Source organism: Tamandua tetradactyla, chromosome 1 (genome assembly GCF_023851605.1).
Source record: "Tamandua tetradactyla isolate mTamTet1 chromosome 1, mTamTet1.pri, whole genome shotgun sequence".
In the NCBI taxonomy this organism is placed as follows: domain Eukaryota; kingdom Metazoa; phylum Chordata; class Mammalia; order Pilosa; family Myrmecophagidae; genus Tamandua; species Tamandua tetradactyla.
The window spans coordinates 135,929,580-136,073,758 of record NC_135327.1 but is presented as its reverse complement, the minus strand read 5'-3'; the positions used below and the strand labels follow the sequence as shown (position 1 = coordinate 136,073,758).

General features: G+C 35.4%; 1 protein-coding gene across 4 annotated transcripts; it reads right to left on the bottom strand.

Moving 5' to 3' along the window:
* Positions 1-62,042: 62,042 nt before the first annotated feature.
* Positions 62,043-143,671, bottom strand: HGF (hepatocyte growth factor). 4 transcript variants are annotated; one of them, XM_077152055.1, is made up of 19 exons: positions 143,478-143,670; positions 143,067-143,230; positions 135,921-136,086; positions 131,508-131,620; positions 129,932-130,046; positions 124,852-124,994; positions 118,676-118,796; positions 117,089-117,207; positions 104,504-104,678; positions 101,321-101,448; positions 83,628-83,730; positions 80,830-80,963; positions 74,169-74,207; positions 72,218-72,314; positions 70,279-70,353; positions 69,315-69,458; positions 68,694-68,800; positions 68,404-68,549; positions 62,043-65,743 (listed from the first exon to the last, which is right to left on the bottom strand). In XM_077152055.1, exons 2-19 carry the CDS (start codon positions 143,152-143,154, stop codon positions 65,567-65,569), a joined length of 2,190 nt encoding a protein of 729 aa, XP_077008170.1. In that variant the 5' UTR covers positions 143,155-143,230; positions 143,478-143,670; the 3' UTR covers positions 62,043-65,566. The 4 variants fall into 4 exon arrangements, with proteins under 4 accessions (XP_077008170.1, XP_077008237.1, XP_077008211.1 ...); XM_077152122.1 differs by lacking the exon at positions 143,067-143,230 and having other exon boundaries at positions 143,478-143,671; XM_077152096.1 differs by lacking the exon at positions 143,478-143,670 and having other exon boundaries at positions 124,852-124,979; positions 143,067-143,316.
* Between the last annotated feature and the right edge of the window lie 508 nt (positions 143,672-144,179).

Here is a 144,179-nt window from a genome sequence, read left to right as displayed (position 1 = left end):
AGACTTAATCTTTAATGGACTAGTTATAAGACTGACTACTGAGATTTCAATAAAAGCAATACAATACAGAATGCAATTGAGTAATATTTTCAAAATGATAGAAGAAAATATCTCCCAACCCAGAAGTCTCTCTTGGCGGGGTCCCATGGGCAGTGAAGTGGAGCTGTGGATGGCTAGGGGCTCTTGAGACCAGCACTGAGGTTCTTTCTGTGTCAGGCAGGTGGCAGCAGAGGCTGGAGTTGTTTAAGGGAGGTTGTCACAACCCTCTGAGTACTCACGATGTCCACTCTTCTACTGATCCTAATGGACTGGCCAAAGAAGGACCACCTGGGCCTGAATTGTGGCTATAGACAGGGTGGTAAATTCCTAGACTAGTTAATGGCCAGCTTTAGACCTTCAAATTCTATGGTACCCTCAGTGATTTGAGTACAAGTTTTTAAAAGACAAACGTAATGTATGCATTGTCATTTCTACCATTTACTAAAGAGTCAACTTTTTTTTTCTGTTACATTATTTTCACTAGAGACTAAGCACTGGAGGAACATTTTGAGTGATATATATGTTTTATTACTGGTATAACAGTGATTTTTAAAGATATTATATAAGACAGGGAAAAAATATTGAGAGAATTGCTTCTCTGTTTTGGGTTTGTTTTGCGGTAAGACCTGGTAGGAGGAAAATGCCCTCTGATCAGGGGTTTTCCTTGGTAAGAGTTCTCAGTCTCATACACTTGCTGATAGTTTCTGTTAGGAAGAATATAGGTCAGGAGTTCAATGTGTAAACTGAGTCAGAAGACTTCAACTTCAATTCTGTGACTGCTTTTTTTGTGTTAGGTGGTTACCAGAATGAATGAATGTCAAACACATTTCAGATAAAATTTCTCATGCAAAAGCCGGCTGCAGTTTTCATTGAACCTTTCTGAGTAAGTATCCTAGCACTATTTTAAAACTTTTCTTTAGAGAATCTATGATTTCGTTTATAATAATATTACGTGGTGCCATTCCTAAGGAATATGATTAAATATGCATACATAATATAAAGAGCATTTTTGTTGTTCATGCCTGTATATAAATTTTCTCTTTCGATTTCAGTAGAGGAATGAAATTTTCATCCAAAGGAAAACAGGACATATTTTAGCAAAAGGATTTATCTTTTCTTTTCAGCATTTAGTAGTTGGGGTTAAATGGAAAGTTTCCAGGAAAAAAAGTGGCTTGCAAAGTGGGCAGATTGACTTTAAGCAAAATTATTTATAACTTTAAAAAATTCCATGTGAAAACTTATTGCAGATGTTTTCATATATTTGAAAAGTTACATGTTCTACACCCTGTGTTATTAAAAATTACTCTTGTGATAAAAAGTAGAAGGCAAATATAGAGATGCTGTCAAACCAGAACAAAAAAACAACTGAGAAAATTTGTTTAAAGCAGGCCTCCTCTTTTGAAGCTTTTCAGGCGGAGGTAAAATCTCTGTGATGGAATCAAAAAATAAAAGAAGGAATAAGAAACACCAGAAAAAGCAAATTGATGGGTAAATCTGAATTAATACTGACTTTGTAAAACAATAATAATGTAAGAATATGTTTATCTGATAAAAACCAAAATACAAGGGGAGAATAAAAGGAGATAAAATATTTTAATGCCTTTGCATTGTCTTGAAAGCCATGAAAATACTACACCATGATATATCAAGGATATATGTTGCAGTCGCCAAAGTAGCTTAAAAGAAAAAAAATGAAAGTGTATAATGAACAAATAATAGAGAGGGAAGAAACAAATAATTAAAAGCAAACCTTAATCCAAACTGGAGGAAAAAATTAGCAAAGAAAAATAGTAATTTTTGTAGAAGTAAAACGAAATGTATCAACAACTGCATTACAAGTAACTAGATTAAGATTTCAAATATTAAGGCAAGATTATCAGATTGTATGAACAGATTAATAATAACAATTACATGCTGCTTACAAGAGATACAGTGTAAATCTAAGGACACAGAAACATTTAAATAAAAGGATGATGTGATAGGGTGAAAGGCATGTTCTTAATTTTAATTTGTGTTCCTATGGGTGTGAACTAATGGAAAAATGACCTTTTGAAGATGGTATTTTTATAAGGCATAGCCAACTGCACTAGGGTGGGTCTTAATGACTTAATTTAATCCATATTATTGGAAACCTTATAAAGGGAAGAAATAGGAAGCCAGAAGCCAGAGGAAGTCACAAAGAGGAGGCAGAAGTCAGAAGTCAGAAGTCAGTGGAAACAGAAGAGCAGACAAAAGGAAGGAGGGTGGATCGTGTGATGGGCGGTGGAGAAGCAAGCCAAGCCTCAAAGATTGCAGCAGGTATAGACCAGAATGCTACAGACTTCAAGGAGAAAGCATCATTGTGCTGATGCCTTAATTTTAGACTTCTAGCCTGAAACTGTGAGCTAATAAATGTTAATTGTTTAAAACAGTTCATTGTATGGTATTTGTCTGAGCAGCCTGGTAAACTAAGACAGACGATAAGTGTTGCCATGCAAACACCAGAAGAAAACAACAAAAGCTTGAGATGGTATACTAATACTAAAGTAGACTTTATGATAAGAAACATTAATAGAGATGTTAATGTTTGCAAGTTATTTATCAATGATAAATGAGTTAATCTACCAGAAAGATTTTTAAAATTTGTCATTTATAGGCAGCTAATATCACAGTAGTAATATATATAAAGGAACAATCAACTTATTTATAAAAACACATAGGAAAATGAACAGTCATTGTGGAAATGTATAATAGCCATTTCAAATAAATGTTAAACAAGGAGACAAAATGAATTAGTAGAAAAAGGAGAATCAATAACTTTAACAAACTAGCTAATTGATATTTATAGAATGTCACACCTGACAATTGCAGCAAAATATTTATTTTCAAGTGCAGATGGATTATTTACCTATGGGAAAAAATAAAGAAGCTAGAATTTGCTTTTTGGGAAAGGTGAATAAAATTGATAGAATCCAGAATGAGTGAAAAAGAGAGAAGGCACATATTAATGTCAGTAATGGAAATGTGGACATCCCTAAGCTTTTAATGATATTTATAATATAATAAAAGGATCTGATGAACAATACAATGCCACCTTATTTGAAAGTACAAATGCAATGGACAGATTCCTAGGGTAAAAGAAATATGTTTACCAAATTGATGCATGAAGAAATATAAACTCCAAATCTCATAAAATAAATTCATAGCATAATTAAAAACCTTCTAACAAAGAAAATTCCGGGACCAATGACTTCTCTAGTGAATCTTTGCAAACTTTTAAAAAAGAAATGGCACAAATTTTACATAAACCATGTCAGAGAATGTTAGAAAGAGGGAAAACTTTCCAACCTGCTTTATGAGGTCAGTATAACCTTGATACTCAAACCTGACAAAGATATCACAAGAAAGAAAAATTACAGCCCAGTGTCTCTTATGGGCATTTTTACAAATATTCAAAACAAGTATTAGCTAATTGCTCTAGTTTGCTAGCTGCTGGAATGTAATATGCCAGAAACAGAATGGCTTTTAATAAGGGGAATTTAATAAGTTGTTAGTTTACAGTTCTAAGGCCGAGAAAATGTCCCAATTAAAACAAGTCTATAGAAACGTCCAATTTAAGGCATCCAGGGAAAAATACCTTGGTTCAAGAAGGCCGATGAAGTTCAGGGTTTCCCTCTCAAGTGAGAAGGCACATGGCGAACACAGTCAGGGTTTCTCTCTCAGCTGGAAGAGCGCATAGTGAACAAGGCATCACCTGCTAGCTTTTTCTCCTGGCTTCCTGTTTCATGAAGCTCCCTGGGAGTTCCTTCTGAATCTTTTCTTTCCTTCAAAATGTTTCTTCTTTTTATAGGATTCCAATAAACTAATCAAGACCAACCCAAATGGGTGGAGACATGCCAGCATCTAATCCAGTTTAACAACGACTCTTGATTAAGTCACATCTCCAGGGAGATGATCTAATTATAGTTTCAAACATACAGTCCTGAATAGGGATTAGAAGAAATGGCTGCCTTTACCAAATGGAATTAGGATTAAAACATGGCTTTTCTAGAGTACATACATCATTTCAAACCAGCACACTAAATGAATCCAATGATATGTATAGATGTGTATCATATATACATATACATGTATATATATATGTGGCATATTTCTCAGGGACTGGAGCCTAGCCATGTTTAAAATTTTTTAATCCTTCTCTCCCTCTCTACATTCACTCTCTGCCCTCCGTACCTGTAACCCCCCTCTCTGTTCCCCCTTCCCCCTCTTGTTGTAGACCGCCCATTTCCGTAGCTCACCACAAACCCACAACCCTTCCTGTTTTTCTCCTCCCTTCTCTACCCCTAATTCTAGCTCTACACCTGCCTGAAGCTTAGCAACTGCCTCCTAGCTTGTGTGATTGGCTGTCACCTCCTGACGTGTGAGCCCGAAACTCCACCCCTTCCCCGAATGTACTTAAGCCCTGCGCTTTCCGAGCTCTGGGTCGTCCGAGCCCCGGGGTCTTCGGACCCCAGACGTCTCACTCCTCGGGTTCCCGGGTGGCCCATCCCGGTGTGTATCAATAAAAGCGTTAACCCGAATCTGGCCTCAGTGAAGACGTTTCTCGCGACCGCCGGCTGGGGAAAGCACCGGCTCCAGCTTACTCGGGTTAATTCCCTGCGAGCTCGCCCCAAACCCACCCAGTGTACCGGTCGCGCGGCCCGGCTGAAGCTATCAGCGGCATATATATAGGAAATTAATGAATGAAAGAATATACTATTAAGATGAGATAAATCATCTACAAAAACCTACAGAAAACATTATATTTACTTATGAAATATTTAAAGTATCCCCTACAACCCCAAGTATAGAAATGAAAGAGATATGCCCACTAATAGCACCGCCGTTCAACATTGTTCTGAATATCTTTGCCAGTAAAACAAGGACTGAAAGGGGAAAAATACAATGGTCATTATTCATCATTAACATGATTTTGTAATATAGAAAATCTAAAAGAATCTATAGAGTCTACCAATACATTATTTATTCTATGCTTAGAATTTTACTGCTAGAATTGATAATTAAGAAATGTTGCTGGACACAAAGTTAATATGAAAATAAAATATATTTTTAAACATTAGAAATACTTAACATACATTTTTAAGTATAATGATACTTAAATATTAAATTTAAATGCTATCAATTGCATTTTAAATGCAAATGATAGCATTTAAAATATAACAATACTAGAATTGCAATATATCTATGTTGAATTGTCTTACTGAGAAATATTAACTACTGAGAATATACAGTGGTAATAAATACACTGAATAGCTGGGAGAAGGGCCACACTGGTTTCCTGACCAAGGGATTAAGGACCACGATGATGAGGAAAAACAAATGGCACCACCTGGGAACAGCCCCCATTTTCATTCCGGTCCACACAGAGCCCCAAAACAAAAGCAGTAGGACATCTCTGGATTGTACAGGGCAGGATTTTAGACCGTACTCAATTTCCATGTGAGCTGTAGAGCAGTGTGTGTGAAGTTCTAGGTGTGGTTGTTAGATTCATGTCACTTACCTACAGGTTTTTAAGGTTCACCTTCTGCCTTATGGTCTCAAGTAGCCCTAATTCTAATAAAATGATAGAAATCAAACACCTAAATTTCAGCTTCACCCAGAGAAACCTGATAGTACTTGTAAAGAAGAAATACAACGAATGTAGGCCTATGTAATAAGGAAAACAATTCTTAGTGAAAATCGAATTTGGAGAAAGGGTTGTGGGACATTGGAGAGCAGGACAGGAAGCTCCGGGAATCAGTCCTTCCACCAGAACAGCTATTAGAAAGGCAGAAGCTGTTTGAATAAACTATTTTGAAACTCCAGATTCCAGCAGAATATTGTGCAGCATCCAGGGAAGAATGAGTGGAAGCAGCTGGTAAATTTCAGTCAATTCTAGTGAACTGTGCTCTGCACAGCAGCAGCTGTCACCCATTCCCCAGTAGCTTGGCTGACAGCAGTGAAGTACCCAAACCCTGTCCCCTGGTACAGCGTCCTGGTGCCTAAAGACCTAGTTCCCCAAGATCTGGGGGTGTTCTCCTTGAAAAAGGATAACAGAATCTACCAATATACTGTCTATTTTAAGAACATAATTTTACTGTTAAAATTAATAATTAGGAAAGGTTTTGGATCCAAAGTTAATATAAAAATCAAATATATTTTTATATATTATAAATAAATACTACATGCATTTTTAAAAATGATACCTACTTCAATCATATCAACACAAGATTTGCCATGCTTCTACACTGAATACTATGTAACTGAAAATATATATTATTGAGAATGGATAGTGTTAGTTAATACACTTAGTAACTGGGAGAATGGCCGTATTGGTTTCCTGACCCGGAGAATAAGGACCACAATGATGAGAAAGAAGAAATAATATCCCTGAAACAGCCCTTTTCTCTCTTTGCTTACTTCAGGACTCCTATAATACATACACTGGTATGCTTGATGGTGTCCCACAGATTAACCTGAATCATTTCAATTGTTTTGTCTTTAAGTTCACTGATTTTTTCTTCTGCCAGCTCTGATCTTCTGTTAAAGCCCTCCTGGGAATTTTTTTTTTGGGGGGGGTGCATGGTCCAGGAGTCGAACCCGGGTCTCCCACCTGAAAGGCGAGCACTCTACCACTGAACCACCCGTGCACCCAATCCTCCTGGGAATTTTCATTTCAATTATTGTGGTCTTCAACTCCAGCAGCTCTGTTGGTTTCTTTTTAAAATCTCTCTCTCTTTATCGAGATTCTAATGGTTTTCGTTCATTATTTTCCTGATATCCTTTCTTTCTTAATGTATTCTCCTTCATCTCTGTATTTCCAAAGTCTGCCCTTTTTGTTGGTATTTTCTTAATTTTTATCCTCTTCCTTTAGAAGGGCCATCATTTCCTGTTTCTTTGTCTCGTAATCTTTCGTTGCACAATATACATTTTAATATTTTAAAATTTATTTAAATATTAAATTTATTTCCTGAGATATATGTTTTTTTGATTTTGTGTCCAGCTAGTGAAATGACAGAAATTTTCTTGATTGTTAAGAGCTAAGAAAACCAAGCAAGCCAGTGCAGAAAATACCTTTCATGGCTTTGCCAACTGATTTTGCATTGGCTGGTGCTCTCCTCCTGAATTCAGCCCTCCCATTAAGAAGGTCATCCCCAGATGAATGCAAAGTGTGGGATTCTTCCTGTCTTTTCTGGGCTCATGTCTTATCCTGGCCTTGTGTTACTTAGTGGCTTTAGGAGATCCCCTGTTTACTAGAATTTGAATGCACCCTCTACTACCCATGAATTAGACACGCTTCCTCTCCTGGGTGTTTTACTGCAGGATTTAAGCAGGTAAGCACAAGCAACAAAAGAAAAAATAGATAAATGGGACCTCCTCAAAATTAAAAACTTTTGATGCATAAAAGGACATTATCACGTAAGTATATGACAATCTACATAATGGTAGCAAATATTTGTAAACCACATATCCAATAAAAGTTTAATATCCAGAATAAATAAAGAAATCCTACAACTCAACAGCTGAAAAAACAAACCACCCAATTCTGAAATGGACAAAAGACTTTTTACAGCTGAATATTATCTCATCATATGTATATACCACATTTTGTTTGTCCATTCATTTGTTGATGGACATTTGGGTTGCACAGTGGATGGTTTTACAAGTCCCTGAACTGATTTTTACTATTTACCTTATGGGGATTACTGCAAGACCACACCTAGAGGACTTTTAAGGCATGGAGGAAGATAGGGTGGATATTGGGGCAAAAAAGAAAAGGAAAAGAAAGAAAGCATGTTGATTCAGACGTGCAAACAAATCCTGTTCATTTTCAAGTTTCTCATTTGGAAAATGACACTCAGGTGGTACTCTTCCATCAGGATAATAATAAGATCTGGGTTCCATCTGTCCTTGTCCTTCCCATATCCACCTTCTGTGTTTTAGCATGTCCTTTTTCAAGACTCTCCCTTATAGGCCTAATTTCAAATATCTTCGTTGTTTAGCTCAAGTGCATTAACTATGGAAAGAGACCAAGTGGAACTTAAACATACTCTTCTGACCCTCCTTAAAAGGGACAGAGAAGAGTAGAGGGAAATCAAATACTAGAGACATAAACTACTACTGTTGATAGATAGATAGATAGATAGATAGATAGATAGATAGATAGATAGATAGCTGCAAAAGGCCTTAAAGCTACTTAAGCCTTTCAAAAACTTTCAAAAGCTGTAGAAAAGTAAGACCTTGATCAGCACAGGTAGATCTGTTGGTTCTGACCAGAGCCATGGGCCCTAAGCTTTAGAAGTTCAACTGCAGCATCAGATCAGAAATCTCCTGATGACAAACACGCAGCTAAAACAAATGTGGGGATGAAAGATGAACCTTCCCTAAGTATCAGCTCTAAGTGCCTGCTTACTGGAGTGTATAGAAGACATGTCATCCCTAGAGGCCACACCCAACTCAGCAGGAAGAATATCTAAAGTAGTGAACAGACTGGATGGGCACATTTAGTACAGATTAAGTGAAATGCCATTCTCTGAGAAAGGAGAGAGTATGAATAAATGGCTTTTAACCCTGACAGGACAATGCACAATTCCAAACGGGCCACTTGAAGAGAGATTCCCCTAATTAAGCCATAAATTATAAACTCCGACATCCAGCATAGATCATGTGGATGGCATCTCTTGAGGCAAAGCAGATTTTCTCCATCTGGGCTCTCCTTACCTGAGTCTCCACTTTACATTTTGGAGTCATTCTGGAGTCCTAAATTTTTCTGAAATAATTGCCTTAGGGGCTAGGGATTGACCTTGGCCTTGTTATTTATTTGGTTTTATTTGGTGGGAGAGGGGCCAGTGTTATGATTGTCTTATTTATCCTACCTCTTTGAACTCTCTTAAAAGCTAAGCACATGAGAGATGAAGTAGGGCTCTGGGGTCCTGGAGGAGCCACAGTGACTCCCATGGAAGAGACCCCAGGCTACACATGCTTAAGCTCGTTCCTACCCAGACATTGAGAATGTCTTAAACACAGACTGAGCAGAATAAAAAATCAGAAAAAATAATTAGTATTGGACTTTAATTTTTTTTTGAACTTTACCTCACTTAAGTCAGAGAATTAGACTGTGTTCTTTAGTCATTCCTTCTCTTTGAACTAGCTATTGGCAATTGGACCAAAGTTAGCTACCTAGGGCTCCAGAAAAGTTGGCCAAAAATAATTTCTACTCTTCTATGTTTGTGATAGGGAAACTTTGGTAAGGCATAAACAAACAATAGGCTACAAGTTGGATAAACTTAATATCCAACAATTAGAGAAGTTTTATCTGTATTTTGTAGATTTACATAACTGCACGCAAAAAATACCTTTTGTAAAGAAAATGAGGATAGATAGATCATAGATAAAAAAGAGTACTCATCAATGGCTCTTAGAGATTACATCCTAATATATTAACACAATTTGATAAAATAACTGACAATAATAGCTAACATTTATAAAAGTATTCATTAAGTGTGGGTTACAGTTCTAAGAGCATTACAAATATTAACTCATTTACTCATCATACCAGTATAAGGCTTTGCGAGATTAATCAGAGAGGGTAAGTATTTTGCCCATTTTGCTCAAGGCCGTGCAATCATTTCTGATAAAAAAGATTTTTAGAGTTGGAACAGCATCATTGCTGTGCACAGAACTTGGTGAAAGACATTCCACTTCTCAGAAAATAGCTGAGCATTCCTGATAATATTGTTCTATGCTTCTTTACTTCTCATACATTGCCAAAATAAAGAAATCATCTAAAGCGTTTTGAATTTGCACCAAGCCTAACAAATTGCTAGCTGTGCCATCTAAGCAAATCCATGAATTTGTTATTCATTCATACAATAAATACTTACACACCAGAAGGTATACAAGGTACCAGTGGTCTAGAGATGAAAAAGCAGAACAAGATCCTTTTTCTCCTGGAGACTACCCTGTAGTAAGGGAGATGTATAATAATCAAACTAACATAATAATAAGATAATTTTAGATAGTTAACACTGACCATTCTCAACTTTTTCCTCTGAATTAAGAAAAATACTACCTACTTCATGGCTGTTGCTAAGATTCAATAAGATAATAAACGGCAAACATTTAGTATAGTAAAAATTGCAGCTCTACTACCACTACTACAGAAATGAATATTCAACTTTTGTTTGTAGCTCTCTTTGTATATAGTTTCTTTCTAGTTACAAAGCAGCACATGCATACTTTGACAAGACTCAAACAGGCTTTCTTAAGTTTTATATCATAAGAATCTCAGTTTATCTTTGAAAATCTAGGGCCTCAGTGTTCCCAGGGTTAGCAATATTCTATTGCCAGTTAAAATCTTTGCCTTCGTTAGTAGCTTTAAGGAATTTAAGACAAATATTTGTATAAGAAAGAGTTTTTATTGAAATGATCCCAAATCAACAAATGCTTTGTCATTTGCAATATTCCCCTAAGGAAAAAGAATGAATAATAAATGGCCAGCCAGATGTAGGACTTATTTAAGTACTTAGAGTTTATATTGGAAGCATTTAGCCGTAACCATACTTCAGCTGTGTTTTTGTCTCGCGTCATAGTTTTTTCTAACTCCATGTGTACGCAAAAGTCATCTACATTGACTTCCTCACTCTTCTTTTTTTGGCTCAAACAGAATTCAGTAGTAGGAATGTACATAATTAAAGCTTGGTAAAGAAAACACTATTTTTTGCCTTTGATGTGATAAATGAGGTTGCTCCCAGCAACCTTCCTATAACTCAATTGTTGGTTATTTATAAATATAAAAATGTTGTGAAATGTACTATATAACGTGGGGCTTTTTATCCCAGTCAGAATTACACAAAGTACTATAAGTTTATAAATTATAAATAAGCAGATAATGTTACTGAATGTTTTTAAGAACAGATGTGCTAAAAGTTTTAGTTATTAGTTTAAGAATTGCTTTATGACTCTTTATTGTCAGGCACTGTTTTAAGAAATTTACAAATATTAACTCATTTGATATATTCTAAGAATCTAATGAGGTAGTTCCCATTAAAGCCCTATTTTATAGATGAGGAAACCAGAGCAGGAGAAGTAAATTATCCACGTTGCTCAGCTTGCAAGTGGCCATTCTGCACCAAGGGACAGATTTCTGAGCTGAGGCTCTTGGCATTGCCCTCTGCTGCCTCTTACTTGAAAAATATGTGAACAAACTCACTTGGGGGTAGTTAAGAAGAAGTCAAATCTGGTTTTGTTTAACATAAATCCCTGAATTTTTGCCATTACTTTTTAAAACATCTTTATTTCCAAAACTAAGTAATATTTTCTGTAATTTTTATATTTTTTCAATAACTGTCATTTGATATATTTAATTTCTAGACTTGGTATGATTGTACAATGGGGAATGGATTATTATTTTCTGGGAAGCAAAAGATATAACCTCACCAATTCGAATATCCAGCTATATTATACTATACATTTTTACATTCTTGATGAAGGTATGATGTAAAATTCCATATGTAGCACCAAACACAAAGTACCATTTAGTGAGACTTGGTAAATAATATTCTCTGAGAAATTGGCATAGTGTACAGACAACTGCAACTACAAGCTAATTTATTTCACCAATATTATAGCCAAAAGAAGAGTGCATGCATTTGGATATTGGCCTTTAAAGGTCACATATATATCTTTTAATTTTGTGGTTCCTCATAGGATTAAAATCCTAGCAGATTTTAATTGTATTTAACTTCAGTTATTCTGTAATAATACTTAAACACCAGAGAGATTTATAGCCTTAGTCTAACACACCAACTAGTTGAAAATACTGGAAAAGAAGGAAAAAATGTCATAAAAAAAGAAAGGGTGCATTTCAACTAAATGATATAGTAATGAATAGCCAAGGATGACTGAATAAACTACATTTCATGCCAAATCTGAATATCACCATTCTATGTAGGAAGGAAATTGTTATTGGCTCTTAATACCTTTGCATCTTAGCATGGTAATGGAGATAAAATCCCAAGTATAGGCCACTATGTCCCTCCTTTAGGCTATTATATTCTTCTACAATGTAATTCTATAATGTGAGGTTGTCAAAGCACAATAGTCAAACTGAATAGCCATATATAGGTATTTAGAAAATTAAGCTTGAGTTCCTTTCACTTAAGGTTTACCAAATGTATATCATTTTTGAATAGTCGGTGATGGATCTTAAGCCCATACCCTTTTCTAAGTCATCCCTAGATTAATCTAGAATCTATATTATCCAACAGCCTACCTGAACCTTATTAGTTTCCCCTCAGAAGAACTTTCCCAGACATGATTCTGATGCAGCAGATATTAGTTCAGCTTTTGTGAGACAGACTTGTGAAATTCATCACTGTAAGGATTTTGAGAAAGAAACTTGTGCATTACATTAAATCATGTCTTCTTTCTTAGAACACTTAGAGAAAATGTCTTTCTAATCTTTGACATCAGGAAGAACTATGCCTCTTCCTGAGTAATTATGGACATGGTCAATTGTACAGTTTGCCTATATTTCCTCTTTGATTTGTTTGCTGAGAAACTTTAAGCAATGGCTGTCTCCTTTTATCAAGCTACTATGATTTGGGGGCAGGTTTTTGTACACTGACATCATTCTTTGCTCAGCGTTATGTTGTGATCCTTGCTGTCTTTTGGAAATACCTCTCCAATCCACTTTCCATGCGTGTGATTGGGCCAGTGGGCCTCTCACACAGATCTGTTCTCTGCATCCCCTGATCTGCTCGCAGAGGGGCTCACCACTCAGACTATACCTCCCCGTTCCCCACAGTTGGCTTCCAACAGTGCTCAGCCAATGGGAGGCACTCTGGAAGATTGGAGTGCCAAAGGAAGGGAGAAACCAGAATATTTCTCTTCATCCCTGTCGGTGACTGCGTCTTCCCTGTGGGAAAGTTCCTGCTAGGCAGGCTGGCAGTGCCTTGGCTCCCGTGAGAACACGCCAATTCTCAATTCCATTAACACAGCCTCATCCTCTTGTTCCTTCACAGGAGGCATGGCAGCTACTTCCATCTGTGGCTAATTTCTGTGTAGCTTCACTGTCCCTCCATTTGGCCTCTTCCCCAGTTTATCACCTGTATAAACAATTCCTTCTATTAAATCCACTTTATTCAACATGTTTAGAGCAGTTTCTGTTTTCCTGGTTAGACCCTGACAGTTATCTTGCTGAATTTCCTGGATTTTCAAATGAGGTATCTTAAATCCTTTTGGAACATAACAGCGAGACTGGATACCGAGAGAGAAAAAGGAGAGGAAAAGGAAGACAAGATGGGGAAGGACGACGGTGGGTACAGTGGGAAGGTGGAAAGAGAGAGAAACTGTAAATATTCTAAGCTTACAATGTTTGTAAATAGATTTCTAAGGCATAACTGCTTTCAAAGTTACGTTTCCGAGACTATGTCTTTGCATTTCAATCAAGGTTTTCAATTCGTCTTTGCTTTCTTTCTATTCTTTGTAAGACTATTGTGAGAAAATGTTAAGGAATCTAATTTATGAAAAGAAATGATTAACTGGTCTTTGCTTGACTGTGAAAGTAGCTGCAATCTTCTAATATTTTATATTTCTCATTTGGATTTATTTAAAGCATTCCTCAAGCTTGCCTAAAATAACATTTCTTATTTATATACTCTTATACTTTGAGTCAATTAAAAAATTATGTCCAAAATCTGATTTTTTTTAAAAGACATACTTGTTTTCTTTTTAATGTCATTAATATTAATTACTTCTAGAAGGCTCTGATATTAACATGTAGGGAGTATAATGGAGATATTATAAGTCTGTTTAACCTAAAAGCAACCTGACAGCTGTCATATTTCATATGTGCTCCAGATATTTATTCAGTATCATTTAATGGGACATATTTGTATTATTACACACACACAATCTTAATGTGTTTGTTAGGAGTTTGCATTTTAATTTTTTTCACTTAAAAATTCCTTTCTGACACACCATATGTTAAAAACAAGACGTGATAAGTGAGTTATAGATCTTCGGTAGCAGACGTACATTCATGGGAGACCTCGGGTTTCCTTTTATTAAATATTTATGTGACATTCACACCACAGACTAAATTTTCAACAAGCAGCACTGATTTTTCATTTACACAAATTTTAGTATGACAAATATATTGACAAAGACAGCTACTTTCCATTTTTTGAATATTAGCAACATAAAAATCAGCAATTACTATTAATAGTAATTTTAAACTTTTGAGACATAGACTCTCTGTTCCCTTCAAAGCAGGCTGAAGTTTCCAAATTGGTCATTGTTACTGTTAATTATAGTGGGGTATATTAAATTACAATATTTGTTTCTTTTGTCAAAATGTACGATTTCTCACATCACAACTTATGATGTGCACTACGTTGTCTTCCAGTAAAAACTTAGGAAAAATAAAATTAAGTATAGAGCAAGAGGAAAAGCATTACAAAATTCAAAAATAAATTTAAGATGACAGATACAGTGGCTTCTAATCCCTAGACAAACTAATCGTCAATATTAAGTGACATGATTATGTATTTCGTGAATTAAAGCAAAAGAAGGCAAACAAATATGGCGTCCCTCTCAAACAAAACTATGCCAATTCACATGTAAAGATACATTTTTCTCCCAGAATTTCACTGAGAACTTAAACCCTGTGTAATTTAGCATTAGAATAGACAACATCTTCAACTACAGTATAGTTATCTAAAATGAACTCCAGTAATATCTGTTAACTACAATTTTCCACTGTTTACATGGTTAATCCTTTTTTTAAAAGCAGCTTTACTGAGATTTACTCACATACCATACAGTCTTTCCAAAGTGTTCAATCAATGACAATTAGTATCTTCACAGAGTTGTACATTCATCATCACAATTTTAGAACATTTTCAGTATTCCCCAAAGAAAAGCAAATAACCCTTAACAGTCACTTCACAATCCCTCTATCGTTTCCCAGCCTTACATATCCACCAATCTAATTCTGTCTCTATAGATTTATTTATATTTACATTTTATACAGATGGAGTTATACCATATGTAGTAACATATATGCCTCCAAACTTCCCCTTTCAACCACATTCGCACACACAATTCAGCACTGTTAATTACACTCAAAATAAAGTGCTGAGATCTCCACTACTCATTTCCAAACATTTAAAATGAATCCTTATAAGAAATTATGCATAAATTAGCATCAGTACTACATTCTCTACTCCAATTTATCTCCTGGTAACACATATTCTAGACTCTGAATCTATGAGTTTGGTTATTATAATTAATTTGTATCTGTGAGATCATACGATATTTGTCCTTTTGTGTCTGGCTTATTTCACTCAACGTAATGTCTTCAAGGTTCATCCATGTTGTTGCATGCATCAGGACTTATTTCCTTCTTATAGCTGACTAATATACCATTGTATGTATGTGTGTGTATATATATACATTATAAAATGTGGTATATATGTACATATACCACATATTGTGTATACATACATCTATCGATAGGCACTTGGGTTGCCTCCATCTTTTGCAATTGTGAATGATGCTGCTGTAAACATCAGTGTGTAGATACCTGTTTCTGCCCCTGCTTTCAGTTTTCTGGGTATACACCCATTAGTAGGATTGCTGAGTCATATGGCAACTCTATGTTTAGCTTTCTGAGGAACAGTCAAACTGTCTTGCACAGCAGCTGCAGTATTTCATTGTCTCACCACCGCTGAATGAGTGTTCCTATTTCTCCACATCCTCTCTACCACTTGTTGTCTTACATTTTTTAATAGTGAACATTCTCGTACATATGAAGTGATATCTCATTGTGGTTCTGATTCACATTTCCATAATAGCTAGTGATGTTAAGCATCATTTCATGTGCTAATTAGCCACTTGTATTTCCTCTTTGGAAAAATATCTGTTCAAGTCTTTTGCCCATTTTTAATTGGGTTATTTGTCTTTCTATTGTGGAATTGCAGGATCTCTTTACTTATTCTATATATTAAACTCTTATTGGATATGTGGTTCTGGATATTTTCTCATATTGAGTCAGGTGTCTTTTCACCCTTTTTGGCAAAATCCTTTGAAGCACAAACGTATTTAATTTTGAGGAGATCCCATTTATCTATTTTTTCTTTCATTGCTTGTGCTTTAGGTGTAAAGTCTAAAATAACATAGTCTATCACAAGATATTGAAGATGATTCCTTACATTTTCTTCTAGGATTTTATGGTCCTGCCTCTTATATTGAGGTCTTTGATCCATTTTGAATTACTTTTTGTATAAGGTATGAGTTAGTAGTCTTCTTTTATTCTTTTGAATATGGATATCCAGTTCTTCTAGCACCATTTGCTAGAAAGACCATTCTGTCACAATTGAGTGGACTTAGCAGACTTGTCAAATATCAATTGGCCTTAGATGTGAGGGTCTGTTTCTGAACACTCAATTCAGTTCCATTGGTCATATATTTATCTTTATGCAAGAACCATGCTATTTTATCCACTGTAGTTTTGTAATATGATTTAAAGTCAGGAAGTATGAGTACTCCAACTTCGTCTTCTTTTAAGATGTTTTTGACTATTCAGGGCCATGTATCCTTTCAAATAAATTTGATGATTGTCTTTTCCATTTCTTCAAAGTAGGCTGTTGGGATTTTGATAGGGATTGCATTGAGTCTGTACATCAGGCTGCATAGAATTGACATCTTCCAATCCATGAACACAAAATGTCCTTCCATTTATTTAGGTCTTTGATTTATTTTACCAATGTTTTATAGTTTTCTGTAAGTCCATCAAATTTATTTTTATGTATTTGATTCTTTAAGTTGTTTCAATAGTGGGTTTTTTCCTGATTTCCTTCTAAGGTTGCCTGTTACTAGTCTATAGAAACACTACTGATTTTGCATGTTGCCCTTTAACCCCACCACTTTGCTGAACTTGTTTATCAGCTCTGGTAGCTTTGTTTTAGCTTTTATGGAATATTCTATATACAGGATCATATCATTATAGAGAAAGTTTTACTTCTTTTACAATTCAGATGCCTTTTATTTATTTTTCTTGCCTAATTGCTTTAGCTACTGAGAAAAATGGGCATCTTGTCTTGTCTCATATCTGAGAGAGAAAGCGTTCAGTCTTTCACCACTAAGTACAATGCTAGCTGTGAATTTTTCATATAAGCCCATTAACACATTGAAAGTTTCCTTCTATTCATATTTTTGAAGTATTTTTTAATCAAGAAATGATGCTAGATTTTGTCAGTTGCTTTTTCTGTGTCAATGGAGATGAACATATGGTTTACCCTCTTAATGTAGTGTATTACATTAACTGATTCTATTGTGTTGAGTCTCCCTTGCATATCTGGGATAAAATCCACACTTGATCATGGTATATAATTCTTTTAATGCATTGTTCTATTAATTTGCAACTATTTGAGGATTTCTGTATCTATATTCATCTAAGGATTGATTTGTAATTTTTCTTTTCATGTAGTATCTTTACTTGACTTTGGTATTAGGGTGATGGCTTCATAGAATGAGTTAGGTAATACTTCCTCCTCTTTAACTTTCGTGTAAGAGTTTCAGCAGGGCGGGTATTAATATTTCTTGGAATTATTGGTAGAATTTACCTGTGCAACCATCTGGTTTTGGGCTTTTTCTGGGGGGGGGGTAGGTTCTTGATTACTGATTCAATTTCTTTACTTGTAATTGAATTGTTGAGGTCTTGGTTTCTTCCAGAGTAATTGTAGGTTGTGTGTTTCTGGGAATTTATCCATTTCATCTAAGTTGTCTAATTTGTTGGCACCCAGTTGTTTGTAGTATTCTCTTATGATCCTTTTTATTTCTGTGGAGTCAGTAGTAAGGTCCCCATCTCATTGCAATTTTAGTTAGTTGTAACTTCTCTCTTTTTTTCTGTCAATCTAGCTAAGGGATTTTCAATTTTATTGATCCTGTCAAAGAACCAACTTGTTGTTTTGTTAATTCTCGCTACTGTTTTTTTTCTTTATTCTTAGTGTAACTTATTTTTGCTCTAATCTTTGTTATTTTTTCCTTCTATAGCTTTAAGATTAGTTTGCTGTTGTTTCTCTTGTTCTTCCAGTTGTTCAGTTAGGTCTTTGAAATTAGCACTTTTTTTTAATATAGGTGTTCAGGGCTATAAATTTTCCTCTCAACATTGCCTTCACTGTGTCCTAAAAGTTTCAATACATTATGTGTTCATATTCATTCTTCTTGGAATGTCTACACAAAAAGAATATATATCCTGCTGTTTTGGGGTACAAAGTTCTGTGTATGTCTTTTGGCCTACTTCATTTATCATATTATTTTGGTTTTCTGTTTACTTACTGATCCTCTGACTAAATGTTCTGGCTTTTGATGAGAGTGGTGTATTGAAGTCTCCAATTACTATTGTAGAGGTGTCTGTTTTCCCCTTCAGTTTTGCCAGCGTTGGCCTCATATTTTGGGGTACCTTGGTCAGGTGCATAAACATTTGTGATTGTTATTTCTTCTTGGTGGATTGCCTCTTTTATTAATATATAGTATCCTTCTTGGTCTCATAATAGTTTTGCATTTAAAGTGCATTTTTCTGATATTACCTTCCTCAGCTCCTTTGTGGTTATTCTTTCTGAGAATATCTTTTTACAACCCTTCATTTTCAACCTATTTGTATCCTTGGGTCTAAGGTGTGTCTCTTGTAGGCAGCATATAGATGGATCATACTTTTTTATCCATCCTGCTTATCTGTGTCTTTTTATTGGGGACTTTAGTCAATTAATATCCAGTGTTATTACTATAAAGACAGTACTTACTTCACCTACTTTATACTTTGTTTTTTATATGTCATATTTTAATTTGTCTCTCTTTTTACCTTTTTAGGTTACACTTATTGATAATCTTCATTTTTACATTCCCCACCAGTTTCAAACTGGCGCATATCACTAAAAAGATAAAGGATGTTAAAAAGTCACTGCTTGAGCATAAAGAAGAATTTGACAAAAAGAAGAATAGTAGAAGTTTTGGGAATGAAAGACACAATAAAATAGGTTGCATGGCATACAACAACAGATTTCAACAGGCAGAAGAATCAGTGACCTAGAAGACAGGACGATCAAAATCTTACACAGAGAAAAGCAGTGAAAAACTGGGCAGTGTCTTAGGGATTTGAATGGCACGATGAGTGCACAAATATATGCGTCATTGGTGTCCCAGAAGGAGAAGAGAAGGGAAAAGGGGCAGAAAGAATATTTGAGGAAATAATGACTAAAAATTTCCCAACTCTTATGAAAGACATAAATATACTTGTCCAAGAATAACAATGTACTCCAAACAGAATAAGTCCTAACAGACCTACTCTGAGCTATATACTAATAAGAATTTCAAATGCCAAAGATAGAGATTCCTGAAAGAGCCAGAGAAGAGCAATTCGACACATATAAGGGAATAACAATAGGATTAAATGCTGATTGCTCATCAGAAAACATGGAGGTGAGAAGGCAGTGGTATGATATATTTAAGGTACTGAAAGAGAAAAATATCAGCCAAGAATTCTTTATCCACCAAAACTGTCCTTCAAAAATGAGGGAGACTTTACTTTAAAATATTCACAGATAAACAGAAACAAAGGGAGTTCATCAACAATAGATCTGCCCTCTAAGAAATACAACAGAGAGTTCTGTAGGTGCATACCCCAGAAAACCCATGTTCTTTAATCTCATTCAATATTGTTAGGTGGGATCTTTTTTATTGTTTCCATGAAGATGTGACTCACCCAATTGTGATAATTTTGATTAGATGGTCTCCATGGAGTTGTGTCTCTACCCATTGAAAGCTTACTGGAGGCCTTTAAGAGGGAATTATTTTGTAAAAAACTTTAGTGCTGACAGAGCTCTCACAGCCAGAGAGCTTTGGAGATGCAGAAGGCAAACACACCTGGAGAACCTTTACAAAATGAGGACAGAAAGCTAGCAGATGTTGCCATTTGCTTTCCCAGCTGAGAGAGAAACCCTGAATGGCATTGGCCCTTTCTTTGGGGTTAAGGTATCTTTCACTGGATGCATTAATTTGTACATTTCTATGACCTTAGAATTGTAAACTTGCAACTTAATAAATTCCCTTCTTTAAAGCCATTCCAGGGTGGTGTGATGGTGGCTCAGTGTCAGAATTCTCATCTGCCATGCTGGAGACCCAGGTTCAATTCCTGGTGCCTGCCCATGAAAAAAAAAAAAAAGCCATTCCATCTCTGGTATATTGCTTTCCAGCAGCTTTAACAAACTACAGCACCACATTTTCCTTCATCTCCTTGAATTGATCTAGATTTGTTTAAACATCTTTGATTAGTTGTTCCAAATTTTTTTGTCTCTTCTGAAATTTTAATTTGGTCCCTTAGGACATATATTTTTGTTTCTTCATGTGGTTTCTCATTTTTTGCTGATGTCTAGGCATCTGGTTATTCTAATGAATTTACTCTGAAGGTCATTTTATCTCTCATTCCTTGGGTGTTTTTTTTTTTAATTGATTGGCTTTGTGTTAAGTCTCTTCTTTGACCCTTGGTTTGACTTATTCCAGACCATTAGTATCGCCCATGTTTAACTGATCAGAGTTCAGCGCTTCTTCATCCAATTCTTGCCATATGTGGTACGTGGTACATTTTTTTTAAAAATGAGTTTATACACAGCAGTTAGAACAACTGGTACATCATATGTGCCCAACTAAGCATTAGTTCTTTAGACACTGTTTCATGCAGTGTTTAGAAAGTATCTACAGGTACAACAAGAGCTAGTAATCTAGTTGGAAAGAATGCCTTTTTTTTTTTTTAAGACACATGAAGCATGAAATTACTATCTAGTACAATCTCTGACAAGTCTAGTGGGTGATTCAGAAAAACATTGCTGCAGTCATGCAGAGAGGGATGTGGTCAATTGAATCATGTACCCCTATTGAATCAACGCATACTCTTGATATTATCTGTTTCCCTGAAGGCTTGAACCCATTTGTAAATAGGACGTTTTCAAGCATTATTTTACTTAAAATGTGGCCAACTGGATCATGGTGAATCATGGTGAGTCTTGATCACTATCTTAGAGGTCTTATAATGAGGAGAAACCAGAAGCCAGAGGAAGAGATGGCTGCAGGGATAAGTAGTAATCAGCAGAAACCTCATCCTTCAATCGATGAAATCTTTGTAAAATTCACCCTATTCATAGGTGGCTTCCACATTGACTGTATGTGTGATTAATGCAATGAAAAGAAGTGATGGGTGAGAGCAGAGCAGACTGAGACAACCCAATCCCAATAAGGTCGCAAAACAATCAGTCCAATGATGTGTGCATACTCGATAAGTGAATGGCAGGAATACAGGGATGAGGATGCATTGCAAGGACCTGGCCCCAACATAAGTGGTGCAATACTGGGCTTGGAATAGAAGACCTAGGGGTCTGATCCTTACTCTATCACTAAATCACTATATCTTGCTTTGACTTGGGTCTTCATCTTTATATTGAATGACGTCAGCAGTACCTCCCACAGTGACATGAGAGATTCCAAGAAAACATTATCACATTGGCTAACCAGGTGTGAGACTAGAGGGAAAGGAAGAGTCACAGGTGATGTGAGGTTTTAGGACTAACTGATGGGAAAATGGGTCTGGGGGTCTAAAGAGAAAGAAAGTCAGCTTTGGGTATAGGGAGATCCCTGAAGATTATGAGCTCTGATCATATTGTTTATTTTCAATAATTGTATTAGTTTCCTATTGTGACTTTAACAAATTATCTCTGGTTTAGTGGTTTTAAACAATGCAAGTTTACTTTATAGTTCTGAAGGTTAGAAGTTTAAAATGGGTCAGCAAAGCTGTGTTCATTCCAGTGGCTCTACAGGAGAATTTGTATACCTGGTTTTTCCAGCTTCTAGATGCTGCCTACATTCCATGGTGCATGGTCTCATATCACTCCGACTTCTGGTTCCATCACAATCATTCTCTGATGTGGTACAATTTTAAAGATTGCAATATTTGTGCAATTGTTTCACCTCCAGAAGAAGGTTTCCTTTCCTCTGTTCCTTCTCTATGATTCTAGATCTGTTCTGCTTTTTGTCTTGCCGCTATAGTCTTTTTTTTCTCTTCCCTCTAGCTGCATTTGCCTGGTGTGAAAATTCTGGGAGAAGTGTTACCCTGGAGAGAATGTTCCCAAGTCAGTATTCCCCAGCCCAAACAGTACCAGGAACCCACAAAGGGTGCACTGACCAGTTCTGAAATGGTCTATGTCAGAAAAACACCAAAAAACCTTTTTGACAGCTTCTTAAAGATGCATGTTCCTGGCATGCCCAGTAGATGACATTCTTCAGCAAACTTCCCCACAGCCCTAAGGAGGCCCTGCATCTTTAAACCTCCACTGCCTGGTGGTGCAAAGGTGGCTCAGTGGCAGAATTCTCACCTGCCATGCCAGAGACCCAAGTTCAATTTCTGGAGCCTGCCCATGCCAAAAAAACAAAGCAAACAAAAAACCCTCCACTGCCGTCACCCTTTCAGGGCAGGGTTGAAGGAATGGCATGAGTGGTCCCTGTCCAGTGGCTCAGAGCTGGAACCTAGTGATCTAAATTCACCAATCAAAAGCTATAATTAATACTGGTCTCTTCTCCGTTTTTGGGGAAGAGGACTTCCATATCCTTCCCTGTCCACAACAGACACCAGTGTCCAAACCCCAAGGAAGACCACTTGAGAGTGAGAAATGGGTTCCAGCAGCTGCCACAAAGTGAGTTAATCTCAGTTGTTTAATGCAGTTTCTTACCCTCTTCTTCTCACTCTTCCCTGGAACCCTACAGTGCGTGCCTGGCCTACAGAGCCCGAAAACAGTTGTTTCAGATAGTTTCTGCCTGTCCACTAGCTTTTTTTGGAGAAGGAACGATTCCTGTAGCTCCCTACTCCACCATCTTCCCTGGAATTCTTCCCTATTCCCTACATGGTTAATTCTTAATGTATCCCTCTTTGAAGCAAAGGGCATGATGTTATATCATTATAGAGAACTGTGACATAAGGTCCAGATGCTTTGCTTTCTTATACTCTTACTTAATCCTGGAAAGGAACTTGGAAAATATATTCAAGTGGATAGTAAATATATATGCATCAGACTTATTTAGGCTGTCCACAAATTTCAGATGTCTTAAAAGAGCTTTTGTCAGATGTTGGATTGCGCTCAAAACATGATTGAATATATTTCACACAGATACGCCATTAAAGTAAAGTTCATTTGCTTTATATAGCAAAAGCAAGGGGGAAAGTCATTTTGCTTTAAATTTTTAAGAATTGGATTTGTATTCTCAAAGCAATTCAGAATTGATGTAGACATTAGGAATCCAGTAGGTAGATCCAGGTTTGTACTTAGAAAACAGCTCTATGGCTTTTTAAGTACTTTGAGAAGTGGTCCAAAGCATGAACTTCAAACCACAGTAGATATGACATTAGTGTAAGAACAACAACAACAAAAAAATAGGGAAATATTAGTAGATCCAAATGTTAGTAAAATAAGGAAATAACTCATAGACTGTCTAATTTTTATAAAAAATTGCATCTGGTCATGATGATACAACAATAATGCTAAATGAAAGTCTTGATACTATTATTTAAGTCTATCAATTTGAATGTTGGAGAGCCATACAGAATACAAGCATTTTCATTTAAGTGGAGATGCCCTTCTGAACATCAGTTAGTTGTCAAATTCCATCTCAACATGACTTCACTACCAAAAAGCAATGGTGAAAAGGCTGTTTGTTTTTGTCTTTTCATAGAAGAAAACAAATAAAAAATGTTTACCAAGTGTTTAATGATGGAAAAAGTGAGAAGACATGAGGAAATAGCCATTTGGCAGTCATTTAAGTTTAGGATTGCATTTGGGTGTAACTGATATAGGAATATACAACATATAAAATAACAGGAGATTAAAAGAATAATAACAATTTCTGCATAAAGAGAGAAAATGAGAAAATCAGAATCAATGTTTAAAGGAACATCTTGATAAATTATCCTCTGTTGGTTAACCCAGGAGTCTAGTTCCAGGGATTTCTGGACGTAGGAAGAAGATAACGACTATCTTGCAAAGTTTCCAAGAGCTCTTTTGGTCTAAATGAAAGGCTCTACATGATAACTGCCAAAAAGTTCTTTTAAGGCCAAGCTTCTAACTGGCTTGAAAGACTAAGAAAAAGCTGAGCTATCCATTAAACTGGATAAAACTATTTTCTAAAACTATATTTAATTATAATTTCTTTGAAATATCTTTAAAATTTAGCTCTTCTAAGATGTCTTTTTGGTAATGAAGTAAATTTTGTATATTTAATGCCTACTCAGAATGTGATTTTTCAAAGTATGGAAGAAGAATGCTAAGAAAAAATGTCTTTTTTTTTAATGTCACATTTAAAAGAGAATCCCCTTACCAGCTTCAGTGATACTTAGTTTAACTCTTGAAGTCTTCTGTTTAAGAAATGCTTCTGGCTTCTATTTTTCTCATAAATGTAATTACCTTGCATTAATCTCCAATTAACTCAACCTAATCCTCCTGAATCGTACCAACTCAGAAGGTATATCCTACACCTTCACTGCTGTCTATTGTCATGAGTACATTTAGTTGAAAAATCACAACTAGGAAATGCATGATTATGCCAAAATAAATCTGTCATAATTATGAAGTAGTAGTAACACTTATATTCTTCTACCTTTTATTTATATTCTGTGCAAGAAGCACCAAAACTAAAATGCAATACCAGACACAACTCTTATTCTAAGATCGTAGTCTCCCAATAGGCAAGGATAAATCAAATCGATAACATCAGTTGAAATGTCACCTCTGAAGGAGATTGGCAAGTAAAAATAGAAAGTTGAATTTACTCAAGAAAACCTATAAATTTGCTGTTCATATGGATGATGCAGAATCTTCATGTTTCAAATTCTTAACAAAATGTATTAGTTCTAAAGTAAACCTTGGAGTTAAAGATGAAGTGTATATCTTTAAGTCAAAGGTGAAAGTGAAAAAATACTACAGAGGGTCCACCTGGATACAGATAGAAGAGTCAAGAGCTTTAGGGCTCTGTTCCCCCATAGAAGCATGTAACAACCAGAAAGAACTGGCAGAAACATCTTTCCCAAAGCTCTGGAAAACAATTCAAAGATTGTATTAACAGGATGGGGCCTAAATCGAAAAAAAAAAAAAAAAGCTTGTTTAAAAATGGTAGGATTTCATGGTGTTCTGGCTGGCCCCTGCCTTGGCCACCCCTCTCTAGCTTGGTACAGAGCAAAGCTGAGCTTCCAATGCAGATCCCTACTCCCAGTTCCAGAGGGAGCCAAATAAAACTCATACCACTTACCAGGAGCTTATATGTCTCACCCAATCTGCCTAGTGTCGGCCTGACTTGTCATCCCCGACCTGCCCTGTATGTAAATGGTGGCTCCTTCCAGCTCTCCTACAGAATGCTGTGAGAGTTCAGTCAAGCATTGCCCCTGGGGCAAGGGATTGCTGGCTGTAGGGCAGACAGTGCAGTCCCAGACCATGAGGAAACTGTTTCCACGGGAAGAGACACATTCGGAACTGTAAGTGGGGAATGCTCACTCATATAAGATGCAGGCACAGAAAGGATCATAAAGGACCTACACTTTTTGTTGTGGAGCTAAACTCATTGTGTGGATGATCTCTGAAGAGGAACACTTACACAGGTTGACCTGCAAAGACAGGGAAAAGTGTTTTCAGTTTCTAATTTTCTTTACTTTTGTTAGCTCCTGGCAATCAAGAAAAACTCTGGCATAACACTAGCTGGATATAAGCTTAAGAAACAGTTGCCGGACTTCCGGAGAAGATGGCGGCTTAGTAAGACGCGCAGGTCTTAGTTCCTCCTCCAGAAAAGCAACTAAAGAAACAGAAACAATACAAAACAGCTCCCGGAGCCACGACAGAGACCAAAAAGAAAGCATACCCCATTCTGGAATGGCTGAACGGGCAGGGAGAATCCGCTGCGGTGAGATACCCGAGGGGTGCGCGTTTTCCCGGCCGGGGCAGCTGGCGACTGGGGTCCCCTCCACACACGTGGCTCCCCGGTCTGACTGGGAAGGTTGGATAGCGGGGCCCTCCCGCCACACTTGGCGTCTCGGGCCAGCTGGGCAATTTGGACCGGCCGGCACTCCCCCAAGCCGCGGCGGCCGGCGACCCCCCCCTCCACGCGCAGTTTCCCGGGCCGACTGCGAGATTCGGATTGGCAAGTTAAAGGAGCCACAGCATCTTTTACTGGTGGGCCCCGCAGACAGACGAGCACCACGAGCGCCACCTACTGGGCAGGAAAAGAAAAACAGAGCCCAGAGATTTCACAGAAAAACCTTTCAACCAGCCGGGTCCCACACCCAGGGAAATCTGATCAAATGCCCAGACACCAGCAGAAAATAATGGATGACACTCGTAAAATTGAAGACATGGCCCAGTCAAAGGAACAAACCAATAGTTCAAATGAGATACAGGAGCTGAGACAACTAATGCTGAATATACGAACAGAAATGGAAAAACTCTTCAAAAACCAAATCAATAAATTGAGGGAGGACATGAAGAAGACATGGGCTGAACAAAAAGAAGAAATAGAAAATCTGAAAAAACATATCACAGAACTTATGGGAGTGAAGGACAAAGAAGAAAAAATGGAAAAAACAATGGATACCTACAATGGTAGATCTAAAGAGACAGAAGCTACGATTAGTGAACTGGAGGATGGAACATCTGAATTCCAAAAAGAAACAGAAACTAGAGGGAAAATAATGGAAAAACTTGAGCAGGGGATCAGGGAACTGAATGACAATATGAAGCGCACAAATATACGTGTTGTGGGTGTCCCAGAAGGAGAAGAGAAGGGAAAAGGAGGAGAAAAACTAATGGAAGAAATTATCACTGAAAATTTCCCAACTCTTATGAAAGACCTAAATTTACAGATCCAAGAAGTGCAGCACACCCCAAAGAGAATAGACCCAAATAGGTGTTCTCCAAGACACTTACTAGTTAGAATGTCAGAGGTCAAAGAGAAAGAGAGGATCTTGAAAGCAGCAAGAGAAAAACAATCCATCACATACAAGGGAAACCCCATAAGACTATGTGTAGATTTCTCAGCAGAAACCATGGAAGCTAGAAGACAGTGGGATGATATATTTAAATTACTAAAAGAGAAAAACTGCCAACCAAGACTTCTATATCCAGCAAAATTGTCCTTCAAAAATGAAGGAGAAATTAAAACATTTATAGACAAAAAGTCACTGAGAGAATTTGTGACCAAGAGACCAGCTCTGCAAGAAATACTAAAGGGAGCACTAGAGTCAGATACGAAAAGACAGAAGAGAGAGGTATGGAGTAAAGTGTAGAAAGAAGGAAAATCAGTTATGATATATATAATACAAAAGGCAAAATGGTAGAGGAAAATATTATCCAAACAGTAATAACACTAAAAGTTAATGGACTGAATTCCCCAATCAAAAGACATAGACTGGCAGAATGGATTATGACCCAGCAATACCACTGCTAGGTATCTACTCAAAGGACTTAAGGGCAAAGACACAGACGGACATTTGCACACCAGTGTTTATAGCAGCATTATCTACAATTGCAAAGAGATGGAAACAGCCAAAATGTCCATCAACAGACGAGTGGCTGAACAAACTGTGGCGTATACCTACGATGGAATATTATGCAGCTTTAAGACAGACTAAACTTATGAAGCATGTAATAACATGGATGGACCTAGAGAACATTATGCTGAGTGAGTCTAGCCAAAAACTTAAGGACAAATACTGTATGGTCCCACTGATGTGAACCGACATTCGAGAATCAGCTTGGAATATATCATTGGTAACAGAGAACAGCAGGAGTTAGAAACAGGGTAAGATAATGGGTAATTGGAGCTGAAGGGATACAGACTGTGCAAGAGGACTAGATACAAAAACTCAAAAATGGACAGCACAATAATACCTAAGTGTAATGTAACTATGTTGGAACACTGAATGAAGCTGCACCTGAAATACAGTTTTTTGTTTGTTTGTTTGTATCTTTTGTTTTTGTTTTTTTCTTTTTCCTTTTTATATATATATATATTTATTAGCATTATTATTTTAATTCTCTTCTCTATATTAACATTCTATATCTTTTTCTGCTGTTTTGCTAGTTCTTTTCCTAAATCGATGCAAATGTACTAAGAAATGATGATCATACATCTATGTGATGATACTAAGAATTACTGAGTGCATGTGTAGAATGGAATGATTTCTAAATGTTGTGTTAATTTCTTTTCTTTTTTTTGATTAATAAAAAAAAATTAAAAAAAAAAAAAGAAACAGTTGCCCCAGAGTCTAAATTTCAGTGAGAATGCATTAAAATATCAAGATGTGCAGGTTTCAACCAATGGTTATAAGACATACAAAAGAACAAGAAGCAATGACCTAGGCAAGGGAGAAGATTAAAGCATGAGAAACCATCAGTGAGGAGGACCAGATCTGGGATATACCAGACAAGAATTTTTTTTAAATGATCTTAAATACGCTCAAAGAACTAACGGAAAATGGACTAAAGGAAACCAGGGAAACAATAGATGAACAGAAACAGAGCATTGATCGAGAGATGAAAATTATGAAAAGGAACCAAACAGAGCTGAGTCGATAGTAACAGAAATTAAAAATTCCCCATAGGGTTCAACAGCAATGGAGCTAGCAGAAAAAGAAGCAGAGTGCATGAAGATAAGACAATTGAATTCATTCAGTTTGAGGGGCAGAAAGAAGAAAGAATGGGGGAAGAAAAGTGAACAAAACATGAGGAACCTGTGGGACACCATCAAGCATACAAATATGGACATTGTAGAAGTTCCAGAAGAAGAAATAGAGAAAGGAGCAGAGAGAACATTCAAAGAGATGGTGGCTAAAAACTTGTCAAATTTAATGAAGGACATGAATAAAACGCAACCTAGATGCTCAGCAAAATTTCCAACAGGCTAAATCCAAATAGACCCATATCATGTCATATTTTAATCAAACTGTTGATTTCCATAGATAAAAAGAGAATTCTGAAGCTTCAAGAGAGAAGCAATGTGTTACATACAAAGGAGCCTCAATAAGACCAACTGTTAATTTCTCAGAGAAAACAATGGAGGCAAGAAAGCAGTGTGATGACATGTGTAAAGCGCTGAAAGCAAAAAATTGGCAACCTAGAATTATATATTTGGCAAAAATGTCCTTTAAAAAATGAGAGAGAGATTAAGACATTCCCAGATAAACAAATCTGAGGGAGTGGTCACTACTAGACCGTACCAGAGATGCTGAAGAGAGAGAGTTCTGCAAATTGAAGGGAAAGGACAACAGACCATAAATTGAAGCCCTATGAAGAACTAAAGACCTCCAGGGAGGTTAATTACTTGGGTAAATATACAGTACTCTTGTGGTTTTGGTTTTTAACTTCCCTTTTTACCTCCTATAGGAGCTAAATGTATTAAATGTAATGAATAATCAGTGGTTTTTGAACTCATTATATATACATATGTAATTTTTGACAAGAACCTCATAAAGGTGGGGGTCACAAGGATATAGGAACATAGTTTATGTACGCCACTGAGGATGTTGGTATAAAAGTAAACAAGATTTTTATAGATTTGGTCCCATGGTAACCACAAAGAAAATATAAGAGAATTTATAAACTTATAGAGACAGAAACTAGAGTACAGGCTGCCAGGGGTTGGGGGAAGGGACAATGGGAAGTTAATCAAAATGAGAATAGGGTTTCTGTTTGGGGTGAAAGGAAGTTCTAGGAATGGGTAGTAGGGAAAATACTGCAAGATTGTGAATATGATTTAGCTACTCTTGTGAATATGATTTAGCTACTCAATGGTATATTTGGGAAGGGTTGAGATGGGAAGATTTATGTTGTATATATCTCCGACAATTTCAAAAAGAAGAAAGATAAAAGAGATGACAATTAAATGCAATATTTGATACTGGATGACATCTAAGGATGGAGGAGAAAAGGCTCAAAGGTTATATTATTGGGACATAAGAAAAAAATTGGAATAGAGAATATAAGTTTTATATCAATGTTAAATTTCTTGAACTTGATAACTGCACTTAAAATGACTACATTAGTGAATATTCTTGTTCATTGGAAATATACATGGAAGTATTATATGTTCAAGGATTATAATGTGTGCAACCTGTTCTCAAATATTCTTAAAATACATAGATGACTAGACAGATAGATAGATATAGATAGATCAGATAGAAAGATAGGTAGATAGATAGATAGATAGACAGATAGATAGATAGACAGACAGACAGACAGACAGAATGATAGAGCAAATGTGGCAAAATGCTTAAATTCGTAGACCTGGATATCCGGGGGAGTGTCATATGTTGAAGTTCTCCGTATGAGCTTTGCATTATTTTGCAACTGTCCTGTGCTTGAAATTATTTCAAGATAAAAAGTAAAAAAAACATATATAATGAGAAAGTACTGCAGAAACTTGGAAGTCAAACTTGGTGATTCTACTCTCTGAGTGGATAGAGAAATGTTTTCTTACTACTTAAATTCACAGAAGCACTTTAGCTTAGTTTAGCAATGTGCATATTATATACTTTGGTTAAAATTATATATATATATATATCTTAAGTTGATTTGCTTGTGACAGAAAATGATTTTTGTTTAACTGTGCTAAATTCTCTTGTGATCTGCAAAAGAAAGAGGATGAAAGGAAGGAAGGTGAGAAGAAAGGAAGAAAAGGAAGAAGAAAGTAAGGAAAGAAATTTGAAAGTTCTGTTAATGAAATGACTTGATAAAATATTACATTGTGTTATATGTCAGTCTACTATTTGTGCAAGAGCAAAAACTGTTACTAAAATATCCCAAAGATTAAGCACTAGAGAAGGGAAAACAAAACAAACAAAACAGGTTTTGTCTGCAATTGAACAAGGATGTCAGAGCAGCAAGCTAACTGCAGCAAGGACAGCTACATTAGGATTGACAATTTTCAAGTTTAAAATAGAAACGTATATCCCTCAAATAGAGAAACACTTGTTTTTTGGCTGACTTCTTCACTCCCAGGATTTATCTTTGTCTCTCTATCTTTTTTTTTTTTTTTTTGATGCATTGTTTTTTCTTTTCTTAGTCCTTTCTGAAAAGGAACAGGAACTCCACTTCTGAATTGCTTGGTCCCATTAGAAGCCAAAAATCTACGCTAAGAATTCTCTGGGGAATTTCCAGTTCCTTGCACATAACTTAAAATCTAATACATGGACTTACCAATGTCACAAAAATAAAAAAGAGATGTTTGTAAGCGTAATAGCCTGTACCACAGCACTAGCTCCACTTTCTTGATCATACTAACAGAATACACCAGACATTTCTACAATAACCACTTAAGTTCCAAAACGAAAAGAGCTTAATTTTTATATTCATAGCAGATAAATGTGTGCTATGATTGCATGCGCAGTTAAATAAATACTACACTGAATTGTATGTCATTTTTAGAGAGAATTTTACTTCTAGATTTATTTTTTAGGAAAAATTCAACAGCTGCTTTCAGTTTAAATAGTTTACTCTTGCTAAAAGCGATGGCAGTCCAAAGACATTTTTCTATCAAGGTTTATCTTCACTTGTTACAGTTTAGATAAGAGACTGCCAGATTTTCTGCTTCAAAAGAGATAAGAACAAATGTAACCACAGACTCTGCTCATTTATCATTAGCATGGATGGTTTTACAGAACAAAGTAAAAATGCATCGATTTCCACTTAGAAAGAGGATACATTTGAATTACAGAAGAGGAGAAATCAGATATTTAATTTCAAAAGATACTGGCACAGTTTATGAACAAGAGGAGAGAATAATTCATAATTAATACAATAATGAAATTTTAAAGATAAAGTTGATAAATTAGTTTTGAGCTTTTTCTAGATTCAGGTGTTTTTAAGGGTCTTTGGAGAAGAATGTTTTAAAACAGTCATACATCATTAACCTAATGCTTAGGATTGAGACGTAGTGATTTCTCTATCCAATTGGATTTCCAAATGTTTTTAATAGCTACATTATATTGCCAGTGTGACTTAACTCTATAATATCCTTCTTTTTAATTAGCCATTACCATTTAGATATGCTTAAACAAATATCGAACAAAATAATTTGGGGGAATTATTGCGCAACTAGTATAGTTGAGGCATGGGGCTAAGCACATGTAAAAAACAAAAGAGAAAGAAGAGGCAGGAAAGAGATTCAAAGATGCAAGTAATCCGAATGCAATATTAGAAAAATGAGTGAGAAATTTATGGATAAGACAAGATTCATGGAAAGGAAGATACTGGATCTGGGATTTGAAGAATGAACAGGATTGAAATAGGCAGAGGATGAAAAAGGGGGAAAACACTCCAGATAAGGAGATAAGCAAAGGCACTGGAAAATAAAAGGATATTTGGAGTTTTGAACAGAAATAGAGTATAACTTGATTGTACATTGTCAGGTGTTGGAATGATATTGGAGAAAACAACATAGGAGATAGATATTTGGGCCAGATAATGAAGAATCTTTAACTCGACCTTTGGCAAATTGCCTGGCACATTTCTGTCATGGCAAATAGGTCACTATTGCTATAATCTGTGTTATTTTTGGCAGATCAAGGAAAAAAGAGGTGGATAAAAAGACAGGAGAGATATGTATATAACAAATTGAAAGGGGTTGTGAATACCATGCTAAAAAGTTTATATTTTGCTGCTGTCACTAAAGGGTCACTGGTAGTATTTAAGCTGGGGAATGCTGAGAAGCGATGTCACGTTAGCATACTGCTGTGATGGTGTGACGTATGAGAGTGGGAAGGAAATTAGTTGTGTAAGACCAAGGTCATGTGAATTTTGTCTTCCCATCACTCTTCCAACCCCCACCTTCATTTTAATGAAAGCATCTTTCCCCCACCTGTTATGCCATCAAGGGCATCTAATCATACCTTGGCTGGATCAGTTATAACATTCTCTCTCCCTGTCTACAGTGAATGAACCAGGAATAGCATATGGGTCTATCTGAGGGAGTTAGAGTATTTTCAGGAATATTTTTTATAGTTATTGCTGCTAGGAAAGAGTTTACTTTCAATGATGGTCCTGAGGCTATAAGCATGTAAACTTGCTTGCAACAGAGCCACTTGCAACATTAGAACTGACCTTGTGGGAACAGCTGGCCTGAAAAGTACAGATTAGAGCTGAAGAGAGGAAAAGAGAAAAAGAAAAATTCCTAATGGAATTCCAGTCCCATATCCAAACTTCTCTAAGACAAGCTCCATCCTGTTTCTAAGTTTTACATGAGTATAGTAAATGAAAAGGGCCCCAATTCTTCCCTTCCCTTTACCTGTGTCCTTTGCAATGTGAGTTTTAAGCTCTTATCATCAAGAGGTAGAGTCTGTTTCCCTACCTCATGAATCTTGGATGGCCTTGTGACTTGCTTCAGCTAATAAAATGAGGTAGAAGTAACCCTGTGTCATTTTTGAGCCTCAAGAGGCCTGGAGCAGCTCACTGTCTTGAAATCCTGCCATTGTAATAAGAGCAAACCCAGCCTAGGCTATTGGAGATTAAGAAACAGTGTGGAGAAGAGCTAATCCATCCCAGTCAGCTGACAGCTGACTCATCAGCCTTACTCAGACAAGAGTATCCAAACCCAGTCCATACCAGCAGAATGGCCCACCTAACCCTAAGACTCACAGAGCAAAATAAATGTTTATTGTTATACACCACTGATGTTTTATGATTGTTTCTGATGCAGTATTCTTGTGGAAATATATAATTGATACAATAAGCGAGTAAATTTCCTGTTTTGTTTAAATTAGCTGGAGTTGGGATTCTGACATGACTAAATGAACCCTAGTACAATGAGTTAAGAAAACATTTCAGTAGTCCTAGAATGAAGCAATATAGCAGGATGAACAAGACATTAACATCAATAAAATTAGATGTATAATGGTTTGGGAGAAAGACGGTGTGATAGTTAGGCTCAGGTGTCAACTTGGCCAGGTGTTCATGCCACATTTTTCTGTTTCTGTGGACTTTGGAGATGCAGAAAGGAATCACCACAGTGAAAGCTGTTGGAACCCAGAAGCTAGGAGAGAAGGCCAGCAGAAATTATTGCATGCCCTCTCATTAGCAGAGAAACTCAGTTGAAAACTAGCTACCTTTCCTCTGAAGAAATATAAATTTGTAACTAAGTAAATCCCCTTATTAAAAGCCAATACAGGGCAAGCCATGGTGGCTCTGCAGGCAGAGTTCTCGCCTGCCATGCTGGAGACCCGGGTTCAATTCCCGGTGCCTGCCCATGCAAAAAAAAGTCAATATTTCTCTGGTATGTTGCATTCAGGCAGCTTTAGCAAACTAAAACAGATGGTGTTATTAAAGATGATGCTAAGCAACTGTTTAAAAAGTTGAAAAAATGATCAGATTTCAACTAGAACTATAAATGAAGTTGCTCTGGATAGGACTTAGATAAATCATAATACACAGGGTAAAGGATGCTATGGTATATATTTTAAAACTTCAACTTCTGTGTAATACCAAAGGAAGAGGTGCTTATTTGGTGCAAAATTTATATTTTTGGTAACACACAATCTAATTTAACTTGTATGGTCAGTTTATTTGAACAGCATAATTACATGGAATCTTGAATAGGGAGTGAGATCTTGTTGGTAATTTGGGCAGAGAATAAAAAAGTTTTTGCAAATTTCCCTTGAAGGACTGGCAATATTCTCACAAGCATTGAGGACAACTAATTTAATAGGCTGAGCCCTTGATCTTGGGGCCAGCCTCTATGAATCTTTTTCTTGCAAAGGAGAAACTAAGCCTACTTATAATTATGCCTAAGAATCACCCTCAGAGAATCTCTTTTGTGGCTCAGATGTGGTTTTCCTCTCAAAACCAATTTGGCAGGTGAACTCACTGCCCTTTCCCGACATGGGACATTACTCCCAGTGGTGTAAATCTTTCAGGCAACATGGGACAAAACTCCCAGAGATGAGCTGGGACCTGGCATCATGGGACTGAGACCTTCTTGACCAAAAGAGGGAAATGAGAAATGAGACAAAATAAACTTTCAGGGGCTGAGAGACTTTAAATTGAGTTGAGAAGTTATTCTGGAGGTTATTCTTATGCATTATATAGATATCTCTTTTTAGTTTTTAGTGTATTAGAATAGCTAGAGGAAATATCTGAAACTGTTGAACCATATTCCAGTAGCCTTGATTCTTAAAGATGATTGTATAGCCAGATTTTGCACTGTGACATGTGATTGCTAAAACCTTGTGGCTGATGCTCCTTTATCCAAGATATGGACAGATGAGTACAAAAATAAAGGCAAATAAATAAATAAATAATAGGGAGGAAAAGGGGAAAAAATTAGATAGATTGCAATACTAGTGGTCAATGAGAAGGAGTGATAAGGGGTATAAGATGGATGAGATTTTTCTTTTTTTTATGTCTTTTTCTAGAGTGATCAAATGTTTTAAAAATGATCATGGTGATGAATATACAAGTATGTGATGCTATTGTAAGTCACTGACTGTAGAGTTTGGATGGACTGTATGGTGTGTGAAGGCATCTCAGTAAAAAATATTTTTAAAAAAATGGTCCCAAGAATCCAGCAGCATAGTAATAAGAATATTCATGTAGACCAACTTAAATTTATCTTAGGAATGCAAGGGTGGCTACATCAGAAAAAAATTGACTGATATAATGCACTGAATAGATTAAAGGGAAAATAAAATGCACGAATAACTCAACAGATGCAGAAAGCCTTTGACAGAATGCAGAACACTTTCTTGACAAAAACATACAGAAAACCAGAGGTAGAAGGGAACTTCACTTGCTTTTTATAAAATGTTTACCATTATGTGCAATTCTGAAAAATAAAAGTATACTTATGAATATTTAAAATTTTATATAAATTAAACCATTTTATGTATATTACCTCCATCTTGTTTCCTGTGCTTGACATTTTGCTTGTGATATACTTCTGAGTTTTAAAATTTAATCAGAGTTTATTTTCATGACTTCATATCTCATAGCATGAGCATAAACAAATCATACAACATTCTACTGTTAACTGACATTTGGGTGACTTCCATTTCTTGACAATTGTTAAAAATCCAACCACCATTTGTGTATATATGTCCTGGTACTATTTGACACACATTATTTTAGGGCATGACTATAAATATAGCTGCTAGGTCAAAGGGTGCATGACTCTTAAAATCTACTAGGTAAATCCAAATGTTCCAAATTTACTATTAGACAACTTCCATTATAAAAGCTCTCTATTTTACCACCTTAATGTTTTCTCTCAGATTTTAAAAATTATACTGGTTTGATTAGTGTATAGTTCCATATCCTATAGCTTTACATTGTCTATCCTTGATGAATAATGAGGATTTGTAAAAAGTCATGATTTGGAACCATTTGTGTTTCATAATTAAAGTAGTTGCATTAAATTATTTTGCTCGTATTATTTTTTATTTGAAAAATATGATGCTAAGGATTTAATCTAGAAAAATTTGGTGATTAGTACCTGAAACAGGGAATAAATACACAAAGCAGATAAGTGCAACTGGAAAGACAGAAAGCATAGCTAAGGTATGTTGATCTGAGTTCCTGTGGAACAGAAAGACAGAAGTCAGGGGAGAGGTGGCTTCAAAAGGATTTAATATTTAATGTTTAAAATGTTTGTGGAAATGTCAAATAAGATGAAGTTGAAAATGAAGGCATTGGATTTGATAGCAAGCCTCAGCTGAATTTTTCAAGAGCAATTTCAGTGAATAAATAAAATGAAAATCTAAGAGAAAGTACAGTCTACTTAAATCATCGGCAACTATTATTATGTTCTACATCTCTATTAAAAGGATATATATGTGTATATATATATATGTATGTATATATATATACACACACACACACATATATATATATATATATATATATATATATATATAAGGCAGGCATACATAAGCATTTACTTGTTCATTCATTGAACATTTATTTACCGCCTATTCCTTGCCATGTTTATTGCTAGGAAGAGTCTCTGAACATATTCTAGTCAAGGAAATAATGAGCAGATATATACATGAAATACATGAACAATGATAATAAGGGAAAACATTAAATATTATAAAATACAGATTATCATAGAGGTATAAATAATCTACCTGGTCAAAATAACTAATTCCACCTTTCAAAATCTTCTTGAAATAGATAACATATGAATTAGATTTTGAAGCAGGAAAACAAAGCCTCCATTTAGATAATAAAAGAATGACCCATCCAGAAAAAAGAAACAATTTCTCCAAATGTGCGGAATTGTAGCATTGTATAGTATATAATCAAAGAAATGACCAGGTTAATTTTTCTGGAACACAACGTGTGCTGCCAAAGTTGAAATCAGTGAGACTGGGGACAGGTAGGGGACACAACATGAAGTGCTTTGTGCATTCCTGAGATCGGAATTTGTTTTATGTAGAGAAGACCAAAAGTGGAAAGCACTAAGGGCAAGTGGCTACAGGATCGTATTTACATTTTAAAAGGTAATTTAGAGGACAGTATGGAAAGAAGTAGAGAACGAGGCTGGGGTAAAAAATATGGTTCAGAAATAGTTTCCAAGCATCAGTTGTTTCCATAAAATATCTTCAAGATTGTTTGCTTATCAATGTACTACCTATATATGTTTTTTTACCTACTATTTTACTTTATATCTGCTTGCTTTAAAACTAAAACCTATTCATTTATAAAAAAACATTTTTTAAATAAATTAAATATATAACTTTCTTTTTATAGAGTTTATTCTTATGTCATCTAAAATAATCTTCTGTTCTACCAGTGCACATGAATGATTTTGGAAAGCAGTGGCCTCTGTCATTCTCAGTGGTAATAGAAAGGAGTTGAGAGACACTAAAAGAGATTCAACAAGGCCTGTGAATTGATTGGGTGATGACAGAAATACTAACTTTATTAGACACTTAATATGTGCTGAACACTATTATAACTGCTTGGCCCTATGAGAATGCTATTATTGCCTCTATTTTATAGATTTATCCACATTTTAGAGAAGGTAAATATGGCATAAAGTCTAGATTGCTCTCAGGTTACTCATCCTACTCAAAACACACAGCTGGATAAAATAAAGATAAATTCAATATTATTCTGAGTAAATTAATATTTATTGAGCACTTGAATATTATTATTAGATATTATAATGGAATTTTATGGATTTTAATGATATTAAATTCAGGGACAAAGAAAGAACCAAATTCTGCCCTAATAATCAAAACTAACCCCTTAACTCCCACCTCCATGTGAATTTCCCTGTGTAATTTTTAAAGAAATGCAGCAAATTAGAGATGCAAGTACCAATTGATTAAGAGCTGAGCCAGTATTCTATAATACCAAAGGAAAACACTGGTGGAATTGAGTGGGAATGGGCATTCTACCTTCCCCACACATTTTTTTTCATTCATTCTTAAATACATACTGAGACACTACTCTAGTCACATGCTGATACAGTATCAAACAAACCCCTCTTTACCCCTTGAAGTTTATATTCGGTTGAGAAGGAGAGACAATTAACAAGTAAATTGTTATACTTGTTATAACAGTATAACAAGTTGGTCATACATGCCACCGAAAATAAAGAAAAAAGGAAGAATGTAGGGACAGCCAGGAAGATAGGAATGTAATTTATAATAGAGTCACTAATAGAAGGTCTCATTACATGACATGTGATGTGAAAATAATTAACAGCACTGAAATATATTTTGGAATGTGATTAAAAAGGGAAGCATTAGATTGTGTATATGGTAAGAGATTTTGGCTCTGTTGACTAAGAAAGTCACGAGATATCTCAAACAAAAATCACTCCATACAGAGTGGACAGCTACAGAAAGGCTCCAAAGGTTGAGTGCCTAAGAAAAGCATGCTCTGCTGTGTAAGTATAGAAGCAGAGTCAGAAAGCCCTGCTAGGGCCTTATCCACCCAACTACTTAAAAAGAAGTTGAAGAGAAAGAACCACATGATGGTAATGGCCCTTCTAAGTCATGACTTCTTGCTGGTCATTGCAGCTGATAATATACTAGAGTTCTGATCAGGGAGGAAGTTTAAGACTGTCTTAACCAGAGACAGGCATTGCCTGAGAAAAGAGCAAGAGTGTTTGCCCCAAAACTATTCGTAGATCATTGTATTAGTTAGAGTTTTCTACAGAAACAGAATCAACAGGAAACACTTGCAAATATAAAATTTATAAAAGTGACTCACGTAACCATGGGAACGCACAGTCCAAAATCCGCAGGTCAGGCTGTGAAACCAACGATTCTGATGGAGGGTCTGGATAAACTCCATGGGAGAGACTCACTGGCCGAAACAGAAAGAGATCCTGTCTCTTCTGAATCTTCCTTAAAAGGTTTCCACTGATTAGACTGAGCATCACTCATTGCAGAAGACACTCCCCTTGGCTGATTACAAATGGAATCAGCTGTGGATGCAGCTGACGTGATCATGATTTAATTCTATGAAATGTCCTCATCGCAACAGACAGGCCAGCACTTACCCAACCAAACAGGTACCACCACTTGGCCAAGTTGACACATGAACCTGATCATGACAATCATTAATAGGTGAATCAGTGATTTTTCTACAAACAACTCCATTTCATGTCAGCCAGTGTTCAAAGGATTGCTTTTCCAAAATGGCGGCCTTGTAATATCATCATGTCTGTATTTACATCACTTAATCCATCGCTGAAATTAAGCTAATATCATGCTTAACTACAAGAGCTGTTTCCTTGAACTTATGGAATAATTGAAGGTAGGAAGTCTACATACCATAATAATGCAATTAACAATTTTGTTTGCGTTCTCTCCCAGAAAAGTAGCCTTTTTTTAAATGTTGATTATTAGTTTATAGACATGAGTACCTCATTTGAAGAGAATTTATGACAGTATAAATATGTATCCAGCCAGTGTAGTCGCTCATAAGAGGAAAACAACCTCCAAATCCTTGGATGTTTGTGAAACTAATTTCTTATGTCTCCCACTGAAAGGACTATATTTCTAAAAGCATAAGCAGAGGAGCTTTAAAAATGAACCCAAAACAGCTCAAATGCCAGCAAAAAGAAACACTAGAATAACTTTCCAATCATGGCCTTACCAGAAATAGAAAATTATAAATGGAGAAAACAAAGCTCTCATGAAATTACACAAGGCTCTAGCCCTTAAAAAGAGGCCAGAAAATTTAAGTTGTACAGTGTTATTAGAAAACAAATTTTTTTAACAATAAAATAAACACATGACTGTACAACATAGTATACCCTAATGTAAACCATGGTCTACAGTTAGTTGAACAATTATAAAAATGTTCTTTCATGAAATGTAACAAATGTACCACACTAATGTAAGATGCTAATAATAGGTATTTGGGTACTCTGTATTGTGTTCATGAGTTTTCTGTAAACCTAAAATGTTTTGAATAAAAAATAAATTTTAAAAATTAAATAATTTTTTTATAAAAGAGGCCAGTCTGGGTGGGCAACATGGCTCAGTGACAGAGTTCTTGCCTGCCATGCCAGAGACCCAGTTTCCATTCCTGTTGCCTGCCCATGCCAAAAAAAAAAAAGGAGGCCAGTCTTTCCTAGATCTCCTTCTTGTGCCCATTGAAACAATATACAAGGTTCAGATCTAAATGATAGTAAACTCTAAATGTTCATGAGCTGCTTTCAATTGCTCTACAGTGGAAAGAATTACCTGTTCCACATTCTTGCCTTTTCCGCAGCAAAACTGAAGCAAAATATGCCACAATTAGGATTAACCCACAAGGTACCAAATGATTCCTGCCTTCCAAAGATGTAGATTTAGATTAAGTCTGATCAGTATTCTCTTTCTAGATTGAGTACTTTCTTATACTCTGATCAGAGTAGGAATATAACCTCAAATTAGCTGTTCCATGGTGTTCTAGTTTGCTAGCTGCCGGAGTGCAATATACCAGAAATGGAATGGCTTTTAAAGGGGAGATTTAATAAGTTGCTAGTTCTAAGGCCAAGAAAATGTCCCAATTAAAACAAGTCTATAGAAATGTCCAGTCAAAGGCATCCAGGTAAAGTTACCTTGGTTCAGGAAGGCCGATGAAATTCAGAGTTTCTCTCTCAAGTGAGAAGGCATGTGGCGAACACGGCATCATCTGCTAGCTTCTTCTCCTGGCTTCCTGTTTCATGAAGCTCCCCAGGAGGCGTTTTCCTTCTTCATCTCCAAAGTCACTGGCTTCCGGGCTCTCTGCTCTCATGGCTATGTCGTTCTTCTCTGCTCTCTGAATCTCCCATTCTCCAAAATGTTTGCTCTTTTATAGAACTCCAATAAACGAATCAAGACCCACCCAAATGGGTGGAGACATGTCGTCACCTAATCCAGTTTAACAACCACTCTTGACTGAATCACATCATCCAGGGAGATGATCTGATTACAGATTCAAACATACAGTATTGAATAGGGATTATTCTACCTTTATGAAATGGGATTTTGATTAAAACATGGATTTTCTAGGGGGCATACTTCCTTTCAACCCAGCACACATGGTATCCATTCAACTCTGATATCTTGAGCACTGTCTACCAGTCATTGTGAGGAAAATAAAGAAAAGCCTCAAACACAGTCCTTATTTCAAGCAGCTTGTGTCCTAGTAGAAATAAAAACATACAAATACATAATTGTATTATACTATGATATATACTTTGGGAAACACATGTCCAAATCATAAAAGGAAGTGATTTTTCTCTCTGAGGAGGAGTAAGAGGGCTTCCCTGGAGTGGTGACAATTTAGTTGGTTGTAAAATAGGAATAAGAGCTCACCATGTGTAGAAGGGAGATGAAATAGCAGACGAGAACACATATGCAATGTTATGAAACAACATGTCATGTTTGGTGAATGAAAGTTAATACTGTAAAATGATGGTTTGGGGAACAGTGGACAGAAGAACATAAAAGGCTTTAAAACATTGTTAAGAATTTAAGGCAGATCCTCCAGAGAATTTGAAGCCACTGGAAGATTACATATAGGATTACTAAATTTTATTTTTAGAAAGATAAATCGGGGAGCAATGTAAAACAAATATTATATCATGACAAAACTTAAATAAGAGACATGAAATGGTTTAATGGAAGAGATACAGGCTTTAGATTTAGACAGACATATTCAAATATTATGTCATTTATTGATTTGATCTTTAGCCTCTTGCTTTTCCATCCCTTTTGTAAAATGATGGGAATACATCTAATTTTCACAATTGCTGGGCAAAGCTAACACAGCACTGGGTACATAGTAGGTGTTTAATAAATATAATTTTAATTACCACCAATGAGTTTTACTCACAGGGTCATTATGAGGATAAAAAATAATTTGTATATTTAAATTTCCTAGTATAAATCCTAGCACATATTAGGCACAATGTTTCGTTTCCCTTTCTCCTTGTTTCTAAACTGAAATGAGTACTTTTTATGCTGTCATTTTAATTTTAATAAATTAGATAATTTCATATTACATAGAGAACAAATCCATCCACTCACCACTGATACAGTTTTAGAAATATGAAATGAGTATTTTTTAACATTTTTTAAGTGACAAAAGGCAAAAAAATTCATTTTGTAAGTGCCATAAGGAAATCTTGTGGATTTAAGCATTGTGGTTGTACATACACATGGAAAAGTGATAATGATAAAGTTATGTGATACCCATCCACATAAATAATAGTTTTCAAATGAAATGCTGACCACTCTGTATATAACTAAAGTATAGAATGATTTCAGACTTGGAGGTGAGAAATGGTCCATAAGTGTGATCAGAGAAGATGAACATGATAAAGTATAGAATATACACAACAAAATTGCAGAGCAATATGTAGGCTAATCATATTTTAGAAAAAAAGTATGTTATTATATAAAAAGAAAACAATTTGAAAGATATATGCCAAACCATTAGTATCATCTTGTAATAATGTGTTAATTTCAATGTTACCTTATATTGTTCTGCATTCTCTGCATTTATCATAGTGTTCCCTGTGTATTACATTTTTCTTGTAAATAAAACATTGCCTACACACATGCACACACATATAACCAAGCTATTTATGTATTTAACACTAAGATGTTACCGAAAGAGAGCCTTAAAAAAACAAAAAGAAAAATGCCAATTCCTTTTATGCAGGGACCCAGCATACAAAAACACAAAGAGGGGGCTGGCCACCGTGGCTCAGTGGCAGAGTTCTGACCTGTCATGCGTGCTGGAGACCCGGGTTCGATTCCCGGTGGGTGCCTGCCCATGCAAAAAAAAAAAAGAAAAGAAAAGACAAAGGGGAAGTGGTGACTTTACCTTAATGATGATGAAGCTGACATTGAGAAAGTCCAGGGACGGGTAATTGAAGAGCCATGCAGAAGCCTGCCTCCACTCACTTAGGGTTACTGACTACCAGTGTGGCTGCTGCGCATGAACAGCAGAGATAATCTGGGATGCTTAAAAATAAGTAAGTAAAGAAAAATCTCCCCTTTGTTCCATACAGAGTTAGGAGCAAAAGGGGTCAGGAAGCCAGGTGATGAATAGCATAAAATTCAACTTCAGCATATGGCACTATAGCCCCACAGGGTATGTTTTTAGAGTCTCCAACAAGAGTTAAGAAAGAGAGTTTGCGTCATTGTCAAATAATAAATTGGAGGTATAACATTATGAGTTGGATTCATACGGAGTCATAAAGAGTCTCATTCTGAGTTGCACAAAGAAATGTTGGCAGTATTATCGGGGAAAATGCTATTTCTCATGTAAATGAGAGGTTGGATTTTCTCTTTTAAACACTTTATGAATATTTTGGATTTCATCGCTGAGCAAAGCTAACACAGCACTGGGTACACAGTAGGTGTTTAATAAATATAATTTTAATTGTCACCAATGGGTTTTACTCACAGGGTCATTATGAGGATAAAATTAATTTGTATATTTAAGTTTCCTAGTATAAATCCCAGTATAAAAATTTCTTAGTATAAATATATATATTTTCTACTTAGTTAATCCCAAGAATATGAGGGAATATTTAGAAAAACACAAACTCAAATCACCTGTTAGTCCAATATAGTCTGCTTGATTTCTTTCCCCCGTAATTGAATCTTGTCTTTCTAAGGTTTATCATAATATCTTATTCCAAATCTTATGGTCCCTACTCTTTACTTTATTATATGTGTCTATGTACATACGCTATAGAGTAATAAAATTTAGTAAAAAGTAGCCAGAATAATTTAAAATTACTTCTTTGTCTATCATCCTATCACTATAGATGTTACATTTTGGTCTCTACCACCCCGTAGTTTTATTTTTCACTTTTATTTTGACTATGCTATATATGTATTTAATATATTACATATATATACACACACACATACACATATATACATATACATATGCACATATTGATAACAAGAATTCTTACATGTAACTCTAGTGATATAACACATTTAGAGTTGTAAAATGTACATATGAGTTGGTGCCATAAATTAAACCATTCTAAAGCTAGATATTTAGGTTGTTGAAATGTTTAGAAATTATAAAAATGCTATGGTAAACGTATTCGGTGTATTCTTTTCTCTGTACATATAACTGTTTCCTTAAGCTAGATGACTTATCCTACACAACCTTTCTCTCAAGAATCAATAATAATTATGATAATAAATGAGTCTCTGACACCACTCCCCCAAACCAGAATTACTTATGTGAGAGGCAGTTCAGTTGTAAATCAACACCTCTTCATTTGGAGTTTCTCCCTGTATGAATTTTTATTTTAGACTCATATCTGAAATATTTGTTTTTCATTCTGAAGTATCTAGATGCCTACTATGTTCTTGTTCTAGTTTGCTAGCTGCTGGAACACAATATACCAGAAAATGAATGCTTTTAAAAAGGAGAATTTAATAAGTTGCTAGTTTACCGTTCCAAGGTCGAGAAAATGTCCCAGTTAAAACAGGTCTATAGAAATGTCCAATCTAAGGCACCCAGGGAAAGATACCTTGGTTTAAGAAGTCCAATGAAGTCCAGGGTTTCTCTCTCAAGTGAGAAGGCACATGGTGAACATGGTCAGGGTTCCTCTCTCATCTGGAAGGGCACATGGTGAATATGGAGTCATCTGCTAGCTTCTTCTCCTGGTTTCCTGTTTCATGAAGTTCCCCGGGAGACATTTTCCTTCTGCATCTCCAGAGGTCTCTAGCTGGTGGACTCTGCTTCTCATGGCTATGTCGTTCTGCTCTGCTCTCTGAATCTCCTTTCTCCAAAATGTTTCCTCTTTTATGACTCCAGAAACTTAAATGACCCACCCAAATGGGTGGAGACATGACATCACCTAATCCAGTTTAACAACCACTCTTGATTAAATGACATCTCCAGGGAGATGATCTGATTACAGTGTCAAACATACAGTATTGAATAGGGATTATCCTGCCTTTATGAAATGGGATTTAGATTAAAACATGGCTTTTCTAGGGGACATACATCCTTTCAAACCAGCACAGTACTGTTACTCATTGATTGCATTGTACGGGTCAGCACATCTTAGTTTTAATCCTCTGATTAAAAGTCAAGATAGGTGAGGCTGTGCCATGATAATAAACAACACAATTATCTTAGTGGTTTTCAATTACATAAGTTTATTTCAAACCACATGCCTATTGCAGACCATTCCCCATTTAGAGCTAAACACACTCCTGTTCAAGTTCTAGCTCATCTTGGAAACCAAAACAAGAAAAAGTGTCCCTATTTTCTTATATGAAGAAACTAAAATGCACAGAGATGAAAAAGTGCTGCAACAACATATATTCTCATGTATAATTGATGAGAACTTAAATCTATATAGCCTTTGAGTTATATGTGTGAAAAGTTTTCAGAAAGAATCAACTCCTTCAATTCAGCGATTCTTTTTCTGGGGCTTTAAATAAATAAAATGAGATTTTGACCTGTTTGTCTGGCTGATTTCTTTATTTCAATGAAATGGCTGAATTTTCATTGTTGCAAATTGTGAATGATATTTAAAATGGCATGATTCAAATTATGTTATATGGCATAAAGGAAGTTTATTATCTCATTTGGGGACCCCAGAGGACCCTCAGAGTAACAGAAGATCATTGTGTTAGTTTGTGGTGGTGTTCACAAATGTTCCCTGCAGCTCCCTGCGGGAGGATTACACTGGATGGTAGACTTGGCAATGTGACTCTCTCCGGTCAATAAAGCTCTCTCTCAGTTAACTTGTCAGTGAAAGGAGGAAATACAGATTATTGTGAAGATGAAATTAGTAGTGGTGTGTGTATCCTCTAGGTAGCAGCTTTAGGAGCCAGCACAGTGTTGGTCATATTTTTTCTCCTCCACGTTGCTGACTGGAAGTAGTCCAGCCTCAGACTGTTCCCTCCGCTGAGGAAGGCAGCGCTTCCCACTACTTTAGAAGAGATTCAAACTCTGACCCATGGCCTATAAATTTTGCAGTATCTTCAGATATTCCTCCAAACCCTCATCTTCTACCACTCTCCACATTCTCCTCCAGACATGAAGGCCTTCTCGTTGTTCGAGAATTCTCCAAGCACGCTCCACCTCGTGCATTTATTCTTGCCATTTCTGCTAAATGAAGCATGACTTTCTTCTCATCTTTCCCACCTTGGTTCAAATATTAACTTCATGGAGAGGAAGGTTTTCCCTGATCATAGACACTGCCTCACACCTCTTTAAGATCTCCCTGCTCTGAGCAGACCACGGTGGCTCAGCAGGTCGAGTTCTCTCCTGCCCTGCCAGAGACCCGGGTTTGATTCCTGGTTCCTGCCCATGCAAAGAACAAAAGTGGAGAAAAAAAAAAAAAAAAAGAATCTCCCTGCTCTGTGCTTTTTTTCCCCCTTCTAAAATCATGGTACATTTTTTTTTAATGATGTTTGCTTGTTGATTGCCTAAATCATTCACTGCTGTGTCTTCAATGCTTAAACAACTACCTGACACATAACATCTGTTCAATAAATCTGTGATGGTTAAATTAATTAATGAATGTCACTACTTCAAACAAGGCCAAGTTCCACATTCTTGAATAGCTTATCTTCCTATAGGGAATTCCCATAAAGACCAACAAACAGAAAATGAATTAACTCCTTGAGAAAAATATATACTTGAAAATCAGACAGGACACACAAATAAGGCAACAACACTAGCATATGTATCAAAACAGATGTTTTGGCTATTTCGCTCTGATTTTGTAAAATAATAAAAATAAGGTGAATGACATGCTGGAGCAGAATGGAAAGTCTGTGGGATAGAGCCCAGATTGGATGCACATCACTGAATAGACTAGTAGAACCAGTAAGCCTAGTTCCTTAAATTCACAGTTAAATCATCAGTAAAGGGAGCATACACAGATTATTGTGAAGATTAAATTAGATTATCAATGTGCAGCTCTTAGTTCTGTGTCTATCACACAGTATTCAATACATATTGGTGTTTCATTTTTAATATTTATTAAAGTATATATATACTTTAGATGTAGTAGACATTGCATTAGATTCATCCCTCAAAACAAGAAAGCAGCCATTGTCAATAAAACTCCCCTCCTGCAGAACTATAGGGAATCAATGTTAAAAATTCCCATAGATTAGGCTTGACTGTATTTTATACATTGCCTTCCTTGTCACAGGAATATAAATTGGCTTGATTTAAATGGAAGCAGACGCTGTAAAATGTACAAAAACTATTAGTCTACTTTCTTTCATGCATAAAATCCAGCTCTTATATAATTATCCCAGATCTCATCAAAACATGATATCCTGATAGGATATCTGAAGTACTCTTGACCAAGTGTGAAGTACAATTTTGTCTTCCCTTTCAATAAAGTGTTGTTTCGTTTTCTTTTGTGCGTTCTTTAACTCACTAATTGATGGTACAATGCTTTTTATACCTGCAAGGTATACAGAACTGGTAACAACAAAATTATATCTAATAAAAGAGTAAAACATATTTTAAAATAAAATTTCAGGACTATGATCATATGCAAATACTAGAAAATGAAGACAAGGAGGATTTTCAGGATGAACATTTCCTTTTAGCAGTTATCTCACTAGGAAGATTTATTTAAAACCCTTACAAATACCTAATTGCCCCTTTATGTCACCTGACCCTGCCATTTAAATAAAATTCTATTCTCACTAGGTGAGCTGAATAATTATTTTTATCAACACTCCCTCTATGGAAGTATTAGAATAGTTTGTTCTCTTACAGTAAGGAATCTTTATAAAATATCAAAGAGAATAAACTTGTGCATGAGGGCACGGATGAGGAGGGTAGGAAGTTGAAGGAAAGAACTATACACGAGGCTTGTTCGATTTCCTCTTCAAAATCATAAATAACTCAATAGTCAGGATGAAAGGAAAAGAGTTTTAAGTTTTTCTTTAGAAGGCATGATAGTTTAAATCTGTTGCGTACCCTAGAAAAGTCAAGCTCTTTAATCCTCCTTCAGTATTGCTGGCTGAGAGCTTTTTGACTGTGTCCATGGAGGTGTGACCCGCTGAATTGTGAGTGGTAAATTTTGATTAGATGGTTTCCATGGAGATGTGTCTCCACTCATTCCAGGTGGGGTTTCTTACAGGCACCCTTCAGATCCCACACAGCCAGAGACCTTTGGAGATGAAGAAGGAAAATGCCCCAGCGGAACCTCATGAGACAAGAAGCCTAGAGAGAAAGTGAGGCAAAGTATAGTTGCCTTGTGCCTTTCCAGTTGTGAGAGAAACCCTGAACTTTCATGGCCTTCTTGAACCAAAGTATCTTTCCCTGGACATTTCTATAGCCTTGCTTTAATTTGGACATTTTCACAGCCTTAGAGCATCTAAACTTGCAACTTAATAAATTCCCCTTTTTAAAAGCATTCTGTTTCTGGTATATTGCATCCTGGCAGCTTGCAAACTAGAACAGATTTTGATATCAGAGTAGTGGTGTGCTGCTGTGGTTTGCAAATACTAAACTTGTTAGAATAGTTTTTTAAATGGATAAGAATATTCTGGAAGAGTTGTGAGGAGCTTGGTAGAGAAGGCCTAGAATGCTTTGAAGAGATTGTTAGTAAAAATGTGGACTCTAAAGATACCTCTGACAAGGCTTTAGACAGAAATGATGAATGTGTTGTTCCAAACTGGAATGAAGGCATTCTTTGTAGATGGAGAGCAGAATTTGAGAGTGATGAACTAGGATATTTAGCAGAGGAAATTTCCAAACTAAACGTGGAAAATGCAGTCTGACTGTTCCTTGAAGCTTATAGTAAAATGCTAGAGGAAAGAGATAAGGTGAGAACTGAATTCCAGGGTACAAAGAAACCAGAAACTGATGTTTTGGAAAGTTCTGGGCTTTTTTTATTCTCTGGGAGACCCCAGAGAATAGGGCCCCACATGAGGATTTAACTAAATATGGAACAAGCCAGCCATTTCAGAAAAAGCCAGGATCGGAGGTGGCGTTATCCAGGAAGGATTGGTAGAAACTCCTTTCATCTGATGGGCATGAGCCTTGCCTACTGCGTAGAAAGCCAACAAGAGTGTTGTTGGGATTTGTTTATACAAATATAAACAAACCGCTGCCATTCTGGTCTAAAAGGCTCAGAAAAGGGACAAAGTGAAGGTAAAATGTCTTCAGAGGCAGAACAATGGAGGCTAAGGTATGAAGTCAAGAAAACTTGGGCCAGGAAAGCAGACCAACCCAAGTACTTGGAGAGTTTGAGTTTGCCCCAAAGGCAGGCCTTCCAGCTCCTTGCAGTGGAAGAGTTATGCCTCAGGCCTTGGAGAGGGTGGAGCACATTCCCTGGTGACCGGGGAGAGCCTGGCTGCCACCACATGGAGAGGTTGAGCCTGTGCCTTTGAAATGGCAGAGAGCCTGGGTACAGCCAGCTGCTTGGAGAGGATGGAGACAAGAAAAAGATGGTCTCCCCAATATCCCCTAAGGTTGCATTTGGAGAGAGGCGGGCTGCTGCGCAGGCCCATGGAAAGGGTCCTGGAAAGAAAGCTAGCAGACATCGCCATGCTCGCCATATGCCTTCCCAGGTGAGAGAGAAACCCTGAATATCATCAGCTTTCTTGAACCAAGGTATCTTTCCCTGAGTGCCTTAGGTTGGACTTGCTTTAATTTGGACATTTTTTACAACCTTAGAGCATGTAAACTTGCAACATAATAAATTCCCTTTCTAAAAGCTGTTCTGTTTCTGGTATATTGCATTCTGGTAGCTTGCAAACTAGAACAGAATGGAAATCTCCTTTGGATCTCAGAATTTGCCAGCTGTTTTCCAAAATTATTTCCTCACTTCTTCCCTAATCAATCTCTGATATTTAGCTGGGCACATGGGGCTTGAAATACTGCATATCACAACATCCATTATAGCTATGTTTAACCATGTAACTAAATTATAACCAAGAATGTAATCAGAAGAAGCATGCCTGGTTCCTGAGAAGTGTTCCTAAACGGAAGTTAATACCCTTCTTTCCTTCCTCTCCCCTAATGTCTGGAATACAGACTTGAAGTTGGAGCCCTGCACAACCATTTTGGACATGAAATAGAAACTGAGTGCTGAGAATAATGTAATAACTAGATGGAAGGAGTCAAGGTTTCTGATGATTTCCTGAGGTCACCAAACCAACTTTGAACTCCTATCTCCAGGCTGCTTTTCTATGAAGAGAAATTAAATTTTATTTTTAACTTTATACCACTTGCAAACAAACCTAATAACAATGGAAAAGCCCACACCCATGAGATTTTCTTTATATTAATACATGAAATATTTAACGTTGAAAAAAAAAAAGTATAGATAGGTTACCTTAACATCACATTTAATGAAGAGAAAATTAGAGTGACCCAAACTACTGTTGACTAACTACAAACCTAAAATTAAGATAAATCCAAGGTCATCAAGCCATTTGTATGTATATTGTTCTAAATTCCAGTTCATAGGAAGAAAAGAAAGGCAAACTATCAGATCACAGGGTTCAATGATGCATATCTGTCACCCTGCAGCCCGCTAACACACTAGGCAACATCTTGAGAGAAGGTGAAGCTCCAAGGAAGAGGGCCCAACTGTGAAAACAATGGCTAAAAGCTTTATATGGGGTGTTTGATCAAACTCTTAGTGGGCAGGGTCCAGCTAACAAATGCAGAGCTGAAATCCTGCTGCCTCAGGGAAAGCAGGTTGTTTAAGGCTATCTATCTAAAAACAGATGAAAGAGATCTGGAGCGATGTTTTGTTGCCAGACAATGGGGCTGGCAGGAACCAAACAAGAAAGTTGAACCAAGCCAGCCAGCTGGTTGGAATGAAGGCCAAGAGGCTACACCTAGGGTCAAACTCAAAGTACAAGCAGGATTTAGCCAAGAATGAAGGTGGGCAGGTCTATTTCAAGAAAACAGAATACCATGACAGAGATACTGAGTCAAGAAACAAGTGAATGAATAAAAACAAATAAACAAACAAAAAAATAAAATACATCATAGCTTTTTCAAGATCTTCTTGCCTGAAGCATAACTAAGAGGGAAAGGTGAGTTCAGAGTTCTCTAAGTAGTGTGAAGTTTGTGTCCTGGCAGATGGAGGGCTGTAGGCGGACTCTAAGCATGGATGTGCCTTTTCATATGTTCCTTTTAAATAAATCACGCCCACAGCAGGGAGGCAAACAGGGAGAACTAACCTGACTTACCCTTTTAGTAAGTGGCTGTGGAGAGAGAGAGAATGCCGACTTCCATAAGGGCGAAGAAATGGTGAAGGGGTGCGGGGTGGGGGTGGGGGGTGGGAGGGTCAGGGTCCGTTTCAAAGCATAATTAGGAAGCACAATCCACAGCACCAGGAGATTTGAGCTATGGGGAAGAGTGAGAAGTATGGAATGAACAGTGTTCTAGTTTTGGTAGCTTTGGAGATGGTACTGCTGCAGCTGAAATAGAAAATATTAGAGAGCCAGGTTTAAAAGGAAGCAGCATGTTCCAGGTTTAGAATATTGATTGAGGGATTTATTAGAGATCCCTGTGGAGAGGTGGGCAAGAGTCTGTCTTTCAGAGTAAACCTTAGGAGATCATTCTGGATTTGAGATGAACTAAACTCCAGGCATAGTACTATAAAAGGGAGGTCGAAATTCAGCTGGCCAAAATGTGGGTCATATCATTGTGAGGTTAATGAAAAATAGTTTTTAATTTGCCTTTACTGTCACCAAAAAAAAAAAAAAGTCAAGATAATGCAAGCAAACATCAAAATGATAAAACCTCAAGCGATTGGGAGTAAGCTTTTGCAAGCCCTACCTCTTCTGACAACAGGACTTACAAGGAGACAGTGCCGTTTCTAAAGGGTTCGTAGAATAAGGTGGGCTTCTTTATATTTGTAAACATGAAAATACTGAAGATGCTCGTGATGTGGTAAAGTAATAGATATAGAGATTCAAACCAATGTTGCTGAGGAATATATAAATCATACAAATGTTGAGAACTATTTAATAGGCCTTTAACCACAATGTATAATTTGTTTATTTGGGAAGCTTCGAGTCAGTTTCAAACTGGTATATTAAGAATTCATCTTCTCATAGGTTAAGTAGCCAGATAACACCCTGGGTCCTATTTGAGTAAATGAAAGGAATTCGAAATCTGCAAAAAAAAAAAAAAGAAGAAAAGAAAAGTCAGTCTTCCAAAACTGCTTTAGCAAACAAGCAAACAAATAATCTCCCTTAGGTCAGGAACTCTTACAAGTTTCAGAGTTGGTTAGCCCAAGCAGGTTTATTTCCCCTGAGGTTAGAAAGGATAGACCTGGAATCATTATCCCATTTTATGCTACTGCTTGTTAGCTTGTGTCTGACTCATCGTTTTTTGCTTGCATTTCAATTCCTTTGTCCTGATCCCTGTAAAGAAGATGGAGGTTCTCCTTTTTCTGGGGCTATGTTTAATTTTCTGTTAACTATTCATTCTTTTAAAAATATTTTTAAGAAATGCAGTCCTTTTGAGGGCCTGATTAAATTTCAATATTGTATAATTTATGTTTGTGATCTTTTACTTTTTTGAAACAGGAAATGATAAAACCAAGCTTAAAACGAGAGTAGACCTTGTTTCCAGGACTGTCTCGCTCTAGCTGTGTAACCCTGGACAAGTCATTACCCCTTTCTATTCTCCTTTTTCCCTCTGTAAAAGAAAGAGGTGACTATAATGTGCCTAGGCAGCTGTCAGAGACTACGATTCTATAAAATAGGAGGCAAAGTGGCCTATGTAAAAGATTGTGAATTCCTTTGAAGGTATTTCTCTTGTTTATCGAACACACTCTGGTTTCGGCAATAAAGGGTAGAAACTATTGGTTTTGTTTCAGTGTAACTTCTGAGAAATCCTCACACTGGAACCCCTTTGGGTTCTTAACTCTTCATGTTTCCGCACTGTTCTTATTACTCCTATCTTACAGGTCTTTAAATAGATACAGTTCCTCCCCTCATCAAAGATAAAGGTACATCCCCAGCTGAAGTATTCTCTTACTCATAACCTCCAACCTCCTGGCAATAAGCATTTCATATTTGAAGCAATTCATATTTGAAGATGAGGAGGGCATGCACCTTTACTTGGGGGAGCTTTAGTCAAGGTCTGCTTGAAAAACAACTTTACAATGGAATAGCTTGCTCATAGCCTACTTGGATGACAGTGGCATTTTCACATTTAAATAAGTATTTCCTACTTTTTTGGAAAATAATTCAATCTAGTATTCTGTGGACAGGATAGAACAAAAGAGTCAAACAGAATTAATATTAAAAATCAGCCCCTAAATGAGGTTATTTGAACACTTCCTTATCTCTAAAATGGATATAGTTATTGAACCTATATTAGGGTGTAATAATTAAATGAGGTGAAACAGAACCTGGAAAATAGTAAACGCTAAATAAGCATTATCTGTTGTTATTAGATCACCTTCAAATGCAAATAAAAATTTGTGGTGTCAAATCATTTGCCATTCTAGAGCTGGCAGAAGAAATCTTCATAACTTCATTTCTAAAAATTGCTGGTATTCTCACCATTTGAACAATTACATTATTCCCTGGATAATAAATGCATCTACTTCTTGGAATCTACTAAAAAAAGTGTCATAAGATTTTTGAGAAAGTAAGGAAGAAAGGGACAAGATTGAAAAGTTAGGGACCTGGAAATACTGAACAAAGAAAAGAGGAAAAAAAAAGGAAAAGTAGTTTTAACCTTAGTTATTAGATTAGTAATGCTATAATGGGACTATTCATAAAATAAAAGAAACAATGTTCAAATTGGCATGATTTAAGATCATGTTAATATTGAAAGATTAAGGGAAGAAAAGCTGAAGGCCTAGTAAAATCTCCTTGCCATATGCTCCAAAAGGAATTTGCCCTTCTCAGCTAATATTTTCAAGTTCTTTTATTTATGCCTGTCTCCTCAGCCTGACTGTAAATGTAACGAGGGGCTAAGTTTCATTTATTCATCGTCATATCCCCAGCACCCAGTCTTTTCTTAGTAAGTGCTCAACTACTATATGTTGACTTAAAGTAGAATTGGATGACAGAAGCACTATCAGCAAAAGAGTTTGAAGAGGTTACCGTTCAAATAGTAAATAAAGTTTAGAGTTCATGGTGTGATTTTTGAAAAATTGAATGAAAAAAATATTGCAAACATAATTTCCGATGCATTCATTCAACAAACATTTATTTATCATGTAGTTCCTATTCAATATTGATGATAAATGTGTGAAGAATTTAGACCTAGCCCATGTTCTCATGAATTCACAATCTAATAGAAGAGATAATATTAAAAATACATATACAAATAGCAGTATAGTTAACTGGGGAAAATGTTCTGGAACAGAAATACACCATTTCTGTGGGTATGTGTAATTCTTTCATGAAGACGCTGCGGGGGGGGGGGGGGTCAATTAGTGACATTTAAGCTGCGCAATGAAGTAGGCATTAGTCAGGCAAAAACTGGTAGGTGGGGGATAATTCCAGGCAGAAATAATAACAGATGCAAGGTCAAGAAGAAGGAGTTTAGCCTATTCCCAGAACTAAGCAGTTCAGTGTAGCTAGACTACAGTGGGCAAAAGAATGATTGAGAAATCAAAAAGTCAGGGACAGTTCTAGACAAAGAGAGGCCAATGGGAACCCACTCAAGGATTTAAGCAGAGAAATGGCACAATTACATTTACATTTTTACATGTATTCTCTGTAAGAGATGGTTTGGAATGTATTTGGAGAAACAAGTTTTAAGATTATTGTAGTAATGACGTTGAATGAAAATGATGACTTGGGGCTAAGGTGGAGCCACTGAAGATGGAGAGAGTTAAGAGATTTAAGATATATTCAAGAGGTAAAATTGATGCCCTGAGATTGTGTGGATGTATAAAGGGAGACCCAAATGGTAGACCCAAAATGGAAAGAAAGTGACATTCTGGGTTCTGGTTTCAGCAAATCAGCTGGATATGTCATTTATTGAGAAAAAGATTGAAGAGGAAGGAAAGGTGACTGGGAGCTCAGTCTTGGCTACATTCGGTTCAGGATGACTGAAAGAGCATATGCAAGCAGCAGAAGAGTATACAAGCACATCAGATGGACAGGTTGACATTTTATCTTTCATCACCACCTGACACTTCAGTTCCTTCCCACCAAACTATTATCAGCTTCACCTGAACTATATGGCAGTGAAGGATGCTTAAGACCTTGGGGGTAAGGAAAGGGCTGTAATATTTTAGAGAGCCAAATTAAGAGAAAGTCCCGTTTTTCACTGTCACTTTGGGTCATAGATAAGATGTAATTCAGAAGGAAGCAAGTAAAAAAGAAACAGAAGATGAACAAATAAAAATGGGACACCTTAGATGTGGAAGATATCCACTCATACACCATGCTTGTTCATTTTAAGATGGCTCATTATGTTTAATGTTTACAAAAGGATTTTGAAATACAAGTGATAGTGATTAAAAAGGAAAGACGCTAATAAAGAATAATGCTTCAGATCTTTTTACTGACCTTGTATCTGAGGGCATGTAAACATCTCCAGGAAATTCTCCCAGCTTCCTTCCAATTTTTTTTTCTTCATTTTCCTCCCTCCTTTTTTATTTCCATTTTCTTTCTTTTCTTTTGTTCTCATTTGTTTTCCAATTCTTATTTGTCTTTCTTGTCCTTACTTCCCCCACTTCTAAAACCTTAGTTCCCCTATTTCAAAAGCTGGAAATTTCAGCAAATGAGGGGATATTGTGAAGACTAAAGGAGAGAATATTTTGATTTTCCCTTTGTTTTATTTTGGCTTGGGTGGTGTTGAAATAGGACCACCTTTATATTTTGGTGTTATAAATTTCTATTTTACATCAACAATATGAGAAGTAAAATAGATGGCACACATATGTCAAGGAAAATAGGCCTCAACTCCTCCTAAGTGTCAGAAGTTCATTCAAATTGAGTGATAAAGAGCGTGTCATATAAAAGGAAGATTGATCTGGAACAGCTTGCCAAATGGAAAAATTTAAGGGAAGAGGTTTTCATAGAGAAGGAAAAAAATTGTTGTAGATTATAAAATACAACAGAAAGCTCAAACTATATGGTTACTACGGCCTCCCATTCAGAAAGTAGATATGTAAATCAAGTTTTCCTAGACTGTATTTAGCAGAAATCTAGTGCCGAAAGGTGTAAATATTGTCGCTGTACTTATTTTTTAACTTTTTTAATTATATTATAACATATATAGAAAGCAAAGAAGTTAAAAACAATACTTTTCAAAGCGCTCTTCAACAAGTAGTTACAGGAAAGATCCCATAGTTTGTCACGGGCTACCATACGATCCTCTCATATTTTTTCCTTCTAGCGCCTCCAGAATATAGGAGGCTAGAGGGCTTAAATACTTTTTTTATCATCACAATCAACTTTTTTCCCTTTTTTTTGTGAACAAGAACATATATACAAAAAAGCTATAAATTTCAAAGCAGAGCACTTGTAGAACATATTTCAGACTTTGACATGGGTTACAATTTCACAATTTTAGGTTTTTACTTCTAAAAACTAAAAGAGGTATCAATTTAATAATTCAGCATTCATAATCATTTGTAAGTCCTGTCTTCTATGTATAGTTCCACCATCACCTTTGATCTTTTCATATCTCTCTTTAGGATTGTTTGAGGCATGGCAATTCTAAACTTTTGATATTGGAAGGGTCTGTCACTAATATGGGGTAGGAAGATAGAACTATCTGATGTTCGGAGAGGCTGGGCTAGGTTTCAGGACTTATCTGGACCAGGGACCCATCTGGAGGTTGTAGGTTACTGGAAAATTACTCTAGTGCATGGAACCCTTATGGAATCTTATCTATTGCCCTAGGTGTTCTTTAGGATTGGCTGGAATGGTTCTGGCTGGGATTTGGCAGGTTATGATAGGTAGCAAGGTCTACTTGAAGCTTGTGTAAGAGCAACCTCCAGAGTAGCCTCTTGACTCTATTTGAACTCTCTTTGCCACTAATACTTTATTAATTACAGTTCTTTTCCCCCTTTTGGTCAGGATGTAATTGTTGATCCCAGGGTACCAGGTCTGGATTCATCCCTGGGAGTCATCTCCCACATCACCAGGGAGACTTTCCCACCTGGATATCATGTCCCATGTAAGGGGGAGGGCAATGATTTCACTTGCAGAGTTGGACTTAGAGAGACTGAGGCCACATCTGAGCAACAGAGGTCCTCCAGAAGTAACTCTTAGGCATGCTTATAGGTAGTCTAAGCTTCTCCACTACCTATATAAGCTTCATAAGAGTAAGCCTCATGATTGAGGGCATGGCTTATTGATTTTGGTATCCCTAAAGTTTGACACAGTATCTGGGGATTCCCTGATGGTAAGGTTTAATAGTTCCAAATTCTTTCTCCCCTCCCTCAGGGGATTTTGAAAATCCATATGAAAATTCATTTCTTTGATTATCTGCTTAATATACTCTAGGATGTTCCCAGGCATTACAACAATCTATACAGGATTAAAGGACCTCTTTCTTATTCTGTGCTTCCTGTGTTTCAGTTGTTCAAATGAGCTAAACAGATAGGTTGAATTAGATTATGCACCACAGAAAATTTCAGTTACAGATCAAATAAACCTTTCTTCCATTGGTCTCACAGAGTATGTGTGGTTCTAAAACATAGACCCTGTCTTTTTTACCCCTATGTTCTGAATTACTTTAACCCCAACCTGTTTGACTTTGTTCTTATCTCTAATTATCATGTTATATACATAAATGTCTCTGTACTTTCAATGGTGTTCTGTAGTACAGTAAATTTGAAGAAGATGCTCTACCAGACTCTCTCATGGAACTTCAAAATGTACATGGGCAAACACAGGCTTTTAACAGTTCTGCAGCAAAATGACCTATATAAAGCATCCCAACATCATCAAAACTTACTCAAACCCCAAACATTCTGTTCTCAACACAGCTTTTAAGCATTATGCAAAATGATGTCCCCCAAGAGACAAGTTCAGGGAAAGAGTATCTAATTCATTGAAGAAATATATTTATATTTCCTATTTTAAGAAATGCTCATGAGTTTTATTGTTCATATGTGGTTTTAATAGCCTTCATAATTAGAAAGTTATGCCTGGTACTCAAACTGTGTGACTGAAAATCAATCTTATTTTTCCCAAGTTCTTCCTCTCAGAACCAGAAGGATCTTAGCATCCTTTCTCAGAATGACTCTTTAGACAAGCAAAGAAAGATATTAAATTATTATTTCAACTTCTCTTCTTTATCTAGATATTCTTGACCACTTTTATCATTTCATAGGCTCAAATTTTAACTTATTAAATGATTAGTTATTTTTTATAAGATGGAAATTCTTTGCTTTAGAGTATGGCCATACATTCTAAACAGTCACTATAATTGGATAATAAGTCACCTGAAAAACAGAGGTCTGAAAACTGGACAATATCTCTGTAAAGTGCTCAAAATATGTGGGATATAAATATGAAAATTCATTTCTCCACATCATTTCATTGCAATGTGCTATGCATGATGATTTCTCTTTCAGTTAGGAAAACTCATAAATGAAAACCTTTTGCTAATTGAGTAACAGCACTGTGAAACTCTTCAATGCACGGCAGATGGCATATTTGCACATAAGTAACAAGTGGACTATTGTTGATTCAGGATGTTTTTGCAATAATTGTTGTGATCCTTTATTCCTCAATATTATGACATTTTTCATTTTTCAAGGAAAGAACTCACATGGGAAAAATGTTCATCACCATAATTCAAACTGTATTAGATTGTGTAAGGTGACCTCCTTTGTCCATTAGCAGACTAGCATTCAGTTTTCCATTTTAATTTTTTAATAACCACATACAAGTAAAATATATAAACTATTTCTTTTCTTACTGCATGGTCTAATGTATGAAGTTCAATAAACCACATTAAAATAGACCCACTTACTAACTAAAATCTAAATAAGGCAATTAAATATAAGGCCTACAATCTTCACCCTCAGTGAGAGTTGCACATTTTTACAAAAAGTACAGATCTGTTGCTAACAATGATAAGCTTTCAAAAGGAAGTGATCCATAGAATGCTCATAATTATAAATTACATATTAGGTACTCTCTGTGGGAAGTACTGTGCAAAATAATATATATATACGTATCAATGAAAAGACATTGCTGATGTCTCCAAAGAACTCACAATTGAGTCCAGATGATTGCACATTAAAAATAAAACAAAGCAGGGGGTGCGGGGGTAGTGGCAGCGCGAGCGTAGTTCAGGGGTAGAATTCTCGCCTGCCATGCTGGGAAGACCCGGGTTCGATTCCTGGCCCATACACTTCCCCAGCAAACAACAAACCAACCAACAAAAACAGACAAACCAACAACAAAAAAATTTTCAACAAATGGGACTACAAAAACGGGATACTCACACGGAAAAAGAACGAAATGTGACCCCCCACATAGAGCATATAAATAAATAAATAAATAAATAAATAAATAAATAAATAAATAAATAAATAAATAAATAAATAAAAAAATAAAGTAAAATAAAATAAATCTAATGCAGTCATAGGTAGATTGTTGTAACATGTGAAAAGGAAGTGCTGACTGACCCAACAGCCTGCAAAGGAGGTCATAACTTCTAGAAAGGAGGGTGAGGATGAATTTGCAAAGGAAATTGAAAGACATTTGAAGATTTTGAGATATAGAAAAGCTGGATGTTTGTAGCAACCGTTTAAAACACCGGCATGAAATTAAAACATGAGGATGTTCAAAATAATGAAAATAAAGAGGTATTCAGCAGTACTGGGAGAAATGAGTGTCCAAAGTTAGTTTGGAGTTAGATTTTATACCACATTGATAAATTTTAGGGGCTGTTTATTTTTAAAGCATAAATGCACACATAAATCATCTGTAATACCATACTTCTTAAAAATTAAAGTGAAAGTTTCTTTTGTCCCAATATTTTCTGTTCTACTTAGCTGTGTTTTAAGCAATATTATCCATAGTAGTGTAATATGCTGAAAATACTACAAGTATGTATCTTATCTTTCAATTACTTTTAAATTTCAGCTTTCCCAAAGAATGCATGCTTGATATATTCATAAATGTAAGGAACCAAAAAAAAGTATAGGTTGTCCAGAATAAAACTTTTAATCTGAATTTTGCATGACTGGGTTATAATTTGGTAAATTATTTGAATATGCCTATAGTTAAGCTAACTAAGATATCCATTTTTGGTGGTTCTAGGTGTATTATTTGTTTTCTTAAATAAAATTTTTTTTTTAAAAAGTGATCTGTAAAGCTCTTTTAGGATTATACCGGTTAACAATGGCATTTGTGTAGGAGATAATGAAATCAAATGTCGAGAGAGTTCCTGCACGAAAATATAGAGTAACTGCAGACCAAGGTGATTCTATTCAAGACATTGACAAATGGTGACTCATTAAGATCTTAAAATAAATAAGACTAACTAAATGGACTATATTAACAACAAACAAATGTATTTTCTTAGTTTTATTATCAGTCCCCAGATATTGACAATACGTGCACCTTCACTTCATTATGACTCTGGTCAAATAGCATCTCTCCAAATAGCTTTTCCTGGATCATTCTACTTAAAATAGCAGAATGTAGATTTAGAAGGGAAGGGAACTGTCAAAAATAAAGGATCAAAATATCAAAGTTTCATATGGGTTTAGGAAAATCAATTGTACATATATTTGAAACAATCTTATTAGCACCATAAATGAATAAATGCATATATTCTGATTTAATTATTATCAATAATAGAATCAGATATGTGATTATGGGGTTGTAGAATTAGATACCTTAGACATCACTTGAGATTATGTCAGGAAAATTAACAGAGCAACTTTTCTGATGGGTGGGGAATATAGCATAATAGAAATAATGCTATTGCATAGTCTTTACTGGTTAGATCACTCATGATAAATTCTTCCAATTTAAATTAAATGAATTGATTTGATCCATATTTATTCTGAATTTAATGCATATTCTGAAGAGGCTCTCCAAACTGATCGATTGCATCTTTTACAACTACCTTTGTAATATAAAGGGATGTAGCAAAGGAACTTAGTTGATCATTCATGATAATAGCTCTTACGTATTAGCAAATTACTTCATACCACTATCTTAACAAACACACAGAATGACTAAATTACATTTTACAGTGAGAGAAACTAAGACTTACTGAAGAATACTGAGACTGCAATGGCTAGGATTTGGAATAAAATGCTTTTTGTCTTAGTCCTATAAACAGGTTAGATGACATTTCTTTGCCACAGCATACATGTAATTTCTACCAATGATTGAATGCTGTCTTTTTTTTTCCTCCATTAAAGTCCTTGGGGACTTTAAATATGTCCACATATGTAATTAAAATAAGAGAAGAGGAGCTTGTTGATAAAATATTTTATTATTACTAAGAATAACAATAATAATATAATCAAGATTACAAAAATAACTTTATTAACTACAGAAACTTAATAATTACAAGTCATAACCACAGTGTTCCCTTTTTTTGGTAAGCATCCAGCTATACCACTCAATAGGCAGCTTATCAATTTCCTATTTACAAATAATCATAACATCCACAGTATTCCATTTTCAGTTTCCTAAAGACAGAAACTTTCTGTGCAAATGGAAATGAACCTACTTAAAAGTTACACTGTCAAGATTTACAGGGTCCAAATAATTTTAACCTTTGATGGTCTTATTGTGGTTTAGTAAATTCTTAGTACCAAACTCAGTTGAATGTTGAAAGAGAACTTGTTTTTGGACTTTATCATGAAAAGTTATTCATTCACGCAAAGGTTATACATTTTATCCAAATTAATTTGTTTTTCAAATGAACTTATCTATAAATATGGGATTAATTTAATGAGAGCAATTTTTTATTTTTTTAACCTCTACAAATCAATTTAAGTTTTTTTTAATGTAAGAGTTAATAAAAATTATTCTCTACCTATGATCTCCATATTGCAAGAACAATATAGCTTTTTTAAGACATTGGCTTAGAAACAACAGCAAATTGCCTGACATTAATATTTGACTTCTTGACAGTGTTCTTTTGACGAGAATGCTGTGGCTATAACATTCACGCTGTACAGTACCATTGGTACCAACAAGAAATATTCACAGGAATAAGTGAAATACAATTTTGCTATCACATGTCATTATTGTTATTTTATCTTGCCTTCCAGTGTCTCACATTTCCCATGGTTTGAAACACTTAGATAGCAAGCAAGAGCCTGGTAATACTAGAGATTGACTCAAGATAATCCAATTACTGAGGACCTGCCCACAGCAAATAGGTAAAAGTCATTATACATTTTACCATAAAACTAAAGAAGTATATCAAAAGATTATTGTCCCTTCTGCACAGCAGAGGCATTATGACAAATATTTTTAATTTTACATTTCTATTCCTCGTAGACATAAGAAAATGTCTACAATGATAACAGCATATAACCATTATTCCAACAGCCAAAAAAAAAAAAAAAGCATTGAAAACTTCTAATTTAAAAGGTCATTTTTCCCATGACTCAAAATGAAAGAAAATTTTTAATGAACTGGTATTTTACATTTTTTGAAGTTTATTAAGAAAAAGTGTCCAGTAAATAGTTATCTTTCACCAAGAATAATGACACCACAATATCTTGTCCTACCACCAAAAATCACATGAATCTTGGTCATCTTGCTTTCATTGTCGCTTCTGTGGATCACCCTCTATCACAGGGGAAGCCTCCCCAAGAGAGAAAAACTGTTTTACACACGGTGTTTGATGATTTCTTGGTGGTGTTGTGTTTGTCCTTTAATAAAGTAGAAAAGGGCAGGTTCAAAATGTCTAAAGAGTTTGCTGAAACTTGTATGTGGTTAGTCTGTATCTCTCTTTCCATGGAAATTTAAAGAAAAAGACAAGAAAGTATTTAAAGGTATTAAAATATGTGTAAGCTTTTTACAAATACATTAGTATGTGAATTAATAAATACAATGTGGCCCTGATGGCAAGAAGAAACGATGTGAAAAATACTTTAATACTTTGGCAGCATACCTTTAAAATCCCTATATATTTTTATTAGAATGGAGTATAACATAAGGGAAGTTAAATACAATCAGCTAAGATGGTGTGGACTGATGATTTATTGAATCCTTCTTTACTTCCACTATAGTTGCTTGATACCAGCATGTATCTTATTGTACAGAAATATGATAGAGTCAGGATAGGCATTTCTGAATTTGCTGCCCTGTAAACCGTGGACTAAGCTCTCTAATAAATTTATTAAATTTCTAAAAAATAAAACCACTTTCTACAAGATGAGCACTGCCATCAGAGCCTTTGAACATTGTTCAGTTCCTTGGCCTTAATAAAGATCATTCAAGATTCCCAAATCAGAGAAATGGGAGTTCTGATTCTATCATTATTTGTAAAGGTCTTTTGTATTGTAAAGTGTAAAAATTCATAAAGTCTATCTTATTACTTTCATTACCCCATTTCTTGATAAAACATAATCTTTGGGCAATCACAACTAATACAACAATAATCATGATTAATTAGAGTATTATCCTACCAGAATAAAAATTGTGAATGAATATTTCCTATGGCATTAGGAAAGGCTTGTATAAAATAAAATAAGGTAAAATGAAGATATCATGATAAAATCTCATTCAGCAGATACAACTCTACTTTAAAAAAATAACTGAATATTGATTTTTTTTAACAAAATAGTTCCTTACCTTCCCTTTCATATTGGTTTTCTTACTTGAGTAAAGTTTTATTATTTTGAGCTAAAAGATTTCCAGGTTGAGAAAAGTATGTTCTTTTTTTCCCCTATTGTATATACTTTAATGCATGATTTCAGGAATGGCTATTTATAAAACTTTGGAGATTTATGGACATTTTTGTCTTAAATATTTTTTTAAAACTGTAAATGGTTGAACAAGTCACCAATCATAGCAGCAAGTCTTAGAATTAATCTATTTAGTGACATTTTTACTGACTGATACACTTTTAAACATCTTCACTTAGACACCTAAGAATTTAAGAAATGCTTTAAGAAAATATCTTATCAATAAGTTGGACTACAATTGAATGAAAGAAATAATGCAAATCCACATATTCTCCTCCTCCCTTTAAGAATTAGAGATTATATAAAATAACTAGGATGATAAATACATATGAACACCTCGATTAGGTGTCTTTGAACTCCACGGGTCCTGATCACGCCTCAGATGCCAAGCAGTGGCAGTCATTTGCAGACTATGATGATCAGTGAGCTAGTCTTCTCCACCTTGCACCCTTCCTTAATATTTCTATTCATTTCTAGAAAACTCTATTGTTGTTTTTGTGGAAAAACAATAGGTACATGCTTCCAAAAAGATTTAGGCGTTACATTAGATACCCTACAATTTGAACTCTAGTATATGCACATTTTACTTAGGAACATGTGTATGGATACATGCATTTGTAAAGTGTGTTTGTTTAGTGGTATTATTGGATATAGGGTGAGAAAAAATGAATTAAATATAACCTATGACATATGAAAGGGAGTATAATTTAATATAGAGTTACAATTTAAAGACACAAGGTAATACACTGTTGTGGTAAGGCTAAAATAACGTTTAACTTATGGTTTATTCATTACTAGGAAATTAACCTTAGAAAGCAGCATAGAGAGATTAATTGATCTTTTCTATTAAATCTTTTATCATCCAGCAATTATACCTTTGAATTTTCAATCCATTCAAGTATCTTCAGGAGATATGTTACTACACTTGCATGTACCTCAGTTCACTTCGACATTTACAAAATAACACTGACACACAAAACAACAAACACCCATAAATATTAATGAGTATCTTAATAAACCCGACACTCAAGTAGTTGTCCTAGGATTGTTATAGCTGACATTAATTCCATGTTCTTCATGTAAAAGAGAGCTGTATTGGTGGAAGTGTCGATCACACTTACATCAGCTATGACTGCGGCACCTTATATGTCAATATAATTTTGTGTATCCATTTTGCATAATATGCTACTCGGACAAAAATGCCAGGACGATTTGGAATGGCACATCCACGACCAGGGACAATGACACCAAGGACCATTCGCATTTTATGCTGTTCACAAACAAGTGGGCCGCCATAATCCCCCTAGAAAGGAGACATGCAACCACAACAAAGTATTACTTTAGAAATAAAAATACCGTTCATTAAAGTTATCCTATATATGTTTGTACCTCAAAGGTACAGAAACAAAATCAGGGGAATAACTGTAACTCAAATATGAAGACTGCTTATATATTTGACGTTGAATTAGTCAAGTAAGACTGAGTTAAATGCAAAAAAAAAATTCAGTGTTCTATTATATGTTGTATTCACTTAGCAATGTCTTGCCTTTTCCAAAGTATTCACTCATCTTTTAAAGTGTATTTTGCCTTTGTTGGATGTGGACTGACACACTAATAGTCATATTTGAAAGATATTTAGTAAAGTAGATTTTCCAGCTTATTTTAGTTTTCTTCTGAAATTCAGAATATGTTCAATATAGCAAGTTTTGAAAATGTAGAAAAATACAAGAACAATAGGAACCTGCTTGAAAACATATAGTTTTGACAATTAAACTGCATCATATTTTCTCTTATTTCTAAAGCTCTTTTTTGTCACCTACCAACCTGACCCAGAATGATTTTAGCAAATTGAGTAAAAAGTTATAATTAGTAAAATATTTCTATTTGCTATTTGGAAATTGGTTTTCCAGGGGTAGAGAAGAGATATTATTCTACTCCCTCTTGGTATTAGTAGTTAATATAGGTACAGAACATTCCTTTTCTAGAGAATTTTAACTCTGGAGGGTAGTTTATGCATTCATAGCATTTCTGGCATGGTATCCATGTCACAGTCAGATACTGATAGATGAGAGAGAAAGGGAAAGAGATTTGTGTGTTTGTGTGTATATGGTATATATTCTACATATCTTTTTTACATATTATTTCATAACTAGCATAAATCTAGAACATATAGAGAATATTATATATAGAAAGAGAGAATATACTGTTCTCTATAACAATCACAGCCATGGGGCATCACTAGCATTCGCCATAAGCCTCCTAAGGATACAATGCCTGCCATGTAAGACACTCATTTATGAAAATCAGTATTTGGGACTACCTTAAATTTCCCACAGCTGCTATGTGGTGAAACTAAGATTAAAAGCACCGCTATAATTTAGTTATGTGGTACAGATGGAAAAAAGAGAACCATTGGCATTCTAAGATGGGGAAAATCACAGAGCAGGGTAGAAGCTCAGTGAGGAAGAGTCATTTATTCTAAGGAACTTGGTAAAAACTATGTCACAGGTGGTAATAAAACTGATTTTCGACACATGCATCAGTGGTTACTGATATAAATGAGTGGTGAACTTTTCAAAGCAATTGCCTTTGGGAGACTTTCACTAAATGTGATGCTACTGCTACAAACATTCAGGATTTCTCTTTCACATGTCCCTCAGTGGTTGGATTACATTGCCTTAAACAGCAGTGATGTCCAAAACTACCCATTCTGGAGCTTAAATGCATTTTTGAGATGGAGCAGAATCAATTTGAAGTTAAGTCTTGTCAATAAGGATAAAACACAGCAAGGAAGGGAAAGGAGAAAATTACTTCAATGCTAAAATGAAGAAACTAACATCAAGAATGTGTTGATGGTTAACTGGATTAAAGACAATTCCTAAGGAGCAATTTTAAATATATTTTTAGTAATAACAGGAAGGTTGAAATAAAGTATGTAACTTTCTAGATGATCTCTAAGATTGGGCCCACCTTGAACCTCTGTGCTTAGTTTGTTTTAAAATACACATGTATAGAAAGCATATTTATTTCTTTCTCTTAGTAGATTTTTCACTTTATATAACGAACACAAGTAATACTGATTTGCTGGAAACACATCAGTTCAGAAGTGGTTGTAATCTGTTCCAAAAATATCATTTTGGAGCAGTTCTAAAAATATTTGACTCAGTAAATATTCTCTTTTCAAGAGTAAAAACTCAGAGCAATGTATGTAACATATGCATTTCAGTACATATTCATGTTCCCTAGTGCATTTTCCTACAAGTTAAAGGCCATTTCACGATTATTCAACTCATTCCATTCCTTACTACACAATTCCACAGTCCTGTAGCTTGGAAAGAACGTCTCTCCATTCAAAATACCAGATCTGAAATAGCAGTTTAACAGCTTGTCCATGTAAAATACGGATAGGAACACTGCCAAGTCAAAAGAACAGTTGCCCAATAAGCTCTTAAAGTCACAATCTTTGACCTTTTCATTTTTTTTTAATGGAATTAGTTTAAACACGCACATATACTGAAAAAGAAACAACCAACCCCCCAAAAAAATTCTAAATGTATTACTAAGCATGTATCACTTGATGATACTATTCATGAGGTTCATTTAGGGAGAATTTTGAAAGATAAGATAAATTTAGACAAACATTAGAAAAATGCAAATGATTGTATTAAACTGCATGCTGGGTATTTCTGTTTTGAATAGCTTTCCCTTAGAGTTCTGTCTGTATTAATTTATTGTTCTTTTGAGATAAATATGTCCTTACAGTTTGCTACTAATGAAGTTCGGGTTGCCTCATTGTTTAGTGAAAAGAAATTTACATCGTTCTCTTTGTTAATTTCTCTTTCCTTGAGCAGGTTGATATCCAATGATTTTGATTTGAGAAAAAAAAATGCACAGTGAAAAAAATAAATACTAGAGAGTATGCTATAAATCCCATACTCCTTAATAAAGGGCTCCCTTTTTTACCTCGCATGGCCCTGATCCAACCTTTTCAGCCCCAGCACATATTTCAGATTCATTCAGAGTCACCTTCCCTTGATGATACTGGCTGCATTTCTCATTTCCCATAATATAGAGATGTGCTACTCGTAACAGACCATCTGAGTTGATCACTAGAATGGGGCAGAAAATATACAGTTAGTGAGCACAGAGTAAGTGAAAGAAAAATTAAGGAATAAATACAACTCTTACTTCAATAACATAGGTATGACATTGCTACATGATACTGCCACATTTTTTGAAAAAAAATAGCTTACATCCAGTGTAGCCCCAACCGTAAACACTGCAAGTAGTCTTTTCCGGAATTGTACATCCATAATTAGGTAAATCAATTGTACTAACAAAGTCATCTAGAATTGCAGGCCTGAAAAGACAAAATATACTGATAAATACTCTTGAATGGATTCAACACAAATTTTCATGTGAACATAGTTATGTTTGTGTTAATAGGATGTTTAGAGAGAATACGGAAGCCTATTTTTTACTTAAAAAAGAGAAAGGATAGAGGAAGGTTTAACATATAATGTAGAAACATGGAGTAGGTATTAGAAAAATGTTATTTATTTCCAAATATTTAAGAATAAAATGTAACTGTTACTTTTTGTTAAACTACATGAATGCTGTATTAGAGACAAAATTTATCAAATAGCCACTCATTCAGGTCAATGAGACTATTGGTCCAACATTGTGTGTGAAAATACCTGTAGCTTCTCTCTCTCTCCATATATCAGTGTATATGTGTATGTATGTACATATAATTGTATATGCTCTTTTATATAATAAATCTACATGAGAACAAAAGAATAGCCATATAGCTGAAGAACTATTTCAACAATTCTAGACTAGGCCAAAAAACAAAAACTTTGAAAGAAACCAACCTAGCAAGCTTCAGTAAGACCAGATCTGATCCTTCAGGTCCATAGACCAGCTGAGAAACATTTAGAACCTGTTTGCGTTTCTCATCTCTTCCATGAACATCATGAATTCCAAGCCAAGCTTCATAATCTTTCAAATCTTTGTTTCTAAATAAAATGTAAAATAGAATTCTAAGTTGTATACATTGTAATGTTAACTTATAAGGGCAATTAAATTACCTAAATTTAAAATTTGAGTGAATATACATAAAATAGCAAAAGATTTGTTAAGGGAGATTCTGAAAGCTAAAAGCAAATATAAGCAGAAAGAACTGTAAACAGCTGGAACTCTAAATGCTATTTTAAAAAACCTTTGCATACACTTGCTAGAGAGCAACTAGCTTGTGAAAAATTCTCAAGAAAGGCACATTACATGAATTATAATTTTACCGTGAATTTTGGTTTATTTATACCAACTGTATGTATGTTTGGTTCGTTAATGGGGGTTGAAGATTTATTTACAAACAAGAGCAAAGTGATCTTTATGAGAATCAGTAAGTTTACAAATGCTGTTTCTTTAGTTTCCCCTTAGGTTAATTTTCATTGAAAATTATTTCTAGGATGATTCTCAGTCTGGATCTACATTAGAACAGAGATAATTTGAAAAAAAGAAGTTCTGTCTGTTTATATGGAGTGCAGATAGGAGGTTGGGGTCTAAATTATTTGCATAATTCCAGCAAATTTCCCTCCAACTCAGAGAAAACCCCTGTAGATTATGCTAATTGTGAAAAGAGAAAAAATGGAGGTAGTTCTAAAAAGTAAATATGAATGAAGTAAATTCTGTAAGCTAAATCTACAAAATAAATTAGTTTGTTCTATGCTGGTAAATATCTGCAAAAGGAATATGCACTTTTAGCTTAAAAGATAAGTGGAAGACAAACAAATTTAACATTGCTTAAAATAAATATTTGTTTCAAAAACACTTTACCTAGAAGGGAAACATTGTCTTGCAGTAAGAACCCAACTTTCCTTTATCAATGATCCTCCACAGATATGCTTGTTTCTGTGAGAAACAGGAAAGAGAAACAAGTAACATCGGTGCAGAAACAACATCTACCACCTAATGCAAAATCCTATGGCTGCAATTGTTAAAAAATAAATCCAGTGCAAGAGAAAATGTAGAAATTAACCCAACCTGGTAAAAAAATGAGCATTACTTTTATATGAAGATGTTTGTAACCCTAACACTTTTTTCCATAATATGATTACAATTTGATGAAAACTACTTTTTGTACAGCTTAAAGAATTCTGTCATTACACACCCACATCCATTCCCAACTCACTCTTTCACATGTGTGAGGATCTCTGCTCTTGTGAAAGTATATCCTACCAATAGAGGATAGTTACAATGCAAAACAGAGAACAGTAACAAAAACCCCAGTGTGGACCTATTTTAAATTCAGTGTTTGGTTATGAAAAATGCAAGTTTGAGTTCCTATTTAAACCTTAAAAACCATCTGAAGGTAACAATATATATTTGAACATGGTCCCCATCTTTAAGTGCCATTACTTAGTTCTGATATGTTAACTTCAATATAACTGGGTTTGAATAAATGTGCTTGTTCAATTTAAGAACAGCAATATAATATTTCATTTATAAAATTAAAACATCTAGAAAATTATCAAATATGTAGAAAATAACAAATACTAGTACATTAATTCACTGACATCCAAAATCTGCAAATCAACAATTTTTTTGTCAGAGACATGGAAAAAGTACAACTTTCACAATACACTTTTCCAAAGAGTACAGATGTTCAGTCCTTCAGAGGGTAATATGAGAAGATTCCCAGACAAAGACCATAGTTATTTATGGTCTTTACCACACAGGAGGATAAGAATATAATATTGAGTATTAATTTCTATCCCTCTCAGTATGTGTTTTGGAAGAATAACTAAACAGCTGTTGTTACTAAGAACTTGGATTTAAAAGAAAAATATTCTTCCAAAAGTTTATAGTACTCTGATCTGATGAAAAAGAGTTTCACCTGTTACTCCAGGCATTTCAGATGGAAACTACCAGAGGAGTTTCTTAAACATTTTTCTACTGGTAAAAATAATTCAAAGTATATGACTATTTCTTTTTCCTGGGATTATGAAATTAGTAAAAAATCACCAATTAACTCTTAGAATGCTGATTCTGAAGCTCAGTGGTAGAATTCTCGCCTGCCAATGGGAGACCAGAGTTCAATTTCTGGACCTTGCACTTGCCAAAAAGACAAAGAAAAAAAAATAAAACAGAATATTTTCTGCAATAAAGAACTTAAACACAAAAAAATCATAGCCTTCGTGCAATCAGCTTTAATATTCTGGCTGGTTTCACATTCTATTCTATAGTACTCCATACCTGGGACTGCTATATTTATAAAATTTGACAAGCTATGCCTTGAAAGAGGAACATACTGGAAGATAACTTTAAGCTATCTCTCTCACACACACACACACAAACACACACATAATATCTGGTATGAATACACCTAGACATGTTGGAAAATATTCTTAAAATATTCAAGATTGGGGAATTATTAACATATTTATATAACAACAATGGTGATTTCAAGGAGAATCTAAGAAAGTCCTATGCGTAGTTAGCTTATGCTTAATCAGAACTGAAGTGCCACTTGGTTTTAGGAACACTGCCAACACATATGGGACCTTTGGGATCAGTTAAAGTTGGGAACATTCTTCTTCTGGAAGAAAAAATTGCAAAATGTAAGGCTCACAATTTGGCAAGCAGAATGGGATCAGTCCCCTCTTGAACCCTCAGCTGGGTGCCCAACCTGCAGGACCACATGCGGCCATATTTCTGGGAATATAACTTTTGCAAACAGTCTAAGTACATAAGATCTGTGCCAAATAATATTTACCTGTATTTCAAACTAACCATCCATCCAACATTTGTTCGTGTTGGAATCCCATTTACAACTCGCAGTTGTTTTGTTTTGGCACAAGTTATTACAGGATCTGAAACAGAATCAAACAACATTTTTGACAGGACATTCTAAGAAGATGAGTGTCTCTCAGCTTTCTTAATTACAATGACAACTAGATAAATGGAACCACTGTAACTGAGATAGAACATTTTGCAGAAAGAGTAAGCACTGTGACTGCAGTGCCAAATCCGGCCGGAAATATTTGACAAACCCCATGTCAGAAGCTGAATGAAACAGAATAACTAGTCAGCCTAAGGCAGAAAGGATTTCCAGGATGGTGACAGTGGCTTTGCTCACCACGCACTAAGTACAAGTTCTCCAAGTGGAACACTAAGTGGGATTCCTCTCGCCAAACTCAACATAAAATGAAACAATGTTATTTATGGCAGTTATTTCTAAATGTCACTGGAAATCAATAGCCTGGGAGAAAAAAGAAGAAAGTAAACTATTTCTAATTATTAGTTCTGAATTTTCACAATAAGAATGTTGAGTCACTTTGAAACATGCTATCAACATTATATTTATTGAAAATGTGTCCAAATGACATAATTATTGTGCAGGCAGTATTTTAAAATGAAACACTTGAACAACTTCTTTCAGCCCAAAATATATGTGAAAATCAAAAACAAACAACTCCCAAAATGTGGTAAATACACACAATGGAACATTATTCAGCATTAAAAGGAATGAAGTTCTGGTTTACACAACAGCATAGATGGACCTTGAAGATTTTATGTTAAGTGAAAAAAGTCAGTCACAAAAAGACAATCATTGTAAGACCTCACTGTAATTAATTAATTAAATTAAACAAACTCATAGACCTGGAATTTAGGATATAGGTTAGCAGGGACAGTTTGGGGAGTTGAGAATGGGGATTTAATGTTTAAATTGTTCAGAATCTCTATCTGGTTGACTGTAGAATTTTAGATGGTGGTGACGGGAGCACAGCATTGTGAATATAAATAACAGCACTGAATTATATATGTGAATATGATTAAAAGGTGGAAATTTTAGGTCATATATATGTTACAAGAAAACAATTTAAAGATATAATATAGGACTGTACAACACAGTGAACTCTTATAAATGATGGACTGCAGTTAACAGTATTAACCGTATAATTATAAAAGATGGTTTTTCTTGAATTATATAACAAATATACCACATTAATGCAAGGTATTAATAATAGAGTGGTATATGGAAAACATGTACCCTAATGTAAACTATGGACCATATTTAATAGTACAAATATAATAAAGTTTTATCAATTTTTACAAAGGTACCACACTAATGAAAATAATGAGGATTTGAGGCATGGGAACACTATATTTTATACATGAGTTTTCTGAAAACCTATAACTTCTCTAATTAAAAAAAATAAAATAAGAAATTCAACAAGCAGCTCCCAACATATCTTCTTAAAATGAGGACTAACTGAACCTGTCTAGTCATGTCATGTTTTGTTTGGTAGACTGTAGGGCATGCACATAGCTCTAAAGACAGAACAGAGAAGAGGCACTGCAAAACATTCCAACCTTCCTGGTTTCCTTTTTGACTTAAGCATCCTGATTTAATTTAAAGGGTAATGAAAGCCCATTGTATAACCTGTACTCCAAATTAGAAGGAAATATAAATGCTCTTTCAAAGTCAGAAAAAACATCTTGTAGATTTTCTGCAAGAGAATTGAATTTTGACAGTGAATAACTTTTGTAAACTTTACATATGTATGTAAATAAAAATAGTTTTTCAAAAGTAAAAACAAATAGGTATAACTTATTTTTATGATGGAAGTAAATATAGTTATATTTTTCTATGAGGAAAATAATGACATCATTTCTGATATACAGAAACTCAGAGGTACTTTATATTTTAAAAGAATACTTACGATCTAAATTGACTATCGTTGGTGTGGTATCACCTTCACCTGTAAATAACATATATATACATATTTGTTATGTATGACCAAAGCTATGTAGAGAAATACAAATAGCCAAGGATTTAATAATTTACTAAACTTCTGGACAGTTTCTCAAAGATAAAATGTAATAGTATATCATTCATTAATTATGTGTCATTAACACTGCTGAAAGAAAGGAAAAACAACCCACAAAATGGCAAGACATTCCACGTTCATGGATTGGAGTAGATAACATTGTTAATAGGTCAGTTTTATCCAAAGCAATTTATAAATTCTATGCAATCCCTATTAACGTTCCAGGAGCCTTTTTAAATTTTTTGCAGAAATGGAAAAACTGATCTTCAAATTTATATGGAACCACAAGGGGCCCTGAATAGCCAAAACAATCTTAAAAAAGAAGAAAAGTTTGGAGGACTCACACTGCCCAATTTCAAATTGTATTATAAAGCAAGGTATTCAAAATAGTGTGATACTGGCACAAAGATAAAAAAATCAACAGAACAAAATTGAAAGCCCAGGAATAGATCCACATATCCATGGCCAGTTGATTTTTTAATAGGGCATTAAGTACATTCAGTGGGGAAAGAAGAGTTTCTTCAACAAATTCGGTTGGGAAAACTGGATAGCCACATGCAGAAGACTGAGATTAGACCCTACCTCACACAATATACAAAATCAACTCAAAATGGATCAAAGGCCTAAATAGAAATTCTAAAACTGTAAAACTCTTAGATGATAGATAACACAGGGCAAATCTTCACAACCTGGGATGTGGGAATGGATTCTTAGATATGACACTAAATGCACAAGCAGCAAAACAAACAACAGATACATCTGATTCCATGGAAATTCAAAATGTTTATGCACCAAAGTAAGTTCTCAAGAAAGTGAAAACACAAACTATCGAATGGGAGAAAATAGTTTCAAACCATGTTTTAGATAAGGATTTAATATCCAGAATATATAAAGAATGCCTATAATTCAACAACAAAATGGCAAACAACCCAATTTAAAAATGCACCAATGTCCTTAATAGATATTTCTCCAAAGAAGCTATACAAGTGGCTGATAAGCATATGCAATGATGTTTTCATTAGTCATTAAGGAAATGTAAATTAAAACCAGATTGAGATATCTCTTCACATTCACTTATAAAAAAATAATAAGTATGGCTATTATTTTTTTTTTAATGGGAATAACAAATGTTAAAAAGGATGCAGACAAATTGAACCTCTAGTGCACTGTTGGTAGAAAATGTAAAATGGTGCAGCCACTGTGGAAAACCGTATGGCAGTACACCAAAAAGTTAATATAGAATTTCCATTTGACCTGGCAATCCCATTTCTAATCTCATCCCAGAGAGTGAAAACAGCATTGCCAACAGAAACTTGTACACCAGTGTTTATAGCAGCATTACTCACAATGGGTAAAAGCTGGAAACAACTCAAATGTCCATGAACAAATGAATGGATAAACAAATTGTGATACATACACACAACAAAATATTATTTGGTCATAAGAAGAAATGAAATTATGTGACATATTACAACATGGAAGAACTTTGAAGACTTTATTCCCTATAAAATAAGCAAAATATATGAGGCCAAAAACTGTGTATTACTTATAAGAGAGCACTAGAAATACCATATTCGCAGAGATAGAACTGAGAAATTAGAGGTTACTGGGGAAGAGGGAATAGGGAAAGGGAAAAGGGGAGTGAGTGCTTGTTAAAAATACATATATATATATCATTAATATTGAGCAGTATCATAGCTATGTGACTACTGGCACTGGATGATATGAGGATTCGTCTGTTTTATAACTGGGTGGCTCTCTGGCGTGTAGTTTGATGCTCACTGGCAGCCTGAATTAAACTACTGTCAGCAAAGGCTGCTGCTTTCTACCACGATGCCTTGTGGACAGTCATTTGAATGAGCTAATGCTCCCTGCTTTTCACTTAATCCTTGAACTCTTCATACAAATATCCTTTTATTTTTACTGTTATTTGACCCATTTACATTTTTCCCAAAGACTCCTTTTATTTTTCATGAGGTTGGGGATAATTGAAACTGCATATGTTTCAAAAATCTCTGTAAGAATTCTAGAGGATGGAAATCAATGTCACTAAAGGAAATAAAAAAGAGGTTTAGCAAAATATAATTATGTGAAGCTATCTCAAAGTTTAGTTTTTCAGGATATAAGTGAAAAAGGAGTATGGAAAAAGAGAACATTAAAGAGTACAAATGAATTCTAAGGAAAACCTCATAATGTGCTCCTTTATTTTTTTTCCATAAACTCCCTATGGGGCTTAATTGCTGTAAAGAAAAAGGTTTGGAAGATGCTAGGATTTGGAAATACTCAAGCAGTAATGAATGAGGCATAAGACATTTCCTGGAGCTTAATGTCTGACCGTTCAAAATTGATGGCATAGAGTTCAGTCAGGCACTGTTTGGACCCAGCTGGTTGTTAATCTCTGGAAATGCCCTGAGCTCAAATAAACCAGCCACTAAACAATAATGACATATGGATGGCCTTATAATAGATGCAAATTTGTTTGTTATTTATGAGAAATCGCAAGAGAATTAATACATGCTAAGCACTTTTGATTTATGCTTATTTTCCAGAGTCTATGTATTTTAAATAAGGAGGGTAAAGGTGAACTTATAAATTTCATTATTCTGCTTCTCCTTTAGTTTATCCTGGGGGAGAATTTTTCCCTATAGTCAGCTGAGGTCAGTGTTTTAGTTCATAGTATAAATTAAGATTGATGCAGGCTATGGTAATTAAAGCATCAATGTTATTGGTTTTTCCAGTCAAACTTTTAAAATAAATAACTAGATATTTATTCCTTAAGTTATTAGGATGAAATAGACTAGACTATTCATTCTATCCCTAACTGCATATGAAATCTTCTATGCAGGACATTAGCAGGAATACAAAGTTCTTGGTATATTCTGGAATCTTACTAAAATATTTTGAAACATAGATCTTTTAATTTTTGAGTTGTATATTTTATATCTTTTGCATTCTCTAAGCCAATAATCTCACACCTTAGAATAAGCTGAAATGCTACTTAAAAATCATATTTCTGGAGTTTCTGTTTTCACAGATAGAAATCTGATTTTTTTTTTTTAAAGAATACTTTAACTTGTTCTGTGACACACTGTATTTGAGAAACTCTACTCTCTAGGCTTTTTCCATTTCATCATCAGATATTACTCTCACTCTTACTTTTCTCCCCTATTTACACCATGCTATTTATCTCCAAAGAATATTTATGATATGAATCTTTTGTTGTATTGGCACAACTTCAATTTGAAGAAAGAAAACACATAAATGGTTAGCTTTACCTAGGGAAGAGCAAGGATACACATGAGTGCATGTGTACACGTGTGCACATTTATGTGACCTCAGAGCCAAAAGTGGGCTCTTACTGAGAGCATAGTTTCCTTTACTATTTTCTTCAAGTCTAAACTCAAGTGCAAACATTTCAAATGTTACCTGTTTCCCCAGGCAGACATCTATGTTTCCACCTTGCATTTTGCAATTAGTATTTATTTATTTACTAACTATATCCCTTTATAGTTGCTTATATTATATTGTAAACTAGTTGAGTATGGTAAGAAACATTCTTCATAATTTTGTATCTCTAGCATACCATAAAGGGCTTTGACCATAGTAGAAGCTCAACAAAAATTATGAATGAATGTATAAATAAATAAATGAGATGAAAGTTAAGATTATTGAGGGCTTTCTCTGCATCAAACACTTTCATATTGGTCCAATAGAATAGAAGCACTAATTGTACAATTTGAGAAATGCAAAAAATGAGACATAAGTAGTTAAGTAAATGGTCCAAGACACTTACAGAGTGATAGAGCTAAAATTCTTACCCAGGAAAACTGAGTTGTATCTCTTAACCACTACAAGCTCTATAATTAAATGTGAAGATTTTTCTGAGATAGACTAGGTGTGTCTGTACATAGGTAAACATATATGCATATTCTACATTTTTATTTTAGCCTATTTGATAGGCTTAAAATCTATGTTAAGTAATATTTTGCAAGCATTTTAGAAGAAATAAAAATCTTTACATGCTTTGTAACACAAATGTACAGTGTGAAATGACATACAGTCTCTGCAGTTAAATAATAACTCAAATCTTCTAAGGATACATTTTAATAGCCTTTCACTGGAGGAGGAGGTTTGTAAATAAATCCTGCTTATAAATATTAATTAGAAAGTTACATTGTAAAAACACTTACTGAATGAATGTTTGGCATACAGTGAAATGAAAATGAGTTACATCAATAGCATTTAATCAAATACTAGCAACACCCTGAATTCCTTTTACACATATTATTTTTAGTTTAAAATAGTTAGCTGAGAATATTTTTACAGATCTTAAAATTATTAAAATCCTGTCTCTCTTAGGTTTACAAATCAAATCACATTGCACTGAAATTTTAAGAAAACATGTTACCCATAATTGTACCTATGTGCTAAGATTGGGCTGCTGTAATTTTTACAAATTCTGAAACTCTGTAGGGAAAGTAATATACCATTTTAAAAGCCAGATCACAGACTTTTTTCATTCTTCCAATAACACCAGACATTCTATGAGCTTCCATTATTTTTTATTATGGAGACTTCACACAAAGCATAGTGAGGTAAACCAATATACAGATAAACTAATCTTATAATGACTTATGAAATATTTTTTTACTATCATATTCTTCCAAGGAGCTTGTTTGTTTTAATGCTGGAACTTGAAAGACATCATCACCAAGAGAACATTCTATGAAAACGCTAATAAGGGAAAAATGGCAGAGCATTAGGGAAACACTAGTTAATTTGAAAATTTATGATCACAGTTAATGGCATTAAAAAAGATAAGAAATACCCTGTCTGTTTTCAAATACATAATGTATTGAAGTATATGTTATTATAAATAATTTCTGTATTTTTGAAATAATAGGTTGGAAATTTCTACCATAATTACAGATTATACTTTACTGACATCATATCTAAGAACCTTGCATTTTTATGCTAAAATTTCAGGAAACATGGCTATTATTTCCTCACACAGTGAGAAAATACCTTTTTTATTTAAAATAAACTATAAAAAAATATAAGCGTGTGTTTGTATTTCATATTTCATACTAAATATTAGTTCTTCAATCTTCAACCTGTCTCTTTTTAAATTATGTATCTTTGCTGCAATTTTTAAGATACTTACTACTGGCTTATCTCACAAGAAAAACATTCATAAAACAAAGTTTTCATTGAACTCATAAGAGATATCTGTTTAAAACAGGAAGGTAGTTTAACAGTGGTTAAGAATGTTTGCTATAAATAAACAGAGAGCTATCGATATATGGTAAAGTGAAATGGTCTCTTGCAACCAACATAATCTTATAAAAAGGCTTTTTCACTCAATAGCTTAGTAAGGATATATTTTCATCTCAATAAATATTAATCTGCATCAGTGGTTCTCAACTGGGGGCAATTTAGCCCCCCAGGGGACATTTAGTAACATCTGAAGACAGTTTTGATTGTCATGGCGGTGGAGAGGTGGGGGAGGGTGGTGTTGGTTACTACAGCATCTAATGAGCAGAGGCCACAAATGTATGGAAAACTCCTACAATGTATGGAAAAACTCCCTGCAGCAAAGAATTAGCCCATTCAAAATGTCAATAGTATACAGATGGAGAAACCCTAATCTATATCATTATTGCTTTTGACACATTTTCCTAAGCCATCTGCTAGACAGGATTTTTCAATTCACGCTCAAAATATCACAGTGTTTGAGAGAGTCTGATTGCCCATTTCCACACTAACATTGGATATGAACAATCATTTTGTAATCTGACAACTTGGTAGATGGAAAGTGATTTCTCATTTTTTAATTTCATTTTCCCTCACTAATAACTTTTAATGCCTTTTGTTTATAAACTATTTATTATTCTGGAGGATTCATTTTCTTCAATTTTCTCCTGTATTCTGAAGCCCTTTCCTTATTGACATATAAGAGCTCTTTTATATGAAGTACATCAAACTTTGATAACATACTGTATTCACTAATATTTATATATTTATACATACATATTTAAGTGTTATATATTTTATACATTCATTTTTGTGCATCAGTGCTCTTGACAAAGCAGGTTCAGAGAAGAGGGTGGAATGCCCCAGACCTCGTAGTCTTGGGTGAAAGAACTGAAAGGAAGCTCAGAGCACCACTCTCTCAGGTCTGATCACAGGTCTCCTTGGAGCCCAGGACTTGGCTGGGAACTCTGCCAACACCGAGACTGAACCAGTGATATGGTGGTGGAATGAGGAGTCTCTCCAGCCATATCAAATTAGGACCGTGGCCATTTACTGCTTCTAAATTCCAAATTGGAATCTTGTGAGGAAGTTATTTTTCCTTAAAAGATGAATGGAATTCCTTTTTGTCCAGAGAAGAGATGAAGAAAGGGGTGTGTGTACATGTGGCGGTGTCTGGAAAACACCCTTCCCTTGAGAAAACCCCGGGCCTCTGATGTTATTTGCAACTCTGATAGAGGCAGCATTTTAAAGGAGATGAAATACATTTAAAATAGTTTGCCTGAAAAATATCAGTACTTACAACGAGAAATAGGGCAGTAATCCCAAGGAACAAGAGGATTGCCCGTGTAACACCAGGGACCATGGGCATCTTCGTCAGGATTCCGACAGTAATTCTTATTCAGCTTACTGGCATCCGGTTCCCAGAAAGTATGCCTGCGTGAACAATAAGCTACAAACATCACAAGATGTTTATTTCATCCAAGAAAAACAAAATATTACAGAGAAGACAGAACCCTAGCACACAGCTTCCATTGTAGATGCAACATAAGCTTCTAGTTAGTGTGAAATTTGGTTATTTTCTTTGAGAATGTACTGGATTTTTTTACAGTTTGGAAGCTTGTTTTCTAACTCAGGAACATCAAGCTTTACACATTCAATGGCACAATATTTATCTTGTCTTTGTCCCAGATGAAGATTAGATCTTTCGGTCTAAAAACCAAGATGTAAGCAAAATCTCAAATACTTAAAAAAAAAAAAAGAAGAAGAAGAAAAAGAAGCATAGCCTCTGATTCATCCCTTCTCCTTTATTTCCTCTTATTTTCTCCCTATCCTAATTTTGGGGGGAGATTGGAATTAGAAGTGAAGATGAGGAATCCATTCAAAGGAGAGTATCACAAGCAAACACGTGATTTCAGATGCATATAGAGCTTCATAATAAGCATAAATAAAAATGAGAGATTTGGTGACTTTGCTTCTATTTAAAAACCACAGTGGCAAAAAAACAATATTGCTGTGCATTGAAATGGAGAAACATTACTCAAATGAGAGCTGATGGCAAAGAAAATAAAAATCATGACGTTCATAGAAAGCAGGAGCTGTTGTAGAAGTAGTTTTTCATGCTTCAGATACGTTTGAAGAATCACCATCAACATCACTATGACAAACTACAGGAAAATATACTGAGAAATGCATACCTATTCACTAGTAAAAATTAAATTCTAAAATTTAACTACAAAATATAACTTAGTTACAAACTCTGACTTTCTGCCAGATAACTAACACTTCAGCCTAATTGCACATCTTAACTTACTACAAAAGTAATATAAACAAAAAATATTCTATGTTATTGTATAAGAACATGGCCACTCATAAAATATCAAAATTAACAATTACATCAACAACATTAATAAAGTCAAATTCTACATGGCCATGTTGATCAAGTAAAGGAAACTATACCTAACTGAATTTGTTTTTGCATCATTAGTAACTACCATGCTTGAATATAATTATTGTGTCATTTTATAATAAGATCCGAAATAACTTAGACATGGAAACTTGGAATGTCTTTCCAAACATCAGTGTTTTTTTTTTTCTGGATCAATGTCATGGCAAAGACATATATATATTTACTTTATGCCAGATTATTTTATTAGTGCTTTATAGACACCAACGTTATGAGTCAGGCTCTAAATACTATTTTATATTTGAGGAAATTGAAACCTAGAGAGGACAAATAATTGGTCTAAGGTAACATTAGTCTAAGGCTTGTAAACCATAGAGCTGGGACTTGAATACACATCTGCCTCCAGAGTGAAAGCATTAAAAATCACCATGCTCTATTCTCCCCTTACTTAGTCACACTTTATTCTTAAATCAAAACTATACCATGCAACTCAATTATTCATCAATTTTCTCCAAATTGTTTCCAAATGACTTTTAACTATTTCTAAAAGTCAGACCTAAACTCAATGACTTAAGAGTTATTACCATGGAGGGTACCAAAATAAATATGTCATATATTTCCAGCAAGTATGCTGGTAAATGTTTAACAACCAGCTCTCTGGTGGGATGGAATGGGGGAGAGGGAGCCTGATTTGTAGCACTTGCTGAATTCTGTGATGTAAATATTTCTCCTATGAAAATACCAAGCTTCAAATGTGACATCACTGAAGGAGTTCCTGTAAGGAGTCATTTCTCACAAACCGTTAAGTTGTTGGATTAAATAAAATACATTATTAGAATTAATTTTGCCTATTCCTTTCTACCTCTTTAAATGTAGCTGCTTAAAAAATTAAAATTGCATATGTGGCTTGCATTTGTGAATCACATTATATTTCTATTAGAAAGCAATGCTTTTAGAACTATTAATATATATTTGTAAAGTAAATGAATTGAAAGAACAGCATGTTGGTGAGTAGATTTTGCAATTTTATACACATAACACTTGTACTGAGGCCAATGGATGCTACATACCTTAGTTGACTGTGAATATGTCCAAATTCAAAATCCCTAATTCTTTGAAATATATATATTTTTCAATTCCATATACATTCTTTAAAATTATGGCAACATTTTATGCACCAAAATAAAGATTTTACAAGCATACCTATATCTCTAAATTTTTAGTAGTTGATTGGATATGTACGTTACATATATATATGAAAATGTTTGCACTGATTTTTATAAACTGTTAATATCAATTATGAGAGCAGAATAATCCTGTAACACGTACTGTCTGAAGAACCAGATTTGCCATTTTGTTACACACTGTTTTATGGAATTATGTTATTTTTTTCAATGTGACCAAATTCTTTTTGAAAGCCGGAACCAAAATGTGTGCTCAACTTTGTTAATTTCCCTGATGTACTTTTTATACTGCGGAATTTATAGCAAATGCTCAACATATACTTACTGGATTGAATTACATGTTTAACACTTTATTACAATGTTAAGGTGAGTTGCACAGAATATTTCATTTGAAATTTTTAGCAGCTTACTATGGTACAGAACAGAAGATAAAAAATGAGCATTTACTATCTACATATACAGATCTTCTATTATCACTATCCTATACATTGCAAGAAAAAAAGTACACACCGGTGCAGGTCTTCCATGTTCTTGTCCCACATGGAGCATGTTAGTCCAGATCTTGTTCTTGATAAATTACCCATATAATTCTTGCCATTCCCACGGTAACAATCTAAACATAAAATACATGGAAGGAAAACTAATGAATTTTAGGAAGAACAGAAAAATTATCTTTACAAACATAAGAATTCATGAAAATCAACATAAAAAACAAAATGCATTATTAAATCTACACAAACTCTTTGCAATTGTAAATAATGCTGCTATAAACATTGGTGTGCAAATGTCCGTTTGTGTCTTTGCCCTTAAGTCCTTTGAGTAGATACCTAGCAATGGTATTGCTGGGTCGTATGGCAATTCTATATTCAGCTTTTTGAGGAACCGCCAAACTGCCTTCCACAGTGGTTGCACCCTTTGACATTCCCACCAACAGTGGATAAGTGTGCCTCTTTCTCCGCATCCTATCCAGCACTTGTCATTTTCTGTTTTGTTGATAATGGCCATTCTGGTGGGTGTGAGATGATATCTCATTGTGGTTTTGATTTGCATTTCTTAACAGGACTAGATACAAAAACTCAAAAATGGACAGCACAATAATACCTAATTGTAAAGTAATCATGTTAAAACACTGAATGAAGCTGCATCTGAGCTATAGGTTTTTGTTTTGTTTTGTTTTGTTTTTTTTTGATTTTACTATTATTACTTTTATTTTTTTCTCTATTAACATTCTATATCTTTTTCGGTTATGTTGCTAGTTCTTCTAAACCAATGCAAATGTACTAAGAAATGATGATCATGCATCTATGTGATGATGTTAAGAATTAATGATTGCATGTGTAGAATGGTATGATCTCTAAATGTTGGGTTAATTTCTTTTTTTCCGTTAATTAAAAAAAAAAAAAGAGAAGGGATAATTGGAGATGAAGGGATACAGACTGTACAACGGGACTTGATATAAAAACTCAGAAATGGACAGCACAATACTACCCAATTGTAATGCAATTATGTTAAAACACTGAATGAAGCTGCATGTGAGGTATAGGTTTTTTGTTTTGTTTTTTTTTGTTTTTTTTTTCTTTCTATTATTGTTTTAATTCTTATTCTGTTGTCTTTTTATTTCTTTTTCTAAATCGATGCAAATGTACTAAGAAATGATGAATATGCAACTATGTGATGTTATTAAGAATTACTGATTGTACATGTAGATTGGAATGATTTCTAATTGTTTTGTTAATTCTTCTTTTAATTAATAAAAAAAAAAGTACTTAAATATCTCGATGAAAATATTTCTATTTTGAGCCCAATAAACTCTTCAATAGAATGTGAGTTTATATGAATTCCAATATTAGATGCAATTAAAAAAATATTAAATCAGTGGCTTTTTGGAATACCAAAGAAATGAGAATTTTTGGAATAATGAATAAATTTCCCAATTTATTCTTCTGAAAATTTTTACTTCTACAGAAGAGTCATAAGAATTATATTAGAAACATTTGTATGTCCTTTACATTCTTTGTGTTTTGATATTGGTTTTTCATGACATTGACATTTTGAGTCATCTAGTCCAGCTCTTTTTTTAACACCCTTTAATTTGAATTTTTCTGAATATTTTTCATAAATAAAATCAAGTTAAAGATCTTAGGCAGGAATATTACATAGGTGATATTTCGTCCTTTTCACAGAATTACATTAGTGACATATGACATCAGTTTGTTCCATTATTGGGGATAAGTTTGATCATTTGGTTAACCTGTGGAAAGGAAATTTCTTTGTATATTAAAAAAAAAAATCTGCTCTTTCTCCCCCGGACCGCCGCGCGGCGCACGCGCCCCGCAGCAGCCGAGCCGCCCGACCTCCCTACCCCCTCTCTTTCTCCCCCGGACCGCCGCGCGGCGCACGCGCCCCGCAGCAGCCGAGCCGCCCGACCTCCCTACCCCCTCTCTTTCTCCCCCGGACCGCCGCGCGGCGCACGCGCCCCGCAGCAGCCGAGCCGCCCGACCTCCCTACCCCCTCTCTTTCTCCCCCGGACCGCCGCGCGGCGCACGCGCCCCGCAGCAGCCGAGCCGCCCGACCTCCCTACCCCCTCTCTTTCTCCCCCGGACCGCCGCGCGGCGCACGCGCCCCGCAGCAGCCGAGCCGCCCGACCTCCCTACCCCCTCTCTTTCTCCCCCGGACCGCCGCGCGGCGCCCGCGCCCCGCAGCAGCCGAGCCGCCCGACCGCCCTACCCCCTCTCTTTCTCCCCCGGACCGCCGCGCGGCGCACGCGCCCCGCAGCAGCCGAGCCGCCCGACCTCCCTTCCCCCTCTCTTTCTCCCCCGGACCGCCGCGCGGCGCACGCGCCCCGCAGCAGCCGAGCCGCCCGACCTCCCTACCCCCTCTCTTTCTCCCCCGGACCGCCGCGCGGCGCACGCGCCCCGCAGCAGCCGAGCCGCCCGACCTCCCTACCCCCTCTCTCCCCCTCCTCCCCCTCCTGCTCCGGCTGCTCTCCAACCAACACGGTGCCCTCTTTCCCCGCCTTCACCGTGCTCCTCCGCCACCAGCCTCGACAGCCTTGCCGCCCTCACCTTTCCTCCTCCAGAACAACTACTGGGGGAGTGGAGATAATACAGAGCAGCTCCCGGAGCCACGAGGGAGATCAAAGGGACAGCGTACCCCATCCTGGAACGGCTGACTATCTGGGAGAACCAGCTCCGGTGAGATCACCAAGGGGCACGGGCTTTCCTGGGTGGGACAGCAAGCGACCGGAGTCCCTCCCTTCCACCTTCCCAGGCCAGCTGGTAGAATTGGACAGGCGGTCCCCTTAGGCCGCGGCGGCTGGTGCCCCCACCACACGAGGCCCCCCGGAACAACTGAGATAGTTGGGTCGGAAATCCCCAGACTGCGGAGAACAGTGACCGGGGGATCCCTTCCAAACACGTGACTCCCCCGTCGGCTGGGAGCAGTGCACTCTCCCGGGCTGCGACAGCTGGCGCCCTCCCGCCACGCTTGGTGCCCCGGGTCGACTAGCTAATTTGGCCGGACGCTCTCCTGTGCTGCGACAGCCGGCGACCCTCCCCGCGTTTGGAACCCCGGGCCGGCTGGCATTCTTCCAAGACGCTTCGGTTGCCGAACCTCCCCTACGGCGAGAGTTTTCCAGAGTTGAGGGACCCACAGCAACTTTCGCTGGTGGAACCCACAGACAGGCGTGTGCCACGTGCGCCACCTACTGGGCAGGATAGGAAGAACAGAACCCAGAGACTGCGCAGAAAAATCTTTCAACCTGTGGGGTCGAACACCCGGGGAAATCTGACTAAATGCCCAGACGCCAGCAGAAGATAACGGATCACGCTCAGAAAATTGAACATATGGCCCAGTCAAACGAAGAAACCAATAGTTCAAATGAGATACAGGAGCTGAAACAACTAATGCTGAATATACGAACAGAAATGGAAAACCTCTTCAAAAACGAAATAGATAAATTGAGGGAGGACATGAAGAAGACATGGGCTGAACATAAAGAAGAAATAGAAAAACTGAAAAAACAAATCACAGAACTTATGGAAGTGAAAGATAAAGTAGAAAAGATGGAAAAAACAATGGATACCTACAAAGACAGATTTAAAGAAACAGAAGATAGAATTAGTGATTTGGAGGATGAAACATCTGAACTCCAAAAAGAAACAGAAACTATCCGGAAAAGAATGGAAAAATTTGAACAAGGTATCAGGGAACTCAAGGACAATGTGAACCGTACAAATATACGTGTAGTGGGTATCCCAGAAGGAGAAGAGAAGGGAAAAGGAGGAGAAAAACTAATGGAAGAAATTATCACTGAAAATTTCCCAACTCTTATGAAAGACCTAAAATTACAGATCCAAGAAGTGCAGCGCACCCCAAAGAGATTAGACACAAATAGGCGTTCCCCAAGACACTTACTAGTTAGAATGTCAGAGGTCAAAGAGAAAGAGAGGATCTTGAAGGCAGCGAGAGAAAAACAATCCGTCACATACAAGGGAAACCCAATAAGACTATGTGTAGATTTCTCAGCAGAAACCATGGAAGCTAGAAGACAGTGGGATGATATATTTAAGTTACTAAAAGAGAAAAACTGCCAGCCAAGACTCCTATATCCAGCAAAATTGTCCTTCAAAAATGAGGGAGAATTTAAAACATTCTCAGACAAAAAGTCACTAAGAGAATTTGTGACCAAGAGACCAGCTTTGCAAGAAATACTAAAGGAAGCACTAGAGTCAGATACAAAAAGACAGAAGAGAGAGACATGGAGAAAAGTGTAGAAAGAAGGAAAGACAGATATGATATATATAATACAAAAGGCAAAATGGTAGAGGAAAATATTATCCAAACAGTAATAACTCTAAATGTCAATGGACTGAATTCCCCAATTAAAAGACATAGACTGGCAGAATGGATTAAAAAACAGGATCCTTCTATATGCTGTCTACAGGAAACACATCTTAGACCCAAAGATAAATATAGGTTGAAAGTGAAAGGTTGGGAAAAGATATTTCATGCAAACAACAACCAGAAAAGAGCAGGAGTGGCTATACTAATATCCAACAAATTAGACTTCAAATGTAAAACAGTTAAAAGAGACAAAGAAGGACACTATATACTAATAAAAGGAACAATTAAACAAGAAGACATAACAATCATAAATATTTACGCACCGAACCAGAATGCCCCAAAATACGTGAGGAATACACTGCAAACATTGAAAAGGGAAATAGACACATATACCATAATAGTTGGAGACTTCAATTCACCACTCTCATCAATGGACAGAACATCTACACAGAGGATCAATAAAGAAATAGAGAACCTGAATATTACTATAAATGAACTTGACTTAACAGACATCTATAGGACATTACATCCCACAACAGCAGGATACGCCTTTTTTTCAAGTGCTCATGGATCATTCTCAAAGATAGACCATATGCTGGGTCACAAAGCAAGTCTTAACAAATTTAAAAAGATTGAAATCATACACAACACTTTCTCGGATCATAAAGGAATGAAGTTGGAAATCAATAATAGGCGGAGTGCCAGAAAATTCATAAATACATGGAGGCTCAACAACACACTCTTAAACAACAAGTGGGCCAAAGAAGAAATTGCAAGAGAAATTAGTAAATACCTAGAGGCAAATGAAAATGAAGACACAACATATCAAAACTTATGGGACGCAGCAAAGGCAGTGCTAAGAGGGAAATTTATTGCCCTAAATGCCTTTATCAGAAAAGAAGAAAAGGCAAAAATGCAGGAATTAACTGTCCACTTGGAAGAACTGGAGAAAGAACAGCAAACTAATCCCAAAGCAAGCAAAAGGAAAGAAATAACAAAGATTAGAGCAGAAATAAATGAAATTGAAAACATGAAAACAATAGAGAAAATCAATAAGACCAGAAGTTGGTTCTATGAGAAAATCAACAAGATTGATGGGCCCTTAGCAAGATTGACAAAAAGAAGAAGAGAGAGGATGCAAATAAATAAGATTAGAAATGAAAGAGGAGACATAACTACTGACCTCACAGAAATAAAGGAGGTAATAACAGGATACTATGAACAACTTTACGCTAATAAATACAACAATTTAGAAGAAATGGACAGGTTCCTGGAAAGACAGGAACAACCAACTTTGACTCAAGAAGAAATAGACGACCTCAACAAACCAATCACAAGTAAAGAGATTGAATTAGTTATTCAAAAGCTCCCTAAAAAGAAAAGTCCAGGACCAGACGGCTTCACATGTGAATTCTATCAAACATTCCAGAAAGAATTAGTACCTACTCTCCTCAAACTCTTCAACATAATCGAAGTGGAGGGAAAACTACCTAATTCATTCTATGAAGCCAACATCACCCTCATACCAAAACCAGGCAAAGATATTACAAAAAAAGAAAACTACAGACCAATCTCTCTAATGAATACAGATGCAAAAATCCTCAATAAAATTCTAGCAAATCGTATCCAACAACACATTAAAAGAATTATACATCATGACCAAGTAGGATTCATCCCAGGTATGCAAGGATGGTTCAACATAAGAAAATCAATTAATGTAATACACCATATCAACAAATCAAAGCAGAAAAATCACATGATCATCTCAATTGATGCAGAGAAGGCATTTGACAAGATTCAACATCCTTTCCTGCTGAAAACACTTCAAAAGATAGGAATACAAGGGAACTTCCTTAAAATGATAGAGGGAATATATGAAAAACCCACAGCTAATATCATCCTCAATGGGGAAAAATTGAAAACTTTCCCCCTAAGATCAGGAACAAGACAAGGATGTCCACTATCACCACTATTATTCAACATTGTGTTGGAAGTTCTAGCCAGAGCAATTAGGCAAGAAAAAGAAATACAAGGCATCAAAATTGGAAAGGAAGAAGTAAAACTATCACTGTTTGCAGACGATATGATACTATATGTAGAAAACCCAGAAAAATCCACAACAAAATTACTAGAGCTAATAAATGAGTACAGCAAAGTAGCAGGCTACAAGATCAACATTCAAAAATCTGTAGCTTTTCTATACACTAGTAATGAACAAGCTGAGGTAGAAATCAAGAAACGAATCCCATTTACAATCGCAACTAAAAGAATAAAATACCTAGGAATAAATTTAACCAAAGAGACAAAAAACCTATATAAAGAAAACTACAAAAAACTGTTAAAAGAAATAACAGAAGACCTAAATAGATGGAAGGGCGTACCGTGTTCATGGATTGGAAGACTAAATATAGTTAAGATGTCAATCCTACCTAAATTGATTTACAGATTCAATGCAATACCAATCAAAATCCCAACGACATATTTTTCAGAAATAGAAAAACCAATAAGCAAATTTATCTGGAAGGGCAGGGTACCCCGAATTGCTAAAAACATCTTGAGGAAAAAAAAACGAAGCTGGAGGTCTCGCGCTGCCTGACTTTAAGGCATATTATGAAGCCACAGTGGTCAAAACAGCATGGTATTGGCATAAAGATAGATATGTCGACCAATGGAATCGAATAGAGTGCTCAGATATAGACCCTCTCATCTATGGACATTTGATCTTTGATAAGGCAGTCAAGCCAACTCACCTGGGACAGAACAGTCTCTTCAATAAATGGTGCCTAGAGAACTGGATATCCATATGCAAAAGAATGAAAGAAGACCCATCTCTCACACCCTATACAAAAGTTAACTCAAAATGGATCAAAGATCTAAACATTAGGTCTAAGACCATAAAACAGTTAGAGGAAAATGTTGGGAGATATCTTATGGATCTTACAACTGGAGGTGGTTTTATGGACCTTAAACCTAAAGCAAGAACACTGAAGAAGGAAATAAATAAATGGGAGCTTCTCAAAATTAAACACTTTTGTGCATCAGAGAACTTCATCAAGAAAGTAGAAAGACAGCCTACACAATGGGAGACAATATTTGGAAATGACATATCAGATAAGGATCTAGTATCCAGAATTTACAAAGAGATTATTCAACTCAACAACAAAAAGACAGCCAACCCAATTACAAAATGGGAAAAAGACTTAAACAGACACCTACCAGAAGAAGAAATACGGATGGCCAAGAGGCACATGAAGAGATGCTCAATGTCCCTGGCCATTAGAGAAATGCAAATCAAAACCACAATGAGATATCATCTCACACCCACCAGAATGGCCATTATCAACAAAACAGAAAATGACAAGTGCTGGAGAGGATGCGGAGAAAGAGGCACACTTATTCACTGTTGGTGGGAATGTCAAAGGGTGCAACCACTGTGGAAGGCAGTTTGGCGGTTCCTCAAAAAGCTGAATATAGAATTGCCATACGACCCAGCAATACCATTGCTAGGTATCTACTCAAAGGACTTAAGGGCAAAGACACAAACGGACATTTGCACACCAATGTTTATAGCAGCGTTATTTACAATTGCAAAGAGATGGAAACAGCCAAAATCTCCATCAACAGAAGAGTGGCTAAACAAACTGTGGTATATACATACGATGGAATATTATGCAGCTTTAAGACAAGATAAACTTGTGAACCATGTAATAACATGGATGGACCTAGAGAATATTATGCTGAGTGAATCCAGCCAAAAACTAAAGGACAAATACTGTATGGTCCCACTGTTGTGAACGGACATTCGAGAATAAACTTGAAATATGTCATTGGTAACAGAGTTCAGCAGGAGTTAGAAACAGGGTAAGACAATGGGTAATTGAAGCTGAAGGGATACAGATTGTGCAACAGGACTAGATACAAAAACTCAAAAATGGACAGCACAATAATACCTAATTGTAAAGTAATCATGTTAAAATACTGAATGAAGCTGCATCTGAGCTATAGGGTTTTTTTTTTTTGTTTTTGTTTGCTTGTTGGTTTGTTTGTTGTTGTTGTTTTTTACTATTACTACTACTTTTATTTCTTTTCTTTATATTAACATTTTATAGCTTTTTCTGTTGTGTTGCTAGTTCCTCTAAACTGATGCAAATGTACTAAGAAACAATGATCATGCATCTATGTGATGATGTTAAGAATTACTGAGTGCATATGTAGAATGGTATGATTTCTAAATGTTGTGTTAATTTCTTTTTTTTCTTTCCGTTAATAAAAAAAAAAAAAAAAAAAAAAAAAAAAAAAAAAAAATCCTTTAAAAGCAAAAAAAAAAAAAAAAAAAAAAAAAAAAAAAAAAAAAAAAAAATCTGCTAGGGCCTTTGAGACTGAGTAACTATCCAAACTCCCAAATAATTTTCACAAAATGGTTTAAGCACAGTTTGATGAATTTTGTATGAATCTGTTATTACTATGCTAGTTGTAAATTTATCTAACTTTTTTATGTTCATTCATTGTCATTCCTCTTTAAATAAGAGTTTTTCCTTCTCTTCTCTCTTCTACTCCTTCCTGTTTAGTTAGTACCATTATTATTATTAACAGTTAAATACTATTACTGTTAATAGAAGTTGTAATATATAGAGTAATATATATATATATATATATATGGAGAGAGAAAAGGAGAGAGAGGAGAGAGAGGAAAGAATGAGTTTATATGACAGTGGCAAGAATACAATTAAAATCAGATCTGGAAACCAGCTACACCCCTCAAGTTCTTTAACATTGTTTCCTCTAATTTTTTTCTTCTATCTTCTCTCTCCCCAGGCCTCCTGAGGTTGAGCTACTTATCAGCCTTATACCTGGGATATTTAGAGGAATTATTAATTGCTCTTTTATCAGTCCTACTTATATCCAGGGTGTGTGTGCATGTGTATGCTTGTGTGTTTATGTACACAAATACACTAAGGCAGTCAGTGGGGACTTACACCAGGGTCTGAAGCTTGCAGTCAGGGTAACTCAAGCCCTCACACCGAAGTTTTCACCCTGCCATCTTTGCAAAGTACGGGTGTGTCAGCTTCTGGTTGATAAAGCAGAAGAGGGACCCCTGCAGCAGGCTTCTGTAAGATGACAGTTTTCTAGCCACGACCTCTGCAGGGCACTTTGAATGGGTCAGAGTCATGCACTGCAACTTCACACTCCCATCCAAAAGCTCATCAGATGTGAGGTTCAGGCATATCAGGCACTGGTTGATATTGAGGGTCAAGGAGAGATCAGCCCGCTCCTTAGTGGTGACTGAACAAGATTCCAACCTGAGATACTGAAGGTTACATTTTCGGTCTCATATATATATATATATGTGTACACACACACACACACACACACACACACACATATATGAGATATATATGTATAAATATATACATTACATATAAATATATATAATGTATATAAATTTATACATACAAATTCTCTTTTTACTCAATGATATATAATTCAATGTGATACATAACTATTTTTGTCATTTTTCATTCTGATGCCCAAATTGTTTAAAATTTGGCCAATGGGAGCCACTTCAAGCTGGTTCCTGTGTTTTTAAATAAATTGCATGAGATCGTATTTGTCACTTTGTTTTTATAGAACATTTGTGTTCTATCAATCAATAATAGAAATATCCATATTCTTAACAGAAAGAAATCTCATACAAAAGAAATCTAGTTCTTCCAAAAATGGAAGCTGCTGTTCTACATTTAAAATAAATGCTATTCTGGTGGGTACACAGGTGGTTCAGTGGTAGAATGCTAGCCTTTCATACTGGAGACCCAGGTTCGATTCCTAGACCATGCACCCCCAAAATAAATAAATAAACGTTATTCCATATTTTGAAATAAGTTTGAACATTCAAAAAGTGACTTTTTCTATAGATACGCCTAATTTTTATCTGAATAAAAACAAGATTTGACAAAAAAATCTTATCTACTAATGTAAATCAACAATAAGATGATTTTATAAAATTGGTGATTCATAGCCTACCACCATTGGTTTTAAAAATAAACTATGTGATGATACTTTATAATGTACAAATCTGAATAGAATTGATTAAATGGATGATATAAAAGCATAATGAAAAAGAATATAGTAACTGTGTTATTGGTCACGTCCATATATCTAGAGTATACTTTATAATAACACCGTGAAGAATTTGGGCTTAAATATAAAGCTCAAATAAGATTGTGACTTAATATAGATACTATAACAGTCATTACAATACCCAGTAAAACTGTTTTTGGATAGTATGAACTTGTAGATGCAATACCTGCACATATACAGAATACAGCAATTAAAGCAGAATACAGCAATTAAATGTTTCCTCTGACAACATTTTTTTCTATATTAGGAAAGTTTAAACTTTTCACTAGTAAGTACTGACTAATTTATATAGGCTTTTACAGATGAAAATAATGGTACAACACAATGTATTGATACTGACATTTTATATGATTCGGTTTCCTTACATCTGTGTTTACTGTATTAGAGGAAGATACCACCACCACTCCCATCAGCACCCTTTTGGGTTATAAGCTGGATTTTAAATAAAATTTTAAATTTTAGAAGTCTTTAAAATTTACAAAAAAAATTATAATAACATTGTAAAGATAGTAAAGGGAACTGGAGAAAATCTATGGAACTATTAAGCTTTCTTACCAAGGAAATTCCTGATACTCTTTCAAACATTAGGGACTCCCAAGTTAATAGTCCATGACCTTCATCTTTCATAAGAGGCTTGCTCTTATGAAATTTATATTTGTTATGGTGAAGCTAAGCCCACTAAGTTTATTTTTCAGAAACCTATAACCTCCAAATGGTCCCTAGGCCAGATATGTCCTGAAACCCAGAGTTACCAGTCTCTCCAAGAACATCAACCAGTTACATCCCCTTATCCCTTAATGTTGACACTCCTTTACAACATGAAGTTAGAATGGCCATTGCCCAAATATCCCTAAATAGTGGGAGAAGGATCAGAGAAGAAGGAGGAATTATATCAGAGAATATAGGATTCAACAAATGAATGACTCCTGAATCATTATACTGGTATTGCTTTTTTAATCTCCAGTGTCTTAGAGCAGCTAGAAGGAAAGACCTGAAGTGGTAACCCATACCATAGTTTGACATTTGTTCTAAAACTACTTATTAAAATATACCTTGACATTTATTGCTTTTTATATAAAAAGTGTTAAAAAATTTTTTATAAAACATAGTACAGAGAGTTCTATATGCCATACAGTGTGTTTCTCCAATTTTTAACATCTTACATTACTATGACACATTTATTACACATATTGAGCCTATACTGACACAATATTATTGATAAAAGTCCATACTTTGTTCATATTTTTTTAGCTTTTACCTATTTTTTCCATCTCAGGATCCCATGATATCACCTTACACTTCATGGTCATGTCTCTTAAAGCTCTTCTACACCATGGCCATGACAGGTTCCTTATTTTTGATGACTGTTTTAGTTTGCTAATGCTACCAGAGTGCAACACACCAGAAGTGGACTGGCTTTTATAAAGGGGATTTATTTAGCTACAACTTGACAGTTTTCAGAGGAATGGCAGCTGGCTTTCTTCTGGCTTTCTTTGTCACAAGGGAAGGCACACAGAGACATCTGCTGGCCTTCCCTCCCAGCTTCTGGGTTCAAACAGCTTTCCCCAGGGAAATTCCTTTCTGTATCTCCAAAAGTCTGGGTCTGTGTTGGCCCTGAGCTCTGAGTTGAGTTATGCTGGGCTGTGGTAAACTCCTCGGAGCTGTACTGAGCTGTTACTCTCTCTTCTGGCTTCTCCCATTAAGCCTCATTCATTGTAGAAGGCACTCCCCTTAGCTGGCCACAAATGTAATCATTCATAGATGAACTTCACATGCTGATGATTAAAGTCCACAGTAACAGAACAATTGGGCACTATCGCAAGTTGACACCTGATCCCTTGTCAGTTTGGCAAACTATACACATTACTTTAAACCATGTTCTCTAAATAGAAAACAATAACAGACAAATTTTTCACAATCTCTAAATAGAAAACACTTTTTTACTAGCAATGCTCATCTATCCTGCATATAATGAACTAAATCTTTCCGTATGCAAAATACATTCATTTCATCACAATATCACAAAAGCCTTAAACCATTTCATGAACAATACAAATACAATACCAACTCAAAACAAAAAAAAAACTTTGTTGTATAAAATATCAACAAAGTCAGTTTTAGGCACAGTGTGTCTTAAGATGAAATTCTCCTCTGGCTTTGTATTTGTGAATTTAGAGCAAGTTATCTGTCTCCAACATACAAAGAAGGAAAATCATAGGATAAATGATCCGATTGCCATAGGGAAAAATTGGAAGGAAAACAGGGGTCATTGGCCCTAAATATTCCAAAAACCAACAGGACAAACTCCATTAGATTTCAGAGTCTAAGAGTCATTCATCCTTGGAGCTTTCAAAAGTGGCAGTCCCACCCTTTCCAAGAACTACACAGAGGTGCTGTTCTCTCCAAACACTGGGATAAGGGTTGCAACATTGGGGAACACTGGGGAGACCACCTTTTTTATCCCCCCACCCTCCTCAAGCATCTAGGTGGCACCCAGATTCTCTGCCATCTCTGGAAACATACTCAACCCCTTCAGAACAATAGGGTGGGAGCCAGGCTCCCTGCAATCCCCAGGGAATGTGCTCCACCTTTTCCAAGGCCTGGAGCACCAGAGCTCTTCCTGAACATTAAGGCAGAAGGCCTGCTCTCTGCCTCTGGGACAAATTTACACCCTTCCCATGCACAGGTGGATCCACTCTCCCAGCTGAGCTTTCTTGGCTTCAGACCTTAGCTTCCATGGCTCAGCCTCTGAGGTTATTTTTCCTTCTATCTGTCCATTTCCTATCCCTTCCAGTCCAGATGGCCAGTGGTTCCATTTTCACAAAAATATTTGTTGATTTGACCTGTAGTAGATAGTGATCAAAGCCATCAGACAATAGGACTTTCCACAAGTCCTTTCTGGATAACTCCATCTCCAATCCTGGCTTGGTTCTATATTTGCTTAAATCCTCACATGAGGCACTATTCTCTGGGGCCTCACTTTCTGGAAGCCCAGAACTTTCCAGACCATCAATTTCTAGTTTCTTTGTACCTAAGAGTTTAGTCCTCAGTCTATCCCTTTTTGTCACACTTTACTATAAGTTGCAAGGAGAAATCAGGCTGCATCCTCCATATTTAATGTGGAACTATCCTCAGCCAAGAATCATAGATCATCACATTCAAATTCTCCCTTCCATCCAGCACCAGGATTCAATTTTGCCAAATTCTCTGCCACCTTTAAGCAAGGGTTGCCTTCCTTCCAATTAACAACAACCCATTCCTTTAAGGTTTCAGTGGAGTACCTTTCGAGCCCATATTTCTGCCAATATGGTAGAAATATGCTTTTCAGAGCAATCTAGGGTTTTCCCATCAAGCTCCCCGCAATTCAGAATACTCCCCTAATCCAGTTAAAAAGCCATTCCAACATGTTTGGTATTTGCAAAAGCAGCAGTACCCTATTTCTGTGGTATCAAAATCTGCTTTAGTTTGTTAATGCTGCTGGAATGCAATACACCAGAAATGGACTGGCTCTTTGAAAGGGCATTTATTCAGTTACAACTTTACAGTTTTCAGCTTTTTACAGTTTTACAGCTTTCCTCTAGCTTTCTCTGTCACATGAGAAGGCACACAGAGACATCTGCTGGCCTTCCCTCCTAGCTACTGGGTTCAAACAGCTTTCCCTAGGGTGATTCCTTTCTGCATCTCCAAATGTCTAGGTCTTTGTCAGCTCTGAGCTCTTAGTTGAGTTGTGCTGAGCTGTGCTGAATTCCTCGGAGCTGTTCTGAGCTGTTTCTTTCTCTTCTGACTTCTTTTAAGCCTCACTTATTGCAGAAGGAACTCTCCTTAGTTGACCGCAGTTGTAACCAGCTATAGATGAAATTTACATACTGATGATTTAAGTCCACAGCAATAGAACAACTGGGTACCATTACCTGGCCTAGTTGATACCTGAACCTAACTACTACAAGAACTTTCTGAGTTTTGAGATGTACTGATCAGACAATTTGTAGAATATCCCATATTGGGGGTTACTGATATTTTCCTCATCTATAGACAGACCTGAGTTTTTGAGCACTTTATAACTGGCACAAGATATTCCAGACTTACCTTATATTTTCCCTGCCCCAGGTTTGAAATTACCAAATTTTCTAGGAAGCACTTGTTTATTTTAGTGGTCAAATATAGCTGGTTACAGCACAAGAAGTGGGCACCAATGTGTGCTCATTGTTATTTGATATCAAATATTCTTTCTGTTGAGAGAAGTGGGTAGTGTGTGTGTTTGTGTGTACCATGAGTTCATATTCATTCTCTAATTCCAATCTGAAACCACACAGTTCTTCCTTTCTTTCCCCCATTTCATTTTTTATCTCCTTTATCACACAATAATATCCTTATTCACAGCAACAATGAGATATATGTTCATTTACTCAATTCCACAATGGAAACAAAATAATTTCAAAGCTGCTATATCTTAATACTACTAACAACAAGCCTACATTATAACATTAAAAATATTTATAGTTATTTCAGCCTTAAATTATTTCCCAATGAGAAATGAATCATCTTCTGATTACTGTCTTAACTGTATCTTTGTAATATAATGCAATATACTATAATATAAAATACCAGCATTTTAACAAAATTCTGCAGTTTCAGTTTTCCTTTTTCTTTAATAGAGGTTTATTTAATATCCATTTGGAAGAACATTTGTGTGGCATAATTTTATTCTTGGCCTGGTAGCTTAGTCTCTTTCTCTCCCTCCCTCGCCATTTTGGCACGTCCGGTTCTTCTAGGCCTCTAAATTACAGGACTCACCGGGAACTAGTGATGATGCAGTCTTGTCTGTCTAACCCTATTGGTCTTCTCCTTAGCCCTCCACCTACCCAACATCCTCTGCTACAAGTACACTCAGGAACAGCATCTCTATGGTCACAGTCACTCATCCGTCCTCCCTGTGTGATTGGCTACCCTCCCCTGGAGGCCACGCCCTAACTCCGCCTTTCCTCAAACTGTATATAACCCAGGGCTCACCGAGCCTCGTGGTCTTTAGCTACTGGCGGCCCTGGCATAAGCGTCTACCAATAATAAAGCTTCCTCGCTTTATGCCTTAATTGGCTCGGCCTCCAGTCCTTTAGACCCGCACATTTGTATATATGCTAATTCAGGTATTGTAAGATTTGAGGAAAAGTTTCTAGTTTTTAAGTTATATGTGAAATTGTGTTTCTTAGTATATGGAGAAAGAAAAAATGCTCCCTACTTCCATATATATATATATATATGTGATATATATATATGGATATATATATATATATATATCACATATAACTATGCATACCATCAAATCATTAGCTCAGCAGTAACATACAGTGGCATACTGTCACTTGAAATTTTATAGTTTAGTGTTAAATTGATTAACACTCTGTTTCCTAAATAGAACGTTTGCCTTAATTTTTAAATTTCCCAGCAGAGCCTAGTACATTGCTGCATCCATTAGATATAGTCTACGGTTGAATAATAATAATATGTTCTTATATATATTATATTTTGTATTTTATAATAATACATATATTATAATGACCTAGTATAATAAAAGTATGTGAAAAGTCATTAAAAGGAGAGTCAGAGTCTAATCCCAGGTGTACTAATTTGAGGCTTTAGGCAAGATATTTAAATCCCATAAAACTAATTTCTTAGTCCATTAATGAGAAATAGAGAAGCAATAAGAACTGTTTGACCTCCAAAATGCAAATTTCTCTTATTCTATCATCTGATCTTTTGCTAAGTCATGTATTTGTACAAAAAAGCACTGTAATATACATCAGAAGCGTATAAAACAATTGTTCTCATTTTCCCCTACCATTCACAAATCATCAGTACTTGTTCAAGTAAACAAGACAGAGAATCAGTAGAACCAGCTGGTACCAAACTTCCTTAATCATTGGTTTTAACTCTATTTCAAACTGATCTTTAAAATCTGATAGAGGACAGTGAAATTGACTGAGAAGGGAGCAACTGTTTTCAGAATTGCTCACGAGTAGTGGCACTGAAGTAAATGTCAAAGGATGGAATAAGCATAAAGAGAAAAATAAGCCTATGAAATGGAGCTGTGATTTAGGCTTAGACTTTTTAGTATGAGTTAGTATTGACCATGCCATCACAATTAAGTTTATGTGAAATAGAATATGCTTTTTAAAGTCATAACTCTCAATTCATTATACACCAACAAAATGCCTAGGGTCAATCATTATTATTAATATTTAACAAATAAATTCTTTCTTAAAACCACTTAAGTCTGGCTTTTCTCTCCTACTGATCCCAAAAGTTACCTTGTTTTCCCAAGTACATTTGTGATTTATTCCCAACTCCACCAGCACTCATAACCTCCACAACAGCCAGGTCCGAGTCACTTTCATCTCTTATCTGGGCTATTGCAACAACTACTTATCTGGTTCCCTTGTTTTGGTCTTTGCAGGAAGTTCATGCTATTTTCCACAATGCAGCAGGATGATCCAGTTTAAATTCAAGTCAGATCATGTAACTTTCTATCTGAGGACCCTACAACACAGCCCTTTCTCTTTCTGAGTAAAAAAGTGCAAATTATTAATTCCTGCAAGGCTATACAATTTGGGCCCCATGCCTTCTCTAACCTCATCTGAGACTACCGTTCTTTGCACTTATATACTACTAACCACAATCCTGTCTTTATTCCTTTGGCTTTTCAAACACTCCTCTATCTCAAGAAATTTACATTGGTCATTTCCTTTACCTCTGACACTCTTTGTAGAATGCACGTGGCTCCCTCTGCTCCCTCATTTCTCTCCTTCCTTAAATGTTATCTTAATACATAAAATTTTCCCAGATGATTAAAATATAAATTACAATACCCACCCCTGCTCCTTCTCTAACTCTGAGACATTTTTCTCCCTAGGACTCACCACAAACTTTATACTAGCCCTACCCCCATATTTAGTCTGCCTTTTTTTTTTTTTTTTTTTTTGTCTGCTGTTAATTAATTCCATGGGTACAGAGAATTTAATTTTGTTTACTGGTATATCCCCAGCCACTAAATAAATGCTGAGTGAATTAATATATAAAAGAAATCCAACTGCAGTCTTGATTTCGTTTGCTAGCCAGAAAAACCAGGTCAACAAGAAATAGATCTTCTGCTGTAAAATCTATCCTCCCTTTAGGCATTTCCCCTGAATTTAATCATGCCCACACTGCAAAATGTCAGCTATTACCTTGTCCACTTGACACGTCACATTTTGGAATTTGGGAGCAGTAGCCAACTCGGATGTTTGGATCAGTGGTAAAACACCAGGGTGACTCAGCCCCATCTGGATTTCGGCAATAGTTTTCTCTTAGGTCCCTATTGAGAATAAGCATGTTAATGTAAATTGCCTGTGTTCTTACATTGGTGAAGTCAGTGCTATTACATTTCTAGAATCTCCAAATGTATGCATGTCTATAAATAGAATTCTATGGTTTTGGACTTAGTATAGGAATATAACAATTCCAAATTCAGTATACACAACTGATGTTGTCCAAATTTTAAAATAAATGCTGTCAGATGTCAGTATTCTTTTCCTTCTTCAGGCTTGAAGTTCCTTGCAAACATTACTGCTTCAGGAAAGAGAAAAATGATACCATTACATCCTTCTCACTCCTTCTCATGATGTGACCTGAACTGTTACATTTTTAAGTGGACTGTTATTTGTTACTCTTTCATGGTTCATATACAATGTAGAAACAACATGCCCCTCTTTTTGCAGAAGAAAGGCTATTATTAAGTGTTCATTTGTTATTAACCACTCACATTTAAAATGTAAGTTCAACCTCTTCAAACATTTTCCACAAAAACAGGATAGTCATGTCTTCCTTGAGTTCTGCACTTCTTTGACTCTTTTAATTTTCCATATTGGTTTACTTTAATTATAAAGTGGTTATTCTTGATATATAGAAGTTACCTGAAATCTTTACAAATATTTCATTAAATTAAACCCTAACCATGGTATAAAAAAACCTAGCCATAAGATAAAATAGTCAATGTAGCAAATGCAAATCCTTTCTTTATCAGTGATTTAATGAGAAATTTAGTTTCCAACAAGGAAAAGAATCAGTGCTAATATTTTATATGTAAAAGCATTTTAGAGGTATTCTACCTTATATAAAGCTCAAATTTGAATTTATTATTTATTATTTTCTCTCCTGAAAATTATTTTCTAAGTATGTACTTTGTTTCTATGGATCCTTGCTTATTAATTTAACTAAATTACTATTAAATCTATTGGAAAGCTCAGAATATGTATCACTAGGTCCTGTTAAAAGCACTGCAACTTCATTAATACCAAAATGGGTCATCAGGGACTAAGAAATGTTTAAAGGAAGAAGATTGGGTATGGTTAGAAAATCAAAGGTATTTATTCTGTCTAGTCCAAATAGTTTCAGATTACCAACCATATCAGCTGCACATATAACTTCATTTATTTTATTACATTTCATCCTGATCTAAACTATGCCATTCAAGAATATGTGGACATTGATTACTATTAATTAAAGCTATCTAATAGAAAGTGTTCATAGTTACAATTCATATTCAATGTTTTAGACTTCTTGTAAAATTATTAATAGGAAATGATGAAGAAAGCCTGGTATTTCTTTTAAACCCAATTCACTCACATCTTGAAAACTTAATGTCAAAATAAAATGTGTATTAAAAATGACTCAAAATTTACGCAAATTTGCAATTTTAAATGAATAACTGGCCAGTTAAATTTTTTCGGTTGTTAATCTAAGCCAAAATGATTAAATGAATGCATTTGCTTTAAGGCTACATAGAGTATTTGTGTAGGCCCACTTTTAAATTCTAAATCCAGAAGCACCTCATTAATCTAGATTAAGTAAGAAATGAAATTCTAAATTTGCCCAAATGTTTTCCCTAAATCCTTTCCTTCAATTAAAGAAGAAATTACTTATAATGACTAAAAGGAAGAGATAATTACATGACTCATGTGGTTTCATCATAAGCTGTATTGTTCAGTTATAAAGTTTTTAGAATTGTCCTTTGTAAAAAGGTTCAGTATCAATGGAAATCATACAAAAATAGGCACCTGATCAACATAGCATTCTCTGCTTGACAAAATGGTACACACAACTACATTCCAAGCAAAATGTTGTGTCAGATTTTATCAGTTTCCTGACGTAGCTCATTTTTTGCTTTTTGATAGTCAAAATGCTTCATTATTTTGACCAAAAAAAATCTTGCATTTTTACATTTTTATATGACTTACATTTTTATAACAAACCTTGATTAAACTTTTGATAAGTTATATTTACAAAGTGTAGGAATTAAATTTCTATAATCATTCTTTTTTTCTTACAAATAAGTTTCATTGGGCCTTTGCACATATATGATTTCCTATTTGAGTATTACCAGTCATTAGATGTTAACAAAAGTATGAATGAAACTCTGACATTGTCTCTTCTTGTCCCTCTTAACTAGTCTTATCTCATTTCTTTGTTTTCTACATTTCAATATTTATTTCTGAGTTGAGGCTCCAGGGTCGTGGATGTAGGTAAGTTGCTAAGAAGGGAATGAGGAAAATAAATCCAGAATGACAATTGTAAAGTTTGCGATTATAAAATAATGAAAAATAAATCACAACATATGAATATTTACTATCAAGCAAAGAAATTACTACATTGGGAAAAAAGCACACAATATTTCTCTTCCATTGTGGATGAACAACTAGTGCTCATAGTTCTTCATTCTGCAATGTTAGTTTCTCTTATTAAAAGCCACTTACTTCAAAGCCACTATATGTTATTTATAGGTGTTATTTCAGCAAAGCTACTATGAATGACATGTGTGTTATAAATTTCAAAAGCAATCATTTTATGTTCCTCATAACAAGGGGGGCAATTAAACGACACATGGCATTGTGACTGTGGCTGTCCAACAAAAGTCACTTAGTAAAAAAAGAACAGCCACAGAAAATGCACATAACTACATAATTAATACTTAATTTTAAAAAAACACCATTTTGTTATAGTCTTCAAGGCTGCAAAGTCTTCAGTTTAAAATGTTCACTGAACCCAAGGTCTACCTCTTTTTGTAAAAAGAAGAAAATATCCAATCTTTCCTAAAGTTAATATGAAAATCTAAGAGGGCACTGGTTTGAAACATGTAATGTTATTATCATTATCATTAATCGGTTTATTAAATTCAACTGCAACAGAATACTTGTTTCATGTATATTTAGGATCAAACCCGAGGGTAGAGTGTAGGAATCTGCTTTTAAATTCCTGATTATCTTAGGCACACTGAAGACTGAGGACCACTAACAGAGAAATTGGTAGAAAGTAAACACTGTCTCATTCCCCCCAGTCTATTGAGATTTATAACATCTGTCTAGTTTACTCACTTGCATTTGAAATTTTCAGGAGTTATGTCATGCTGGTGAGGATACTGGGAATCCCAGCGCTGACACGGAATTCCATTCCAAATTGTATTGATGGTGCCCCGGTAACCTTCTCCTTGACCTTGAATGCACTCTGTTGTTTCCATAGGGACATCTGTGTCATTCATGGTACTGTGAGCTATGAGTAAAAGAAATATAAACATAAATAAAACCCATCAACATGCACAGCATTTACCTCATAAAATTTATTTGTATTTGTATTATCAGCATTTTTTTATCACTTACAAGTTTTAATAATACCTGAATAGAATAAGAAACTCAATTTATCATTATTATTCTCTGCATTCCAATTTTCCTTTCATACAAATTCTAATTTATTTCACTTTTGAAAGATTCTTCAAAGTCATTTTATCTTTATGTTACTATAGCTAATATAGGCTAGATATACACTATTTTAGAAATGACTATACAATGATCCCTAACATGTTTTTGCTAAACTGCATGCAAAGTTGGTAATAATGTTAACCACGAGTTTCCTCTAATATGAGAAATATGTTCTAAGCTGTATATTACATCTCTCTTTTTAGTCATCTGTTGACATGTTCAAAAAAATCAGTTTTCCTTGGAATATTTATTTCCTGCTTTTCTTTCTTGTTCAACATCAATGCTTACCACACTTCATGAATATTATGAAATCCTCAATAACTAAGTTAAGCAATACAAAATTCAAGTTTTACCATAACTTGGACTCCTTCCTTTTGTCTTTAATATTTACCCACTTAATCAAATATAACTTAGAACATTCTATAGCAGCTAAAATGCATATATTTTCTCATAGCACACCTGATAATGATATGGTTCAATAAATTAAAGTCAATGTAAATTACCCAGCTACCATTACAATCAAAATGGTCTTTCAAGATACCTACGGTTAAAATTCAAGTTAACAACCTCTATGACAGTTTGAGATTTGAATGAACTTCTGGAATTAGATGTACCACCTCTCCAAGACTTAAACATGCCTTAAGAGGCTGGTATAATTTTTTTAAAGTTCCTAAATCTCATTTAAATTTACTTACCTCTTACAAATAGTAAACAATTTGTGTGGCTGTATGCTTTATTTAATTGAGCTCCATGCAAACTAAGTACAAGCTAGTTCAGACTTGGTGAAAAGAGGGAGGAGTACATCAAGAGCCACTCCAACCACTGTGATATATAATAGTGGCACACGCAGTGCTTTTGAATAACTTTGCTTCAGCTCATTTAAAAATGTGTTTCCATTTCCTGTGTATCTATTCTAGGAAAGAGACATGTAGCTCGAAATTTTCCTAAATTAAAAAGAAATCCATAATCAAATGAAAAAAAGTGTCCAGAGACTGAACCATAGAAGCAATTGACAGATAGCTTAGAGAATTCAATCTTGCAATATACTGACACAGGAAGACAAAAATTATTGAACTGGGAGAAATGACTTGCATAGAAAAACTTGGTGCTGTTTCCCCAAATTCTTTATGATTTTCGAATTACCTAATCATGTTTGATGAATACAAAATAAGATGAGGTTAATAGGTCCTGAAGAACAAAATTTCATCAAATCAAATGCCTCATTCATATAACTACTATATATCTGATTGAACTCTGTTCATTGATTTGAGGAGACAAGATGTCAGGGAGTCTTAAAAGTGAGAGAACTCTAAAACAGGTAAACAAATTCAAGCTCATACTGATATATTTCATATCTAGTTATAAAACTCTGACGGTAAAGAAGAAAAGCATAAATATCTCCAATTGTCCCCAGGAATCAAACAATTAGCTTAGCATTAAAAATGTTTTGATTGTCTCACTTTTGGGGCACAAGTTTCTTGGCAGCAAATTTGCATCCTCGATAAAGACTCAGAGCCTGATAAAGGGAGCGAGGTCAAATTTAGAGCAACCCAAAGTAAACTTCAGCTGTTCTCATGGCTTCACTAACGGCCCTGGGGACCTCAACTTTTTCTCTTTCCTACTAATGAGCATGTTTTATTTTCTCTGTTTAATCTTGAACCATTCTTCTCAAGCACTACTCTGGTACTGAAAATATGTAACCTGCAGACCCAATCTTGATGAATCCCTGCGTCAATCAGGGCGACCTTTGGCTCCTTATGGGCCCATAACTTCTCAGCGAAGAACCTAGCTACAAGCTGAGCCCATCGGAGAACATCACACTCTGTTCCTTGGATGCTAGTTTGATTTGCTAAATACCAACTTAAAAACCTGAATAGTAAAAAATAACAGGAATAGGCTATTTAGATGTGGTTAGGGATTTGTTTGGTTATGATTTAGTGGAGTATATAAATAAGATACAAAGGGGTTCCTCTGCTATAAATAACTTTTTTAAAGTGACGCTCTTGCAGAAATGATCCATATAGTCAAAATATGGCACAATACACAAATCTTTAAATTCAAAAATAAGTTTAAATACAACTATCAGGTAGATATACCTGCCAGGCTGTGAAAAAGTAAAGGGTTCTGCCTATAGTGCCACTGTAAGATTAAGTAGCAGGAATCATTTCTCAAGTGTGTTATTAGATAAGGGTAATTGGAATTTCAATGTAGTTTTTTCATAAATAACTTTTTTTTTAAAGTGACACTCTTGCAGAAATGATCCACATAGTAACAATACACAAATCCTTAAACTCAAAAATAAAATTAAATATAATTATCATTACAAAAAGTAAGATTATTAAAGTAAACTAAGCTTATCATAATTCATTCAGAAACTAATGCAATGGAAAACTTGTCAATCACTATGGTCCTCAAGTAGTATTAATAGTAATGATAAAATTGAAAAGGTAAAGGGAAATAAATATTTGGCTAAATTGACGGCAGAGTTTCCAAATTTGGCATGCATCTGTGAAAAAAGAAATTCATATTATATAAAGTCTAAGTAAAAAAAGACCATTTGTATAAATGTTGCAGGAAAATATTTCACTGCCACTCTATCCACAGAGAATTTCAGTGTCAAGTTCAGAGTCCTGAAATATCGGTGCTAACTCTTCATCTCACCAGTCCCAAAAAAGATTTAATTAAACAATCTTTCACTTTCATAAGCTACAATTATAAAATCTTTCAATAAAATTATAAAATAATTTCAAGATATTACATTGGGCAGTTTTCTTCCTAACTTTTCATTAGTAAATTTTAAACATTCAATACAAGTTTATCTTAAAGAGTTAGTAAATATTCACTAAAAACAAAATAAGAAATGATTTAAAGTGCTTAAAATTTTTTTCAAAATTTTTTTTTAATTATTAGCAGATTCAAATTGGATGTAAAGAAGTAAAACCTTTTGAAATTTCAAAAATTACAGACAGTAAAAAGAATAACAGCAAAATAATAAAAATGAAATATTCCACAGAGTAAATACAACTTTTATTAAGCTTCATCAAGTTATACAAAGTCTAAATAATAATAATTAGTATTTGTTGTTTTATATCTTCATAAGCATCTGTAACGTTAAAATATATAGCCAAAAACAACTTGGCAATTGTTTGTGTTTTAATTTTGTGGAAATATTCCTCTCTCTTTTAAATGCAAATGAGCAATGTTCAGCTAGTATTTTTCTTTAACTAAAGAGTATTCTCTGAAATCCATGTATCTTTTTACTTCATTTGGCATTCAACTGCTAGAAGCGACCCTGTAAACATATTACACAAATATATATTTCTGATGGCAATGTATAGAATAATATAAGGAAATAAAGATACACCAGTACAAGTTAACATAACTCATCAATAAATGAGTTATGATGAGACCTTCATGAAGTCCTTTAAAAGATAGTATCTGATGAGAACTATGATGAAGGATTTGCCCGTAGACCATTAAACTGTGATACAAATATTTGATCTCTGCTGTTCACAGACTTACTATTCAATCAAAATGAATTATTCCCAAACTGTAATAACATAGACCCCTTTGCTGTCCTACTGCATAAATACAGAAACCTGGTGCGAAAACACAGCAAATGTTTTACACCAATTGATTTGGAAAGGGCTATTAAAAATTGGGAAAGTGCTTCCATTGGACTTAATGTTTTAAACTGGGACCTGAATAAGGGAAGGTTTTTTCTTGTCTCCAATGGTCAAGCAAAGTGTTACAGAAGCACAGAAATATCTCCAAATAACAGTTGAACCCCATCAAGTTTGGCCAAAGCCGCATGATTTTAATATACTGCATCTCCATACACAATAATATTTTTGAAGTATGTCTATCAGGCTCAAATTGAAAATACCAGAAACTCTTCAGAGAGTTCCTCACAAACAAAACATTTTGCCAGAGTTGTCAGTGGCAGCCACTCTTTACAAACAGATACAAAAATATTTTTGTATGAGCCTTAGTGGCTTTGGAGGGAAGGAACATTTTCCTTTGATGACTGACACAATGCTTTCTATTTGAAAATCCTTTAAGGAAACCAACACTTGCAATTGAAATGTTTCACTGTCCTGCTAGAGCACGATCAATTGCAATGGGTGGCTGTTGGAATACTAATTTCAGTTTGTTGGTACGGACGTGATGTGATCGGCTTCCCATAATATCTGGAAGGGAGTTTAAAGGTTTGACACGTTTTTGGAGTGAAACGGCATTTACTTTTATCTAATTCTTCACAGACCGTTTGCCCCAAGACATAGAGAATCAGATCATTAATAAAAAAACTGATCCATTTTCTCTGGGAAGAGCTAGTCTGAGCCTTGCAGAGAAGCCACATAGTGCTGACGGGGGTACATGAATGACAGCTGGAGACCCCGAGTGCGGGTGTGTGTTACTGTGTGCCACACCCAGGGCTCTGCTGGCTTTACACAATGATAAGTAAATTCTTACATTGACAGTCCAAAAATAAATAAATACATAAATCCCGATTTCCCAGCAATGACAACTGGCTGGTGCTCTTTTTCCTCTAGATAAGAGCAAGTTGCTTTATAGCCCAGTAGACAAATACCTGATTATCCTTTGGAGTAATGCAACCCAACCCACTTCTTATTAGCAGCTACTGAAGAGGAGCTGAAACCTAGGATTTACTTTATGTTGGTTCCCGGAGATTGAGAAGAGTGATAAAGCTACTCAACAGTGCTTGTGCTCTTTGGGCCACAAAGGGCAGAATGGGATTCATAAATTTAGAGAGCTTCTTGGTTTAAAATTGACATGGGAAAGTAGTAAAGACCTCCAAAGTACAAACCTCAAATTGCTTGCACGTTTGCTTTCCAAGTGAAGCCATGATTCGTATCTGAAACTTTCCTCTGGACTTTATCCAAGCCTTTTCTCATACAAAAGGCTCAGGAGACAAGACCTTCATGAAAGGCCTTCAATTCTATAGTTTTTATTCCTTAGATGACTTGGAAAAAACCTCCAAGTGCAAGATTTTTCCCTTGAGAAGGAGTATTGCTAACATTGTTTTTTTGTTTTTTTTTTTTGATTCAGGATGCAATAAAACTTTATTTCTATGAATATCTATCCTGGACTTGGATGAATTAATAAAATTTGGAGACAATCAGTATCTTTAAGAAGAAAAATCATTTCTTAAAATTATTTATCCAACATACAAACCCACCTAACTTGAAAAGATTAGATATGCTCTTAAATGATATCTATATCCATAGGCTACTAAGAGAAAGGATTCTGCATAATTGTTACAAAAATCAACATGCCTTTAATAGAAATCTTAGCTATCAAAGATCTGCTTGGGTAACACATCTAAAATGGCTGCAGAAATTAAATCCCTAGAAACTTTAAAATAAGATGGAAAAGGAAGAAGAAAGAAAAAATAAGGTAAAATGTGGCAAAGACTTGCCTGTTTGGGTGTTTGTTTTTTTTAAAAGCCATAACAGTGACCAACAATAAATGAGCATAACTAGCCAGGAAAGTAGGAAATTTGAGGACACCACCTGAGTTATGTGATGGGAAAAAGAGATGAGGCAAATCTGTCTGGTTGCTATTATCTGAGAAAAGCCAGATTTTCATATGAAAATAAAAAAGCATAGAAAAAAAACATTAGCAGACATAATAGCAAAATGAAAAACCACCACTTTCTTGAAACATTCAAAGATTCAACAAATATTGGTTGAACACCTACTATATGCCAGCCAATGTTCAAAGCACTAGGAGATTTTTAAAAAAGCAGATAATGTCTTCATGCTCATGGAGCTTATGCATTTTGGTAGAGAAGGCTATTAACAAAATAATTTTTAAAATAAGTGAAAAAATAGGCATATGGTGCTATGAACATTTAATAAACTAGTTGAACAAGTCAAGGAGGTTGAAGAAAGACTTTCCTGAAGGACTGATAATTTAGTTCAAATTTGAACAATGAGTTGTTGTTGACAAAGTGATGAAGGAAGACAAAACATTTCAAGACAAAGGGGATAGAAGAGGTAAAGTACTAGAAATGAGAGAGAGCATGGGACTTGTGAGGTATAGGAAGAAAGCTGCTGTGGCTGGAGCAGATTGCATGGAGAGAAATGCTGTAGTACACACACCTTTGTTTTGTCTTTATCCTAAGGACAAAGGGAACATGGAGGGGTTTTGATTAGTGTGGGTGTTTGTGTGTATATATGCATATGCTGACAACAGGGGATGATATAATAGATATTCAAAAATAAAACTCTGCTTGTGGTATGGTAAATGATTGTGGTATGGTAAATGTGGTATGGTAAATATAGGAGAGGGCCATATCCAGGATGATTCTAAGCTTTTGGTTTATAAACTATTTAAATGGTTTTGCCAATCATGAGAAGGAGTGTTTAGGAAGCAGGATAGAACATGCTACAGAGAAAATGAAGGAAAAGGACAATCAATGATGGGAGAGTTTGCAATTGGGTGAGTTGTTGATCTTGAGAGGAAGGGACCAATTGAAATGGCCAAGAGGTACTAACGTATTCTAAAGGGACCACATCAGTCTCACATGTTCTGACATTTTGCAAGAAGTTGTTCTCAAAGAGTGAGAACACTTTGGGGGCTTGGAGAGGTAAACTATGTTCATAACAATGCTAAGACATCATTTACCTTTTAAACTCTCATTCTCTCACAAGTATACAGTGAAGTACCCAGAAGCCATGTGAGATGTGATATCACAAAGATTGAATGCAGAAGCAAAGGTGAGAATGCAGCTGTCTTCTACTAAGACAGTCATTAAAGATAGTTGAAAAACTGTAAAGCAATGACACATTTTTTTCTGGAAAATACAGCTATTTTTCCTAAAAATATTATATTTATTATCATCCAATCCTTTTATGATCATCATTTTTAGATGGATTAATAAATATCTTTTAATTTCTCAGTTTAAATGTAAATATTAATTGATATAACTCCCATACACACAAGCTATTTAGGATTCTCAATAATGTTAAAGAGTATAGAGGTATCCTCAATCGACCTAAGTAATCAATGAGATTTTTCTAAGATACATTAATTGCAAGAAACCTTTCAAAGTATTAGAGAACTTTTGAAGTTCACTTCAGAAATATGCAATTAGTTCCAAGAAATATTTTCATGTCTCTCTGAATAGTAGTGTATTAATTTATAGACCAAAATATTATTCAGATTAGGAAAAGTTACTAAAGGGGAAAATCATACAAATATAAGTACTTGATTCAGGCACTATATAGGACTTCCAGCCTTGTTATTCTGTTTGAAAGACATGCATGGAATTCTATTAAGTTACATAACTAAGATATTTGGCATTTAGAAATCACTTTCTGAGAACCATGGTGTGGAGAGAGACTGAAAAGGTCTGTTCCCAAATATCCTTGGACACATTTATAAGACAATGAGTATTCATACTTCACAGTCTGTGATACAGTAGTTGTAAGATAAAAGGCTGGAAGCAAAGTAACAAGAACAAATTGTGGTTTCATTCAGCTTTTGAACAAGTAAAATAACTGATAGCCTTATTCCAAAACTTAGCTTCTGAAAGGTGAGAATATCCCAATGTATCAAGGCACTGTCAGCTTTTGCTTTGCTACTTGATGCTAAATCTCTGAAATTTAAATTTTATCCTATGTCTTGATCTGTTTTGTTCACTTCTATATCCCCAACATCTAGAAAAGTGTTTGACTTATAATAGCTACTCAGTTAATATTTGTCAAATGAATCCAACTTAGGAAGGGGGAAACAACTTTCTTTGTATTCTCTATACACTTACAAAGATTCCTATGATTTTCTGTGACATCCTAGAGAAGACAGATCTTAGATATGTGATGCGCGCAGATACCAAGCTCCTGCATCTCAACATAATCAAAACTGAATACATTCTTTTTCTCTTCAAATTAATACCTTTCTTATATATGCATCATCCATACAATAACTTGAGAGATATTTTGGACTTTTCTCTTTCCTTATCCTCCAGCCTATTTATCATTATATACTATCTTTCTATATCTTTTCTATTGTTTGCATACTTCCTTGCCCTGCCATTCTCATTGCTTGCTGCCTTAGTTCACACTCTTTATTTCTCAATGGCCTGTTGCAGTCAACTCTTATCATATCCTTTGCCTAATTCCTCAGCCCCCTCTACGCTGGTTTACTCTGAATATATATTAATTCTGCTAGATCAGTGGTCTTCGATTGTTTTTTGCTTCTGTAATCCCAAGAATTTAAAAAATTATTCATATTCTTTTGCACTTTAAAAGTTGACACCTTAACTTTTATGATAGTTTAAATAGTTGCAAAAGATACGATTTCTAGCCCATTTTAACTATTGATGTTGCTTAAACAAAAATTTTATATCACTCTTTTAATTGTATCTAATGGACTCTAAATATCACAGTAGTTTGATTCCAACCTATTTTATTCTGTAAAAATAATATTTAATCAAGTTTATAATTTTGAATTTAATTCATTTTTCCATCCACTTAACCCACAGAATATTATTCTACTGCATTGGACTTTATATTTGAAAGTCTTTTTTATCCCTCATTCCATACTACCTCTCTAGAGAAACAAAATGATTTTTATGCATGGAAATGAATTTGTCAATTTACTGTGACCATAAGATTCTAATATTTTATATAGAGATGTATATTTCTATAGATTTTATATATTCATATGTACATGTATGAATATCTATATTCAAAGGTCTTATTTTTAGGGTTTAAGGGATTTACACCCTTGGAACAATGCACCACAGTAAAATTCAGGAGGGATGAGAAGTTTTTCCTCTTTTAGTAAAGTAGAAGAGTGGTTGTGAAAGTGTGAAGGGGGTAGTTGGAACATTGAGCCTGCTTGACTCCTTAGGAATAAGTGAATCTCTGGCAGGAGACTTTGGGAAGCAATTCATATGGACGTTGAGGAGCTGGAACTTGGGCCTCTTAAGGTATCCATGCTAACTGACCCCTAAGAGAGTCTTTGTGTTCCCCTAGGTTTCACAGACACCAGTTTGAACCCCTCTAGATCACAAATAAAATAAAACCACTCTCCTTGCTTAAATTTTCAGTGTTCCTGATGGTAACTGGATGGACTACATGTAAATCCAACTTGATCTGTTTCATATCAACCTCATTTTCTGGATCTTCTATTTCTCTATTTTCACCCCATGTCCTACCAATACCAGCCTACTTACCATTTCCTGAACACTGCAATACTGCCTTACTAATCCTTGCCTCTGCACTCTTGCTCACTGTTCTAATTACATCTATCTCATAGAGCTGATGAGGGGATTAATGATAATGCATGGCAAGTACCTATCTGACACATAAGAGGTATTAAATAAAGAGCAGAAATCATTATTTTTCTAATACAGTTAACAATTAATAAAGCAAGGGTTTCAAAATCCCTCTTTACACTTAGAAAGGGTAAGTGGCACATTCTTCAGCTCTATTCTCTTCTTCAACCATATTGAAATTTTGGGACTGAGAGAGAACCAAAAAGCAAGTCCATTTGTATCCTCTAATAATACAAATAAAAAGTGTTCTATTATCTGTTAGAACCAGTGCATGGAAACAGTTGTGTGGTGGGCATAATTCTAAGAGGGCTTCCAAGATTCTCACCAGCCATTGTACACACTCGATGCAATACCCTCCCCTTGAGTGTGGGCAGAACTTGCAAATACAGTGAGGTAGTCAGTTTTACAATTTGGTTATGTTACATGACAAAGGTGAAGAGATCTTGCAGATATAAACTCTCTAATAGTTATTTCATGTTGATGAAAAAGGAGATTATCCTGGAAGGATTTGAGCTAATCAAATAAGCCCTTTAAAAGAGGGTATGGAGGTCAGAGTCAGAGTAACAGAGACACTTGCCTATTGGCTTTAAAGAAGCAAACTACCATCTCGTGTTGACGGCCATGTGGCAGAGAACATTAGGCAGTTTCTAGGACTTGAATGCCTCATCCTACCATCACGAGAAACTGAATTCTGCCAAAAACCATGAAGCCTGTGAGGAGACTCAGAGTTTTAGATGAGACTGCAGGCTTGTGAGACACTACGTTATGCCTGAACTCCTGTTAAACAGAAAATTTGAGATAATAAAAGTGTGCTGTTTAAACAAATAAGTTTTGGTATGTTACATGCAGCAATAGAAAACTAATACACATATGAAACCACCACCAAACTTCTCAATTTGTGTTATGGGATTTCCTAAAGTATAAGACACTTGTAAGAATATTTCTAGAAAATCATCTCTTATGCTTTTCAGAATGTCAACTTTTATTTCATTGATGTTAATAGATGTGTGCTCTCTTACATTTTGGCATATACTGCATTTCAAAACAAATAGCTATCCTGTAATAAACTATTTCTAAAATATTCCCAAGATTCAGAATATTTTTTTAATCTGAATGATAAAGATTTAGCTCACAAATTCTACCACCATTTTCTTGGAATTAACATTGTATAAATGCCACCTCACTTTAATAAAGCCATCACAATTACTGCATGCTATTTTTTTAATTAGCCAATTCTTCTTTGGACAGAAGAGAAAAAACTCCTGTCTACTAGGAGGATGTCAGATTTATTTATTCTATTTTTGTCCTCTCCCAGTCTTCTTCAAAAGTAGCCTAAAGATTGATTTGGGACTGAAGAGGACAGTAACATTTGTTTTGTTTTAGTGTACATGTGCTGGTTGAAGGGTGAGCATGCAAGTATGTGTGTATATGTGTGCCCATTTTTATTTGTCTTATTCCAGAGAAGATTTGTAAGAGTACCAAAAATATATTAATAGTGAAGGGAAAGTGTTTATTGTACCTAAATTGTCCAGAACTATGGAAAGATTTTTTTTTTTAACTCAAAGAGTGGAACCAACCAATCTATGCAAAGCAACATTGTTAGAGGATTCATCTTTTATTCTAAAGGACAAAACAGATGATTCAATTTCCCCTGGAACGTTATGTTCCACTCTGAAAGGCTTCCAGATCCTTCAGTTATTTCACATATGCCAGACACATCCCCTTCCTATGGGCTTTCTATGAATTATACAAAATGTTTCTTTTTTCTTCTTCTTCTTTTTAGTAAATTTAATTGGAGACAGCTCTATCTTAGCAGTAGCACAGAACAGATAATATTGAATTAGTTCTGTTCAGAGGAATATCCCCATCATGTTGCTTTGGGGAAATATGCACATGCATGCCCTAATAATTATGCATTTTATCATTCTGAGGTGTTGAGACCTAATCTAATGTAGATTATTTATCTTTATCTATCTATCTATCTAGCTAGCTAGCTAGCTAGCTAGCTTTATATTATCAAGCCAACTTATAAACTTATTATACCTTGCTAAATTTATGCAATTATACTGCTCCATAAAGCATTTTAGAATCCGATTGATGCAATTAGACCCATGGCCATAGAAATAACAACATTTCTATATTCAATGATTATCCAATATTATTTCAGAGAAGAGAAAAAAACATAGGTGAGTTAGCCATGGAGAAGAGGACCAAGTATTCAGATTGAAAGGGATACCACAAAACAAGTGAGAAAAGGGGCATTTTTAAAAAAATGAATTCAGAGGAGTTGGTAAAGGTTTACAGCCAGTATACAGAAAAAGATTGTCGGACCTCAAAATGATAGGCTGCATGTAGGGACAGTCTGAGGGGTAGGGATAGGTGAGTATAGATGAAGACATTTTTGGAAGCTTCTTTAAGATATTATTCTTTATGGCAGCTTCTGTCATTCAACAGAAGTTCAAAATCAGGTATTGCTCTTGTTATGTGTCTGAAGAAGATTGTTAACAGAAAAGACAAGGGATGGAGGGAAGGATGATCAGGTCCCAGCTTTTATAGTAATAATGACTTTGTGATAATATACATATTCCCTGATCTTTTTCTCCCTCTGCAGATAATTCCATTTTCTAGATAACATTAGATAATTTAGATATTCGGCATAAATATAAATGCATTGTGCATTTGTGTGCATGTATGTATTTATCTCTTTCAAAATAATGGCTCTCCATAAATTCATAAATGACTAGGGTAGGATTATGTAACACATTCTTAAAATATTAAAACCCACAAGCATTAAAGCTATTAAAGTAAAATAGTTGTTAACCTGTCTCACTAATAATCGCCTGCTTAGATCCAGTCTGTGAGAGGAAAAGGAAGCAATAAATTTGACCCTAACTTACCGCACATTTTAATTGCACAGTACTCCCAAGGGGTGTCAGGGTCAAGAGTATAGCACCACGGCCTCGGCTTGCCATCAGGATTGCGGCAATAATTATCATCAAAGCCCTTGTCGGGATATCTGCAAACCACACCAAGAAAAGTGTCACGTAAATCTGCCTGAGAACACCACCCAGCCCTCACCTTACAAAATAACTTTTCACTTGGCCTGGATAATAAATATTAGCTGGGGAAAGAGGAGGTTGCCTATGCATCACCTTACCAGGACAGTTAATTATTGATTACAAAATCTGTTAACGTACATTTTCCACTAAGTATAGGGTACTAACTTAGTTCTATCTGATGCATGACCACCATTCAGATCCCAAGCTGAATCCTCTTCTCATAGATCCCAATTAAGGGCAGATTACATAAACATGACCTCGTGTAGAATACTCATTAAGAAAACAGATCTTCTTCTAGGGCAGGCTTTAAGTTCAAGCTGAAAGTTAGTTTTCAATAGCTCCAATTTTGGAAATAGAGCTTTGCTAGGTCATGCCCTCACCTCCACCAGAGCAAAAGACGAACTCCATCACACCACTTTCTCTAACCCTTTGTATTAACAGAGTCTTGAATTGGTGACCTGATTTTAATTGCTACCATATCCCTTCTGCTCTCACTTAAAAGAGAAGAGCTCCATTAAAAAAAAATGTAATTTTAATTGTACTTGAAAATAAAAAAGACACAGAAAAAGAAGGAAGAAAAACACAAGTACCAGCAAATGCCAGAGGAAGATGGGAATGAATTGATATAATTATCTATATTTTCAGTCTGTATAGTAAAAAAAATATTTTTTTCTTTTGTCTACTAAAAAGTTTCATGTGAAATGAATATATAAAGATATTTATACACACACACACACATATATATACATATATATTATTTTTTTTTAACTGTGTGAGCTCCAAATCTACTTGGAATTACAAAAAATAGAATTGGTTGCCTGGCCTCCAGATTGGCAGTCCATATTGGAAATTTCACAATACACCAAGTTGAAACACCAGGTTTCCCTTTCTACCAGCAAAACTTATGTTGTGGTGTTAAACATGTGATCACAGTACCTGTGTCACCAAAGATATTACTCTAGGAGACTGACTTGCATTTAGCCATAACGCTGCCTCCCACAGCTCAGGCCTGTCAAAGCAGTCATTACAGAATGGGCCCTTGTCATTTATAAACTGTGGGCACAATAGAGGAGGCATCTGCTAGTGCCCCCTCTCTGCACTCCAGTGATGGGGCTGTATTCAGGACCATCATGATTTCAGGGACTTTTAACCTGGTCAGGCCAGACCAGCCGAAGATGCAGCCAGCGTTCTCATCTACCTTAACGTGAGTCATTTTGCCCCAAGACTTCCTTCTCCAAATATAATGGCTCCAGCAACACTGCCAGAAGTATCCCAGACATTCGGGGAAGTTCTAAATGCTATGGCCATGCTCTATCAGGAAAACATCATACAAAGAAAAATCCCACGGCAGTTTGCCAAAGAGCAAATAACAGATAATTTGTAAGATGAGTTGTTAGAATCATGACTCTAAAAGTGGTATTTTACCTTTCTGGCAAGAATTTGTGCCGATGTGGTGTCTGACGATCCCAGCGCTGACAAATCTTGCCTGATTCTGTATGATCCATGGGACCGCGATAACTTTCCCCATTGCAGGTCATGCATTCAACTGATAAAATTAAAGCATTGCATGTTAATTTTTCTGACAGCAAAATCAACAATACCATTGTTCTATTTAAGAACAGTAAATTAACTGTTCAGCAAAGAAATTTTTTATAAAACTCCACACAGCTTTCTAATTTTAAATTAGGTTCTACTGTCCATAATAATGGCCCAAAATATTCCCTAGGGGACCCTTCAGATTGCTTAAATAGAGTTTTTAAATTAGGATCATCCAGATTTACTATAGGCCAGGTTATCCGGAATGTGAATATTGCCGATCTAGTTTTTCAATAACTGCAAAAAAGGTAACTAGAAACTAGAAATATAAGTTCTACCCTTGGAGAGTTTTACCATGTTTATCTAAAATGAAAGGAACTCAATATTTATAATGCCAGAATAATTCTCCTCTCTCAACTTACCTTCTTCCCTTCTAAAAACATGCATGAGAATTAAACAATTCAAATTAAGTATCTGCCACACTCTTACGGCTATGGTCATACTCGGGGCCAAGTCAATCTGAAAAACTGACTTTGGTTTGAAATCTGGTACCATTCAAACAACAAAGATATTTTAAGAGAACAAATCATAGCTCCTTTATATTAGTAAACATCCATACTGAACAGGCTTACATTGTTATCTAGCTTAGCATGGAAGGGACCTGTTTTTGAAATCTTTATGCTCTTATACCTTTTAAAAAGGTATAAGATGATTTAATCATGCAGGATCTTACTGATGATTCTGTGAGGTTCATTAACAGGTCTCTTCTGCATAGCCCCAATGTCACACTGAAAACTGAATTGCTTCAACTAGCTGAAAATGAGACTTCTCAACTGGACAGGTTGATTTGTAGCACAGCAGACATCCCATGGAATAAATCATTTCTTGGCTTTCCTACGAATTCAGCAAACTTTCCCAAACACATCATTTGTATCTTGTAATTACTGATCCTCTAACTGTAGCTACAGAAGAGAAAGATATCAATGTTCAGTTTTATCCACCAAGATCTAGTCTGATGAGTGTTTGTAGTAACATGGGATATAATACTAGAACCATTACTTTATGAACTTTTGAGTTGTATGATCTAATAAAGTATTAACTTTCTGAAACATGAGATAAATTGCCTTGAGTCTTCTACTTCTTTCGTGTAGCTTAAGCCATGAACTAAAACAAGGGGCCGATTTAGCTTCCTTTCATTTTTTACCTGGAGCATGGTCAATAAGCACCTCAACTGTAAATGAGAAGAGCAGAGTGATAGAGGTGCTAGGGTTGGCCAAGGTCATTTTCACATTGAAACGCTTAACATAGGTTATGCATTACAGCTTCCCATTTCAACCAGGAACAGATTTATCTAGCTGTTTTCTTTTAAATATGCAAGGTTGTGTCTCTTCATAGAAAATTACATGGCATTTATCATCATTGCTTGCTCTTTTGAATCAAATGACAAAATAGAAGCAAGAACTACGTCTCACGTAAGAGATAAGCGTCCATGTGAACAATTTCTATAATAAAACGTATAATACTCAGGAATCAGAATATATTTATTTCTCCTTTACCAAATGCAGTTTATAATAGTATATTCATTTCTGATGAGAATGACTAGATTTCTTTCCTGAGAAGCTATATTATGGGTGCAACATTTCCTAGATTTAAGGATTTTTAATTTTCTTAAGGAAAATATCTAAAAATATGAAATAGGTAATGATTCTATAAGAGAACTACTTTCCAAAATAAGTGTGGTAGATTAATGCTTTCCAAACACTAACGTCTAGACAAATTGCCTTGAGATTTGTTAAAGGGCAAATTCTGATTTAGTGGATTGAAGCTAGAAAATTAATAACAAGCTCCCAGAAATTGATAATGATGCTGGTCCAGGGACCACACTTAGAGTAGCAAATTTATAGGTAATTTTCTCTACTCTTAAAGTTCTAGGTATTTAGCAATGGTGGCATAAGAGACCAGAGTTTAGTTGGATCTTGAAGGATCGATGACAGTGGGAGAAGCTATAAAGGGTCTAAATAACACAAAATAGCATAGAAACATGAATTACTATGTTATGTTTATGGCAAAATGATGAGAGCGTTACAGCTGCAGCCTAATGAGGAAAAAAAATTAGCAGAAATAATATTAGGTTTTGAGAAATGACACAAGTTGTTCTTGGGGTGACACTTGAACATGTCCAGTGATAGTACTGAGATATTAAATACATTATCTTTGCATGTTATTTGATTTTTTAAATAGTGCTTTAGCATATAAGATCTCATTTGATGCTTGAAGAGAGGAAAACAAAGCTCACAAAACTTTAAAGGACTTACCCAAACAGCAGATGTCAAACCTGGGTCTGGAATACAGGTCTTCTGACTCATAGTTTCCCTAACTGCCTTTTTGTCCTACAGATTTTAACTTGTTTCCTACATATACTAATTGGTCATGCTTTACATTTCCTACATATACTAATTGGTCATCCTTTACGATAGAATGACAGCAATAAATTTAGGAAGCTAAATTTGTTCACATTTCTCTCTGCCTTCTTGTTTACAACAGTAAGTTGGCATCCTGTTGGATTCTCACGTATTGGGGATGGGAAAGAAGTGTCTATGCCAAACAACTAGATTGACCTTCTTATCTAGGGAGAATGATTGAAAAAATGTGCTACCATGCCATTGCATCAAAGCATAAGAATAGTCATAAAAATTATCTCATGCAAGCCCAACTTTGAGGTCATATTCACTTTTCAAACTGCCAGAGTTCTAAGACTGTTTTATGTGTTCCTAGCACAAAGTCAAGCATTACAGGTGGAAACCAAGTCCACCTGTTCAAGGAACCAAGCAGAAGCACTAACTGCATAACAGAGCAAGTGAGTAAGGATTTCCCTTCCTGTTCTACTTCCTTTTGACTATCTCTATTGACACCAGTGCATTATTTAAGAGTTCTAGCAAATTCTTCCCTTTAAAAAAACAAAAGCAAAGTACTGTCCCAAATAACATACTTGAACCAAATAAAAATTTCTATGTGTAAGAAGAATATCTTTTTATCTAAGTATAGCTCTGGCCTAAATGATGGTAGAAACTACAAAAACTTCATAAATTATAAGTAGGACTGATTTAACATATTTCTCATCATGCTAGCCAATTAAACTAAAAAATTCTGATGTTCCATTTTTCTCAATCATAAAACCACAAGTGATTTGAGTTTACAGACTAAAGCAATTATTTTGCAAGAATCTGACTCTATTTTTAATCAATGTTTATTTTACTCTGGCTAAGGTTATTTTCCAGAAAAATCCATCGTAGCAATTTCTTCAGCAAAACAATGTATAAAATGTGAACCACCTCACAAATCCACATTTATAAATGATAGCTTCATTTAAATCTTTGTTTTTAAGTGTCTTTCTCCACACACAGTAGGGAACTACTCATATAAATCTGTGGCAGTATCAGGTATTAAAAATAATGATTATGGTTAAATTTAAAGTGTTTTTACTTGAACATTTGACCATCACTAAATAAGGTCTCTATTTCAATGACTAATGATTGCTGTATTTTAAATTCCAAGCAAATGCTAAGTCAAGAAGCAGGATTTTACATATCTCAACTTTCTATCATTTTTCTATTAACAGCAGGATTTTCTTTCCATGATCACGTAAGGCTCTAAATATGGCAAAAGGGAATTCATTTTCCTGTGGAAAGTTTGATATATTTCAAAGGTTTAAATTTTAAGCAAATAATCAACATTAATGATTGGATAGCAGATATAGTTCTTTTAAGAACCAGAATTTTTGACAAATGTCAGATGATAATTTAGCCAATAATTTACTGAAGTTGTAAACACTTAAAAATACATACTATTCCATATGTCTTCTTCAACAGTCCAAAATTTAACCACAGGTATTTTTCTTGTTCAATTTTAAATACAAAAAATGATTTGATAATCACTACTCATCCATAATGATAAAGGACATTTGGAACCTGCCTTTCAGTAAATTAATACCCATAGATATAAATGGAGGTATGCTTAGCCACACACTGTTTAAGCACTCTTGATTTTAAGGTTCCTAATATAATTATTTTCTTAATACAGAAATTTAGATCATGTCTATCTTTATTTTGTATAATTTGCATTATTGTTTAATAAATACCTACGATTTTCTTTATTAATGAATTAAAATGCTTCTTATGTTGGATCCTCTTCATTAAAATCCTGCTAAAACATGGTGCATTTTAGGTTGAATTTAAATATCACAGCTCTGTTCACACTCCCTGAAATATGTTTAGCCTTCAGGGCAGACATTGGTTCACTTCTCCCACCAGAGGATTATTCTACTACTGTCATACCTCTAATTGTTTCCAGAAAGAGTGTATCGGCAGCCGTAAATGCCACAGTGACCATAGCATCATGTGCCAGTAATATTAATGAGTAGTACCCTTTTCTAAGGGAAGTGCAATGACCTCGGTTTATTAAAGGACATTATGGGGAGTTACATTCTGATGAGATGAGACAAACTGGAAATATGATTTTCCCAATTACTTTTTGTCCTAGCACTTTTTTTTTTAATGTTAGGCTGCCTACCAATCAGTGCAAATCCATGTCAATGGATTTTGACAAAGGTCTTTCTTATAAACCAGGGGCTGGAAAACCGCCTTCCCACAGGATTAGGTGGGTAAAATAAATGCTAAGTTGTTTATAACTTGACCAAGTTACTTGCCTTTGAAAACGCTTTGCCAGGCCAAGCAAACCATAAACAAAATACCTTGCCAATGATTTTCAACCTCAGAAAATTGTGATACTAGAGAGTCCCCTAAAGGTAGGGATTTTTTCTTCCATGTGTAAATTTAAGACAAATATCAATTACAGACTTATTCATACAAAACAGACTTGTTCATAACGTTATCACAGATAAGTTTATTATTTTTAAAGAAAAGAAAACAATGAAGAAGGTTGTAGTGAACAGAATATGATACGGAATGGAAAGTGAGAATTACAAACAGAGGTGGAAATGGCTCTAGCACATTAAATTAAGGACTTTAATAACAAAAAACAAATTCACTTTCTCTGTGACAATCACCCATCAATGGCCTTTACTTTTTATGGGATAAATATCAGCCTATTATCGAATGTATTTGGAGAAAAAAAGCAAAAAAAAAGTCTTGTTTAACAGCAAATGATATCTTACTATAAAAATTAGACAGCCTTCCAATGAACCCCCACCCCCGAGTACTTCAAAATCCTATTAAATCCACGTCTCATTTGGAGTTTTAGCATTTTAGAGATGCTAACAGAACTAAAAAAAAAACAGCTATTCAGTAGCCAGGTAGCTAAGAAAATGAAACTGCATACAATGCTGAAATGGTTACTGTTCCATCTTGTCAGTCATTCAGTTTTCCACTGCAAAAACTAGTATAATGCCCGTTTATGCTGCGAGAGGAAGTAAAATAACACAGACATGGATTTAGGGTGCCTGCCCTCAAGACAGCACTTGGGATCCACTGCTGCTCTCTCTTCAGACACTATTGTGAATGGTACTGAGCTCCAGTTTATGGGCCAAATTTGGTCCTAGTCACATTTTCATCAAAACACATAGGAATTGCAAGTTTCCAGTGAACCCCTCTCATATTCACTTCTGAGCTCATATACCTTTGCCACACCACTTCAGAGTAGGTTTGGCAAAATGTCCGCAGCAGCTGGGGCCAAATGAGCAGACTGTGCATCACTGATACAGGGGCTAAGTTCCATTCGGCACCTTTCAGATGATGTATGGGAGCAGATTTTGAGGTATGTGAGCTCAAGACAGTATTCGAGTAAGTACACTCTTTTACTCTACCCCAGAGGGTGCCTCAGGCTCTGTTGAAATCCAGAATGATAACTTGCTCCATTATTTTGCATGAATCTAGTGACAATCAGCTTGAAAAACATCGTCTAAAAATGCTCAAATAATAATGTGTAATTGCACTTGGGTGAACCACGTATTTATTGTGACTTGATCATTTCTGTTAACCTTTAATACGTGTTACAGTTCCACACACAGGGGGAGCAGTGTGCCCCACATGGCATTCAGGTTCATTTACCTTCTGAACACTGAGGAATGTCACAGACTTCGTAGCGTACCTCTGGGTTGCTTGTGAAACACCACGGTCCCCCTTCTTCCCCTCGGGGATTTCGACAGTAGTTTTCCTGCAGGTCTTTACCCCGATAGCTCGAAGGCAAAAAGCTAGTTTTAAAATGATAATCATTACAGTATAAGAGCATGCAACTTTATTTTTGGTTTCTCAATTTTACTAATTAGTGAATATGTTTTTCTTGAAATGAGAGAAACTCTTTATTTTCCCTCAGACCACCATCAATTTTAACTAGAATTCTGTCATTCCCACCCATTCTTAAACACTGAAAATTTCCAAACATTAACCTGATTTCCTTACTCATCAAAGAGTTAAGAATGATTAGACTCAGGTTTTGCAGAGGGTCCAAATATTCTAGAACTTAATTGACATTGTTTGTTCATTGCTTTCCTTATAAAGAAGAGCCTCGTTTTCTGTACAATTGGGAGACAAAATTGCATGAACAAAATCAGACTAATCCTGGACTCAATTTTCAGCTCTTTCTCTCACTAACCATGAGACCCTGGGCAAAAAGAAAAAGTTAGCCTCTCTCAGCCTAAGTTAGTTTCCCTGTACACTGGGTATAATAATTCATAACATCTTACACTGTATATGGTTGTTTTAAGAAGTTAAAAGAGATGATAGCATATTTGGCACTTGATAACTGCCACCCATATTTTAGTACACTGCACCCTGTAGTCACTACTGCAGACCCAGTAAAAAACAGAATTGCTTATTTTCTTAAACTTTGGATAATTTGGACTAGGGGCTTGGTACTTCCTGTTTCGGTTCACGCTAGCAAGACACTGGGCACAGGAACTACACAATACATTGCTTGCACTTAAAATTTTTAATGCCTGATACTTTCTAAAGCATAACATGTTTTAATGACACCAAAAAGAAGTCCAAAGACATTTTTTTCTTTTGTGGCATTGGACCCAAGGATGTTGTATTTAGTGTCTGCTACACTGCACTTAAGAACTCATAATAAAGTATAAGACATCTGTATATAATATTATACTAATAAACTCTTTATTTCAGATCATTAATATTTTCAATACCCAGAATGGATTTTTTTGTATAAACCTTTATTTCTAAATGTAATGATCTCTGACTTCTGCAAGATATTTAAATTAGAGGCACATCCATGAATTTCAGTCTCAGTAATTATGACTCACATGTGTTCCCTACCCATTGAAACTTCTTATGAAGAAATAATCATTTTTTATATTACGAATATAGGTATATCAGGTACCAAACAATATTTCGCAATGAAATTCTTTCATGTGGACTTTATCCAAAGAGTTAAGTCTTCAGAAACATAAAGTATTGGTCAAAAAAAGAAATAGTCTATTTTAAAAGACTACTAACAAAACTTTTTCAAGACACCTATTAAATGCTAACATTATACAACTCATACATTGTGCAACATTATACAAGTGTTTTTAAATAGAGTTTGTGGCCTTACTTCAATAACAGTTAAGATATGGAGAAAGAAAAATAACATTGGACAAAAAAACTATGATATACCTAAAGCTCATCATGATTCACAGTTTCTAATGATAATTACTATTCAAAGGAAACAAATAAGTAATTTGTCCTTTATCTTAGTTTAATTCCATCATTCCAGGATATTGTAAGACATCTTTTGTTTGTGCCATTGATTGAAATGTACTTCCTTTCATTTTTGCCACTTCTCCAAATTTTCATGGTAAATTTATCTTGAAAATACTCATTTTCTGAACTAAAGGTGATTCTTACTTTATATCTTTTAATAAAATAAAGGATTAATCAAATTTAAAGAAATTCTGCTTCAACTCTATTTTATGTTTAAAAATTGACATTGTGGAGTGGTAAGAAAAAGTTATTGCTAATCATAAAAACTACATTGTTTTTCCATATATATAACTATCTGACTACATGGCATTAGCTTAGACAACTTATTTACTTTCTGGGCTTCAATTTCTTCACTATAAAACAAATACAGTGAACTAGATTATTATAAGGTCCTTTTTCCTGCATCATTTTATGTATTAAGCTTACTTAAGGAGCCAGGTAGTGACTTTAGTAAATGTTAAATTACAATATATTAAATAACTACAGATTCAGAGAAGAATTTTTCCATGCATGCAGACACATCCACAAAGAAATACACACACATAATTTTCCAGTGGACTGGGAAAGCCTGAAAGAAGCTGTGAAGTAGTATGAATGAAACAAAGGTTTAGTAAGAAAAATACAGGTGGAAAGGAAGAGAGATAAAATAGAAACGAAAACTCAATATGGCTGAAAGACAAATAAGGTTTTCCCACTGGAGTTAATAAAATGAAAAATGAAGAGCAAAGTTGGGCTTATTTCCACAATTCAGTATCCATCCATATCAAATTCCTTTGTATGGCCTGGAGGATAAAGAACAGTCTGAGTCATTTCTCTTCTTCGTTCCCTGGGGTATATAAACTTGTGACCAAGTTGACTGGCTTCCTTTTGCTTCCTGTGGTGTCAGGCCTGCTTTTCTTAGCATCCCATACTTGGCCAAGGGATGAGGTTCTTTTAGCCCTGTTCTTTTCACTTTTATGTGTTCACCCAACAAATTGTTATGAGAACTTACTACATACAAGTCCTGTGGTAGTCAGTGGGCTCTGTAATAAGCGTTTGTTCGTATGCATAGTATTTTCAGTGATCTGTTCTTACTGTTAGCAAGGCTTCAAAAGAAATAAGTGAAAGAAGTATTTAAAATTGGGTTATATCCAAATATACTCTGAAAGATAAATGAGATATTCTGGGTGCTAGTCTCCCTGTCTTTTCTTTTCATATGAGCTGTGTTCACAAGAAACTCGATCTATTCCATCATCTGCTTCATTAACCAATGCTGGGTGGCCCATGAAGGATACAGATGTAGATATCAGGTCACCTGATTTTCTGGTTAAGCTTCTATCCTAATTTCATCATCTATCATCATCTTCCCATTAAGCCACTTGTAAAATATTTCAATTTAGGGAGTCAACAATAAATCTCTCCTCTAGCCAGAGCATATTTCTTTTTTCATTTCTCATAAAATCAATCTTTAGTTAACACTTGACTTGAAGGTATTATGCTATCATGCAATATTCCAATAAGCTGCTAATTGATGAAAATTAAATGCTGCTTCCATTGTATACAAAAAAGGATTTGATTAATATGCAAGATCTTCTAGCTGCAAAACTCTATATCACAAGGAAATGTTTGTTGGTAAAATAGCTGTTTGGACTGAGAAACCCGTTCCCAGGGAGATCTATTACACATTTACTCCTCTAGCAGAGAATCACAATCATAGAGAATTGGGGTTGAAATAAGACCTCTACTGGGTCAGTCCTATACATTCTACTGAACTGAGGTAGGATTAATTTCAAATGCTATTCCTTTGTTCACGAAAACTTAACATTTTTTCAAGGTGAGATGTATCTATTTAAATAAAATTTTTTCTTCACTATGAAGGGGGTGACACCATGCAAATTCTTGACAGAAAACAAAACCAATTATATTCAATATTTTAAAAATATAAGGATAAATCTGTGCTTCAGAGGCATTGTTATAGAATTATAAGTGACTAATTTGGAAGAATTCCTGCTCTCTATTATTACAACACTATAGAGCTGATTTGCTTGATCTCTCACTGGCTTGGGTTAAATAGGCCAAGATCACACATTAGGTCCCAGCATGGGCCAATTAACTAGTCTCTGTTAATTGAACTAGATTATCGTGCAAACCTATGCCATAAAAACATGGAATGGAAAAAAATGTGGATTCATCAAGGCAAAGGTATCAGGACTATTGCAAAAGCAATCAGAGCATGGGCTCTACTGGCGGGCCAAGTGTTTCAAAGTCCTGTGTGAAGAGTACACTTTATGGAGTCAGTACACTGCCTGGGCTTACATTCTGGCCACACCACTTACTGCTTATGACCTTGAGCAAGTTACTAAAGTGCTTCATTTTCATTACATATAAAATAGATTAATAAATTCACCAACACTATGTGGTCCTTGTGTATATTAAATAAGATAAAGAAGGGGCTTGGAACATGGGAACCTCTCTCAAAAAAAGGTTTTATCTAACCTTTTTATATCTAACCTATGATCTTTACACATATCTAAATTATACCACCTTTAAATCTTCCAATGCACTTAAGAACCAGGAGACAGCTGTTTGAAACTACTTTAATTCCTGTTAAATTTATTTTTGAAGTCTTGAAAACCTGTGACTATTCTCTGCTGGGTATAGGTTATCTGTGTTTCTTGTCCATAATGGTTAAAACTCTCAATCCAATGAGCCTATGAATGTTATGTTTACTTGTCTTCACATCGTATTTGTCTGTTAAAATGAACACAATTCTTTTAAGTGTAGACATTAAATTTCCAAGGAATGAGACGTTTTCCCCAGTCATTAGGCAATAGTTTGAATGGAAAAGCTGGTCAATCTGAGGCAAAAGTTTTTAGCGATGTTTCTCGACATTGGCTGCACTTTGGAATCACCTGGGGAGCTTTTAAAAAGCACTGAGGCTTGAGTTATTCCCCAAGATGGTCTGATTTTATTGATCTGTGTGTTGCAGACTGGGTGGTGGGATTCTTTAAGAGTTAGCTCCCCAGCAGTTGATTTTAATGTGCAGCCCAGGCGGAGACCAACCAAGGTTAAGAAACACTTAGGCTGGATGTAAGGTTAGAGGCTGAGTCGCCTAATACGGAGTATTGCAGTCAGCCCATTCTGCTGCCTTGTGCTATACCTTCTTGAAATCAAAGAGAGTAAGAAATAAATCTTTTTTCTATTATAGTTTTCATTATTCTTCACAAACAGCAAGACCTATAGATTGAGGCATTAAGTTGGTTTTAGTACACCACATCTTAATGATAAATTTGTCTTTTGCTAAACATCAGTCATGAATTCACCTAAGTGTTGGCCTTAATACAATTCAGCTAAGTCAGCTAAATTATTATGCATCTGAAGGACCAATACAAGACTGTTAACACATATGAAAAAGATGTTTTCTATTATTCTCTTTTCTTCATGCTATTCTTACCTGTGTTCGTGTGGTATCATGGAATTCCAGGGCTGGCATTTGATGCCACTCTTAGTGATAGACACTGTTCCCTTGTAGCTGCCTCCTTTACCAATGATACAGTTTCTAATGTAGTCTTGTGAAAGCAAGCAGAAAAAAAATATTGTAACTATGAGAAACATATGCACTATTTATTAAAGAGAAAAATTAAAGTTCTATTCAAACCTATAAGTAAAGGAACTTTTGCAAACTATTTCATACAACACATAAATTTCCTCCCTAAAGCATCTGAATAATCCAAAACAACCACAACAAAGAGACTTTTGAGAGATTTTAATGCTATGTGTATATACATGGATAACTGCAGAGATTAGTCTAGATACCCAAACAGCCACAGATTTGATCTGTCAGATGTGAGTGGTTCAAAAATATAAAACATGTTAAAGAAATATTTAAAGTAAAAACTAAGTGATTTTTAAACCTATATTGAATTTAGAAAGTCATTTTAAAATAATAAAATTGATTTTTCTTTATCTCAGTAAAATTGTGAGGGTTTGAGTGTGTCTGTGCGTCTAAGATAACTATATTAGGTTGATTATTACTTTCCATATCTTTGCTAAAAATTCAGCCACTAAATCACAGGGCAACCAAAATGCAATAATGTTCCTATCAAATAATAGCAATGTCATCTTCAGCAGAATGAAGTAAGAATGGTACTGTACCAGACCAAGAATTCTGTTCAGGATTTGTAGAATTCTTGGGGTATGTAGATATTATCTGATTCTCTACCATGAATTTATTTTCAAAGTTGTTTACTACCCTTCTAACATCAAAATATCTGTATATAATAACAAATGTCCAAATTCAACAGAACATAATACCATTTAAGAAAACAGTAAAATTGGAGTAAATTTTATATTATAGGTGCAATTCATTAGTTATCGCTTTATAAGATAGGTTTAATTTGCAAAATTTATATTCATTTAACATTCCTCAGTTATATCGTTTATGTGAGTTTTCCTTTGAACAAAGTAAATATCTTGTGAGTACAATGTCAGGCCACCAAATAGACAAATTATCCAATAGCATGGTCTCAAGTCCTCATTTGAAGATATTTTTAAAGTAAATTATTAAGAATAAATTCAAATGTGGACAAATATTCTCATCTTCCCCAAATCATTTCATTTGTATAAGAAATAGTAACTCCAACTTAGATTAGTTATTTGGTTGCTAAGATTTAAAATATTAAAGTAAGCTCAAATTTTGCTGTAATATAGGGTGTCTTAAACTAATAACTTAAGATGGTGTTTCTTAAATGAACATGCAGAATACCAGTTCTAGGGGATGTTCCAAAGGGAAAAATAAAAGAAGGATGGGCAGATCTAGATTACAGGAAATTTGGGAGATCCTCTCTTTGACCTAAAGTACTATAATAAAAATAGCCAAGGCACCAGTTTTATGGTCCTTAGTGGCCGAAATGACAATATACCAGACCCAGCATAGAAAAATCAGCAGGAAGGGGCACTGTAGCAAGAAATTACAAACATCTATTTAATATTTTACTTCAATTTGAACTATTTAGAGAGAAGTCAGTTACCTTTATTTTCATAGAGGTCAAATTCATGGTCAAACTCTTTTTTCACTCCACTTGACATGCTATTGAAAGGGAACCAGAGGCATCGTTTTCTTGCTTTGTCAAAAACAAAGGCCCTGAAAAAAATATCTGAATGAAAAGAAGGAATACTACTATTTATACGGTTTTTAAAAAGATGGACACAGGGTTTACCACGGAGGGCAATATAAAAATGGATGCATTATTATACGTACATAACAAAAATGTGAATGACCTTACCATAGGATGGCCAAATAAGGAAGAACAAAACTAAGTTTTCATAAGTATGGATTCAAATATTAGATTGAATACTATTTGGAATGTTCTCATTTATTCTAAGCTACTTTTAGAAAATGATGGCTTCAAGTATCAAAATCAATATGTAACGAACTGCTTGGATTATTTCTGAAGATTTTTTTTTGTAAGTGTGCAGCAGGTTGGAATATTTTATTGGTAGCTATAGATGCACAATTATATTTGGAATATCATGATTAAATTCCAAAGTTTGTAACTGTATAAAGTACATTCTAAATGGATATTTCCTAAAGTACATTAGACAAATAACTACCACCACCACACCCCCAGGAGTTTCTTCCAGGAAAAAAAGATCTCTGGTCAAATAAGCTTGGAAAATTCTGCATACACTATCTCTTCTTGGTGATGCAAATGAAAAGTGCATTACAGGCTAGGAAAATAGTGATATGAAGGCAATTATTTTTTAAGCCAATGTTTCATAAATATGTTTGCTCACATAAACATTTTTAATTTAAAGAGTATTACTATCACTGAGAATATGCTTTTCCTGTATTGTCCGGAGGAAAATACTTGTTACTCCTGCAATTATTATTCCTGTGGCTTAATGTTATATCTGTTGTTACTGATCGCTGAAGAAGTTTTTAATGTAACAAAGAAGTGAAGTACTGTGATAAAATTTCCAGCATAGTAAATATTAACATTCCGTTACAATAGAGGGAATAAAGTTGGAATTTCGGATTGTCTTTCCACCCTCAAGGAGTGGTATTAAAGCTTTCCCTCCCACTGTGTGTGCTAATTAGAATGCCACCATATGCAATTATACAATTAAAAGACATACATGGATTTTTTTTTAAAGAATAAGAATTTTCTCCTCCATTTCATGTAATGAATTTTGAGAACCTAAATTTCTGATAATTTTAGATATTACCAGATCATTTACTAGATATTATATGAATTTTAAATAAGGGGAATAACTTTGACGAGAAAATATTAATGACATTATCAAATCATTTAAAAGATTTAACTGTTATCTTATATTTTTCACTTATGTTTCATTCTATTTGCAAATAACTTCAAAAATTATATCCATAAACTTTATATTTCTGAACTTTATATTTCTACTTATGTCCAGATATTTAAGAATATTCGCTTTCAAGAATATTTTATAACTTCAATGTTAAAGGAAATCATAAAAGGAAGTTTTGCAGCTTTGTCAAAATGACTTGGTAATAGAGAATCAGCTAAAAGTACACTTGAATTTTTGTCATATAGAGTGTAAGTTTATGAAAACATTTTATCCTTGCTATTGTTGGGCAGTTGTAAATAACCTTAAAGGCATAGTAATTATACAAAAATAAAAATTAAACAAACATCAGAAGAGAAATTTTTAAATTACAAAAGTCAGTAATCTGTCACATAACTTCACATTAAATATATGTACCAAATATATAGAAAATGCTTTTCTACTGGCTACGATGTGAGGTCCCACTGCAGATGAGGATGGTTTTCTTTTTCTCCCGTCTTAGATGATTTATGAGTCTCACCAGGAACACCCAAGATTTGCCTCTGTAAATGCAAAGGTGGTGCCATCTGGGAAGTAGGTGACAAGATTTCCAGTTTGCTGATTTCATTCTCCGTTTTCTCTCATTTCAATAACATATGCTCTCAGAAAAGTGTTTCCATATACTATTTTACACTTTCATATGGAATACTCCCAAACCATTAAATTCCATGAGTTGCATCTTCTCTCAAGTTTGATTTTAAGCTCTTCAACTTAGCCTTATTTTAATTATCATCTTCCTTTCAAGAATGTGCTTTGTCCAGTTTTCTAGTTGTTTATGGCAGGAGGGTAATTTCAGTACCAATTAATCAGTCATGGATGGAAGAGGAAAGCACCCTAAATCAATTCTTTCCCTAAATCAATTCATGAATTAGCAATTTTCTGAAGAACTTAGAACTGGGCTTCTGGTTAGTCATCTCTCCTACTCTGCAGAGGGGAACTTGAATCCTTGAAAATCAAAATTGTTGATAACTTCTCAAGAGGAAACAGTGTTTGAGAATGTTCCATTCCACCCCCCACTCAATTCACAGATGACTTCACTCAGCTTGCTGGTATTGTCAAACAAATTGGTGTATTTGCCATTGTCTACCTATGATTCTGGCCCTTCTAACAAGAAGTCTGCAACGAGGATCCTTTGATTCATTAAGAACCTAACTTCAAATTATCATAGTTTGTTCATTCAATTCTGAATGAATAGTGTATTTAATAATGCCAAATATATATGTATATTTATTTGGGATAGATTGGGGAAGGGGGATAACCACCATTTCTAGGGAGAAAAAGTTTGTCCATAGTTAATATTACATGCAGTTTCCTGGACAGGTTAACATAAATCTAGAGACTAAAGATAACTCAACCAGAATATGGTAAGAATGTATGAAACCTCATATACATGGGTTAAGTGAAGATTTGTTAACTAGGTCACATGTCTTCTCCAAAGTAGCAAAACTATTTTACTTTCTACTAAGTAGAACAAAAAAAACTTTTAAGAATTCAGGCATTAGGCTGACTAATATGAGAACTGAATACTGGGTAGCAATATTTTTCTCTTTTGTGGATCCAGTGTACTAGCATTGTCAGATTCAAAGTTAAAAATCAACCATGAGGGCAGGCCATGGTGGCTCAGCAGGCAAGAACGCTTGCCTGCCATGCCAGAGGACCCGGGTTTGATTCCCAGTGCCTGCCCATGTTAAAAAAAAAAAAAAAAAAAAAATCATCCATGAGGAAAATGGTTCTCCCATACCCTTTACCCCCAGCTTCCAACCCTGAGATAGGAAAATACAGCAAATCCAACCCCCTTCATTGCCAGAAGAACGTCTGCATAAATCTAAGCAGCTGACAGGTTGATTGAAAGTAGTTCTCCCTAATTTATTTTTAAACAACCTCAAGCCTTTTATAGGAAAGTCAGGGAATGTAACAGAATTATCATAGAAATATACTAGCAAAGTCAATTCCCTACTCTCCTTGTCAAGAAATATCTCCCTGAAAGTGGCAGTTTGGCAATAAAAATGCTTCCCAAGGAGCCCTAAGTGACCAGAAAGGAGATAGTGTCTGTGCTCCTCCTTCCCGCCTAAATCTGTTAGAAGAGTTTCTCCCACCATGTCCTTTTCCCTTAGGCCCATAACACTCATTTCGCTGAAAAAAGCAGGATGAAATTAGAGCCTTTCTCTCTGACATTTACTGAGCCCCATTTACTGAGTCTCGTGTTCACCTTACATATCACCATCCACAGATAACAGAATAAGAATTCATAGTTTACAGGGCTTCATATGCAATCCTTCAAAAAAAATAAAAGTGGGAGAATGGGCTAGGGAATGGCAGAGAAACAATGAAGTGGAGGGAGGGAATGCTCATGAGAAAGACCTCGGAAATGCATCTTCCTCTGGCAGTTTGAGGCAGTGAAGATGAAATGATCACCTTTATGGCCCCAAGCCACAAATATTATTCGCTGCAACCACTGGATTCTTCTCTTTGAGACCATACAGGGACTGTCAACAGATAAGAATCTCTCCATTTGCGTCCCTTATGTCTTCCCTAATTGTCCTGTCAATCTTCACCTACAGCGTGGCCATCTGCATCATCACCTCCCCCAACCCTTCTAAACAGTCTCTGCTGCTGACACCAAACCCTCTAGTTTGTATCTAATTTTCTTAGAACCTTTTTTTTATATCCCTAAAGACAATGCTATAAATTGGAGTAAACTTGGTGTTGTTAGGTTAACATTTGAAAATATCTCCATTCTTTTTGCAAGGAAAAAAAAAATAAAAAACACGTTTACTCTGAACAGTATCTTTAAAGTTGCTGGGCAGATAAACGTAAAATACAGTTGAATTCTAGTTCCTACTTCAATTGTTCATAAGATGAGAAAACATAAATCCCAGAGCCACAACCACTGTGTATTCTACATAATAATTTTCTTCAAGCTTTATTTTCACCAGCTGAGAGTTATAAGTGTTGTAATGAACTAAAACTAGTCAAGCTTATCATTTTAAGGGCAAATTACACTGAATACAACAAAACATGAACACAATGACTACCTACTATATTTGGAAAATTATCCTAAGAATGATGTGAATCCTTACTTGCAAGTGAATGGCAGTCCTTTATTTCTCACACATCTATTGGCACATTGGTCTGCAGTGTTCATTTTTTTGGTTTTGATCTTCAGTAATGGGTCTTCTTTAATTAGAGTAGTCTTTGCTGATTTTTTGAATTCATGAAGTGTGTTTCTTCTTTTCCTCTGCCCCTCTATTAAAAAAAAAATAAAACAACGAGGAGAATGCTCTTAAGATTCATATAGAAAAAATGTCCATAAGGATTGCCTACAAGTTAATGATTTTATCTGACAATATATTCAACCTCGGGGGTGGTTGGAGAGGAGAATGATGCTTTCAGAGAGTGAAGAGCGAGAAAGGGATCTTGTAGTCAGGGAAAAAAAACTGTCATGTTGAATCACTGATGTACATTCTTTCAAATGAAGGATGCTTTTAAAATTGGGACAGAGTTCACTCTAAAGAAATACCTAATATAATATTCTCCAAACAGCATGAAAATAAGTATAGATGCCAGAAGTACATTGTTTCATGCTTTAAAATTAAATTTGTCATTTCCTTTTATAACTGGTCCTTATGAAAGTTACAGTATCAATTAGATAAACCAATTTCAAAGACAGGTGAGAAGCTTCTTACTAAATACTGTGCATTGAATAAATTCTTCTGCCTTGCTCTTTATAGTACTATTCATATGTCAGCCCTTCCTTTCTCATTTATTACATAAATGTTTTCAATGCTTTTGAGCACTACTTCTTAGTATTCCTGAACTGTTTGTCTTGAGATCAAGCCAAGTGCCTTAAATCAAATGTATGTAAAACTTCATCCTTTAATGTAGTGATATCATTTTTCTTCATGAAGGTATTCAAAAAGGCCTCTGCATAGCACAAAGACTCCTACCAAAAACCCAAAAAAACAGAACTAAAACATCCTAAAAAGACTTAAGCTCCAGTATATTTTTAGAATATGAAGAATTTGTATTTTTATTCTCAATGTGCCCAACGTGACCCCGTCTCTAATGATGGAGAGCTTAACCATGCAGATGAGATCTAAACCGAAGAGTTCAACATGTCTAAGCAAATGCAGGTTTTCACAAGGACAGACATGAATGTGGTCACCCTCAGCCTGTTGAGTCTTTCGAGGGTATCTTTCGACAGACACCTTGATGATGAAGGCAAGGTTATTTCATGCATTTTTAAAGATGATGAAACCAAGGCAGGAAAAAGTTAACTGACCACTTCGAAGAGTTCAGATTTGAAATCCAGCTTCCTGGCTTCCAAATCCCTACTCTTAAAAACCCATGATGCCATCTTTCTCTGAGAATTGCTAAGCATTTTCTGCAGATTTGGTCTAGAACTATCAATAGAAGAGAAACTTGGATGGTAGAGCAGGATACATTCTTTGAATTTATAGGGGGTGAAGTCTTTCAGGAGAAGTGGGTGAAAATGTTTGGTGAAAAATTTGGAAATATGACTAGCAGAATGGCATCATTCTCTAAATTTCACAGTTGCTTTATTAAACATGAGTCTGCTACCCATTAATACCCACCTAGCCTAAAATACACAATAAATAAGGGGAAAATGTGAGGCCTTGTGAATTTCTCATTCTTTGTATAACTCTAGAACTCAATCTGCATGAGGCCAGTACTAATTACTGGAACAATCCTTCATCGCCAACTTTTTTCTTTGCTCCTCAAGATGGAAAGGCTTTGCTCCTCAAGATGGATATAAAACATATAGTTCAAAAGAAATTTTAATAAAAGAAATCCAATCAATTAAATAATCTATCAATGTGTTATTTATTAAGTGTGGACCTTGCAAACAGATAATAATTCTATTAATGTTGGCAGACAGATAATAATTCTAGCATTTTTATTGATATGCCAACTGAAACGTTTTTAATTACCTGAAATGTTAATATCCAAGTTACTCAAATTACAAAATGAAAGTTCTATTAACTTTGAACTGAAAGCAGTTCCTTAAGCTCCAAACAGTAAGTAAATATTTGAAAATGAATGTGGATAAAAATTGTCATGAATATGCAGTGTTTTATTTTTGTTTTTGAAGTTTTATCCTTTAATTTCTGGCATAAGAGACAGATGAAACATTCACTCTCTCAAGCAGAGAAGGTACAATTCTTTTCAAGTTTTGGTTTCTGTTATAGGCCCATATTAACAGGAGGTAAGTTCTTCCATTAAGAATCTCTCCTTCCTTTGACCTTAATGCTCCAGTTTCTAGGTGCTGCAAAATGTTTTACAGCATAATAATTATCTGATTTTCCTCATAAACTTGAATATTTATTAGAAATAAATAGTAAATGGATGCATAAAATCTATATTAAAGCTACCATAACTATTCACCAAAGTGGAAGAAATTTATATATATATTTCAAATGAATTCTAACTGAAAATACAGACTTAAGATTGATCTGATGTACTACTGTAATGCTGGCCAAGCGTAATGTGCTTATTATACTTATATATGTCTAACAGTAGGCAAATGACATAAAAATAAATTAAAAATTCTAAGACAAACACTAAATTCAACGCATTTTTAAGTTTTATTTATTTATTTTTATTACAGAAGTTGTGAGTTATGGAGCAATCATGTATAAAATACAGGGTTCTCATATACTACCCTATTGCTAACACCTTACACTAGTGGGGGGCTTTTCTTATAATTGTACTATTAACTATAGTCCATGGTTTACCTTAAGGTGCCTGTTTGTGTTGCATAAAATGCATTTCATTAATTTCCAAATAAAATTGGACCCCCTACTCTATGCTCTGGTTTCCTTTCTCAGTATCACGCAACATAAAAGGAAGCCTTGAGGACTATTGTAGAGGAAAGTGGTCTCTGTGGAACTGTCAGTGTGTTTATTTCTATAGATCCTCAGTTGTCCTATTGAAACGTGTCAAGATATGACCGTACCTCATAAAAACATGTTGCCTGTACTTGTTGATAGTTTTTTCATCACTACTTTCATTTAAAGATCAAAAAGCATTCTGGGAAAAAAAAAGCATTCTGGGAAACAAATAAATCTATGATTTCCTCTCACTAAATAATAAATAGGAGTGAAAAGCTTGTCTGAGATTGCAAAGCCAATCAGGGGCGATAGGCACAAGATACCAGGATATCTTTCTTACTATTTACTTCCCATAATTTACATTCTTTCCCTTTTAATTCAGTCTTTTCTCCTACTTCAGTTATTATTTTAAAACGTGAAACCCTAGCCAACTGTGCATCATGTAGTCCATACATCTATAAATTAATTCCTTCTTCAATAAAAGTAAAACTCAAAACAGAAGTCATTCTAAAACAGCATCTGAAAATAAAATTCGTTTGCTGAAAATAGTTTCAATTTTCTTTTCCATATGTATTAACAACTGATGCATATTTTACTGACAACAACCAAAAGCCAAGCTTAATTTCGGAAGAAACTCAAAAATATCTTTGGATTAGATTTTTCCCTACTATATTTTGTACGTGACTGTTAGGCAAAGTTTATAAACAAAGAATTGAAATGAAATCAAAGGGTGAGAGGTCACTGCACTTTGTCATGCTTTTCTGTACTTGCATTAGTTCTTTCCTCCTTTCTTCTAGTATGGGAAAAATTCTAGAAGCTTTATTTCCTGAAGAACCTGCAACCCTATTTTAGAGCTATTATCATTAGGATACTACTGAAAGTCTACAAACAGAGAGTAGGGTCAAATGTATCAAGGTACTTGAAGAAAGACACATTTCTCCCTCTGGTCCCTGGGCCTCACACTCATTTCTCTCAATACCTCATATATTTTCCTCTCTGTGTGGACTAGCCATTGACTTCAAAGGAAAATCAGTGCAAGGAAAGGATTTGCAGGGTGTGGAAAGAAGCAGGAATCTGGCTCCACACATTCTGAGAAGCCTACCCACATGATTAGTGATTAACAGCTTGAAGTGGCAAGATGTTAAGATGAAAGTATACAAATAATTAATGGAAGAGAATGGTTGTGACAGAAGATTTTAAACTCCCCAAAGACAAGAATCATAAATAGAAGTCCAATATAAAGCCTTTGTTTCATTCAAAGGATTTATAATTAAGCAATTGTATCCCCTTCTTTAAAGAAAGCAGCAAATTCACAGATACTGATGTCAAGAAGAAAGGATTTGAAGGATCATAGCAGATTTAAATCAAATGTTTACAGTTGAGAAACTGCAATAGTTATCTTTTCCAAGGAGATTTATAAAATGAAGTGATGTCCAATGTGAGATTAAGATCTCCTTAGACACTTCCCTCCTTTCCCTCCTGCTTCCTTGTTCAGGGTTTCACTCTTTGAGGAACCTTCTGTTGGTCTCTGTCCTCATTATTCCTTTCCAACTAAAACTTGCTCCCCTCTGCAAGTGGAACAACCACATGAACGAACAAATCCAATCAACCATTGCCCCAACTCAAAACTTTCACCTGCTGCCATGATGTGCACAATACAGACCACACAGTTTTGCATAACGCTCAAGCTTGTCCATGCTACTCTGACTTAACTTTTCCAATCACAGTCCATGCTACTTGCTCTCAAGTACCCCGTACTTTAGGCAGCATGATCACCTGTCCTTTCTGGGACATACTTTATGCATTCTCACCTCCTGGCTTTTGACTACTTTGTGTTCTCCTGATGTCGGTCCCAACCACGCTACCCCCTCTCTTTTTGTGTCATATGCCTCCAAGCCTGGCTTGACTCTCTATGCTAGAACTGATCATTCAGCCATGATAGGATGATATTTTTAACACCAGGTTCTTCTTATATTTAGCAAAAATGTATTTTCTTTCCAAAATAATTTGAGTTGATTTCATTGCTGCTGCCTTCAATATGAATAAAAGAAAAAAAGCATGTATTTCATCCACATAGGTTTAGGTAGGAATCTCAGCTGTCCCTTAGTAGCTAATAATAGATAATTAAAATCTTTTACCTTCAGTTTCCTCGTGTAAAGTAAACTCAATAATGCCAATTTTATTAGAATTATATATATATTTTAAGAACTTGATCCATAGCAATTACTCAACAAATCCTTTCTCATTTGTTCATCACTATATCCCTCATGGGCTCTTGGACAATATGTGTTCATTTAATGTTTTTTTTGTTATAGAAGACAAGATATTTGTTTCTAGGTAGATGAGAGTGGACAGAGGTTAAGTTTATGTAGGCCAATTCCTACTGGGTGACCTGGGCCCACTATATTGAAAATTTCTCAAGAAACTTTCTAAATAAAGTATTATATCCATAGCGCATTCTCTTAATGACTGTTTGGCAATGTATTAGAGTATCCACTTCTTTTCTAAAATTGTGTTACTTTATAATATGTACAAACAAAGAATCGCAGAATAAACCAAAAAGTAGAATCAAGGCACATAACAAAACAAGCTCTAAAAGGTTCAATGGTCGATGATATGTAAAAGAACAAACTTTCCCTATGTTTGTTTTAAGTGAGCTACCTAGGCTTTACATTCTGGAGAAGGTTATTAGGGAAAAAAAAAAAAAAAAACTATCAAAATAAAACAGCTACCCAAACAAAGGCAGACCTTCTTTTGATGATCTGTTTTAGCATTATCCACTTCAGGAATTATACACAGCAAATTGTGATTCCCAATTGGCCTCTCTGTGCCTGCCAACACACTCTTGGGCTGCATTCTCCCTATGCTCAGGAAAAGCAGTCATTTCAACACTGGCCAAAGTGAAAGATAATTACGAATGTATATCTCCTGCCAAATCCTCCTAATGCATGCCAAAAACAAATAGACATTGTCTATAGCTGATCTACTGTTTGGATTTTCTACACAGCTGATTTCAGGTAACCATGTTCCACTTCAGAACATCAATATTTTTATCTTTAAAGATGAAAACCCTTAAAATATTAGCCATGATTTCAATCTATCTATGCTTAAAATCTCTCAGCCTGCAATGTCTCATAACAATCTATTTTAACTGGACACATCTCAAGCATGATAACCTTCTTGATTTGAACTAATTTCTTTTACATTCTTCAGAAATCACCTAAATGCTTTCAAATGGACCCTTCCCAAACTGTGTTGTTTCCCAGAAAGGTACTTCACAAAATAGAAGAAAGCCAGGTGAGCTGAATGATTTATCTTTTATTTCAGTCTTGAAGTTTTCAAACCTTGGATTACCTTGGAAATTAGATGAGAGATCTAATCAATTTCATATTTAATTTATTGCAAAAGATACAGCCAACGCTCTGTTTTGTATTTCTAAATGAACATGTCTACCAGCTGGGTATTTGTTCCATTCTTTTATTCCCCTGTGCCTACTCTTGATGCTTACTGCCTTCTCTCACTGGTATCCCAGCCACTACGATGATAATGCATCCAAATACAGATGTTTCCTCTTATCCTTATAACAACAGAAAACTTCCAAAAGCAGCAAATGAAATCTCTAAACTACCAGGCAATACACACTCCAAAGCAACTCCTCCCTAACCTGGAAGTTCAGGGGAAAGAGTATGAGAATGCATAGAGCAAGTCTGAAGCTTTAAGCAAAGTCATACAATCCATGACTTCTTTGCATTGCAGTTTCGAAAGGGCAGGCATCCATATCCAGAAAGAATGAGCTCTTAGAAGAGAGGCTTTCTCTTTCATTTTTATAACATGCCTAAATTCAGAGTTTAATCTGCTTTGTCCAAAAGAAAATCTGCACAGAGTCATAATTTGGCCCTGAATGTTGAATTGGGGGACATGGAGAGAGGAGAGCTACATCCTCTGGAAAATTGTTCTCTGGAAAAGGATGAATCCTGGTTGTAGTGACTGGCCATCACTTTCCCCTCTGCAGACTGACCCTTTCTTCAGCTTTAAACTTGTACAAACCAGCAAAGTTCCAGCAAGTGGTAGCATTACATTCCTATACCATAACCCTCAAATAACAGGCTAGGTGAGATGGGGCAGGGCCAGCTGGGAAAGGAGAGAGGGACTGAGCACTTGTCACTGATAATTTTAAATGCTTGCTTTTCAAACAGAAAAATAGATGTCAAAAGAAAGCATAATTAAAGCTTAAAAAATAAAAAGAAAAAAAATCTGTGTCACATATTGAATTAAGGATGCTGAGGATAGGGTACAGAGAGACTATTAGAAAGAAGGTGAGCAAGAAAGAGTTAAAATAAATAATAAATAATAGTAATAAAAGAGAAAACTAACCTGCATAGGGGATGGCGATGGGAAGCAAAAGGAGATGTAGGAGAACATGCTGCAGCAGCAGGACTGGCAGAAGTTTGGACACCCACATGGTGCTGCTGGATGTGCTGGCGGATCCCACTGGAGGAGATGCCCGGGTGAAAGAAAATCCTGTCCCGAGTCAGTGTCTAAAAGAGCCGGTCGGCTCTGAGTGGCTTTTTATTGCGATGAGCTAAGTTTGTTGTGTGATTAACTGGAAAGATCTAGGTCTGAACTCCCTCTTACGGTAAGAAACTGTTTAACAACAACCCTTCACTCGCTTCCACACACCCCCCTCCTTTCCTCAGTCCCCCCTCAACAATACCAAACAGATCCCAGTCTCCCACCCCCCCACCCCACCCCCACCGCGCGCTCCGGTTTAGGAAAAAAACTTACAAAGAAAAGGTCACCTGGCCTGAGGCCAGCTTCAATTTGGAAGCTGGAGCTCCAGATCCCCGTGCCTCCTATTCGAAAAGGGAAGTGAGGAGAAAGACTCAGCCCAATAGCTAAATCCAGGCACAAGCAAAGGACCAATTCGCCAAATTTAAACAGAAAAATACATGTGTTTACATATCCATTTGAGAAAAGAGGAAGGGGAAGCAGCATAATAAGAAAGCAAAGAGCTGCCTTTCAGCCAAATATGCCCTCGCTCTTAATCTGTCTAGTTTCACTGCTAGTGCGGTCTAGGGATTTAAAATAGACACACTTTCTCTAGGGTTTGAAGGCAGGGAAGGGAAAAGGGAGGGAGGTGAGAGAGCAGAGCTCAGGCAGGTCCAGCACAGGTAGAAAGAGATTAGGTAAGAAAAGAGTGTGGTCTTGGGGGGCAAAAACAAGTGCAAAGCACCCACACTGCCCCGTGGGAAAATTAACCCTTGCCCCATGGGCTCAAAGCAGGCACTTTTCTGCAGAAGCTGAGCTAAACTCCAAAATCACTGCAAATTTTCCCAAGTACATCAAAGAAGCATATCTGATTTGGAGTCTGTGATAAAATCTGGTGATTCTTTTTTTTAAAGTAACTAACAGATTGACATTATCCACTGTCTATCCCTGGCAGGTAAATATAGCACAGACTATGTCCATGTACACACAACACATACA

Bases quoted from the DNA above. Each gene is read 5' to 3' on its own strand.
- HGF (XM_077152055.1), bottom strand. From the start codon at position 143,154: ATGTGGGTGTCCAAACTTCTGCCAGTCCTGCTGCTGCAGCATGTTCTC. The intron at 124,995-129,931 runs GTAAGAATAGCA...TTTTAAAACTAG, and splicing joins ATGATACCACACGAACACAG to CTTTTTGCCTTCGAGCTATC. The intron at 70,354-72,217 runs GTAAATATTATT...TGTTTCTCACAG, and splicing joins ATGGTTAGTTTGAAATACAG to AAACAAGCATATCTGTGGAG.